Below are 143,028 nucleotides of genomic sequence, written 5' to 3'. Positions count from 1 at the left end.
TGACCGTAACGTTCTGGTCTATACTGCTGCACCAAATAACTTGCCTTGCTCCACTGTGACAAAAAAATTGTAAAAGCTTATTATACTTGCCTCTGTGCCGACTCTGGGCTCTGATTGCACGCTGGTTTATTACACGTAAGACCCACCATAAGTATTTTGTGAGGTGTACAAGACTGGTTTTATGTCACATACAAAATGTAAGAGACAAGGAAGTGGCAGAATGTTGAAGTTAAACTGCTGTATCACATAAGCCATTTTTTTCTTTTTCCTTTGTGGCTTTCAAATGGACAGCACGGAAGCGATATCTAGGTATTGTTGTTTTGATTTTCCACCTGCACAGTGTGTGTGATCTCTTGCATAGAAAAAGCCTGTCGCTGTGCACAGTAACACGCTTGACTGCTGGTCATTTCGATTTAACGGCACTTCCAGACATTGCCCTTCTGAGTGTACTTTGATTTCTGTCCTGCCATCAAAACCCTTCAGTGAAAACTTGCTGTTTCACACCATGCTGCTTGCATCTGTTGGCTCGCACCTTGGCGAGCAACATGTGCTCCTTCTTGCCTTGATTGTCCTTTTTTCAACTGTGACACCAGTGGACAGCAGCCTGAAGCCATGCATTTTTAATGTCCGATTTTGCATTTTTTTTTCTTTACAGCATGGCTCTGTAAGCTTGTCCTTTCAGTGCTTATCCTATCCTTTTCTGCATGCATGGGCATGTCTTGTGTGACGATTGTGCATGTAACATTTTGCTGTTCAATATTCGCATTTTTTAATCTGTGTTGACGGGGTTAGTAAATCAAATTTAGAACTTTGTAGTGTAAAGAAGGCCCATAAGACATTACGGGAGCACTCAGCTATGCTTCAAAATTTTAATTCATTTATATAGAATGCAGCGATGCAGAAAATCTTACTAAATGCTCTTGGTAACTTACACGGGCTACTTTGATGGCGTAATAAATTGCAAGTTGTTTTCGTCATGTTGCCTGAACCTCTGTGTTTTGCTGTTACGTATGCCATCATGGCCAAATTGAGCCAAACAGATAAATTCTGTCGCCTAGAAACCACCCAAAACTTGCCCCTTCAAGGGTTTAATTTCACATATATAACAATGCCAGTTATGTTGCAGTGTCTGGAAGCACCGGTTGCAATCTGTCTTTATCTTCATTGTCCCTTCAACATGCAGAGAGTATACATTGCATTGCCGTCACATAATGCCATTAGCTTATTTTGTGTTTTCACACCTGTGGTGGTGTCCCAGTCACCACAGCGAAGTGAGACACAGGCCTGTGACCTGAAGGTGCTGACATCTGGCCTGCTTGGACATCAGGACCGTAGCAGACCTGTATGCAAATGTAGCATTTAAATGTTTTGCACAGGAACGCAGTGTGACTTTGCCAAGGTTACTTGCGGGTGCACCCTCATTTCAGAACTGTCAGACTTGCTTTTGAGGCCACTTGTAGCAAGTTGGGGTGCAAGCACTTGGGAGGGCAGTTGCGTGCACCATGTGGTGCAGTTTTCTTGATTGCCGCAGCTCTCTCCTCTGTGCTTTCTAGCCTAACGTTTGCCCCCCTTTCCTTTCCTCCACAGTGAGGCTGATTCATACATTGCATATCTACCCCTTGCACACGTCCTGGAGTTGGCAGCTGGTGAGTCTCCAATTACATCTCTTGAAATAAGTCAAGTTTAGGAGCTCTCTGCTTGTCAAGCTGTGCTATTCTATTCTTTTGTTCAATGCAGTGCCTTCCTAGACAGCTTCAAGCAAAAAATTTCTTGCGCTAAAATACTAAACTCAATTCTTTCTGCAGAGTGCCTCTCATTTGCCTTGGGAGCAAGGATCGGCTATGCCTCACCACTGACACTGACGGACAAGGTGTGTAAACAACAGGCCTGAAAGTTTTGCTTGTTGCATGTGCCTGCATCAAGCCCCAGGTGTTGTCCGTGCTCTGTCAGCATACTCATTGTTTTTCTTCCCACCCCCTTTTTGCAGTCTACCGGTATTCAGAAGGGCTGCAAAGGAGATGCTGCTCTGCTCAAGCCTACCATCATGGTATCTGTGCCAGTGAGTTCCTGCTTTTTTCTTTTTCGTTTTTGCAAAACGAGGGACTCATTACTGGGCTCCTTACTAGCTCTGTCGCTGTTACCCTGGCAATCTACAGTTCACAAAGCTTCAGTGTTTTTTAATAATGCACATATTACAACTTTTCAGTGCTGGTGATATGATGGGGGCACTAATTTGTGCCAAAGTAATGTGACAAATGTGTCATTGTTGCACAAAAGTTCGCCTTGTGTGGAAATTTGTTCACGACACCCTGAGCATGGCTGCAAATCTAAAAGCTTTCCTTAAGAGAGCTCTCCCTATGAATACACAGGAAGCAAATGATTGATGCGACTTTCCTTTGTTAGACAAGAGTGCAGTCGTGAAGTTTTCATGCCATGGGATGCGACGCATCCTGTGCCTGCAACGCCGTACTGGTTCAGATTTTATTAATAAAGCCCATTCCTTAGGCTTGCAGAGGGTCAAATTTCAAGCAGAGGCTTGTGCTGTGTGTAGAGGGCATGTATTAGAAAGAAGTGCATATGTCGTTGCTCTTCATGCTTTGATGGAACTTTTCTGAAGGCTGTGCTCGTCTCTCTTTCTCCACGTGCAGCTCATCCTGGATCGGATTCGCAAGAGCATCACAGAAGTGGCTGGTGCAAGGGGGCCCTTCTTCAAGCGTTTCTTTGAATATCTCATTTCATACAAGTCCTTCTGGCTTCGCCTTGGCTTCAACACGCCACTGCTCAACAGGTGAGGCAATACTCCTGCTTAGTCATGGCATTGTGGTCTTCACTGATGTTTGGTGCACATTCAGCACTGCTAAGAAGTGACGTACTGTGTACAAGTAGACACATTGTGAGTGCCATTTTTTATAAGAAATTCCTATGGCTGTTTTGTAGTCGAGGTTTCTTGAATCACTGGAAGTAGCTAAGCTCCAATTAAGACTTGAGTTACCACAAGCTGCAAGCTGGAAAATCTTATCTGCATGCTGCTTCTTGGCTTTTCTTTTTGGTTAGCTCTCCAGTAGAGTGCAGGTCATTGGCATTCACTTGGCAGTTTTGATAAACTGGTAGTAGAAGCATATTGACATCCTGGGTAGCAATTTTGAAATGGTAAACTGCAAGTTTCTTGTTCAGTTTGTTTTTAATTTGAAACTCCTTAAAGATTGCCTTGTTGCTATATTCTTCTGGGTTGGGCATGTGATAACAAGTAATGAAGGAGTATTTTAATTTGCCAAGGTCCTCAACAGGAATGCACTGCAGGCTCTCACTTTGCGCAAGCACAAGGCTGGAGCATGGTGAAATGCCCAGCCCAAATTGTGCTCTCACAATTTTCTGTATGTAGCCATCCCCAACTTGCTTTTAACCTTCTTCCTTGCGTGCCTGGCAGGCTGGTGTTCAACAAGATGCGGGCCCTGCTCGGCAGCCAGCTGAAGGTGATCGCCACCGGTTCAGCACCACTCTCAGCTGACACACACGAGTTCATCCAGGCCTGCCTTGACTGCTACGTGGTGCAGGGCTATGGGCTGACGGAGACAGCTGCTGGTGCCACCATTATGGACTGTGAGTGGCTGCCTCCCATGCATATGTGCATGTTGCATCTCGTGTCCGCTGGTAAACACCATATATACTCATGTAAGGGCCGCACCCCTGAACTTGGCAGCCGATAATTCGAAAAAAAGAAAGTAAGCCAAACGAACTTCTGTATGCATAACTTTGCCCGTGTGGTACATTCCACTGGGAGCTAATAGATGATAACTGCCTGTGACACTCTGTACACCGTCCCGCACGCCAGACCCCGGAATTTCCTGCAACCGCGAACCACGCTGCCTCAGTGCAGCTCTAACCTGCCTTTGTTATGCTGGGCGAAAGCCAATGGGATGCCACCACGCTAGGGGCGTATTTCCTTCTAGCGACATGAGCCCTCTAGGATTGGGCACTGCCGGAATATGGATTAAAAGAAGAGCGCCGTCCACTTTGTGTTGCTAGGTGCAACATTTTCACATCAGAACTGTAGCGAAAGTGCTTTGAATCTGATCACTCTCTATCATTAAAAGGCTAACGTTGTTACTGGTTTACCATCACACAATGACCTTACATTAAAATGAATGCATAATTGATTTCCGCAAGGCTTTCGACAGTGAAGCACTCAGAAAAGTGGGCGAGGCAAAGTGCACTTCATACTGACGGGTGCTCATCACGCACTCAAAGCTCAAGGCTCATTACTGCTAGTCTGTTGCAGTATCTTCGGAGGATCTCAATAACTAAGAATCTCGTGACATTTGCCAGTAAACTAGTTTAGCAGCCTGTTTTACTCCGGGCACTTCGCAGCAGTCCTCGGGCGCACATCCTATTATCTATGCTTTCATTGCCCTATGTACTTGGAGGGTTCATCAGGGCTGCGCTGATTTCATCATAAACATGTGTGTCGCAGTATAAAAGGGGGATGCGTAATAGGTGCGCCGCTGTAGTCTTAAACATTTAGCGGGAAATTCCAGTCCTGTGTAGGGGACACACCCATTCAAAGCACTGCTTTTCCCAAGTTGGTTCTTCCGCATTCCAAATGATGCAAGGGCAATGCAGGGCATTGGAGCACTGTTCTCAACTGTGAATTTTTTTCACTTTCAGTGGATGACATGAGCTTTGGCCGTGTGGGAGCACCCCTGGTGGGTTGCTACATCAAGCTGGTGGACTGGGACGAAGCTAACTACCACGTGACGGACAAACCATACCCCCGTGGCGAGATCCTGGTCGGGGGTCCCTGCATCACCAAGGGCTACTACAAGAACGAGGCACTCACAAATGAGTGCTACAGGGAAGAAGATGGCATCCGCTGGTTTTACACGGGTGACATTGGCGAGATGTACCCTGATGGCACGGTCAAAATTATCGGTGAGGATGCCCCTCTTCTTTGATGTAATAGTAATGTGTGTAGTTTCATTACAAAGCTACCAACTTCACTTTTTTTCTTTCAATTTTTGAACGAAAGAAACTAGAGCGATGCTGTGGTTGAAATGTAGTAGATAGGCCTCTTGCTGAGGCTGGATTATGATTTCACATGCTTCCATCTGTGGCCTTCTAGTGCCTAGCATCTTCCGTTTCAAGCTTTGTGTACTTAATGTTATCCAAAAAATCCCCACTTGTAGGCTCAGGTGGCAAGGTTGCGTTACAAGGATGTAGCATGTAAGATTAAAGCATCTTTAAGTGTTCCTAAAACCAAAAGTTTAGCTATTCCTGTTTGTCCTCAAGTACAGACTGGAATGTGGTATAAAGCGTAGAGACTTGTATCACATGGGTTTTGTTTTCTTGAAACACTAATGGCGAAACTTGTTCATTCCCTCCCTAACCCTGCCCTCTATTGTTTCCATTCAAAGATCGCAAGAAGGACCTGGTGAAACTCCAGTTCGGCGAGTACATCTCTTTGGGCAAGGTGGAGACTGAACTGAAGACATGCCCACTCATCGACAACCTGTGCGTGTACGGCAACTCATTCCACACGTACCTGGTGGCGCTGGTGGCGCCTAACCCCAAGCAGCTGCAGCTCCTTGCCGACAAGCTGGGAAGGGGTCACCTGACCTTCGACCAGCTCTGCAGCGACCCTGTTGTGGTGGAGGCGGCCGTAGAGGCCATCATTTCTCACGCCCGCAAAGGTAGGAATGCCGCGCCACTTCATTTGCACATATACTCGCCCCACATGTCAAGACGAGTGTTTCATAGTTTCTCAATATTGCCTAGAGGGCAGAGTGGTGCCACCATCTATGAAAGTTTCTTAAGGAGCACTTCATCCACCGTGGGAATGCCGGGAAGAGGTTTTGTATCTGGCTTGGCTGAAAACTTGGTTTCTTTCTCGGAACCAGTAGATACTCAATGCTCTCCTCTGTGGACGGATCAAATTATTTGAATAGTGTTTTTTCTTCTTTTTCAATCAATTTGACACAAGTGAAAGTTCGGGGTTAGGCCGTCATGGAAACTTTAGCACCATTTTTTTCAAGGTTTGCCTCGAGAAGAGTCCTATTGTTACGGCTGAATCCGTTTTATGCCCAACAATAGCCAAGCCAAATTCGAAGCCTAGTCTTCCCGACATTCCTGCCTCTCTCCATGGTGGATGAAGTACAGTGCCACCAACTTTCCCTCTAGGTAATATTTAGAAATTCTGACATTTGTAGAAACAGAAACATGCAATGCTGCAAGGTGCATTTTGAGTGACTTGGACAATGCCACAAAACAGGTTTCATGAGGCGCTGTTAGGTAGTTTGCTGACCGTGTGTTGACTACAGATCCTTAGCTCCAGTTGGATCCTGGTTGGGTGATAGTGCTCTCTGGAGAGGTAACAATTTTTTAGGGCATGAAAAGTCTGCTGAAGCATACTTTTGCAGTCAGTGGCTCTTGCATAATGTTTTAACATTGGCTGTAGATATGCCATAACGCATCTTGATATAGAACATCTTGGTATTGTTAAAATAGCTCTTTTAAAACCCGAAAGTCAGTGACTGTTCGACAGTATTCCTCGCGTAGTCTGTTGCATTCTGCGATTGTAGTGTCTACATGGCAGCAGCAGCTTCATTCTGTCTGCTTGTTCTTCCAACAGCCAACCTGCAAAAGATGGAGATTCCAACGAAAGTGAAGTTGTGCCGCGAGGATTGGCAACCAGACACTGGCCTAGTCACAGCTGCCTACAAGATCCGCAGGAAGAAGATCCAGCAGTTCTACCAAAATGACATCGACGAGCTTTACGACACCTCGCTGCGGGCGTCCAAGTCCTCGTGAAAAACAGGTGCACACTGCAATGCGGGCACCACCACCACTACCAGCAGCGACTGTGCATTGCCAAGCACAAGCAACCACCTCCAGCGACTGTTGTTTCCACTTGCATACGCACATGGGCTGCACGCACACACCACCCACGCGAGCGTTTCGGACTCTGTGAACACGCGTGTGTAAATAGGACAGTCTGTACAAAGAACGACGGGAAAGATGCTTCTCTCCCCTTTCCTCCTCCTCCCCTTGTGCCCATGCAAGTGCAGCAAGCAAAGGAACTGTGATAAAACCATTTGCATGGCGACATTGCAAACTGTGGGGGAGAGGAAAAAGAAACCAAGCGCACACAGGCTTTTTTTTTTTTTTCTGGTGCAATGGCCAGTGTGGCTCTTGGCTGTTGTGAGGGGAGGGGAGAAAACTGCTCGAACAGTGTTGCATGTACACTTCCCCCTCCTTTTTTTTTTTCTACCTCTGGTATGCACACTTTTCCTTTTTTTTTTAGTTTCGAGTCTTGTGTTCAGTTTTTGGAGGGGACTCTTGCATCCTTTGTTAATTTATTATACAGGTGTAATAAAAAAACAAGGATGGTTTTTGCATTTACTGCAGAAGCAGTGTTCCCTGGTGAATGATGAGATTGGGGAAGTTTTTACCTAGAGGCGCAGAGGCCAATTTTTGTTAGTTTTTTTTTCTGTTTATCGCAACTACTGTTCTCACATTGTTCCTTGTAAATAGTAAAAGCAGGTTTACTGCTCTATTTATGGCATTCTCTTATATAATACACTGTTGGCTAGTTCAGAGAACGGGGGACCATGTTGCGTGTTATTTGTGTGCTTATCCACTTTTATTCGTGGGGGCCTCTCTCTCTCTACTCTTAGTCTCTTAATTGTTCTTTCCTCTCTCAGAATGTTTGCTTGTCGTGACTTTTTAAAATTGCTCCGACTAATATAATTGTGCCTTTATTTCCAACACCCCCAGTGAAAACAATAAATCTACAAGTGTTGGACAGTACTCTCAATCCTCTTATTTTCTGTGTGCACTGTCGTGGTGCCTTAAGGTATGCGAGGTGTGCCAGTGACCTTCATGAAGCAAGGCATCGTTTTCTGTAATGCACGCAATCTCTCAGCTTATGTGCAGCAAAGCAGGACCTATAAGTGCAAGTTGACTTCTTCCTGCTATGTGTGGTTGACTTTAGAGTGCACAAAAAATTCTAAGGACTATTAAGATTCTCCCTAATGCAAAATCTGAGTGCAGCTCTCTTGGTGTTTTAGGCTCTGTAGGCTCATTGTTTTGCTTTGCTGGGTCGGCACTTCTGGTGACGATATTAGTTTGATAGTAGTATTAATTGATGTTCTATGCATAGCATCCAAGACTGTGCAATAGTTCGATAGTATTAGTAGAAGACACTGTGCAATGCACAGCGACAGTGCGTTGCACTTTAACACAAGGTGTGATCAGCTACAGAGATAGCCTAGTGCTCTTGTGCAGTAGCCAGTGAAGCTGACGTTTCGCGCTGCTGCGGGTTCGAATCCCAGTCACGGAAGTGTTTGTTTTATTTATGGGTTGGCTCTGTTACACGGACAGTGGCGATGTGGCTTGACCCACAAACTGGCTCTTAAGAGCTGCGCTAAGACGGCACATTTGTAGACAGACAGTGTCTACTTCACAACAGACAAGTTATAAGGTCAAAAGAAATCATTTGACAGAAGTCTGTCTGGTTGGGAAATTTAATTCGGGGAAAGATGACTGACGCCAACCAAGTTCATTTTTAGAAAAAACACGACTTTTCGGCACCGGCTCGGTCTCTTCTTAGGGGTGTGACTATGGGCAAGGAGCAGCTTGGCTTTTTAAGCCTTTGTGTGAAAGACTTCCGGGTTGGTGGCTGCAAACCATGGAAGCAAACCGCGGGTTAGCTTCAGTTTCCAGTACAAAAGTCCTGTCAGTCATATCGGTGATTGCATGCCTTGCAGTGTTTGGCCAGAGCGTTGCGTTGATGGTTCATTTGTCGGACGTCCACTTTGTGTTGATTCATTCTTTTCGCGAAGTTTATCGTTTCCTCTATGTACGAGGTCGGGCGGACCGAGCAGGGGATTTTTTATACGCCTTGGGCCCTTTCTTTAGGGCCCTTTCTTTCTAACGGGGGAGGAGGTGTCCGATGGTGGTATTCGGTTTGTGCGTAGTTGGCACCCCTTCTTTACCGAGAATGCGAGCCAGCTCACGCCTTTCACGTATGGGATGCAGATGTGTTTTTGCTTCTGGTGTGTGCTTGGGGAAAGAATGGAGCTGTTTTTGTTCTGTCAGCTTACGATGGGTGGGTGGATGATGAGAGCAACTCCTTTGAAATGAGATGACAGCTGCCGCCAAGCTTGAGTTTTTGCTTTACAATTCAAACTATATGGAAGAGAACAGGCTGTGGCCAAACGAGATGTATGGTTTCCGCCCTCACCTCAGCACACAGGATGTCATGCTGCTACTAAAAGGCATCATTGACTCTAATAGCAAAGACGTGAAGGTCATCCTAGGGCTTGACTTAAAAAAGGCCTTCGATAATGTTAAGCACGCAGGCTCGCAGCAGTACTTGAAGGGCTCGGCCGGGCTGGGGTAGGAGAGGAGACCTAGCGCTACATGAACTTCCTCGCAAATAGGACAGCAAGTATAAATTTCAGGAAACCAATCGTATGAAATACAGTTGGGAAGCAAGGGTCAGTGCTGTCACCCCTTCTCTTCAACATGGCCATGAGAGAACTTCCCGATAAACTAAAAAGCATAGGAAACCCGATTCTGAAATTCAGTACGTATGCAGATGACATTAATCTCTGGATAAATCAGGGCAGCCACGCGGAGGTAGAACAAACTCTCCAGGCAGCAGCGGATATTGTAGCCATCTACACGGCAGAAAGAGGGCTCGAATGCTCGCCGGAAAAATCGGAGATTTTCACATACAATGATAAGAAAGTGAAGAACAAGCCACCTTAAAAATTCCAAATCCTAGTATGGGACAGACAGGTGCCCAAAGTGGAAACAATCAATCCTAGGCCTACGCATGCAGTTGAATTGGCAGAACACAATCAGCAATCTGGAGGAACATACGATGCAGACCCTCTATCTAATCAAAAAGGGTAACAAGTAAGAGAGGGGTCCTAAAAGAGAAAAACCTATTCAGGCTAATACAAGCCTTCATAATCAGCTACGCCAAGCTATGCTTAAATTTAAAAGCAGCAGAGAGAAACAAGGTTGACACTCTCATAAGGAAATGCACCAAGAAAGCATTAGGGCTACCCCTATGTGCATCTTCGGAAAAACTGCTAGCCCTCTGGATGCACAATTCTTTGGCAGAACTAGGAGAGGCAGTCTAGACAGGTTAAGCATAACACATGTGGGCAGAGCCACTCTAGCCAAAATCGGACTCTGAGCAGACGGGCATAGAAGAAAGGGAGGAAATTAACAAGAACAATAGCCGCATTAGGATCGCCCCCTTTCCCAAAAAAGCATGCGCTCAGAACTAGACAGAAAAAGGAGACAAAGAGAGTCGAAGCGCATATACGGCGAAAAACCAAAAGACACGGTTGCATGCGTAGACGTGGCGGGAGACAGAAATACAAAATACATGACGGCCGGGGCGACTCAACCACAGCCGCCACCATAGAAGGGGCAAATATAGAAACAGCAGAGGAAGTTTCGATCGCGCTGGCGTGCGTCGGATCAAATGCCGAATATATTATAAGCGGCAGTGAAATTGCAATCCAACATCTCTGTAGAGGGAGGGTCTCTCCTCTCACAGCCAAAATTTTAAGACGAAGGAAATTGGGCAGGCTAATTAATATAATTGGACCCGCGCGTATGAATCTGGTTTGGTTTGGTTTATGGGGGTTTTAACGTCCCAAAGCGACTCTGGCTATGAGAGACGCCGTAGTGAAGGGCTCCGGAAATTTCCACCACCTGGGGTTCTTTAACGTGCACTGACATCGTACAGTACGCGGGCCTCTAGAATTTCGCCTCCATCGAAATTCGACCGCCGCAGCCGGGATCGAACCCGCGTCTTTCGGGCCAGCAGCCGAGCGCCATCTGTACCACCGAGCAGCTCAAGAAAGGCCCCACCTCGAGAACCACGGAAGAGAAGGGCGACTAATATCATATCAAGAAGTAACTCAGCACTACAGGCAACTTCCCCCGCTCAGTAATCAGCAAGCGGTGGCGTCTTCAAACAGGCGTCTACACGCACCCAATATTAATTAAACATATATTATCCAGGAAATTGAGGATGACAAATGTAGGAAATGTGGAGCGAGAGGGACCCTCAACCATATTTTTTGGGAGTGCACACAAATCCCAGGCAGGGCAGATAGTAGGGACGCCTGGGAGACCTTGCTGCGTAGCCCGGACCCTGGGCACCAGCTCCTCGCCGTTCGACTGGCTGAAGAGGCCGCCGGGATTCAAGAAATCCAGGCCAGTATTTGACACGGTGACCCTGTCCACCCCAATCCCTCCTGGCCCTCATCTCTCGACTGAGGGGGAGAGTTCTTGTTGTTGTTGTCCTCATACTATGGCACATACCCACATAGGGGGATTGGCCAAGAATTGGGGGGCACAGAGAGTTTTTGAGGTAAATAATTCCTCGACGAAATTAAAATGAATGGTGAGGACGGAAGAAGTAAACAAAAAGGAACAACGAAATGATACGGGAAATGCAGAACGCACGCAGGAGATCAAGACTGATGTTTATAGCCGAGTAGTTAAATGATAATGATAATTGTAAAAATAAACAATATTGAAAAAATTTTACAAAAATTAACAAGGTAGCCGTCCTGATTCCATTAAGAAATTTTGCACGGCAGTAAAAACAGACCTGTGGCTGTACCCAAGTATGGTGGCTCCAAACAACAATAAGTCTGGGCTGCTCAAAGGCCAAGCTGTTGTAGAGGTTTCTCTAAAAACTGTCTTCGCATCATGGTGTACCGGCGACAAAACAACAAAAAATGGTCTGGTTTCGTGCTCGCCACAAAATACGCAGACCGGATTAAGCGCCAACCCAGACCTGTGCAAATAAAAATTTAAGGGTGGGATCCGGCAGCGGTGCCTTGATAGAGATACCTCAACCTGCCGTGAATGGCATGATTGCCTGCCGGAGATTGAGAGCCGGAGGGTAGGATGAGGTCGTCTTCTGTTTGAAGATAAATTCTTCACTCACTCTTTAGCAAAATTTATATATGTGTATGTATATATATATTTCGTAACATTCGCCGCCTAATGGTTATTTACAAGATACGTTAGCAAAGGGACCGCACTGAAGCGCCACTATTATCCGCAGTTCCCTGTGAGCTGCCGTCAGCTGAGGTGCTGGAGACGCCGGCTCTTGCCTTCTGACCTCCGATCGTCATCAAACAAACGCGCGCTTCGCACCTTCGCGTGTTTCGAGGTTTTTTCGCTCTTGGTTTCGTAGCGTGTCGCAGATGCTGTGTCGGTTTCTGCTTGAGACAAAGGGAGTGCGCGTGGAACTTGTTGGTAAGTGCACTTTTTGCTACTAACCATTTGAAACCTGTTTAACTGCACTGAGTAGCCATTAAAACCCCTACTCGAGTAACTACTAATGAAGGGGTTCCCGCAATCCACCGGCCGCCATGACTGACCACCTGCAGAATTCCGAAACTATAGTTTGTTCTGAAGTTTAGTGCTTGCGTATTGAGTTCCATACCGCGAGAAGCGTATGATTCGAACCCGACCGCGGCGGCTGCGTTTTTATGGAGGAAAAACGCTAAGGCGCCCGTGTGCTGTGCGATGTCAGTGCACGTTAAAGATCCCCAGGTGGTCGAAATTATTCCGCAGCCCTCCACTACGGCACCTCTCTCTTCCTTTCTTCTTTCACTCCCTCCCTTATCCCTTCCCTTACGGCGCGGTTCAGGTGTCCAACGATATACGAGACAGATACTACACCATTTCCTTTCCCCAAAAACCAATTATTATTATTATTATTATTATTATTATTATTATTATTATTAAGCGTATGATCGCGAAAAGGCTGCGAAGGAGGCAAACAAAAAAAGTTTACAGCTCCTTGATGTGCTAATATGGACGAAGAGATAGAGCGTGCATGTGATGTGCAACCTCCAAGGCAAGAGACTGCTGTATATCACATGGGCTTGCACCCATTAAAGGGTCCCTGAAAAGGGTGTTCGAGGTTGTCTATAATACGCTTGAATTATGTAGAGTGTGGCCACCAAGCGTTCATGCCGCGTACAAGACCTCAAAATCGAGCCGATCGTTTACAGTATAATTTTAAAAATTCGCGCTTCTATGCCTCGGGGCGACCAGCCGTGCCGGGCTTTCGCCCGAATCCGCACGCAACGCGTCATGCAGCGCTCGTTACGTCAGCAACGGAGGGCTATCATTGGTTCGCCGTGCCAACTTTTTCCGACATCACGCAGCTACCACGACCGCGGCCGGAAGCTCCGCTCCCGTGGGAACTCCCGCGCGCGTCTGCAACCGTCGGAGGGGCCGAGTGGGTGGGGCCAGCGGATTGATTGTTTAATTGTAAAACATTTATTGCGTGGAGAGCAGGCTGCAGGAGACACATACTAGATGGCCGCTAGCCCATGGCTGGCGGCGACCTCATTGGCCCGCTCGATTGCCCGTACTTGAATGTTAGGGTCCGAGCTGACCAGTACGGCCTCCCACCGCTCGGTAGAAGGCAGGTGTATCAACTCCGCCGGAGGCGGATCATTTGCGCAGTTCCTTAGAATGTGGTCGTATGTGGCCCTTTCACCACATTTATGGCAGTTTGGGTCATACTGGCCAGGGTACATGAGGGCAAGCACTGCCGGATTCAGAAGGGAGCGTGTTTGCAGTCGGCGCCAGGTAACGATTTGTGGGGAGGGGGATATGCGCGCCTCTCCAGCCTAAAGTGATGGGTGATGTAATGAAATGAGATCAACCCGTGTTTCGTGAAATTCGGGTCGGAGGGCGCGCTCACTGCCCGGTCGACGAAACCTCGGGCTTGCGCGTGAGGCGCCTCGTTCCCTGGATTAGACGAGTGGGCCAGGACCCAGATCAATTCAACTTCTCTAATCGTAAGGGGCACGTTTCGAAGGATGCGGAGTGAGGTAGATGTGACACTGCCCCTCGCGAAATTGCGAATGGCTGTTTTGGAGTCGCTGAATATAATATCAGCACGCTTGTTCACTATAGCTATAAGGCTATTGCCGCTTACTCCACCGTCTCGGAGGAGGTGGCTTCTATCGACGCGGCCGCCAACGGGACGCCGTTCCCGTTCACCGCAACCAGTGCAAACGCTTTTCTCTGGGTTTGCCGCGGTATTCCGCTGCGTCCACGTACGCCACATTGTCGTTTCGGCCGCCGTATTTGGTGTGTAGGGCGCGAGCCCTCGCTGTGCCTCAGCCTTCGTGGTGCGCGGGGTGCATGTTTCTGGGTAGGGGTTTAATCAAAAGAGCTTTCCTGATGTGCGTGGGTAACTGCGTTTTCGCGTCCCTCTCTGGGAGCTGTTCGCACATCTTTAGTCTATTTAGGGTGGCCCTTCCCGCGCACGTACGAGTGAGTCGTCCGAGCTGGGTAACGAGGTGCGCCTCGCACAGCTCCGAGAGTGTGTTGTGAACCCCGAGGGCCAGCAACCTTTCCGTGGACGTACTGTGCTGAAGCCTAAGAGCCGCCTTGTAGGCCTGTCGGATTGCAGCGTCGACCTTGTTCCTTTCCGCGAGCTGCAGTAGCAGGTAAGGGAGGGAGTAGACCATCCTGCTCAGCACGAAAGCCTGCACAAGTTCGCATAGATCTTTCTCTTTCATGCCTCGTCTTTTGTTGGAGATCCGTCTGATTAGCCGCAGTGTGATTGACCGTGGCCGTCAGGCTGTTGATTGTTTCGATGTTTTTTTTTTTGCTATTGCTCTGTATGAACATGCCCATTATGCGTATGGTTTGGACCTCCTTGACCGGAAATCCTTTCACATATACATTCAGAGGGGTCGGCGGGATCAGGTTTGCGTTTCTACCGCGTGGCTTGGCCCTAAGAGCCAGCAGTTCCGATTTCGAGTGCGAGCATTCAAGGCCCGCTCCCGACGCGTAAGTTTCAATTATGTCAACTGCCTGCTGCAGGGTATCTTCTATTTGGCCGTCATTCAGAGTGGTTACCCATAGGGTGATGTCGTCCGCGTATAAGGTGTGATGCAGCCCCGGCAAGGCGGCGAGTTTGGGGGGCAGTGGAGTCCAAGGTTAAATAGGAAAGGCGAGAGCACCAAGCCTTGTGGCGTGCCTCGGCTTCCCAGAGGAATGGGCTCCGATTTGAGGCCGCCTAATTCAAGCTCTGCGGTCCGCTCGGATAGGAATGATCTGACGTAATTGAATGTCCGTTCTCCCGGGTCTATGTTAGAGAGGTTCGTGAGGGTGGCCTCATGCGAGACATTGTCGAAGGCCTTGTTCAGGTCTACCCCGAGCACTGCCTTCGTTCCGGTCCCGCGTGGAGGGTCCAGCATGTCCTTATTAAGCTGGAGCATCACTTCCTGCGTGGACAGGCTAGCCCTAAAGCCAATCATTGTGGGAGGAAGTAGGTCGCGGTCTTCCACGTAAATTTGCAATTGGTTAAGGATGACATGCTCCATGAGTTTTCCGATGCAGGACGTGAGGGAGATGGGCCGCAGATTCTCGATCGAGAGTTAATAATTAATAATAATTGGTTTTTTGAGGAAAGGAAATGGCGCAGTATATGTCTCATATATCGTTGGACACCTGAACCGCGCCGTAAGGGAAGGGATAAAGGAGGGAGTGAAAGAAGAAAGGAAGAAAAGGTGCCGTAGTGGAGGGCTCCGGAATAATTTCGACAACCTGGGGATCTTTAACGTGCACTGACATCGCACAGCACACGGGCGCCTTAGCGTTTTTCCTCCATAAAAACGCAGCCGCCACGGTCGGGTTCGAACCCGGGAATTCCGGATCAGTAGTCGAGCGCCCTAACCACTGAGCCACCGCGGCGGGTCGACCGAGAGTTTCGTTCCCGGTTTGGGGATGAAGGTCACCCGTGCATGCCTCCATTCTTGGGGGATCTCGCCTTCCCTCAAGTAGATGTCCATTAGGTCTGTCAGAGCCGCGACAGATTTGTGATCTAGGTTTCTGAGCGTCTTGTTCGACACTCCGTCCGGCCCCGCCGCCGAGGTGGTACGGAGCTGACCCAGAGCAAATCTAGACCTCGGCATCTACTATGTCTGCGTCCAGGGTCTCATTGGGAGGCCCTCGTATGCGGGTAGGGGGTCTGTATGCGACGTGTTCAGGTAGCGTTCTTGCAATTCGGTGAGTAGCTCTGCGTCTGTACCCTGATACTGGTGAATTAATCTCGTGAGTTGGTCGCGTTGTGTGGATTTTGTGTGTGTTGGGTCGAGCAGGTGACGGAGCAAGAGCCATATCTTTTTGCATCCAATTTTCCCATTCATATTATCACAAATCTGGCCCCATTGTTTTTCTTGCAGTTCTAGCGTGTATGTTTCGATTTGGCGCTCGAGTTGCGCCATACGCTTGCGTAAGTTTCCGTTGGGTCTCTGTTTCTTCCAGCGATTTAGCAGGCTGGCGTGCGCTTCCCTCATGTGAAGGAGTTTAGAGTCTGTCGTTTGATGCGGCTCCTCTGTAGGCGTCTCGACCGTGGTGGTCTTGATGCCGTCTTTGTGCAAGCGATCCACTCCGTTAGGTTGTTGATCTGACCTGGGCGTCGCGAATGTTTTCGGTGAGTGTGAGATCCCGTGAGGTATCTATGCTAACACTATTTCCGACCCGCATGTTTTCTTGGGGATCGTTAAGAATTGTGAGGCCCAGGTTTTGGATCGTTTGTCACAGCTTGGTGTCCTTGGGGTTGCTTTTGCGATAACCCCAAGCTCAATGTTGGGCGTTAATGTCGCCGACCACCAGGAGTTGTGTTCTGACGGACAAGCGCATGGCTTTAAGCAGTAGGTCGGGAATTCCTGATCCTCTGTCTTTCGGGAAACTGTATAAGTTCAGAATAAAATGATTTGCGTCTCCCTTTTTCCTCAGCACAATTTCTAGTTACATGTATTGTTCGTTAGAACTGTCTATAGTGTGTTGTATCGCCGTAATGTTGCGTTGCACAAAGGTAGCGGTGAACGGGGTCCTCGCCGTCGTCACTGCATTGGAGGGGGGAATGAATGCTTTATAGCCTGCTAATTTCGCCGGGCCGCTAGATTCTTCAAGGGCTATCACGTCCGGTTGTCTACCTAGGTTTTGGATGTGAAACTGCAGGCTTCCCCGTTTGTTGCGGAACCCCCTGCAGTCCCATTGAAATACTTCAATTTGTTGGCGAGGGGCCGTGGTGGGATATGGGGGGGATGATTACGGCAAGGTCGCGACTGGTGGCATTACGTTACGGCTGGCCTCCAAGGCCGCGAGGCGCTCCACTACTTGATAGAAAAAGGTTGCGATGTTTGTACCCAGCTGGGTTACTTCCCTCGTAAGATTGCTAACTTTTTTCTCGAGACCGCTAAATTTGTTCTCGAGGACGTTCATTTCGGCTCTTATCTTGTCTGTAGCCTCAGGTTTGATCGTCGGTTGCGGGTTGTCTCTTGGGACGCTTCCGCAGCGCGTTTCGATCCGGAGCCCTCGTCGTAAGGAGCCGGCCTTTTGAGGTTAATGCGGCTATCCGTCCCCATCGCATTACTGGTGGACGGTACATCGCTTAGCGCGGGGAACGGTGGAGTGCGAGAGACGGGGGGCAGCCTTTTAATTTTGGTCATATCTCTCTGCATTTGCGCAATGGTTTCGTCTCTGGACTGTATTTTAGCTAGGAGCTCCTTCTCGTGAGCCGTATAGTTTTGTGAGGCCGTATCCGGACAGCTCACCTGCTTCTTCGAGCAGCTTCCACTCCTGCTCCTGCTCGCACTCTCCGCCTGTCCTTGCTTCCCTGTCTCGAACTGGCACCCTGGCTCGACGACAGCGGTGGGAAGGAGGTGGATCTGTCACGGGAATTGCTGCCCCGACGGTGGCTCGACGATCGGTTGCCAGCCTTGTCTCTGGAACGCGTCTTGTGGCCAGACTGCTGGTCGCTTTCGACAGGGATTCCTGAAGCGCAACCACGGGGTTCCGGTGGTGGATGCTCGCCGCCTCGGACAGTCAATGTCCATCCTGGTGACTTTCGCCGGCAAGAAGGCTCCAGGCACCATCTGCTATTGGGAGAGTCCTCTCCGCATGCACCCGTACAAGGCGCAGGTCGAAACCTGCTTCAACTGCAGAAGAGCCGGTCATCGGGCAGACGTCTGCTACAAACCCAGGACGCCACTGTGCCGCAGATGCGGCGAAGAATCGGATTAGTTTTTATGGAGGCAAAACGCTAAGGCGCCCGTGTGCTGTGCGATGTCAGAGCACGTTAAAGATCTGCAGGTGGTCGAAATTATTCCGGAGCTCTCCACTACGGGCACCTCTTTCTTCGTTTCTTCTTTCACTCCCTCCTCTATCCCTTCCCTTACGGCGAGGTTCAGGTGTACAACGATATATGAGACAGATACTGCGCCATTTCCTTTATTACTATATTATTATTATCATTAAATAATAATAATAATAATAATAATAATAATAATAATAATAATAATAATAATTATTATTATTATTATTATTATTATTATTATTATTATTATTATTATTATTATTATTATTATTATTATTATTATTATTATTATTATTATTAAAACCCTCCCCCAGCCGAGGGGGAGACGCCAAAGTGCATTGTGTGCAAAGGCGCCCGCAACACCGGCAGCGTGGCCAGCGGAGGAGCGCCGACATTTCAGTGCGCAAAAGTGACGAGAGAAAAAGGCGCGAAAACACGGAAATTCAAATCTTAACTACAGACAACTCAGCTTCCACAAGACGCGTTTAAAAAACCCTGCTGCAGTATATTTGTGAAGTGGCTTCCTTTAACATCCTTTAACCCCCTTTTAGAGCCCCGTTAACCACACCACCTAAAGCCGCCCAATCCGGCCTTGGGGCAGTGGGAGGTGCGGAAGATTGGAATTCGTTACCGGCATCTGTTTTTTGCCCCGCCGCGGTGGCTCGGTGGTTAGGGCGCTCGACTACTGATCCGGAGTTCCCGGGTTCGAACCCGACCGCGGCGGCTGCGTTTTTATGGAGGAAAAACACTAAGGCGCCCGTGTGCTGTGCGATGTCAGTGCACGTTAAAGATCCCCAGGTGGTCGAAATTATTCCGGAGACCTCCACTACGGCACCTCCTTCTTCCTTTCTTCTTTCACTCCCTTCCTTATCCCTTCCCTTACGGTGCGGTTCAGGTGTCCAACGATATATGAGACAGATACTGCGCCATTTCCTTTCCCCAAAAACCAATTATTATTATTAATTATTATTATTATCTGTTTTTTCCTCACAAAATTTTTCTGGTGCGTTACATCGTCTACTTACCTGCTAATAATATATATATATATATATATATATATATATATATATATATATATATATATATATATATATATATATATATATATATATATATATATATATATATATATATATATATATATATATATATGACCAGTGCGCCCCGGAAGAGCAGGAGGTGCTCATCACCATCTCCATGGCGTCCGCCAGAGGAGCCATTGGGGTCTTGGACTGAAGACAGTGCCTGCTTTGCTCCAACATCCTTCTTCTCTCTCAAAAAATATTTATTCCTTCCTTTCTTCTTTCCTAACGGGTATGATCAAATAGGTCTGCTCTTAGGCACCGCGTTTGGAGGATCATAGGTCACTATGCTTATGCTCGCGTCACATTGCGGTCACGAGGTAAAACAGTCCGACGGTCACAAGTTCCGTTGTCAGAATGAGCTACTAATTATGGACAATTTTTCCGGAAACCATATTTTTTAAATCAAAATTTTGTTCTACAACAAAAAAGTTACGAGGAGGGCAGGTAAAAGCTGTGTGAAACAGCTTGAGGAGCCCTGACCCCCTAGCACACGGGGCAACATAGCGTGCGGCTAAGTACAATATATTTGGACAAAACACATACATGAGTTAAGCAAAATCGCTCGAACAGGAAAGCACCAGGCAAAGAAAAAAAAGGGCACTGTATGGCATCATTATACAAACATTTCACGCAGTTCGTTTGGTGATATGCCAGATGTGTCAATGTTAGTTTCTTTTAATGCACGATTGCGAAGTGTGGGCAGTAGAAATTGCAGCATTTGATGTCCATAATTAGTTCTGCATTTGGCGACATACCACACTTCGGGATGGTGAACATTATAAACAGGGAAGTTTCCTCTAGCCGTGCTAAGCTTGTTATGGCATCATTATTGTAGCGATAGCTTCATTACGGTAGCATTTAGAACCTTCAGCATGGTTGCGCTCCCACCCTGTGGCTGCGCCACCACGCTGTCACGTGGTTGGTCACGTGGTGCGGAGCAGCTGCCTGCGGCACGGCGCCGTGGCTGCTCACGTGGTTGGTCACGTGACTAAGTTCCACTCGGCCAGCTGTAGCTATCGCGTCACTCCAGGTTTAACTAAAGCTAAACCACCGTCATTTTTTTTAGTGAACAGAGTTTATACATACGACATAGCTTGTAGTCATACATTGATGAAACCTGAATTATGTGGTGCTTATTGAATATATACCTGCAGTGTGAAAGCGATATGGGGCTTTACAGGCTAGACGTAAAGTTCTTTTTTTTGTAAAACGCAGTTTACTAATATTTCCAGCTGTTGTTGTTGACCGCACAAGAAACGCGTAACTTAATAGAGAAGAAAATAAAGAATTATATATGAGTATGTTAACAGACGTGGGGAGGAAGTAGCAGTGGCGGCGCATAATGCCGGTTGTCCTAGATAGTTTATTATTAGTATAGTTCACGTGATGACCCCATGTCATGTTTTGTGAAAAGTATACGCTCAGTGATTTAAAGTTTGCGACCTATTCAATTTCACAGTTATTTAACAAAATACAGGTGGCGTGGCGGGGGTGAAAAGAACAGGCTTAGTTTTATTACTGCTAACTTTTAGGCAGTTCATTTGTGCCCATGAGTTAATTTTGGACAGTGCGATGTTCGCTCGCCTAGCTAAATCCGCACATGATTCACCTGAAAAGAACAAATTCGTGTGATCAGCATTGATTATGTGATGGGCCGTTTCATCGATGCAGTCTATCTCATTAACATAAAAGATGAACAGAAACGTTCCCTTAATGCTTCCCTGCGGGACGCCTGTTTTAATGGATTTTATCGAGGAATGTTCTTCAATGACGACAAATTGAGAACGGTATGGCAAGTAGGACATAATTTGTTCGCGATGCCTCTTACGCCATAGTGATCAAGTTTTTGTAGCAGAAGTTAATAATTAAGTCTTTTGAAAAATCCACAAAAAGCCCAAGTACCATATTTCTGTATTCAAATTTTCCTAAAATGAATTCCTTTTGCGCAAGTGATGCGAGCTCAGTAGATTTGTTTTTGCAGAAACCATACTGTGAGGCGCTTATCAAGTTAAAGCGGTCAGTGAAAGAAGTCAGGCATTTCAAAATTATTTCCTCCATACCCTTGTAAAACACAGATAAAATTTATATAGGACGGTATTTGAAAAATCCACAAAAAGCCCAAGTACCATATTTCTGTATCCAAAATTTTCCTAAAATGAATTCCTTTTGCGCAAGTGATGCGAGCTCAGTAGATTTGTTTTTGCGGAAACCATACTGTGAGGCGCTTATCAAGTTAAAGCGGTCAGTGAAAGAAGTCAGGCATTTCAAAATTATTTCCTCCATACCCTTGGAAAACACAGATAAAATTTATATAGGACGGTAGCTGGACAAATCATTTCTATTACCCTCTTTGAATCCAACTTTTACTTTTGCTATTTGCTTGCTTCGGGGAAAAAGTCCCGTCGGACAAACAAATATTGGAAATATGGGTAAGACAAGGTGCTAGTAAATCATTTACGTGTTTTACAGGCTTCATTTGAATATTGCCCGCGTCCGCGGCTCTGCTATTGCTCAAGGCTAAAAATGAGGCTACGACGTCACTATTTGAGACCGGCTGCAGCAATATGGTTGGATTGCTTCGGTCATTCATATATTTTAGGTCAGAAGTGCTGGTGCTAGGGTCACCAACTGACAGAAGGAATCCACTGAATGCGTTGGCTAACTCGGTGCCTCGAATTTCTATCCCATCCTTAACTATCTTAGTTACCGCTTCTGATGTACTATTAATAATAGTGTTAAGTGCCTTCCAAACAGTGTCTGTGTGTCCTTGTGTTGAGTTGAACAGTTAGAATAATATTGCTTTTTTTGCATTACGAATGTGTTTAGTGACAAAATTTCTGTATTTCTTGAATTCCTTGAGTGCTTCAGGGGATTTACTGACTATAAATCTCTTGAACAGTTTATCCCGATGTTTTATAAGCTTGAGGCTTTCTTTATTTACCTATGGTTTCCGACTTTTTTTTAATGTTCTAAATGCCTTGATCGGGAAGCACGCAAAGTATATTTCAGAGAACTTTTCCATAAATAAATCGTACGCTGAGCAGGGGTCGCTCTCTGCAAACACATCGGTCCAGCTTACTCTGCTTAAACAGCCTCTAAAAACAGATAGCGCTTCAGGAGTTATGAGTCTGCAGAAATATTCCGAGCGCAGTTCTTTAGGTGTATTATGACCTTGACTGACGAATAAAAATATAGGCAACTCGTCGCTAGTAATGTTAATTAAAGTGCCAGCTCTAACAAGGGAAAGATCTGAATTGCTTATAAACAGATCTGTAGAAGTGTTGCTGATTGTGGAGTGATTCGCGTGGGCGACGTTATGTAGTTTTGGCACGACTGATAGTTTAACACTGATTCTAGATCGGTCTTAGCACTGGTATCAGCCAACATGTTCATGTTGAAGTCACCACCTATAATTAGTGCGTATTTTCTTTCACTCACAAATTCTAAAATAGAGTCTAAAAATTGGCGGTGGTTTAGCTCTGGTTAAACCTGGAGGGACGCGACAGCTACAGCTGACTGGCTACAGCTGAGCCAGTCTTTCGCCGCTCCGTTTCGCTGTGCGATCCTTCTTCATCTTCGTCCCACTCGACACGGCGTATGTGCGGTGTTGTGCTCGCGCTTCCTTCCTGCTGTGGAGTTCGGCGAAGTTGGGCATGGGGAGGATTCCCTGATGACCACCGCGAAGGTGGGTGAGCCCTCTGGGGGAGATGTGGCTGCAGGAATGCCGGAAGCAGCGACGACCATAAGCGTATTCGTTCCGGTCCTCGCCACGACGAAGTGCGGTATCAGTGTGGTCCCCTTCGGTCACGCTGGGGTTGAACAATTGCCCGAGTGCCGCACCTTCGACAGAGCTTCCGCGTTCCGGTCACCAGTACAAGATCTTTCAACCCCTGCTGGGAGACAAACAGCCTGCATTCCTGTGTCATGCAGGCGCCTTCCGGGTCCACATGGGCGCGGTCCGGACACACGTGCGCGCCACACCTGGAGGCCGCGTGGACAACCTGACCGGGTCCTGTTCCCTTTCCCTCGACCGAGCTGCGAGGAAACATCAGGACCGCCCTGCCGTGGGTGGTACCATCAATGCCATCGTGCGATTGGACATCATTCTTCGAACTGTATTCCCCAGCTAGGGATCTGGGGAATGCGAAGAGTATTTAAGGAGCTGCTGGTTTGGTACCAGAAGAGAGCCCCCTTCTTGAGAGATACCCTTTGCTGGGAGAGACTCCCGACTCCTAAGAAGCTCTCTTTACTGAGAAGCACTCTCATTTGCCCGTACTTGTACATAATGTAAATAGTCCTTGTATAAAGTTTTCCAAGTTTTCTTCCTCCGATCGTCCTCGTCTCTTCTCCGACCCAGTCACACTACCTGAATCCCAACAGCTGGTGACAGCGGTGGGATGCTGCTACCTGAATTCCAACAGCGCACAGCTGTGGCAGCTCGGTTTCGCCGGCGCGCAGCAGCTGCTCCGCACCACGTGGCTCGTCACGTGACCAACCATGTGACGAACCACGTGATCAGCCGCGCCGCTGGCAGCTGCTCCGCACCACGTTACAGAGTGGCGACGCAGCCACGGCGCGGCGGCGCAGCCACGGTGAAGGCTCGAAATGCTACCGTAATGTATCTATCGCTACAAAAAGAAAGGAACAGACGAACATCATTTGAAGGAGGGCGGTAACAAATACAAAATACAGAAGTACCACATTTAATAGCGAGCGTCTCGTAAAATGGAGTGATGAAGTAAATTTCGGGCATGGGTTCAGAATGTATTGAGTTTGAGATTAACATTGCTACGCCACCACCCCTCTTTCCTGTACGATTCATGTAGTAAGATTTGTATGTTTGAAATGCAAACACATCCTCTTCAGAGATAAGCCGTGTTTCTGAAAACATCACAACATCAAGGCATCACAGCATTCAATATAGTTCCACCTCGTTAACATGAAAACTCGCTGTTCGAACCGTGGAAAGGGTGGATGAAATCCCGGTCGCGGCGGCCGCGTTTTATTGGAAGCGAAACACAAAAGGTTCCCGTGTGTTGTGTGATATCAGTGCAGTTAAGGAACCTCAAGTGGTCTTAATCCGGAGCCCTCCACTACAGCGTCCCTGGTAGCCCAAGTGTCACTTATGAGAGATTAAACATCGCACAATTTGCAATTTAGAGCCCATTGGGGCACTTGTATTCTTGTTGAGTTAACATTGACAACGATCAGAACAAAGTCTGGACTACTTCAACCAGATGACTCCTTTCTTGTGTTTTAAGTGCTGGACACAAGTGCAAGGCATGCAGCGCGAACGTGCGAATGCCTAAATATATGCTTTTTGTAGCGATTGTTACATTATGGTAGCATTTCGAGCTTTCAGCGTGGCGGCGCGCAACACTGTGGCGGCGCCGCCACCCTGTGGCTGCACCGCCACGCTGTCACGTGGTTGGTCACGTGGTGCGGAGCAGCTGCCGGCGGCGCGGCGTCGTGGCTGATCACGTGGTTGGTCACGTGACCAAGTTCAACTCGGCCAGCTGTAGCTATCACGTCACTCAGGTTTAACCAGAGCTAAACAACCGCCATTTTTTTTGGGGGGGGGGGGGGGAGGGGGTTCGTAAAATGCTCGGTCAACGCGCCTTTCCATTCACCGTATTGCATGAATGGTTGCAAAGGAAGCTCTCTCAGCAGCTTCTGCGAGGTTAAAAGACGCATTCGATAGTTGTCAGCTGACAGGGTACAGGCATGTGCTACTGGACTGAGGGTGGTAGCAGTTCTCAGGGGAGACATTACTCGTTTAATGACATGTGCCCCGGAGAACGCGTGCAAGGCTTGTTTTAAATTTCTCAATGACGAGTACGTTGCTCGCGTAAATTCGCTTCAGCGCCACTGAGCGCAGTGGTCCCTCTTAAATATGGATCTGTTGCTCTTAGATAACTTAAAACCGTGTCAGGCGAGTACCGAGAGAAGCCCGATCTGTGTACCAGCTGGGCATATCTGTACTCGACGTGTTTTCTTCCTTTCTTACTTCCGCCCAAACTATGAAGATCATCATCGTCATCGCATCCTCAGCGCCTTCGATTGCGAGCTCGTGCAGGTGCAGCTGGGACGGCTCGGACACTTCTGCCATACGTGCTGCTTCAGCCGCTCTTTCTGACAAGCTGCTCGTTTTGACTCCAGTCACGGGTTCGGCTAGTCTCCGCAGTACTGGCGAAGGGAGAGGCGTTTATGACGCCAGCCCCCAAGATCAGCGGCAAAAAGTCGCCGGATTCGCGCGTCCTACGCGGCGACCACGTTGCTTTCGTGGGCGCCGTCGGCCTGGTCTCTGCAGCCGTGTGCATTGCGGTGCCGGTCGCACTGAGCTTTCACCTGACCCGCTGTTCGGGCAGCGACTGCTTGTCGCTGGAGCGAGACATGCAGTCCGCCATGGACCCCGGCGCGGACCCCTGCCGCGACTTCTACCGGTACGTCTGCGGCGGTTGGGTACGAAGCAGGACGCAGTACCGGTTCGCCTCCTTCAAGTACGACGCCATCTGGAGCCAGGAGATGATGCGGGAACTGGTCGTGCACGTCAATACCGAGCCGCGGCATCGTCAGGAAAGCCGAGACAAAGTGGCCATACTTTTGCTCAGGTGAGCCACGTCCGCTGCAGCTCAAGGCAAGGCGCCCAAAACTTAGGAGAGCAGAAAGTTGGGCTAGTTGGTCGATATGCATACTGAAGAAGTTGGCGCGCAACAACGAGGACAAGCGAGACGCTCGTCTTTGTTTGTCTCGCTTGTCCTCGTTGTTCCGCGCCAACTTCTTCAGTGCGCGCCCAAAACCTTTGACATGCCTGTCGGGTGAGCAGCGCAGTTATCTCCAGCTATCTCTGCAAATACTGTTTTAATTGTCGTCTACCCCGTCGTCGAGAGTATAGTGTAAACCCGAATTACCCTATAATGGAGTAAATGGTCTTCTAGTTCACTCTGTACACGAGTAATTGGCACAGAATATTGTGTCCAAGCCCCAGGGTAGGTTTTCATCCCTAAAATACGAAATACTTTTGGCAAGGCAACCCTGCACCTACGTCAATCATACTGATTTGATGCAGTTAGCAATGGAAGGGGATGACAACGGAGGTGTTGTGGTTAGCAGAAGAGGAGGTTAAAGAGCTTGGCATGTTTGAGGGGAATGTGTCTCCGCTGCCAAACGTAAGTATTCTTTATTTTTAGTGACTCCATGCAGGCTAGAAGACCATTAGCTCCATTATAGGGCAAGCTCTGTCGCTTTTTTCTCGGCTTAGCCGTCTTTGAGCCGCCGTGAGCTGCTACATAAAGCTACCATTGACGAGGTAGTCAAGACTTTTCTTTATTGGCTCATACTCCCGGTCGAGATCCTGTCCGTTCGTTACATCGCCAACCGGAAGTCACGACAACGGAAGTGACGGCATACCCACACTTCGACGTCGGCCGATTTGCACAAAAATCGATGTCCAGCCTAATTCGACTACGACGAACAGCATGCTGACCACCAAACTTGGGCGGAGTGACCCCAAATTTGGCCCGGGTCACCCCCGAAATTCGACCTTGGCCGATTTGCACCAAAATCGATGTCCTGCCTAATTCGGCTACGCCGAACACCATAATGACCCCGAAATTGTTCTCTGTCTTGTCTTATTGCTCGCTGGACATGGATTATACTGTGTGCACTTGCGGCAAGCGTCGAGCGCAAGTCCTCTGTGGAAGTTCGAGACAGTGCCCAGCAATAAAAAGAACACGTATTTTTATTCCTCTTGTAAACAGTGCAAATATCTATAGAGCACATTAAGTCCTTAAAGTTTACTTCGTTTGCTCGCAAGACTCAAAAGCTTGTTTCGAGACGTTCTTGGGTAGAATGAACGACTCGTACCGGGACGTGACTTTCATTGTCACAGTAATCATCAAAAGTCACTGCGCATATATGAGGAGCAGTCATGGTTTAGAACAATGGACTTCGGATTATCTTGCCATTAGCTGGAGATTTGAGCTGCTGGTTGCGTTCGCTGCGCAGGGGAATTTTAGGTCAGTAAGCAGTCGTTCCGTGTGGCTCGTTGGCTGCCCTGTGCACTGTATGTATCACAACATACATTGACGCAGCATCGTAGGAACATCCTGCCCCTCAAATCTCAACAAGCACGTCAAGATTCCTTTCTCCCTACGCACAGCGTGATTTAGTGGCAGGTGTGATTTAAACCATGATTGCCCCAGACCTACAATTTCTGGGTCCGCGCAAGTTTTGTGCGCACGTGTTACATTTAGTAGAAGTGGTGGAACCTAGACTTAAGTGACGTCGAAATTAGTAAGATCCCACCAATATGTTACAAATGGTATTAAATCGACTGGATGTCATGGGGCTATGCGCGCATAGTCATTGGAAATTCCATCGTGAGGGCAACTGGCAAGGTTCCAGCGGGGGAATTGGCGTATTAAAATGACGCCAATGGATGGCTCCGCGCTGCCAGCTGAGCTATGCGGCGCCGCATCTATATGCGGTATAACCTTTGCAAACATGGTGTGCGGCCACGGGCCACCCATGGACAAGCTAAATACGCTTGCTGAATTTTTCGTGTGTTTTATTTTGCATCCGGTGACGTAATGCATTCTAAAACCTCTTTTTCGTTCTCAAAAGCAACAAACAATAACAAAGACGATTTAGTCATCACGTCACAGCTTCAGCCAATGTAGTCAATCGGGCCTGGTACCTTTGATCGATTTTGCCCACGACAGTGATGTTTCAGAAGCATTTCTCTGCGCAGGTGTCACGCCGCTATCGACAACGAAGCATCCATTGCCGACTTTCTGCGCCATCTTGGGCTCACCTGGCCTGAAAAGTCACGCTCCAATGCGTTCGAGGTACGGCGACTGTGGCATAACTATAGCTCGTGAAGGCTCGACATGGTTTACTGGCTTGATTCAGCACTGCGGTTCGTATATCTGTGCGTAATCGCAGTGACGTTCGCCACACACTGACTAGTATCGAGGAACAGTGAGGAGATTGAGTACCCCTTGAATGAATCATCCGATTCGATGCCTTTCTCGTATACCTGCAGGTATTCGGCGCTTGTTTGGGGTGATGACTAACGCTGAAAATATTTACGGTTAAAACTCGATCTAACGAAAGCCGATTTTACGAGTTCCTGATCTAACGAACAAATTTTGATTCCCCGGGAAGGGCCCATAGGATTCAATGTTCTCAGTAAAACGAGATAGCTAAACAAACGACCGCAAAACACGATTTAACGATTTTTTTCGGCCATAATTGAGTAAAAAAGGCGATTTCTCACTATTTTGCCCACAGTGTCTTGCAGCTTGTTGGCAACGTGCCAGCAGTTAGATCTAAGCGCCGAAGTCACGGCCCTGGTTTTATTCTGACGGGGCAAAACGCTGCGCCGCTGCACGGAACAAAGCACTCAGCAGTAGGCGGCGCTTCCCGCCTTCGCTTCCAATCCGTTTTACCAGATAGCGCTTCCATGCACACGCGATTTGTAACGCAGAACGCAACGGGAAGTTAATGCTAGACTTCTGTGAGCGGCGTAACCTAGTTATTTTAAACAGAGAATGTAAATGTGTGGGACAAATCACGTGGGAACCCCGTAACGCCGGCGGCGGCGGCGCCTTAACAGCCAAAAATGTCGCCTTTCGCTGGGACGAAAACGCGGAGAATGCTTTTGGGGCCCTGAAAAGGAAGCTAATGAGTGCACCGCTGTTGCGCCACCCGGATTTTAGTTTGCCCTTCGTTATGGCCACAGATGCGTCAAAGTTCGCAGTTGGTGCCGTGCTATCTCAGGTTATCGAGGGCAAAGAACATCCCGTTGCTTTTGCTAGCCGACAGCTGAGCCCCACAGAGCAAAAGTACGGAGCTACGGAAAGGGAGTGCCTCGCCGTTGTCTGGGCAGTAAAGCACTTCAGATGCTACCTTTACGGCCGCAAATTCAAGCTAGTCACAGACTGCCATCCTCTGAAATGGGTGATGAGTGTCAGGGACCCTAGCTCGCGACTCGCTAGATGGAATCTACACCTGCAGGAATACTGCTTTGAAGTTGAGCACAAGTCAGGAAAGACACATCTGAATGCTGATGCACTCAGCCGCACAGCTGCCGTGGCAGCTATAGATGAGTTTGTCCCCGTAGTCGACCCCGCCGAATTACGCACAGAGCAGTGCAAAGATCCTGACCTGAAGCGAATAATCGAAAGCTTAGAGGGCGCATCATCTCACCCCGAACAGCTAGGTTATTTCATTGGCAAAGACGGCACCCTGTGTCGGCGCACGAGGCCAACCAGGAAAGGGAGACCAGAGAAAACCGCTTGGGAGAGAGTCGTCATACCTCGGTCGTGGACAGAAAGGGTTCTTCGCGCGTTTCACGATGCGCCATGCGCCGGTCATTTTGGCGTAGCGAAGACACGCAGGCGTGTGGAGCGTTTTTACTTTTGGAGTGGCATGCGACAGGATGTTAGAGACTACTGTGCGAAGTGTCATTCCTGTCTCGAAAGAAAAACACCCAAGGGACGAAGACCAGCTCCAATTCAGCCGTTCCCTGAGGTTTCGGCTCCCTTCGAGCGGACAGGTATGGACATAATGGACCCATTGCCCACGACCACTTCCGGAAACAAGTACATTTTAGTATTTGTCGACCACCTTTCAAAATACGCGGAAGCGGTAGCACTCCCAGATCAGAAGGCAGACACGGTTGCAAGAGCATTTGTCGAACAGATCGTGCTCCGACATGGACCCCCGAGGCAACTCTTGACAGATCGGGGAACGAACTTCGTGTCGCAGCTAATGAGGAGAGTTTGCGAGCTGCTTAAGATCGCTAAGAAGCAGACAACACCGTACCATCCGGCTTGCAACGGCGCGGTGGAGCGACTGAACCAAACCGTGGCCGGGTTCCTGTCGCATTTTGTTTCGCGCGACCAGCGGGACTGGGACTTGTGGCTCCCGTATGCAATGTTTGCCTACAATTCCGCAGCACACGAGAGCACGGGCGAATCGCCATTCTTTCTTCTCTACGGCCGAGACCCGGACCAGCCTAGTGAAGTGCCAGAGGGCCCCCGTCGTGTCCCATACGCTTCACTGGACGACTATAAGGTTGAGCTAGAATCGCGCTTGCAAGTGGCGAGGGACATCGCAAAGGAGGCCTTAAAGAAAGCGGCGAAGCGCAGGAAGGAGGTGCACGATCGCAGTGCTAGAGACGCGCCGTTTGATGTGGGGGACAGCGTGTACATTGAAAACTGCCAAAGGCAGATTGGGCTAGCTCGTAAGTTCCAGACGAAGTGGAGAGGACCGTGCGAGGTTGTCGAGAAGCTTTCTCCGGTAAACTTCAGAGTCCGAGACGTAAACCGGCGCTTGATAAGGATACACGCAAATCGCCTCAAGTCGGCACCGGTTCAGTATTCACGAAATGAGGAAAGGGAAAGCGCGGATTTTGATGGGGACAGAAGTGAAGCGGAGCGCGCAGATAGTTCGCATGAAACGCCCTCTCCTGCATTTGTTCGGCAGGCGCCAGAGGTGACGGCCGGAATGCCACCGGATTTACTTCATGCATTGCTAGAAGAAGAAGCGCGCGAGGTTGCCGCGCAGATAACGCCAAGAGAGGCTCCTGCCACGAGCCCTCGCGAGTCCCAAAGCAGACAAAGGGTCACAGACTTACTTAGTATGACCCATGAAGGCCGATATCCGCTGCGAAATCGGAAAGCTAAGTCGGACTAATGGCGTAAACAGAGCGGAGTTTTGAACTGGTTAGAATTGTGTAATGCCACAGCTCATAACATTGCTATGTGCTTATGTGTTAAGTTATCGGAGTTGGTAGTTAAACCTTTCTGTCATTAAGTAACACCTTCACAGGAGAGCATGCGGAGCGCATGCAGAACCTGCCCTACTTCCTTTCGTTATCTATATTTTTGTCTGTGCCGTGATCGTGCTAGAAGTGGGAGCTTCTTTGTAACTGTGGTAAATTTATTTCGTCCAGTTTGGACTAGAAAGGAGAGGCTTGGGTGCTGAGTTTCATGTTTATCTGTAAAAGAAGATCAGTGCTGCCCCTGGAGACGCCAGTTATGACAGCGGAGGCATATGGTGTTGTGCAGCGGTGTTGAGTGCAGCGAAAAGTGTTTTGTCGGACGCACTGTGCGAGGCGATTCAGAAAGACAAGGGGAGCTGCGTGGACTCAAATGTTCGGAGAACATTCTTCTGGAGGGTGAGCGAGTGTGACATTCCTTGTGTGCTACGAGGTACATTCCTTGTGTGTGCTACGAGGATCCACGTTCGACGGCGCGGCGTAGACGGAGACCCAGATGACAGGCATCATCAATTACCCAGCCATGCTCGTTGAGAGTGACAACCAGAACGAAGGGGTTTAAGCCCAACCGGACCCAACCGGACCCGCCGCCGCCGCCGCGGGGAAACAGGCTTTATCCTCCCCAATTGGCGTGGCGGTTCCAGTGGCGGCCCTTCCGAGCACATTCCAGGGCAAGGGAACTGTCAGCGATCCAGAGCGCGCCGTACCACAGCCGACGCTATGCGCTACCGCGAAGACAACATTCTTTCCCTCTGACTCAACACGTGAAGGGGGCGAGACCATAAGTGGGGTGGTATGTTTGTGCGCCCAAGTGAAAGCCCTAGCCCCCCCCCCCCCTCCTTCCCCTCCGGCGTGGGCGTGCTCACCCTAGGGAGTGTGGAGAAGAGGATATAAAAATGGACAAGCAGTACGGAAGAAGAACGCTCAGGACGACATCGTTCGCCAAGAGGGCCTTCAGTGCCGAAGCCCGACGGCGTGCAGCTTCTGCCAGCAACCGCTCGAGCCCAACTCCGGAGCCACTCCATCGCCCCCATGAAGTCGTCGGCACGTAAGCTCGGACGCCCCAGCCTCTGATGTATAATCTTAATCATGTGTAATTATTGAATATACCTGTTTGTTTAAACTGAGCCATACGGTGTCTCTTTGCCTCTCCGTCCCGTGTGGACCTGCGCATTATGGGGGTCATCACAACAGGCAAACGACCATTGACTACTGTTTAATGTCGCGGGGGATGTATAGCAAGCTCGCAATAATGGAAATAGACAAAGAGGGGAAGTATAGCCTCGGAAGTGATCATAAGCGTATTAGTCTACAATTAGGAGCCCTAATCAAAAGAGAAATGCATAGAAGCTAAAAAGAGAACGCAAAATTAAACGACGAACAAATAGCGCTAATAGCTGCCGGTATAGAGGAGGCAATAGAGAAATGCCAAATGGAAAAGTGGGATTATAATCAGTTAGAACCGCTCATTAGTACAAATATAAAAGTTGTAAAAGGAGTAAACCGCTGGAGAGGAAAGACGAAGCCATGAAGCTGGTATGGAACACGGAAATAGGGAGGCTATCCAACAACGTTGGTTGGCATCTCGGGAACACAGAGAAACAAAGAGGGCGCAGTTATCTGAAGAGGAAATAGGCCAAAAATGGGAATCTTTTCGGCAAAATAAACAGCAAGTGCAGGTCCTCGTCAAGGCTAAAATAAAGCAGTCCTCTGATCGCTGGCTGGCTGAAGTTCACGATGCAACTAAAGGGGGGCCAAGAAAATTCTGGAACCATATAAGCTGGCTGGGCAAAGCGAATCAAATAGAGCAGGAACCGATTCAAGATGCTGAAGGAAAATGTTTAGAGTGAGACGACGCTGTAAACTACATTACATTAGTTATAGCTGAGTCATTTAGGAAAGACGATAGGGTAATGATCCCAAACGAAGGAGCAACACAGTATGGCACAATAGAAAACAGCATAGAGCGGACCGGTCTGACTGGAAAAGGGCGGAAGAAAATATTCTGAAATTCACATCCGCAGGGATAGACGAAATACCAATCAAGCTGATTAATGAACTCGGCCCAAGAAGCAAGGAAACGCTGATAAAAGCATTAGAGGCAGTCATAACAAATAAGCAAATTCCGCACAGCTGGAGAAAAAGTAAAATGAATTTGATTTATAAAGGGAAATTCGATTAGAGGAACATATGCAATCTTTCCGACCGATTACGATAACGTCTGTTTATACAGGCTAGCGATGCAGGCGATAAAATTAAAGATGCAGTCATGGGTAGAAAGTAATAGAATACTCGGAGAACTTCAAAACGGGTTCAGAAGTGGTAGGCGCTTAGATGATTGCCTGTTCGTGCTTACCCAGTGCATAGAAATAGCTAAGGCGGAAAACAGACCTCTCTATTTAGCCTTCTTGGACATAAGCGGTGCATACGACGAAGTTAACAGGGAACTCCTGTGGAACATATTAAAAGATGAAGGCATCAGTCACGAGGTTATTGGTTTTCTAGAGCAAATTTATCGAGAAAATAAAGTTGAAATATTATAGGAAGGGATTAAGAGTGCGACAAGTGTCGAGGTACACACAGGATTAAGGCAAACTTGTCCTCGTATCACCGCTGCTGTTCATGCTTTATATAATTAATATGGAAAGAAGGCTACAAGGAAGCAATCTCGGTTATAATCTGTCGTACAGATTAGGCGGAAAGGCTCCTGAGCAAAGACTACCGGGTTTTATGTGTGTGGACGATATTGCAGTGTCAGTAGATATATCCAGGAAGATTTGCAAACTCTGGTTAATTGCTGTATAGATGAAGGAGACAGTCTAGGTTTCAGTGTTAGCGCAACTAAGTCAGGTGTGGTGATTTTCAACGATACAGCTGATCAGGTGCCCAGCGACGGCTGCTATCAGAAAACGGCTCCTCAGGGAGGTGGGCCTGCGGTGGAACCGCGAAAGTGACTTCGTGAAGTGGACAATGGACAACCGTTTCATTAACAACCTCTGCGACTACCTCAGCGCAACGGTTCTTCACTCCTTCTTTTAACTTTCAATCCCGTGCATTCCTTCCCCCCTTTCCTTTTCAACTTATGCCTCATGGCACACTTCTCGAATAAAAAAAAAAGGTGCTTACAATACAAGGCCACAAAATACCCCGAGTGACCGAATACAAATCTCTCTGGGTATGGGCAAACGAAGGTCAGATGTACATGGAAAAGCACGAGCATTTTCTCATGGCAAAAGGGCGAAGAAATGCCGGAATAATGAAACATAGGGCATTGTGGGGGTACAACAGGTATGAAGTACTGAGAGGTATTTGGAAAGGAATAGCGGTGCCGGGGCTTACTTTCCGGAATGCGGTTCAATGCTTAAGGGCAGAAGTTCAGTCGAGATAAGAAGTAAATCAGAGAGCTGTTGGAAGATTAGCACTAGATGCCCACGGGAAAACCACAAAGGAGGTAGTACAGGGGGATATGGGCTGGACATCGTTCGAAGAACGGGTAGCTCAGAGCAAAATTCTATGCGAAGAACGCCTGAGGAAATTGGACGATAACAAGTGTGAAGATAAGGTATTTAAATACCTATACAGAAAGAGCGTTGACTCACAATGGCGGGAAAGAACTGGGAAGCTAACCAGTAAGTATGCCAGACACGAGCAAGACACAGCATTAAACGACAGGTTAAAAACGTCGAAGGTAAAAATTGGATAGATTCAATGGAAAAGAAGCATAGTGTAGAACTATATCGATGCTGGAAAAGGCAGATCAGGAAGGAAACGTTTTATGATAACTCAAGAGGCAGTGCCCTCCTCTTTGAAGCTTGGTCAGGGTGTCTTAGAACGCACAGCTACAAAAAGAAATTTAATGAAGAAGACGGCACATGTGCTGTGTGGGGTAAATCTGTAGAAACAATAGAACACCTCATTCTAAAATGTGATGGTATCCATCCCGATGTCGATGCAGGCACAGTCACTCTTCCCGAGGCCCTAGGGTTTAGAGATAATAGTTATATAAATAAATCTGCAGTGAAAATTAGCAAAAAGCGATTGAAAGATTGGTGGCTCAAAAGCAGAGAGATGACATAAGGTTAAAAGTGTAGGAATATGTATTTAAAGAAAATGGCGAATTTTAATAACATTTTACAACAAAGTTCAACAAAAATAAAGAAAAAAGCCCTGACTGACTGATTGATTGATTGATTTGGACCCCTTTCTTGGACATTAAAACGCACAGCGCGGGTTTTCGGCAAATGCATGCGATAGCGCGGTAGCTTTTGGGTGCGGCTACGTTGCAATTTAAGATTTTTAACTCCGGAGAAATGCCTTCCTCAGTTTTACGAATTTCATAAATTAACGAAATAATTGGTGGCTGCTCTTCACTTCGTTAAATCGCGTATTAAAATAAATATAATGAGAAAGCACTCGGAAAAGCACAGAAGAAATAGTAATGTGTTGTTAGCGCTCGAGTGCCCTGATATCAACCGCATTCCTCCCTGCGCTAATAAGACAATTTGAGGTGGCACGCATCGTCGACGCGGGTGCGCACTGCTCCCCTCTTATCACGACTATACGGTATCTCTGATCATAGCTGCCTTTGAGCCGCCACCGAAACGGCGGCTCAAAAGCAGCGACAAAACTGCACTGAAAAAAGAAATTGACAGGATGGTGTGACATTCCGTGTGTGCTACGAGGATCCACGTTCGACGGCGCGGCGTAGACGGAGACCCGTGACAGCGGCATCATCAATTACCCAGCCATGCTCTTTGAGTGACGACCAGAACAACCGGACCCGCCGCCGCCCCGGGGAAACAGGCTTTATCCTCCCCAATTTCCGGGCACATTCCAGGACAAGGGAGCTGTCAGCGATCCAGAGCGCGCCGTACCACAGCCGACGCTATGCGCTACCGCGAAGACAACATTCTTTCCCTCTGACTCAACACGTGAAGGGGGCGAGACCATAAGTGGTGTAGTATGTTTGTGCGCCCAAGTGAAAGCCCTAGCCCCCCCTCCTTCCCCTTACGACGTGGGCTATCGCCGGGAAGGCACCCACAGCTTCCCGCCGTGCCTCGTGAACAAAAGAGCATTCCCAGAAGGGCCGTGACGGACACCTGTCATGGCGGACAGGCAAGACTCGCCAAGAATGTGGAAAGACAGGCGCTAGTGAATTAGCTCCGAAGAGAGAGCCTGTGTATACTCTCACTTGAGAGAGAGTGGTGGCGTTTTTGTTGTTTATTTAGTTTGTATTGTTAACAGACTCTGGGTTCGAGGCTAAGCCCAACCCAAGGGGTGGTCCCCATCTCGCATGTTATTTTGGATTGGAGAATTGATGCTTTGGGCGGGCCACTGGAAATGACCGCCCTTAGTCCTTTGTTAATCAAGTGCTTAAAAGCACATGTAAACGGATGCAGTCCAGTCTGAGCTGGGGCTCCATGCTTAGCATGTAATGTGATGCTACTTAGGCACTAACCTGCCCGGTCGATGAGTAAAGAAGTGCAAAGTTTGTTCTGTTGTAAAATTATGCTCTGCTGTCATCATCTACAAGCTCGCCTCCTGTTCATCTTCCAAGCCGAACGACACTAGAGGAAGGGTTTGTGAACCATCCTCGAAGAAACGGACGACTATTGAAATTCTACTGCATACACGCTCAGGACGACATCGTTCGCGAAGAGGGCCTTCAGCGCCGAAGCCCGACGGCGTGCAGCTTCTGCCAGCAACCGCTCGAGCCCAACTCCGGAGCCACTCCATCGCCCCCATGAAGTCGGCACGTAAGCTCGGACGCCCCAGCCTCTGATGTATAATCTTCATCATGTGTAATTGTTGAATATACCTGTTTGTTTAAACTGAGCCATACGGTGTCTCTTTGCCTCTCCGTCCCGTGTGGACCTGCGCATTATGGGGGTCATCACACTGGTGTCAGAAGTGGGGTCTCAAAAGCAAATGTCCTCTGAATGCTGTGACATTCATGACTTCAAAATTGTAATCAAAAGGGAATCACGGGACTGATTGTGGGACTTTTACCCCCATTTGAGAGGCTTGAGGCACTGGAGGGCTTGAAAAAAAAATGACTGTATCTGAGGGAGCTCCCACTCCACAGCCGTCGCTCGGAGCAAGCATGCTGGCATTAGGAAGCGTCATTCCGACGTTTACGGGAGATAAGACAGGGGTTCCAATCTGCGATTTCTTTTCCATGCTAGAAGAGATTGGGAAAATGGGGGGATGGTCCGATGCTCAAATGCTGGGAATGGCGAGATGTAAGATGGCAGGAGCTGCTCATGATTTTGCATGGCGAGACGAAAAAGTAAAATCCACAAAATCATTTGCGGAATTTAAGAAGCTCGCGTTTGAGCATTTTGACACTGAACCACGTCACGTGCGAGTACAGAGGTTCCGTGACGCCGGACAGATGGTAGGGGAGGACGTGCGAACGTTTGCGTCGCGGCTTCAGCGCTTAGCGCGCGATACGTTAAGCAGGGAGGAGGAAGGAGACCAGCTTAAGAAGAAATACGCGGAGGATATACTTAAAGAGGAAATGACCGCTTTGTTCGTGGCTGGTCTGCAAGACCCCGTGCGCCGGTTCGTGCTCTCGCGCAAGCCGAGCAATTTCGACCAAGCCGTGGAGGCCGCATTGGATGAGGAACAAAATGAGGCGTTAACGACAGCCGCAGCGAGAGTACGCGTCATAGAGAGAGCGGTGCTCAACCCTGAGGTTGCTCTCTTGACAGAGCGGTTAGATCGCTTAGAACAGCTGCTATCTCAGCAGGTAGAATGCCAGGTTGAAGCGCGCGCTCAACAGCGCCCATTCGCTGGAAACCGGAGACCGCCACAAAGCTACAGGCGCGGTATGCGAGATTTTGAAGAAATCGTATGCTTCGCTTGCCAGGGTCGCGGACACATCGCCAGGTTCTGCCAAAACGTGCGCCGTGGGGAGCCACAAAGAGAAGCAGGCGAGACACGCCCTAAGCAAGCCTACAGCGGAGCTCCAGATACCGAGTCAAAAAACTAGTTAGTCCTCCCCAGCCTGAGGAGCGTGGGGAGGGAGCAGTAGATGATGAGGTGGTGGTAGTTTGTGTGGCCGACGAGGCATGCCCTGTTGTGCGTTGCAAGTTAAATGGTTGTTGTATGGAATTGTTGATAGATACGGGGTCAAAGGTGACATTGCTTAAGGAGAGCAGTTTTAACACGCTTCGAAGGAAGGGGGACCGCGAGGTGTTGGAAGCGTCTGGTGGTATGGCAACCAAATTTGTAGGCATAACGGGGGATCCTCTTGGCATAAGTGGACTCTACCGGTTACACTTCTCTCTCGGCGGAATTGCATTGGAGCACCCCTGCTACGTATGCCCGGACACGGTGTCTCTGCCAAACGGAGTGTCAGGTATATTAGGGCAGGATTTTTTGAGAAAAGGGAAGGTAGTAGTCTCATTCTCTGAGGAAGAGGTTAATGCGGGCGGCTCAAAAGTTCCGTTTTTGAACAGGAGAGGGGCTGAGATTCGCATTACCGATATTGACACCCGTCAAACAGTGGGATCATTGGAGAAGGTATATTCGCGGGTTGCCGTCCGGCTGGTCGAGGAGGCGGTCGTCCTTCCTTGGTCGGAGCACATTTTGTACGCGTTTGTGCCTTCAGATGTAGAGAGCGGCGCCGTGGGAGTGCTTGAGCCGGTCGACTCTCTCAGCAATGGCCTGAAGGCAGCCGCGTGCCTCGTGACAGTTAATGACGCCCACAGAGTGCCCCTACGGGTGGTTAACTGTAGCCAGCAGCCACTGAGCCTTCCCAAGAACAAAACATTGGCTTTCTTCACCTCTGCGATAGAGCAACGTGAGCCCACCGATACGGTACTCGCAACTGTAGAGCATGCTAGTCCTTCGGCTGCTCCAAAGGTGTCGTTCGATCTTTCTCACGTAAAATCCAGGGAGAGGGAGGCTCTGGCTGGTTTGCTGAACGACTACTCGGAGGTATTCGCCGCGTCCAACCTGGATTTGGGCTGCTGTGGCGTTATAAAGCACAGGATAGAAACCGGCACTTCATCGCCCGTTTACCAGCGTGCGTACAGGATTCCTTACTCCCAACGTGAGGAGATGGAGCGGCAGGTGCAGGACCTGATTGATCGCGGCATTGTCGAACACTCAAAGTCACCCTGGGGAGCACCAGCACTATTGGTGGAAAAGCCAGATGGCTCGTATCGATTGGTAGTGGACTACCGCAAACTAAATGCCGTAACTCGCATCGATCCATACCCCATCCCCAATATACAGGAGACGCTTTCTCAGCTGGGCTCTGCCAGGTACTTCACGGTAGTGGACATGGCGGCGGAATTCTGGCAGATAGCAATGGATCCGGCAGATGCCGAGAAAACGGCATTCAACACGCCCTCAGGGCACTATGAATGGAAAAGAATGCCGATGGGTCTGGCCAACAGCCCTGCTGTCTGGCAGAGAACCGCTGATGTTATCGTGGCAGGTCTTCTGGGGAGGCTGTGCTTCGTGTATATGGATGACATTATCATATACAGTGACAGTTTTGAGAACCATTTGCGCGATATTGAGCAGGTTTTGGTGCGACTAAGAGGAGCGGGTCTCAAGCTGAAGCCCTCTAAGTGCCAATTCCTCAAAAACGAGGTGAAGTACCTCGGGCACGTTGTTTCAGCTGACGGCGTGCGACCGGACCCTGAGAAACTAAGGTGTGTCTCGGATTTTCCATCCCCGACTAGCGTCCGCCAGGTCCGGCAGTTTCTCGGCCTGATCGGTTACTACCGAAGGCACATAGAGGAGTTCGCCAAGCTCGCTAAGCCGCTCACCGCCTTAACAGCCAAAAATGTCGCCTTTCGCTGGGACGAAAACGCGGAGAATTCTTTTGGGGCCCTGAAAAGGAAGCTAATGAGTGCACCGCTGTTGCGCCACCCGGATTTTAATTTGCCCTTCGTTATGGCCACAGATGCGTCAAAGTTCGCAGTTGGTGCCGTGCTATCTCAGGTTATCGAGGGCAAAGAACATCCCGTTGCTTTTGCTAGCCGACAGCTGAGCCCCACAGAGCAAAAGTACGGAGCTACGGAAAGGGAGTGCCTCGCCGTTGTCTGGGCAGTAAAGCACTTCAGATGCTACCTTTACGGCCGCAAATTCAAGCTAGTCACAGACTGCCATCCTCTGAAATGGGTGATGAGTGTCAGGGACCCTAGCTCGCGACTCGCTAGATGGAATCTACACCTGCAGGAATACTGCTTTGAAGTTGAGCACAAGTCAGGAAAGACACATCTGAATGCTGATGCACTCAGCCGCACAGCTGCCGTGGCAGCTATAGATGAGTTTGTCCCCGTAGTCGACCCCGCCGAATTACGCACAGAGCAGTGCAAAGATCCTGACCTGAAGCGAATAATCGAAAGCTTAGAGGGCGCACCGTCTCACCCCGAACAGCTAGGTTATTTCATTGACAAAGACGGCACCCTGTGTCGGCGCACGAGGCCAACCAGGAAAGGGAGACCAGAGAAAACCGCTTGGGAGAGAGTCGTCATACCTCGGTCGTGGACAGAAAGGGTTCTTCGCGAGTTTCACGATGCGCCATGCGCCGGTCATTTTGGCGTAGCAAAGACACGCAGGCGTGTGGAGCGTTTGTACTTTTGGAGTGGCATGCGACAGGATGTTAGAGACTACTGTGCTGTGTTTTCTTTTCTCTTTTTTTTTCCTCTTTATATTTTTTTTACCATGCGCTGCCTCTGTTTGCCATGTATTGGGGTGCGGGCCTAGTCAAGCCTATGTCAGGCTTTTTGTCTGTACTCCAAACATCCTTGAGATGTTGAATAAAGATTGTATTGTACTGTGCGAAGTGTCATTCCTGTCTCGAAAGAAAAACACCCAAGGGACGAAGACCAGCTCCAATTCAGCCGTTCCCTGAGGTTTCGGCTCCCTTCGAGCGGACAGGTATGGACATAAAGGGCCCATTGCCCACGACCACTTCCGGAAACAAGTACATTTTAGTATTTGTCGATCACCTTTCAAAATACGCGGAAGCGGTAGCACTCCCAGATCAGAAGGCAGACACGGTTGCAAGAGCATTTGTCGAACAGATCGTGCTCCGACATGGACCCCCGAGGCAACTCTTGACAGATCGGGGAACGAACTTCGTGTCGCAGCTAATGAGGAGAGTTTGCGAGCTGCTTAAGATCGCTAAGAAGCAGAAACCCCCTTCCATCCGGCTTGCAACGGCGCGGTGGAGCGACTGAACCAAACCGTGGCCGGGTTCCTGTCGCATTTTGTTTCGCGCGACCAGCGGGACTGGGACTTGTGGCTCCCGTATGCAATGTTTGCCTACAATTCCGCAGCACACGAGAGCACGGGCGAATCGCCATTCTTTCTTCTCTACGGCCGAGACCCGGACCAGCCTAGTGAAGTGCCAGAGGGCCCCCGTCGTGTCCCATACGCTTCACTGGACGACTATAAGGTTGAGCTAGAATCGCGCTTGCAAGTGGCGAGGGACATCGCAAAGGAGTCCTTAAAGAAAGCGGCGAAGCGCAGGAAGGAGGTGCACGATCGCAGTGCTAGAGACGCGCCGTTTAATGTGAGGGACAGCGTGTACATTGAAAACTGCCAAAGGCAGATTGGGCTAGCTCGTAAGTTCCAGACGAAGTGGAGAGGACCGTGCGAGGTTGTCGAGAAGCTTTCTCCGGTAAACTTCAGAGTCCGAGACGTGAACCGGCGCTTGATAAGGATACACGCAAATCGCCTCAAGTCGGCACCGGTTCAGTATTCACGAAATGAGGAAAGGGAAAGCGCGGATTTTGATGGGGACAGAAGTGAAGCGGAGCGCGCAGATAGTTCGCAAGAAACGCCCTCTCCTGCATTTGTTCGGCAGGCGCCCGAGGTGACGGCCAGAATGCCACCGGATTTACTTCATGCATTGCTAGAAGAAGAAGCGCGCGAGGTTGCCGCGCAGATAACGCCAGGAGAGGCTCCTGCCACGAGCCCTCGCGAGTCCCAAAGCAGACAAAGGGGCACAGACTTACCTAGTATGACTCATGAAGGCCGATATCCGCTGCGAAATCGGAAAGCTAAGTCGGACTAATGGCGTAAACAGAGCGGAGTTTTGAACTGGTTAGAATTGTGTAATGCCACAGCTCATAACATTGCTATGTGCTTATGTGTTAAGTTATCGGAGTTGGTAGTTAAATCTTTCTGTCATTAAGTAACACCTTCACAGGAGAGCATGCGGAGCGCATGCAGAACCTGCCCTACTTCCTTTCGTTATCTATATTTTTGTCTGTGCCGTGATCGTGCTAGAAGTGGGAGCTCCTTTGTAACTGTGGTAAATTTATTTCGTCCAGTTTGGACTAGAAAGGAGAGGCTTGGGTGCTGAGTTTTATGTTTATCTGTAAAAGAAGATCAGGGCTGCCCCTGGAGACGCCAGTATTGACAGCGGAGGCATATGGTGTTGTGCAGTGGTGTTGAGTGCAGCGAAAAGTGTTTTGTCGGACGCACTGTGCGAGGCGATTCAGAAAGACAAGGGGAGCTGCGTGGACTCAAATGTTCGGAGAACATTCTTCTGGAGGGTGAGCGAGTGTGACATTCCGTGTGTGCTACGAGGATCCACGTTCGACGGCGCGGCGTAGACGGAGACCCGTGACAGCGGCATCATCAATTACCCAGCCATGCTCTTTGAGTGACGACCAGAACAACCGGTCCCGCCGCCGCCCCGGGGAAACAGGCTTTATCCTCCCCAATTTCCGGGCACATTCCAGGACAAGGGAGCTGTCAGCGATCCAGAGCGCGCCGTACCACAGCCGACGCTATGCGCTACCGCGAAGACAACATTCTTTCCCTCTGACTCAACACGTGAAGGGGGCGAGACCATAAGTGGTGTAGTATGTTTGTGCGCCCAAGTGAAAGCCCTAGCCCCCCCTCCTTCCCCTTACGACGTGGGCTATCGCCGGGAAGGCACCCACAGCTTCCCGCCGTGCCTCGTGAACAAAAGAGCATTCCCAGAAGGGCCGTGACGGACACCTGTCATGGCGGACAGGCAAGACTCGCCAAGAATGTGGAAAGACAGGCGCTAGTGAATTAGCTCCGAAGAGAGAGCCTGTGTATACTCTCACTTGAGAGAGAGTGGTGGCGTTTTTGTTGTTTATTTAGTTTGTATTGTTAACAGACTCTGGGTTCGAGGCTAAGCCCAATCCAAGGGGTGGTCCCCATCTCGCATGTTATTTTGGATTGGAGAATTGATGCTTTGGGCGGGCCACTGGAAATGACCGCCCTTAGTCCTTTGTTAATCAAGTGCTTAAAAGCACATGTAAACGGATGCAGTCCAGTCTGAGCTGGGGCTCCATGCTTAGCATGTAATGTGATGCTACTTAGGCACTAACCTGCCCGGTCGATGAGTAAAGAAGTGCAAAGTTTGTTCTGTTGTAAAATTATGCTCTGCTGACATCATCTACAAGCTCGCCTCCTGTTCATCTTCCAAGCCGAACGACACTAGAGGAAGGGTTTGTGAACCATCCTCGAAGAAACGGACGACTATTGAAATTCTACTGCATACACGCTCAGGACGACATCGTTCGCGAAGAGGGCCTTCAGCGCCGAAGCCCGACGGCGTGCAGCTTCTGCCAGCAACCGCTCGAGCCCAACTCCGGAGCCACTCCATCGCCCCCATGAAGTCGTCGGCACGTAAGCTCGGACGCCCCAGCCTCTGATGTATAATCTTCATCATGTGTAATTGTTGAATATACCTGTTTGTTTAAACTGAGCCATACGGTGTCTCTTTGCCTCTCCGTCCCGTGTGGACCTGCGCATTATGGGGGTCATCAAAATGGTGTACCACTGGTTAACGCGAGATTCAGTGACAGCTGTTACGGAATTTGTACTGACATGTTGTGGTAGAGAATATGAGAGCGACCTCACATCTGTGCGGTTCCAGGGCGCTGTTTTTAGTTTAACGCACATAGACGTCTTCCGTCTATGTGTCCGCCGCTCTATACAGAAGCGCTGTGCCGACGACATCCTCCCCTCAGGCGGTGCGCTTCGCAGCAGCTGTCGCAGGTACACCGTGCTACATTCCTCCGCTCCCGCCATACATCCATCAACTTCTTTCCACGGTAACCACTTTCCGGATGGTTGCCGTGGTACGCCTTCCTACGCTCTCGCCATAGCCTCCTCCTCTCGCCGTAGCCTAATTCCGTGGCAACCCTCTTTGTCCTCCTCAGGTAACTACCGTCCGGTTCCCATGGCAACCGCGTGCCAGTTGCGCCTTCTCACGCTATCGCCATATCCTCCTCCTACCACGGTAACCGTCATCCGGATGGTAACTTCCTACCGGTTGCCCATTTCTCCGCTCACGGGATGCCTTCGTCCTTGCACGGTAACCCCCTTTCGAGTGTTTCTCATGCAACGCACCCATCGGTTACGCCGACAGCGACAGACGACGTCCTACAACGACGCGAAACCCAGGAATGGGCGCTTAGCAGGTGTCGCTGTAAAACATGCGAGCTCTAATTACCACTCGTAACATACTTTCTGGGGAGGGTATGACAGGAAGCAGCCATTTTTCACGCTCACATTTGCGTCACCGCCAGCACTCGATGCAAATGTATCCGTTTGCATCGGTGGATTTATGCAAACGTGATGCTGTCAATTATACAGACAGAGTACTGTACTTAAATGCTACCAGTTACTAAGCTGCGAATCAAAATCCAGCGACAACCTGCGGCCATGTTCTTGGAGCAAAACAGATTGTAGCGCCTCATGTGAACTTAACCACGCTGCCGGTGGCGCCCGCGGTTTTGTTTTTCGTCACATCTATGCCTTGAACAGAACACGGGGATAGTTCTGAATGCAGCAGGTGGCGTTGCAATCCACTAACCTCCAAATTTTGGCCCCAGTCAGACGCGGGATTTCGTAGCGTAAGCTACATTGGCCACGAACTTGCGATTTCGCTGTGGCGGTGCTCCGAGGAGGCACAGAGAGAGACCTTGAGCCGTTGCCTAGCAACCGCCGCAGCTGGGTGGACGCCACGCGCTCGCCGCTACTGGCATGACGTCACACCGCGCGCATCGCCGCCACCGCATTTGGTATGACGTCACACCGCTTCCCTCTGTTGCGCTTGCCTCCGCTCGCTTCGCCAGCTGTGTCGCATGCCTGATAACATGTCGGAGGATTGAAACGGAGAGCTCGCGTGCGCCGCAGCCGCAGATGAGGCGGCAGTATGGACGGCGACAAGTCTGCTAAGCAGAAGGAGGCCTGGAATCGACATCGGAACGAGACGAAGAGGAGACGAATCGCCCAGGAAAGAAAGGAACAGCGCGCCGAACGACTGGCTAAACGCCGTGAATATGCCGCCGCGAGACGGGCACGTTATGTGTCGTCTTTAATGCAACAAAATAGCTAGACAACCAGACTAACCTCGACTTACAGTCAAGATTAACCAAGGCTAACCAAGCTATGCGTTAACTTTCGCTACGTATATCCTGGCATAGCCAAGCTAAGCCACTGCCAATTTTTTAGAAGTGGCCCCTTGCGGGCAGTGTTACAACTGGTACGACTAAAGAGCTCCGCAATCCGGTTAGGAGAGATATGACGTGACATATTCGCGGTGCTCACCCAAAATTCTGCCGCAGGTTCTCGACATCATGGCGGCTGCTTCACTCGATTACGGCTTTTCGATTCTGTGGACGTTCGCGGTTGGACGCAACCCCCGCCACCCCCGGCGCAGCGCCCTCTACCTGACGCTGGACGTGAGCCTGCGGTTCTGGATGCTCAGAACCAATTCTCTTGAGGACAGCGGTCAGCTGGGACACTTTCTGCGCGTGTGCGCTGAGCGCATCGGCGTCACCGGGCAGTCGTACGATCGCATGATCCGCACCGTCGTGAGGACGCATATGTGAGTTGGTGCGGCCTTTCAAGGCAGAATGCAGTTCCCCGGGTTTTATTGTTTCAAAGAGGCAATTCAAAAAAAGTTCCCGCACCTTGAACCCGCGTAAGGAGTGAAGAGAATACGCCTGTAGCTTTCAAATGGAATTGTTTAACGGGTGAGCTCGTTTTGCAAAACAAAATGAACTCTGCAGCGGTGCCCCGTTTGAAGACACCAGGGAACTTATAGGATATAGAGCTTTTCAAGCACCTCGGGAAAGTTGGTTTTCTGGGCTGTACAAATAACGTGGATGGGTGGGGGGGGGGGGGGGTAATCTTCAGCTCTTTCCTGTATAACGAGCACAGCCCAATATGGCGGCGCCCATTGACCTCTTTTTGAAAAGGTCCATGAGAAGGCTCAGAACGTCGACATCTACCTGGAACGTCGTGGAAGCATTTCAGCACGGCTACGAAAATTCCTGAAATCTGGTTCCCTCTCCCGTGGTAGTGATAAGGCTGCGTGCCGCCGGCGATAAAGGAGGAACTTAACCAAAGGACAGAGAAAACGGGGGCATTTCGGAACAACTTTATCGTTATCTGATGATGCAATATGTAAGCCGCTTGTTGCAGTCGGATCATTTTGATGGGCTAGTGAAGACGCGCCGATGATAGCGAATTAACTGGGGGGGGGGGGGGGGGGCACTTGTTTTCCTGTCCTGCATGGGGCGATCGCTTAAGGGGCGCTGTATGCCCAGTCATTAAGGGCATTAAATGATTTCGCCTGGACGAACTGCATTCTTCAGCGTACAGATTCAACGGGAGCGTAGCGGGGGCACATCGGAGTGCAGTTTTATTTGGATGGCATCAGTGTACACGTCATGGAGCAAAATCCACTGTCCGGTGCCACGAAATTCGATGATTGGTCGGGAGAGGTCACTGAGTTTGTGACGGCATCACAACTTGCCCTGACGGGTCACCCTGATTGGTCGGGAGAGGTCACGTGAGCTTGTGACGGCATCACAATCTGCTCACCGGGTTGTGAGCAACCTATTAAAAATCACGAAAAAAAATGCTACAATACATGTGAGCCCGGAGCGCGAACTTTCATCCTTTTAACCTGTATATACCTATCATCGTCATCGCTCGCCTTTGTTTTCAGGCTCACTCGCTGAGCGCTAGGTTTTTCTGGAAAAAAAAGACGTTTGTTCATGCGATGGCTCCACCACAGGAAAGCGGATATCTGCTAGCACAGCTAACAGTCCGAATATGGCGGCTGATGTTCCGACAATCGCAAATAAACTGGCGCGCACACGCACGTTTGTTGCAATGGAAGCTATAACAAATGTGAAATTTAATGCTAGCGCATTCCACTCTTCAGGTGACTTAGGTGTCCCCATAGTTTCTTGCGTTTATCTTTCGTTGCGGCAGGATTGCGGTTTCCATTTGCCACTTTTCTGTCTTCACGAAAGGTCATCGAGAACGCCTACAGTACAGTCGGCGAAATCAGCGCATGCTGAGAGGAGGACGACAGTTAAGAATAGCATGGTGACGGAGAGCAGAGAGGAATAAGACTGAAGGAAGTTGGGCGCATTTACTGGAAAGACGGTTATTACTGTGTGTGCCGAGTTTTAAGCTTACTGAGCTCACTAACGTGCAAGGTGCGCCACTCAGAGTGGGAACATTTGAACGCGTTGTTTTGTGGCTCTCGCAGCTGGCTCCGCGTGAGCCGGCAGGCGGTCTGCTGTACACAAGCCAAAAAGGCACTTTTCGACCATCCCAAAACCACCTAAAAGAAATGTTCATGGTGGAACCAAGCAGAACCACGCGTTCTAGTGTTACCACTGGAAATTGTCCTCCACTTTGTATATCCCCATGCAACCCCCCCCCCCCCCCCCCCCCCGCCCATAACGCATAACGCAGGGAGATCAAGATGATTCTGGGTGCCAAATACGTGGCTAGCAGGCCCGAGTTCATGAACTACAGCGACGTGGAGCTGAGGCAGGCCGTGAACAGACACCTGCCGGACGATTCGCAGCAGTGGCCCAAGGACGTGCTGGTGTGTCTGCAGCTGTCACGGTTCGCCATGTTCCGCGACAGCCTGCGGGACTCGGAGAAGGCGGCTAACTACAAGGAGTACATGGGCGCCTACGTTGTCTGGAAGATGGCGAGCTTCGCGTCGCGCTCCATAACGCACGAGTTGATGGCGGGCTCGAACATGCTGCTCAACACAGACAGGTATCTCGCCTTGATGTGTTCGACCATGATCACAGCCGAACTGCCGCTGGCCGTCTGGAAGCACTACCAGGACAAGATCGACAACGCTTCGCGCCTGGCCATCTTCGACATCTACGCCCGAGTGCGAGGGGCCCTCGTCGACGCCGTCGCTCGCCACGACAGGGGCGTCGCCGACATGATAGCCAAGTTTTCGGACACGCTAGCCGTCAGCGCCTTCAACATGAGCCTCAGGAGAGGCCTGCTGGAGCACTTGTACAGGTTTGTGCCGCGGCTGCGAGCGTCCGGCACGTTTCTGGCTCTGCTGACCGAGGTGGCCGCGTCGTCGATGGCGATGCTCAAGAGATCCATGCTGTCGCCAAACACTAGCCTGATGCACGTTCCGCACCTGTACGGCAACGTGGCCTACCGACTGCTGGTGGCGCGTGAGATCGAGGTCCCGCCGACGTCGCTTCTCTGGCCGCTGTTCCACTACCGGTACCCGGCCGCGGTGAACATGGCGCTTCTGGGCACGCTCATCGCGCGCAGGCTCCTCGAGATGGTGTACTACATGTTCTTCCTGGTACGTCACTCTCCTGTTTACGTGAACAGCCTTTCGAAAGTTCAGAGCCCAATGTGGTTTGCTCAGCCGAGTAGTAAGGCTGTTGGAATATCCATGGAGGTCCAAACCTTCTGATGGTGAGGACCACTGTTCCTCGTGCCTTCAAGTGATTTGGAATGCTAGGTATCCATAACGAACCACACGGCGTGTCCTATGGAATTAAAGCCGCGTGGGCTGTGAACTTTTGGCAAAGGCTGTACGTCGCGACATGCAGTACACGAGTCGATGTAAATATGTGAGGGCCATTGACGTCGGGCATAAGTAACAATTGACTCAAGATAGAGACCAAATTTTATAAGCGATTCAGAATCTAAATTGCCTCTGTTGAGTCGAATTCATTGAGAATGTCGAGTGTTCTTTTGGATACGAGTTACACATGCTTCACACAAACATTTCATGCCCTGCCCGCTCTACGTATGTATCACGGCTCATCAAAAATTAAGTCAGTAAGCCTGATTTCAACCAAAATTTGATGTGTGAAAAAAAAATGACGGACGATTTAGCGTGGTTTGACCAAATGCGATTTGTGTGCGCTGGCCCTTCGGTTTTCGCTTCGGTTTTCGCACAGATAGAAGATCGGTTAATGCTCGTATATGCGGAATTGGCCATTCTCAACTTTGCATTCACATATCGCTGGATGTCCTCATACCACTCCTGGCGCAGTGGTATATACAGCCACTGCCCTGCGATGGCAGGTGCTCTCAACGGTGGGGCTTGTGCGACCCAGGTTGCTCTTCCCGCGCGACCTCTAGCGATAAATCATCAATGTAACTGCCACCTGCCACGGTGCGCAGTTTTGTATCAATCCGGTTTGCAGGTTGTGACGAAGCCACAAGGATATGTGACCTAGGTGGCCCACCTACCTCCTAGGCTGATTCTCTGGGGATTTTTTGCTGATCTTTCGCTCACGGTCAACGACGCCAACGTGGCCGAAGGCGACGCCGGACTTTCTGCGACACGAGCTCCTTAATGCTATCGCATAAAAAAAGGGGGGGGAAACACGAAGCATGCCTACGAGCGGCTCAACCACTTCAGAAACAGACCTAGCGAAAGTCGCTTAGTTGAGACCGTTACCAAAACTAATCCTTCTGCCTATATGTCTTTACTTTGACTTCCGTGTTCTTGTCCTCGATGCTTCGTAAGCTCCCGTGCTAGGGCAGTGGATTTTAAGGATGGAGGATTTCACGGCAGCAATTTTGATAGCAGAACCACCACGGAGGCTGTTCTGACTGCGGCGTGCGGGCTGGGCAGTGGCGGATCAAGAGAATCTGGGATCTCTGGTCACATGTGCCAAGTGGGCTTGGGAAAGGGCTTTTAGGGAAAAGGGGATGAAGGATAAAAGAAGGGCAAGCGCTCGTCCCTGTCTACTTCTATGTCCGTGTGTTTTTGTTGCGCCCCTGTGTCCACCTGAAAAGATATGAACCAACACGCCCAAATACAAGTACTTCAGAGCTATCGCTCTCACTTCTGCCCCCAGGGGAAAACTATGAACTACTGGGAGTGATTATTTTACTGCGATAGCAGTACGTCCTGTTTCGGCGAAAAGCGTGGGGTATAAGTGTGTATATTGTGTGTATATAGCCTCCAAGGCTTGTGCGAATGTTTTTTTTTTAAGGCATATGCCTTGCTTCATTGAGCCCGTCTGTGTGTGTGTGTGCGCGCGCGTGTGTGTGATAACACTTGATGACACCCACAAAAGATGGCGTCCTCATGCAACCTGGCGGGCGACGGTTAAATTAATGATTGGTCGCGCGAGGTTGCTGAGAAGAGCAACCCGGATCGCTCAAGTCCCACCGGTGGCAGCACCTGACATCCTAGGTCAGTGGTGCACCACTTAACCGCTGCATTACTGCGGCGTGAGGTGTATGAGGACTCCAAGGGATCTATGAATGTAAAGTTGAGAATGACCTCATGCAGTCGGTCGGCGCATCCGAATTGAACTTGATGCTGCAGTTGGTGGGGAAAGAGGGGAGGGCGGAGACTGCCTTCACGAAACTATGACCCGCCAATCAGAAGGAATGCGGAGGCGTCGCGGCGGAGGCTACGTTGAGCCATGCAGCGGTAGAATTGCCAGCTGCGTGGCATCGGGTTACAGCGCGCCGTAGCACGCGGCGACTGCGTTCACAAAGCGAGCGGGTGGGCTTACGCCTTCTAACACGTAAGCAGTCTTATACCCCTGTCACACGGGACTTTTTCTCGGCCTTTGCCGTAAAGTTGTCTTATTGCACTAAAGGAGCAAAACCGAAAAGGAGCAGCGACGTTGCTACACGGCAAATCCAAAGGAGCTAGAACGCGGCCTCCGTGAATGCCAAAAGTCACCGCTGTGTGTGAAGCGGCGCTAGTAACATTATGAAATTAAAGCAGACGGTAGCACTTCAGCTAAGAGTGCATTCGTTTATGTTGGGAAAAGTAGCTATCACGATAATAAACGAGCGTTCTGACGGTGAGAAACGGATATTTTAAAACAAAGTTTCTTTTTTTTTTCTTCATCGTTCTCGGTCCGACCATGGTAGGCGCACTTTTCCGTTCGGCTCCTCGTTGTGTTCGAGAAGCGTGCTTTGTTGCTCGTGTCTTTGTGCACACAAGCAAACTCAAAACACGCACACAACAAAGAGTAAACGATGAAAAACAGCAAAGCGAGATGCGCAAGCACGTGTGTGTCGATGCGGCTGCTGAAAAGCGTTCAAGTCCTTTCTTAGCAGTGTGGATGTCTTTAGTCATAGCCTCCTCTACGGTTAAGTGCACTGTAACGCAAAATTAACCATTAAATAAGGTAAACTATATATTTTTTTACGGTTTCCAAATTAAAATTGCGTCAATTTTTTATTATTTGAGCTCGCTAGCTGGCTCTGCCGTCTGGGTTGCTCCTTTAAGCAAATTTAAGGCCGCTGACGGCCGCCTTTATTGCTACAGACCTTTATCGCAAAGGTCTCGACGCTTTGCCGTGTAGATGCGCGTCACGCGCCTTTGGGGCAAAGGACCTTAATTTCTAAGGCCTTACAAGTGCCCGTGTGACAGGGGTATTAACTGTCTCTGCAGACTTTCTTTTTTTTTTTTTGGTTCGATGCGAATTCGAAGCGAATAGAAATTTTCTTCGCATAATTTCGCAATGCTTTGCCGTAAGCTTTTATTACATGAAAGAATGGAGAAAGGGCATGGAAGTTTTGGCGCAGTCAATGAAGGTGTACGTAAAAATTAACCTCTTGCAAAAATGGTCGTCCGAAGTGGAATTATACGCTGAGCCGACCTATTTTCTACCTATTTTGAGGACGGTAACGACAAGACAAACACCTCAGCACAACTTACAGTTGTAATTAGCAAACACTTGAGTCTCGCCTGTTAAGAGGATTTTTCCGGCTTCAGTTGTTGCAGCAGAAAGACGCTGTTAAAGAACTACAGCATAGATTGAAGACAACGAAGTCGTATGTTTTCAGCCTCAAATATTTCGTGACTATCGCTGCTAGTTATGCTAAAGTGCTTATGTCTAGTGGTACTTGCGCCCACGTCTTCTGTGTCCATGGTTGAGCGAAATATTCGAGAGGCAATCATGCACGGCTCGTGCACTCTAAACCCGAATACGCCTATATGGGAGTCATAAAGGGATTAAACTGTCCTCTATACCGCACTCCCTTTTATAAAATAGATTGCACTAGAGGACAGCTTACTGCCTTTTTACTCCTTTATGATTAGAGTGTGGTGCTTCCCTCGCAGGACGACGAGTTTCGGCGTGTGCCTCCGTCGCTGGTGCGGTTCCCGGGCCCGCTGAAGGACCTGGTGGAGGGCGTGAAGCGAGACCTGGCCGACGGGCTACGCCGCACCCAGAACAGGACCGCACCGGAGGCAGAGGTCGAGGACCTCGCGCAAGTCGTGCTCGCGGGGCGCCTGGCGTACAGCGCACTGGCCACGGTAACGTCGCCGAAGCCGTCCGAGTACTTCTCGGCGATGCCCGGGGACCGCCTCTTCTATATGGCGAGCTGCTTCAAGCACTGTCGCTGGACACCGGGGCAGCGTGAGTGGGCTGAGTGCAATCTGGTCGTCCCGAGACTGCCCGGCTTTGCCCGTGCGTTCGGCTGCGAGGACGCCGAGAACTCTACTGGGGCCGGTGCCCGAGCACTAACACCTCCAACGATGGCATCTAGTGTCGGAAGCCCGGCGGCTTGAAGAACGTGTCGCGCCAGTTCTATTCCAGCGGTCGTTCACTGCTGCTACTACTTTTCACTTGTCTTCCCAACACGGACATCCGTGCATGCATTTTAAGCGTTCCCGCTTAAGTCATGTACAGATGTTAGTGCAAATGGTGCGTCTCATACTATAGCGGAGTATTGTTTTACTATTAACGAAAATTGTACTTCTCTGCTGCTTCCGGCGAACAGAAGGAAATACTCGAATGTCGATCTTGACAAGGTATCGCCGTAGCACGAGGATTATTGCTCTCTTTTTGTTTATTATTTATACGTGCAATGTTCTTGCAAGCAGTTAGTGCCACCGGTATTCTCTTCATTTATTCTGCTTTAGGCTGTGTGAAGTATGCTGCGTTTCTTCTCTCTGACGCTGTCCTCACAAGCGTTTCGCGAGTTTTTTAACCTTATTTGGGTGGTGTTTTCCTTGAAACAAGCTTTGTTTAATGTGTTTGCCACTAACTTATCGTGCATACATTGATGTGACATGTAACAAAACAAACTTTTTTCAGAGCCTTTGCATTCAGTGCTGTTCCTCACTAACGTTCCGATGTGGCGCGCACCGAAAAATTTGAAGGCTTCTGGTGTTCGAAGATATCTCTATTTATGTCAGCAAGTTTTCAGCCCGAGAAACCGCCGGTAGGTGGGCCATGTGCAGTGCACAATCTTCTTGATAGTGATGCTCCCAGCAGTGCGTTTCGGTAGTTGTGCAGCTTTCCGTCCTCAGCCTTAGAAGGTGATGGCTGGGAGATAACCCATCCATGTGTTTCGCTTTTCTCTGGAACCTCATTGCCCTCGCAACGAATTACTGTATTAGTGCTGTCTATGCATGCGCGTTGGTCGTGGTGAAAAAGAGTGGCGGGAGCCGCATATAGTGACTAAAATTGTTGTGCCTTTCGAACTCATTACCACCAGCGAATAGCCATCTAAGTGTTCCTGAACAGTACTCGGCCGGGGCTGATTTGTCGAGACGTGCACAGTGACATGAGCTGAAGCGGTGAAACAAGGTGAAACAATGCGCAAGTTGGAGGTGTCAGTGACTGCGCATGAATAGAATTTCAATGCGCTTTCTGTGCTGATATTTTTTATTGTGTCGCTGAATTTTAAATCTTCAGAAATAAATGAACATACAGGCTTCAACCTGCATTTGTCCGGTCTTTTTTACTTGCTACATTCTGCCCGATTTTAATATTCCAACTGTTTTATTTTTTCTGCAGGAAACCGTAAGTTTAGTACAATACAGTGAAATTTCCGGCTTCGTCCCATCCAGTTGAATTTAGACTACGCTTGAATTTATAGAACCCTTCAGGTACAATGCAAGAGAAAAAAGACTGGCTGTCTGGAAATGTTTTTTTACCGCGGAAACGCATAAGACTTTGCGCCCTTTGCATGCGATTGTGTTCGAAAACATGACTTGGAAAAAAGAAGTCGCGAAGTTTCTCCAAGGCAACCTCAAGCGGCTTTTGTCAATGACCCCTTTCTTGCAAAAGCTCCAAAGAAGAATTCAGGTTCAGTGCGCTCTGTCCTATTTGCATCTTTTTCCTGATTGTGTTTGCGCTGCTGATACATATGGATCGCAACCAACTAGCCCGGCAGATCGTCTTAATTAGGGTTTGGTTTGGACAACACGATGTTATGGTTCGCCTTCGTATTGGCGGGAAAACCGGCGCGGCTGCAACGGACTCTCCCACGGGCTGCCGATGAGTCAGTAAAGGCGTCGACCCGGCATAGCCACGGCAGCGGCGACAGTAATTAATCCTCCCCCGAAACCAGCCAACGCAGCCCTGCCAGTGCACCCCTCATCGGCATGACGAAGATAGCTGCCAAGGCCAGCAGTAACTGGCCTTCCCGAGAGGACCCAGAGGTCAGCTGAGTCCAGTCATTGATTGACAGCGGCATTAGTTTTTAAAGGGCAAGCTGCCAGCGAGTGATTTCCCTACCCCACGTTGCCTTGCGCGTAGCCCGGGCCTTGTACTGATGAGGAACACGGGCTGCGTTCCAATACTCCCAAGTAGACGGCTACTTAGACGTCTAACCGGACAGCCGCCATCTTGGGACGCGTTCCATTTCTCACGAAGCCGTCTAAGATGACTGATTCGCCGAAGTCTACATCGATGCAGGCTAACTTGCTGTCTAAATATGGCGGCGCTAATGTACGCGGATGAGCGAGTCGTGCTCTTGCGGGCGTCGGACTGTACCCGGAGTATAGGAAAGGAAAAATGTGAGTCATTCCATTATGTTATTTGGCACGCAAACTAGTGGCTAATTAGTCTTCGTGGACGTGCGATTCCTAGCAGTGAATCACGCAGGAGAAAGTCGTGCAGTTGAGAGCTTTGCTACAGCAGCGAACGCTGTAGGTCTGTTTACGTGGTCTGTTTACGTGATCCGGCATCGTCAGAATTAGCACCTTGATTTTAGAGATTAATACTCGTCGCTGTCGTTGGGTTCCTCGACGGGCGTTAAGACAGCTGGCGTGACTGTTAACAAATGTGTTCTTCCGTTGTGTTAGTTGCATCAACTCTTTCGCGTACATTCTTTTTTATCTCTATAGTCTCAGAACAACACACACTGGCATGTTGCGAATCGATTTTAGTTTTTGCAGGATTAAAGCTCGCTGCGGTCTTTATGTTTCTCGCCGTCTCCGAGTACCACGTACGGCAGATAGCAGGTTTAATGGCACACATGTTTTCCTGTTGCAGTGTATATTAGCCGTATCGCATTTCGCGCATATTGATTACAGACTTTCGTATTCTTTCTTATGTTTACAGGACCGTCTGGGCGAGCACATTCGAGGAGCATGTACAGTTTAGCATCAATAATAAAAGAATTATCGCATATCTCTCTAACGCCATCTTCGGAGAGCGGCCCCGTCTGCTACAAGTAGACTGACCGATAGGCGCATCCACCAGTCCGGTTTACGCACAAAATCATTGCAGAAAAAAAATGTGCAAACTTGTTGAAAACACATTTTTAATGATCGTTATTGCTCAGTTTGAGAAAAAATTATAGTACAACTGGTTATAAGCTTTAGCTACATTATTATGCCGCGAGGCGGCGTGAGCAGTAGACAACTTCCAATACATGGACATGTAGACGGCTTCCTAGACGTCACACTAGACGTCTTGTTAGATGTATGGAGTATTGGAACGCAGCCACGGTCGTTCACCTGCAAACCGTGGGAACGCCACTCGCGGACCTTCCGGTGTCTGCGCGACGCAGACGGCAACCTTCTCTGCAGCTCAACACGTGACGGGGGCGTGTTCCCTAATGAGAGAGTGCGTGACGAGTGCCAGAGTGAACTTTACACGCCTTCTCGGAGCGGTGTGCGGCCGAGAAGCTCCCTCTCAACAAGGCTCGTTTACTGAGACATGCTTTCAGTTGCCCTGTAGTACATGATTATATTTAATGTGAATACTTCCTTGCCTTCCTCGTAACCCCGTCTCCGATCTTCCTCGTCCCTTATCTGGCCCGACCATGCTACCTGAGTCGCAACGACGAGTAACGAGCCCTCTACACGACGTGCTTGTACCTTGAAACTATCCAATTATTTTTTGTTTACCAAGCCCGCATTTTGTAGCGATCCCATTTTTCTGGTGCCTTGCTAACGGGAGCCCAGTCTTTGATGCCGGCGCTGGGAAAGACTTGGTCATGTGAACTGTCAGCTCTGACGACAATGTCGACATCTACCGAAAGCAGAGGTAAGAAATAATGGGTTGGGAAAATGATCGTTACGAAATACGGCTGTAGCATGGCGCTTTTGACATGTGTACTGACAGGAGATTCAAAAAGCACCTTTTCTGAACATGCCACGTCAGGAAAAACGTAGCACGGCTTTCCTCACCAGTAATTCGTAGGAAGAGCTGGAAGTAGTCGGGTAGTGCGCCGTGAGGCACTCTAAGAAGCCCCCTTTTTTCATAAAAACTCTCCCAGCAATAGTTCTGTCCCCCTTTTATCTCCCTCTTCAACAAGAGGCACATGTTGTATACAAAACTCTTAAAATCAGAACTCAAAGTGTCAAGCAAATGTAACACAGAACGAAATGAATACAAATTAAATTTGGTCCCTTGAAATCACTCGGGCCGGAAAACACCCATCTGATGGCGCAAATAAAGTCATCAATTTTGCCCCGATCTGCGAGCGAACTTGATTACTGTTCGCGAAGTGACAAAATGTAAGTCACCAGGATGTCGAAGGTAGCCTTGCTCAGAACGCACGACCTTGTGCGTATGCGTTCGCGTGGCTCGCTTCTAACGAGCGTTAAACGACACATATCTTTCTTTTTCTTTGTTCGTGGTGGCAAATGAGACTTTCCACGAGTGTTTAGTTCGTTGCGCCCCCATTTTTCGTTTCGCTCGCCTCTATCCTGCCTTTTGATTTTACGTGTACTGTATAATAGCATTACCTCAATTCGCGGTTTTCCATCGCGATACCTACGCTTTATCTTGTTGCAGCTGTCACGGTCCCCTACAACCTCGCGCTTTATGCGTCATGCACGTGTTTTCTCTGCGCGCACTTGCCGCTTCCGGTTTGACCACCGTCTCTTCCGTGATCCCAGTGGGAAGTGAGAATCTGCATGACAGTAGGTGTCTTCGCGCATCATGCACTCTGTGCGCTCGCGGCAAGATGCACCCTTGTCCTTCTCCTTAAGTTCCCGCCTCCCGGGCAGCCCTCTCTTGTATATCGGTTTCCTGCCTTGGTACTCTTTCCCCCGCGAGTGCTTGTATGCTTTATTTTTGCGCTCAATCTTACTGCCCACGTCCGTCTGCCTCAGCACACTTATGTGCTTCGCTTCACGCGTATGCGATGCCTCACACATTTATTTAGCTCCGATTCTGACGCTATAGTTTCAGGACTGACAACGTGACTGACGTTGCTGCTGCCGTGTGGTCGGTAACGCTGATGCTTCCAATGGTTGCAGTTCTTTTTTTGTGCACTTGCCCTTCCTTATGCCTGCCCTTCATCTTTCAGATGCAACACTGTTGTGCTAGATGCTTCTTCTTCGGGAGCACATGCTGCTTCCGTAGCCCAGGTCGCCTAGGTTCCTGTTCTCTGACATTATTAGTGTCAGCCGATTCACCTATATATGCTACCTGGCTCAGGCTTCTCTCTGATGCCTTTACTGACATCCTCAAAACTGCGCTCTTCCTCCTCAGAGTCTCCGAGTGCACATTCGTCCTCATCAATCTGGGATGAAATTACGTCATGTCGTCTGGAAGGTCCCCTGCTCCATTTTCGTCCAGCACCTTAGCTTCTTCAAGCGCTGACGAACCAGTGTTTTCTATTGGCGTCAGCGCTGTATAAACATGCAGCTCTCCTCACGTCTCCGACGCGTTTCAGCCGACGGCAAGAGGCGGTCGGTATTGCACTCAGTGGCGGTGTTGCCGCCATTGCAGCTGCTTTCAGGAGAGTGACTAAGCCCGCAGCGGTGCGAAAGCACGAGACTCGTTTTTAATCGATCGCCACAAACTCTAGCGTACAACTCAGCGTCCGCAAGCTCTGTATACGCGTCCGCTTCCGCTGACTGAGAGTTTCAGGTTATTTTTATTTCTGTTGAATCCGATGCACAACAGGGTGCGTCATTCTCTTTGACTTCGCTTGCGTCGGCACTGGCCTTTTCATTAATGCCCAACTGGACTCATGAATCGCATCTCAAGATCTCAAGAATCGCATGCTTTCGTTTTGCGGGCCCAAATCGATGCCCAACTCTTCACAAATTCCGATGAGTTCCTTCACTTTAAGGTTCTCCATCGTTCACACTAGCCTCTTGCTGTTTGCCTTCCTCCCTCCGACACTTTTTTTAAGAATTCCCTTGCCGTTCCCTACTGTAGAGCTACTAATATGACACGCGCAAGCATTTCTTTTCAACAACGCCCTGTTTACTCCCTCAGCACCAGCTTTAGTTTCAAAGCACTCCTCCTAGGCTCGAAACCACAAAGCTCTCTCCAGTGTTCCACACCGCCTTACTCTAGGCTACAATAACATGTGCTAAAGCAGTTTGGCGCATTGAGGTGAAAACATCAGGCACTAACCGCGCCGAGGTAGCTGACGCCGGTCAATCCCTCAGCTGTCATCCACTGTTACGACTGGGGCCTCCCAGCCTGTCTCTGCTGCTGGGTCTGGGGCACCTCAGCCTGCTGCCACTGTTGCGCATAGATGAGCGACGAAACGGAAATGTGACGGTTAGTCAACGAAACAGTTATGTACAGTATAAACAAGGGCGTTACATTATCGGCACTGGAGCCGAGAGCGCGACGGGCTCACACACAGGGACACGGCGATGCGCCGGGAGAGCACCTCTCTCTTTTGATGTCTCCGTCTGCTCGTCTGCGCGGCTCGCTTTTTATAGCCTCCGGTGACCGCTGGAGCAGCAAGCTGTTCAAACCCTCCAATCAGGTCACGGCACTGGTGGCTGTCTGAATCTGACGAATGGACGAGAGGAGCTCGGCCGTTCAAAGTTTGCAGGCTGGAAAGGGCTGTCGGCGAAGCGTCGGTTGCACCCGTATGCTGTGCGATGTTAGTGCACGTTAAAGATCCCCAGGTGGTCGAAATTATTCCGGAGCCCTCCACTACGGCACCTATTTCTTCCTTTCTTCTTTCACTCCCTCCCTTATCCCTTCCCTTACGGCGCGGTTCAGGTGTCCAACGATATATGAGACAGATACTGCGCCATTTCCTTCCCCCAAAAAACAATTATTATTATTATTATTATTATTATTATTATTATTATTATTATTATTATTATTATTATTATTATTATTATTATTATTATTATTATTATTATTATTATTATTATTATTATTATTATTATTATTATTATAGTGCGTGGGTTGAGGCTGGAGCTTCTGCCTTATTACCATATCACTTAGATCCATGTTTCTGCATGCATGATGTTGCAACGAATTCTATACGAAGACAATCGTGCGATATAATAGCTTAAAAAGCGAGTACCCCGAATGCCTCTCGTGTCAATGCGTAAAATTTCACAAACTGTACCCTGTGTAATGGAGTTCTTTAAAGTATAGCTCAGAGTATTATCAGAATTAACATTACTTAAGGCATTCCATGTCACACGTGCACGCAAGTAAGATACAATCTCACTCACTATATAAACAAGTATCGTTTACAGTAAAGTATGTTGAACATAGATTTTAGCTGTAACCTATTATGTTAACAAATATTCTATAGTTAGAAGCGAGATTAAAATTGTATACTCAGTCCATAAAGAAAAACACAGTTTGATGCGAAGATGTAGGCATTTCCGAGGTGTGTTGAAGTTGGATGTACAAAATATTGACACAAAACATAACAAAAACCAAACAAAATATTTTCATTAGAAATTTGCCATGACGAACGCTGACGAGAGCTGCTTTTAAGCCCACTGGTGACGAGGATGAAACTTGTGCGTCTACCATTAATACCCTGTTAAGTTAGAAGCCCACGGCGCCGATGGGTTGTTTCCCTCCCTGGGAGCGGTCATCTCCGTGGGAAGTAGAGGGAATTTACTGAGAGGCGCGACGCCCGCGCTTAGGGTGCCGCTATGCCGGCTACCCGCGCTAATCCTTTCGGCTCTGGCGCCGACTCATCCCCTGCTGACCGGCCGTGCACGATGGGTAGAACGGTGACAGTACATCGCACGTTCCGGAAGCTGCACAAAGCCGTGGGAAAGCGGGAGAAGGACACCGAACTGTCTTGACAGAGTTGCAGGGGGCCGACGACCTTTTCCCGCTGAAGAAATTCCTTTGCTGTCAGCGGAGACGGCAAAGCCGATGCGTGGCGCCTCGATGGAATGCGCATGCAGCGAGCTGCGTACGCGGAGTCACGTGCCCTGCATGTTCTAGGAGGCGCGGAGTGCACTGGGTCGGGCTCTGGTGAGCCCTGGGCTCCGCCCACTTGCATGTACGGTGCCATTGCACTGCTATTGGCTCAAATTGGGTGAGAGCTGGATTAGTAAAGCTCCGCCCAATTATCGAAGTGGTTAATTCCGCTGCAAACAAAGACTTGGGAGGAGCGCGCCGAGTCTCAGTCTCGGCTGCTTTTAAACAGGCTTTTCTTTAAACTGCCTTATCCTCACTGCCTTGTATTTCAATCCCGTCATTAATAAATCAGTTTTGTCTTAAGAAGTTGGAATTGCTGCCTCAACCGGCAACTTGTCGCCAGAGGAGCGGACGAAGACCTGAAGGCTCTTCGTTCCGCTAATCGCCGTATATTCGATCACCGGCCAGCGTGCCTTCATCACTCACCGCTCGCGACGAGCAACCGACCAGCCCAATCTGGCCATCCCATCAGAGAAGGACTGATTGGAATATTTTAACTGGCGCCGTGACCAGGATTGATGGGAACTTCTTAACTTACCCCTAGTGAATCAAGGACAACGTTGCCTTGAAGCGAAAGGATTCTGCTCCTCCCGTCAAATGCAAGACAGCCTCTGGGAGGAAGATCAAGGCGACATTTATTTCGGGATGACGATGGCTTCCAGCTGCTTTCCTACCAGGCCAAACAACAATGACAGTGAGTGTTCAACTGCGTGGAGACATCGAATAAAAGAGCCGTAGGAAGCTCAGAAAAACTTTCTGCTGTTTCATGAATATGCCCCAGTCCGTACTACTTGCCCCCTTGCACAAGATGCTGCCTCCGATTGCGGGTTCGAAGTTGCCCTTAACCATCCTTGTCGGCTGTTCCTTCTGGCTTCTTTCAGCTTTGACATTCGAAGACTGACTTTCGACAACTTCCAATTTTTGGGTAATGTGTTCTCTATCTTTCTCACCCCATCTTTCGCGCTATTTTCAAGATAAAAGAGGCAACTGAGTCATATAGAAGCGCATCAGGAGTTCCCTAATTCATGAAACAGAACTGCAAGACCAGTGCCTGATTCGCGTTGACATTCGGAGGGCCTGGTTATTGTTCTTTTTACTTCTTGCCCTTGGACCTGTAACATGTACATCTGTACATATGTACGTCTGATTGGATCTATATCATGTTCTCCAATATGAAATAAATAAAAAATAAACATGCTTCGTTGATACTAAGTTTCGCTTCAATGTTAGCCCTAGAACCCGTTGAATGTACTTTACAGACGTCAATGTTTTTCCGCAGTAATGTGCGCTTAATGCGTCCAAAAACTCTTCTCCGCTATCGATCTGCATCCGCGGAATTTCAGTCAAGGGAGTAATTACTCATTAGGATCCACCTTAGCTTAACCATACAGCTACAAAGGAAAGCTGAGCATGTTCCTCGGGAACTTCGAAGTTGACTAAAAATTCGTCTTGGCACTGGGCTCCAACTCGGGACCGCCGACTGTCGTGGATAGAAAAAACACAGGACGCCCTTTGTACCCTAAATAATTCAGAATGTCCTGGGCAGTCGCTCCACCAACTAAGCTGACCATGCAGTAAGATTAGCATATGACAGGGCGAAGCCGTATTGATTATTACTGCCTCATTGTCGCCAATAACAACAACTCGAAGCGGGTAACTTATCCAATGCGTTCAAATTCTTATTAAGGGAAAAAATTATGCCACCATGCATCGTGTGCAAGGCGTTGGCGTTAGCTGTTTGGTAGCGCAATCTATCGTCCATGCGATGTATTACCACGCGATTAGGGTACTTTTCGATACCTCACGGCGAGCGGGCGCCTACCGCCTTGTTAGTTGCCGAGTGCTGACATCACGGTCGCCATGTTAAGCCTAACCATAACTAAATATTAACCTAATTAAAGCGATATTGGTGTCTAACATATTTTACCAATCGATACCATTACGAATATGCAATTAGTTAGATCATGACGTCATCGAATAATTATTTATAAACAATTAAATTTAAGTTTAACCATAACAAGATATTAACTTCATTAGTTAATATTGGTGTCTAAAGTGTTTTATACTCATCTAGAGGATTTCAAATATCTAATTCGTTTTATGATGACCTCATTAATTACTGAGTTATAAGCGATTAAAGAGCCACGTGACTAGTTAATTATGACGTCACAAAATCAGTGACCTCACCCATCAATCAACGATTCGTATACTAATGACGTCACCAATCAATCACCAATCGGGTTGCTATATCGATTTACTATGGGGGCTGCCATCTTGAATTCCTCGGACTTAAAAAATTTCGCACCGATGGGAGGTGGTAGCAGACCACAAGAAATCGAGAAACGTGATGAATAAGAGCTAACGCTCTTAAAAATTACTCATTAACTTCCATCCGAGCGCAGCCATCGGAGCGCAGCTTAAGATTCTTCGATCTTGCTACCACCTTCAAGGAGCACTAGGCACGCTAAAAACAGTAACGTCATTCTACCTGTATCACGCGATATATACGGACGTCGAATTCAGCATCATTTATCAGCGGTAAAGCGTGGAATGCCATTCCATCCAGCATTAAACGCCTCTCCAACATTGCATCAGCTCTAAAACGACATATACTAGCGGAACAGTACAACGCACCTATACTAGTCAAATGTCTTTATGTGCACATGTAGAAATTTGATTTTTGTGACGAATCCTTAACTATAGCCATCGGCAAAGGATCCAGTTGGTTACATCAACTTTAACTTTGTGTATCTTTTCTGTGGAATAATAAAGAAAAACAAAGCCACACAGCTTCCTCACAAGCGTAGCAGTTCAAGAAAATCCGGCCACATAATATACGTGCCCATGCATTGTATACCTACCAGGCCAATGCGAAAACGTAAATTCGGAGCCTTGGGCGCCCTTCGTAATGTGCGACATCTTTAGGGCTGCGTAGGCTGACGTGGGTAGCGCTCGGTGCCGTCATGCCAACATCGGTTCTGAGGCCAAGCTTCTTATGAGTACTCTCTACGGGCGGGGACTGTGGAGTGCGCTAATACTATCAATGCCACTTCTGTTTGTTTCCCTTCTTAGCACCGGAGGAGGGCTAAGTCACAGGGAGCTCATTTATAGACCTTAGATTTAAGCAATTATTTCACTGTTTAGGCTTACACGTCGAATACATTCTGCGTTTAAAATTTCTCGCCAACTAGTGATGCTTGCAAAATTTTCACTCGGCATCTGCAGCCGACGCTACTGCTTCCAGGTGCAGAGCACATGCCTTTGCCAAGTCACGCGAAAAGAAGTAGAAGACGACGTCGATCGCATCTGGCGCAACTGAGGGCAACAACAAGACTTTCATTTCCAAGACAAAGAGACCGGCTGGCGCGAGCATGATTGTGGTGAGTCCTTGTGGTGCACTCTTTGTTGCCAGAATATGGGGCGAAATTTAGTGCACAGTGCGCTTCTACGAAACGGACGCCTATTGAGAACACACGATTCGGCTACGACCACTGCAGCGGAGCTAGTGATGGGCAGAAAAGAAAGCAATGCTTCCCTTTTTATTTGTGCAGCGTGCGGCCATAGAACTCACCGTTTTGGGGCGCTTGGCTGCAGTCAGAAAAGGTCGACAGCTGCGAATCCGCACACACACTTGATCGCATGCACTGGTTTAAGAATTGTCACCTGGCACCTCGGTATGTGAAACTGCTCGCTTTCCTGGACCGAAGAAAAATCATGAGTGATGCATTATTGTGAGGATGCTTTACCATGTTCATCATGGTCACAAACTGCTTGTCCGACCCTGTTTTGATTTGGTTCCACTCCATTCTATTTTCTAAGGTTCTAAAGTCAGCTGACAAGAGTCCTATGAATACTGAAAAAACCTCCGTCCTCTATACGTCTTTTATGTTGCTTTCCTGCTACCTCTTGGCCTTTACAGGTTTCGATTTGCTGCACAAACCTGCCTATAACGTGGCTCCGGACTATTGCCGGATTCTGCGTGGTAAGGCTGTGTGTTCTTATCAGCAGACACTTATCACACTTTCTTTCAGCCCCCGCTTTGTCGAACGGAACAGCAGGTACAATACTGACCAAATACCCGTATCTATCACCACTGTTAAATAGTGAGTACGAGTGCAGTGTGGGGTCTTCACGAAACATTAATGAACGTGAGTTTACCAGCTATGTGCCCCTCAGTCACCTTCACACTAATCTAGCTGACGTGCTCGATATTAGCCAGGGATGCCCCCGCCTCACCAGCTACTAGCCTGCTTGGATTCAGCATGTCAAGTATTCACACTTCCAACTTTCAAGTAGCAGCTTCTGCAGCCTTGAAGAAGAACTAAGTCTGGTAAGAAAGCGCTGCCTCGGTGAACACCACGGCCACCAGCAAAGACTGCTTTACTTGAGCTGCAAAGCACACACTAGTTAGTTGAATTTGGTTCACAAAGCTCTTTTCTCTTAACGAAGACGTTTATTGCGACACTGAGGTAGGTAGCGTTGTGAACGTAGTTCCCGTGTTTTCGTCAATAAACCTTTTGCATCTGCGCGATACGTCGCATGGTACCTGAACCACTGCTGCCGGGGGACAAAAGATCTGGATACAGTTTTAGGTCTACACCCGGACATTTTCCCACGAAGCTTTGTGCAGAGGCGGAGAAACTTCTCGCCGGTAAATTTTCGGCTAAAATTGGATAAAGGCTAGCACGCAGTTAACATGTTAAAAACAAGGCGTTGGAAGAGAGCTTATGAAACGTACGCTGTACACGTTTCGGACAACAAATTTTAGCATTACTGGATTTACTATAAATGACAACTAGAACTGTGTTAATAATTAATAATTGGTTTTTGGGGAAGGAAATGGCGCAGTATCTGTCTCACATATCGGCGGACACCTGAACCGTGCCGTAAGGGAAGGGATAAAGGACGGAGCGAAAGAAGAAAGGAAGAAAGAGGTACAGTAGTGGAGGGCTCCGGAATGATTTCGACCACCTGGGGATCTTTAACGTGCACTGCCATCGCACAGCACACGGGCGCCTCCATAAAAACGAAGACGCCGCGGTCGGGTTCGAACCCGGGAACTCCGGATCAGTAGCCGAGAGCTGTGTTTAGTGGTGCTTTTTAACCTCCGCAACGCTAGCAGTGAAGCCTGACGTCACAATTTCTACGAACTTATCGGAAGAAGCCGTCTGTCTGCTTATTTCACGGGGATATTTTGCCACTGTTATTATCTAGTAGAATTGATTTAATTAAAAATCATTAGCAAGTTCTCAAAAGGCTAGGTGTCTGCGACAAAGGGAACTCTACGATGCGCGGCAGTCGCTCTAACGCATCAGCGAAAAGCTTTTCTGAAAGGCATGATATTCGTGCTCTGCACAAGTCTTCAGTGGCGCCATCTTTGTTTATCGCAGTATTTCTTTTCCTTGTTATTTTTTAATTTTTGTTAATTTTGCCAGAGGATCATATGCCCTCAAACACCACGGAAAGTTATGAACAAGAACCACGCGTCGTCGACACCATAGCCTCTGCACGCATAGCCCAAGCATTTGCTGTTCATCCAACACGACTAGATCTTTCCTTTTGCATGTATTTTTTTTTTCACTGTGGCAGCATACAGTACAGTTCTCTGTCCGTCTGAAGCCCCTCCGCACCCCCCCCCCCCCCTTCCTAATGAAGCATCAGTTGCGAGTCGGCGCTCGTCCCTTCCCTTTTCGTTAGTGTCGCATTTGCCATTCTTGAGCAGTTGATAATGAAAATGCCTTTTCCACATGCGAGCCTGCACCCGTCCTCCAGCCACTAGCCTCCGCCTCAACCTCCACCAACCTTAACCCTCCAGAAAGCCTCCACCCACCCATCTATCCATCTCCATCTACCAGAGGACCCGCACAAAAGAAAACGAAAAAGTGACTCCGAAATCAAATATAATTAAAGACGCAATGGGAGGGCGATAAATGTAAAAGCGTAATTATCGACCGCTACCTCTAACGCAGATATGTCGCGTCATATCGTAAGCTTGCCTGTACATTTTTTTTTTCTACAGCGACAGCTGCTATGCGCCCGTTCTTGGGTTTCGCGTCGTAGTAGCAGTCGCGTGTTGTAGTCGAAGGCGTAATCGGTGGGCGTATTGCCATGGGAACCACTCGGAGGGTGGTTAGCGTGGAAGGAGGAGGGTATAACGTAAGTGGAGGGATACAGTGTGCCCGCGACCGAAATGAGGGCATGGTGACAGCGCAAAAAGGCGTAACCGGTGTGTGGTTGCCATGGAACTAGTCGGCTAGTAGTAAACCTGGGAAGAGGAAGAGTGTTACCATGGAAGGAAAGGGCTATGGCGTGAGCGTAGAAAGGCGTAACAGGGGGGTGGTTACCACAAGAACCGTCCGGAAGGTGGTTACCGAGGACGACTACATGGTGTGGCGAGAGCGAAGGAATCCTCAACCGGACGATAGTTACCGTGGAATGGGGGTATGGCGGGAGCTTAAGAGAGGCAGCCGGTGCGTGGTTGCCGCTGCAGACACCCGGAGGGTATTTATCCTGTAAGGGGGGGGGGGGGTTACCATGGGATGAGGAGAGTATGGCGAGAGCGTAAGAAGGTGCAGCCGGTCGGTGGTTCAAGTGGACCACCCGGAGAGTAGTTACTCTCGAAGGAGGCGAAAGATTACCGTGGAATGAGAAAGGTATAGCGAAAGTGTAGGAAGGCGTCACTGGGAGGTGGTTGTGTTGTCATGAACACCTGAAACAAATAATACACTTCTATGCTCAGCAGAGGACCCACAATCACGAGCGAAAGTTGGCGAGCCCTTCCCGGCGACTTCTTCATGCTCGCACCCTCCTCCGTCGCTCGCACCTGCGTATACAAGTTGAGAGATGGTCATTGGTTATATTCTTTCATACGTCAGGCAGCTACCAAGGCGGCGTCCAGTAAGCCGCGTAGCTCCGGCAGGACTCAGGAAGCTGCGCCTCCAGGCCTCCAGAGGTGGGGCCGGCGGAGGAGCGCCGACCTTCCAGCGTGCAAAAAGGGACGATAGAAGAAGGAAAGGCGCGAAGACGCTGAAATTCAAAATTTGACTACAGATAACTCAGCTTCTACAAGGCGCGTTAAAAAAATTCATGCTGGGCAATATTCCTGAAGCGGAGTGCTTTACCATTCGAGGCATACCGCAGCTTTATTAGAGCCCCTTTAAGGTGCAAGCGGAGAATGGTTGCCATGGGAACCACCCGGAAGGTAGATCCCCAGGAAGGAGAAACGTATAGCGATAACGTAGGAATGCGTAACCGGAGGTACTTGCCAGGGGGGTAACCGTAGAAGAAGGAGGTGGAGTATGGCGAGAACACAGGAATGTAGCACGGTCCATGTGGGGCAGCTGCTGCGAAACCTGTTGCCCGAGAGGAGGGTCATCGGTGGTGCCGCTCGCGTAGAGCGGAGGACTGCAGAGGGTATAATCGAAAAGCGAGTATGTGGGGAAAAGTATAAAAACAGCTCTCTGAACTACACAAAAAAAGTCTCTCACGTATTCTCTACCTGAACATATAGTTAACATATAAAAGCCCTAACATCTGTTGCTTAATGTCGCGTTACACAGTGGCAACCGTCCTGTCACTTTTTTTAATCGCCCAGTTTATATTTTCGCTTCTTCACTACATATGGACACCTCCTCCGTCAATCAGCTCTTCACCATTTCATCCGCAGCTCTTCAATGGCGCCACGATCGGAGAGTGCGTGTACAGCCTGGTCGAGGAGCGTGACTTTCCAATCACCCTGAAACCCTTTCCCACGTACTCCAAGGCCATTGGTGAGCGAGAGCACAGACGTGACTTGGCTATGGCGAAGAGATCGCACAGCTAGCATAAACGTTCCGCACTTAAGCTTCTGGCACACGTGTACAAAGTGTCTATGTAATCTGTCAGCAATGATAGAATTATCTGTGCATTAGCTATACGAGACACACAGGCTGTTCTTTAACAACATGCTGATGTTGCAAATTCCATGAGACAAACTGTACGTACCTGAACCGCGAGCAAGGGATTAGCTGAGTGACCCAGTAAATCATTCACTCGTTATGATCAGGTGCTAGCTGCTTACTGGAGCAATCTATCGATTATACGGTGAATACGTGAGTTGTGTAATAGAAGAAACGTTTTCTCATGCCGTTGACGTTTTCTCACGCCGTTGAGTTTGGTTCAGGCCTCCAAGTTGCCACTCAGTATAACCAAACATCTTCCGGTCGCAGAATGTTCCAGGCCTTTCCTGGTAATCATTTAGGTCTTCTAAAATATATTTCACTTTGCAGCGCTTTCATCATCCGCGATTAATTTATCATAGTTCATTTTGTTAGAAACCTGTCTTTTAACTATTTTTCTGGCTCGAGTAAGCACACGTGCATATTAGGCTAGGCTGGGCTGCGCATTCGAAAACAGCTGCCTGTGTGAAATGCGCCAAGAGGAACGCTACTTTCCGGGCAGTTATGTAATGTTCGGGGAATTTTTGTTCCCTTTCTATTGAATTTTAGGTTTAGAATTTGGCGAAAATAGGATTTTCATGGTCTTTAGGGAAAGTTTCGTGTTCTTTTTCTAAATTGCTGGCCCTGTTCAAAACTGTTGCAGGGAAAAAGAGTTAGAAATGGGGAATTTTGCTTTTTTTCTGTGGCATGGAACAACAATTGCTGTGGCACAGCCCTGTATAAGTATCGTAAGTATCACTGTGGGGATAATGTTGATCTCCAAAGTATGTAAGAACGCACATGAACTTTGTAACGCTGGCGCTCACGGCGCTGGTGAAGGACTCTCTTCTTTGTTGTGCTTATGGGTCTTTTTTTCTTCTTTTATATATGATAACAACAGAAAATTATCTTTCGCAACAGTAAACGGCTTCACACTTACAACCGTCGGAGTTGTCGCGACGGCTTAAATAACCCCTTCCCAATCGGATCGCTTTCGATTTATCCCGTGACAGCAGTGTGCTTTTCTTTTCTTTTCTCTCTCCCTAATTCAGCGTTTAACAACAATAAATAATGAGCCTGGAATGTATGCAAAAACGTGCGAAACGACACCGGGTTTTTAACTCGGGCAGCCAGACTAGCGGTTCATAGAGAGATTTAGCATACCATCACCGTGTACCGTATACCGCCAGTTGCCAACAGCTCATGCACAGATGGACGCTAGACGTAAATGGTATACGGTAACACTGTGCTAAAGCTCTCTAATTATGGCACTTCCTTTTGTCTAAACCAGCCCGTCACCTCCCGCGGGGCAGGAGGAGCTGGCCCGTGTGGGAACAGTTAACTCTCCGTTGAAGGCTTTCATCTTGCTTTCTTTTTTTTCGTGTGGCTAAGCGAACACGCCCAGCGAGTCATATGAACCATGAGCACGCAAAAACGAGAGACAAATGTCATCCAGTGTGCCTCATCCGAGGTGTACGAAGATCTACATGTTCGAACATGTAAATTGTTTCTCATGGATTCCTCGCACCGTTGTAAAGTAAGGGATCCCAGGCTCGACGTCAGTGGTCAAAGGCAGTGTTCGGTACCCCGTCAGCGTAATCTTTATTCAACACGTCTAAACTGCACATATCGCTCTTGTGTGGACCAATGCCACTGTAGCTGGTTCGGCATTAACGTATTCCAGACTTAAAGCAGTAACGCCGAGGCTTCCTAGGATGGCGTGAATTCATCTTTGAATTCATAAGCGCAAGGCTCTTCCACATCCTCTCGCCATCCTAATGTAGCCTTCGGAGATGCCAGTTCATCGGCCCGACGCTCGTCTAAGCTGCCCTGTCTGGAACTACCAGAACAATGTGCGAATAAAGAGGGGGGGGGGGGGCTTGATGTAACAATGCCTTCGCGAATATGATTAAATTCCTGTCCCACTCGTTGTCCATGCACGCACGAACCCTCATGTCATAATTAAAATTAGTGCCATCTGTGCTAAAGAAATAAAAAGTTCACAAGCACCACGACGTGAACGCTGTCATTTTCTATAGTATCTTTTACCAATGAACTCAAGGTGTTCATTGGTAAAAAATACTAGAAAAAAATCTCTCCGGCAAGGCTATAATAATGAGTGAAAATATCGGTGTTCCTACACGTCTGGAGGAACTCTGTCATTGTAAAACGCGGACGAAACCGCAGCGTCACGCCGTATTAATTTCGTTCGCGGTGAAACAGTAACGACACCGACGTGTTCTCTGCTACCAGCGGCATAAGATCGTACTTTGCAGATACCGCTACCACACGGGTGTTCACCATTGCATACATCGTGATTTCCGCGCTTGCTGTTGGAGCGGACCTGGTCCTTCTGGTGCACGTCAGGAGGGTGCGTATCCCGGGGTGTCGGCCTTCGCCTTTGGCGTGTTCGCGTAACGCATTCAGCGCTTTGACGCCTTGTATCCCCACTTTGTCAGTCTTCCGTTGGCTTTGAGTTGAGGGAAAATTGGAGGGAGCCGTCACCTACCCAGAAGGTACAGACGCTTATCCGCCCACTTAAGAGCCAACGTAAAAAAGACTCGCCTCTGGGCGAACTTGGCAGAGTACGACGTGTGAGGTAATTCCAGCATTTCGTCTCCTGGCCCCACCCTCCAAAGAAAGCGGGCGGCTGGTGAGCAGAACATTAAGCTGGAATACCCAGCAGAAGTTGGCCGATATAGAGCGAGCGACGTGCAGTCGTACTTTAGCCTCAGTTGTGTGACGCATGGTCGTTTAACGGCGACCAAAGGTTGCCCTAGATCTCTGAAGAAAGCGACATGCGGAGCTCATATATATATATATATATATATATATATATATATATATATATATATATATATATATATATATATATATATATATATATATATATATATATATATATATATATATATATATATATATATATATATATATATATATATATATATATTCGAATCCCAATCCCACAGACGGCATGTGATTTCCTTTATTCTACTTTCTGAGAAACTGTCTCCCGTTTAAAACGACTGCGCACTTGATTTTCTTCTCTATTCAACACCATCGCAAAAAAAAAAAAACAGAACATTCCTCAGTGTTTCCTTTCCTTCAAAGTTTCTTTCGTGTGGGTGTCTTAACTAGCCCCTCATCTCCCTGTTCTTGATGATTGCTCAGCTGTAGGCGAATTATCGCTCCTGCCAGTTCGGAATGCGTTAGGCACATACAATCCCCACTTCTCGCGTTACGTAACTTTAAAGTGAGTATACTGCTACAATAAGTGCCGCTAGTCATGGAGCAATGAGTGCATTAAAAGCTCTTAAGAGATCAATGTCATTCAGGTGTGCATCATTAGAGGTGTACGAAGATCTAGATGTCAGTGCAAGTCGATTGTTTCTTACGGATTATTTTATTTAACCGGCTGTGCAACGTCTCTCGTATTTGATTAGTCGAAATGGTGCTAACGGCAATTTCTTTTACTTTTCTGCTTTTTGCCAGCTTTGTAATTTCATGTACGGTTTTTCCACCACTCTGGTCTGCGGAGGGAAATGACAGAAGTCTTGCAAGATATTTTTAAATATCCCCAATTATTTCTCTGCAGATGTTTTGTTATTAGTTTTAGACTTATTAGCGCAATGTAAGCCCTTTATCAAACTTCATTACCTAGTACTGCGTATATCCTTTTGTAACAACCGCAACATAGAGTAAATGTTTATCACGGCTGAATTTAAAATGAGCATACAAATAAAAAGAGACTATATTTATTAGAATAATATGCATCACTGATCACCAGATTACTTGCCGGAAGTGAAGGTGGCCGCAGGTGATAAAAGAACGCTTTGACTCGACAGCCTGGAACGCTCCTTATTGTGACGCGGTCACTCTTGTGCATCCTGAATATGTAATCAGGGAGTAATTACTCATTATCACTTACCCAAGTGCAAGGTACACGAATTTGACGGGCTATCTTGCTGTCGAATTCCTTTGCGAGCGTTGTGAGAGAAATAATCGGAAAGCAGGTTTTGCTAAACACCGCTAAGGTGCTTGAAAATCTTTATTCAGGCCTATGACGGATGCAACTCTATCCTTGCGGTTTCATTGTTTAACTTGGAAGAGCTGTAAGCGCAACCGTAAGCTCCAAAAAAAGATTTCTTACGAGGCCCCGCCAGCATGAAAAGCAGTGGCGTCAAATTGGTACGTACCTTATCTGGTGTGAATGACACGCGTTTACAATTTTCACGGTACTACATTTTACTGATTGTGGCTAAAGAAGCCGTGTGATTGGATGAATTATTGTTTATAAGTGAATATTACCTGAGACGATATTAAAAAAATGGCTTTATTCAGTTACACGTGTGGGATGTCGTTTCTGCTGAAGAACGAATCCCAACATAAAAACGTAACAACTGTTTATTCGATTAGCGACGGCAGCGGACGAGCATACCAACGCTACGCTCGTCTCGGTAGCGGAAGGAATAAAAGCGGCCCTTCCCAGCCGGGCAGCCTGTTTTTGTAGCCACCGTCGGTGACGCATGCCTCGGCTGACGCAGCGGTGGCGCTGGGTTTTATCGGTACGCAGTACAGCGTGTGGTCGTGTTACGCTGTTCCGGATGATAACAAGGTGGAGGCCGCGCGGAAATATGCGCAGAGTGTGTCTCCACACACGCATCAGGTCGTCTAATGTCCTTTCAAAGCGTTGATTTCGACGTACTGCTGACGCATCGTGGTTGCTGTTATGCGCGGCGCGTCTCACACCGAGGATGTTATGTGGTCCCTCACTCTCCGCAATGTTGACTCGTGTTATTACACTTGATGAACGGAATTAATTGGCTATGAACTGCAATGTCCGGGACCAACACGCTCGCCCCCGCCTTTCTTGTTCCAGCAACCAGTGAAGGCACTGCGCGTGTTCCTGTACTGGAACGTCTTCCACTTCTGCGCGGACCTCTTCATAATATCAGCCTTCTTTGTAGCCGTCCTCAACAAGGTAGGCACTCGTGCACACGTGTAGCCTTGGACAAAAGTCTCGGTGCCACAGTGTTTGCCTTTCTACTACGTAGCAGAGTGCTTGTCTCGCAGCAATGGAGCTCTAAAACTAAATAGAGTGAGAATTACCTTTTTACTTACGTTTTAAAAAAATTGGCCTTTAGGGGTGGACCTTTAGGCCTCCGCAGTCGCTATCAGCAGCAGCCGAACTGAGTACACTACAGGCCAAAAGCCGCTCCCATATTTCTCCAAATCCCTGTCCTGTGCCACCTGCTGCCATCTTCTCCTCGAAAGCTATATACGTACAGTCGCATACCACCCAACACCGAAACGGCAAATGCCTCTGAACGGAGGCCCTCCAGCCAATATGGCGTTGCCTAAATGTCGTGACGTCGCGGTTAATATCGTTAATCCAAAGTTAATCCCCTATCACTTCCCAGCACCCCGCGATCTCAGGCTGACATCTGCATAACCATGACGTCACCACAACCGGCCGGCGCCATTGGCTAGAAAGCTGCCTTTCAGGGGCCTTTGCCGCTTTGCCCTTGAGCGATATCGCCTATATCCTAACTCGTCCACTTCATTCTCTGCCGCCCTAACGAAGCACCGGTTATAAAATTAAAGCGAGTTGGTGACGATCCGTTTTAATGAAAGAAGCGAAAAAAACAAGAGGACCAAAAGGAAGCAAGACGCACTACAGCCACTTACTCTCAACTAACTTTGTTTGCCGCGGTTCACTTTTCTTGTACTCATGGGTGAGTGTAATTGCAAAGAAAAGTTTTCAAACCTACGTGAAAAACTCAACAAACAAGCCACAGTGAAGTGAACTCGTGTCGACGAATGCATCCTGTTAGAACGATAGGTTTGCCGAGGAACTTGCCCCGGTTTTTTTGGTGATATGTGATTCGACCACCTCCCACGTTTTCTGATCGATGTGTTTGCAAAGCACTCTAGCTGCACTGAATATTAAGTCGCGTTCCTTGCAGGCGAGACTGTGGACTGTAAGGCGCTCATCTTTTCGACATTGTAGCTGCGTTCGCAACGACTTATGCTTACGCATCTTCCAGTCTGCCCTATGTACTGGGCGCCGCATGTTAAGGCGATCTCATACACGACAGCTTCGGTATACAATGAGCAGAGCTCTCTTTATGGCGTATATTGCAGCCGTTATGCGTAAGACGATTCGGTGTCTCGAGTTTACGATGCACGGGTGAGCAGATGCGGGTCAGTTTCGAGGGAGTGGACAAAATGTGATCAACCTGATACCGCTTCGCCGCGTTCTTCAGACATAGTGAGAGGCGATGAAGATAAGGAATGGATGTGAACGCCTTCCTTTTACGACTTCCTGGGCTGGTTGTGACTGCTTTCAATTTAACCCTTGAGCCATTTCTCAGGAGATGCGGGCTGCAGCAGGATCCAAGAAAAAAATAAAGCAGTTGGTAACAATAGACCATGGTAGGCGGCTTCCTGCGTTACTCCACTGACCAATCACAACAGTAAACGAAATCACTTTTTTAATGTTTCACTATATCAAACAAGCCGGAGGAGTCAGAATTTTTGAGCTTATAATTTTTTCTTGCGATTAGCTTCTTGTTTCAGCAATAAAAAAAAGTTTAGACAAAGGACAACTTTTTTGTCGTGGAGGGATCCTCTGCGGTGGTCCTGAAGGTGGGCGGAGCTTCACTGCGGACTTAAGTTGTATCCTACTATAGCAGTTGTTGCGGGTAGCCTGCGTCTACTAATCTACTGACCTGGGCTCTGAAGCTATTATTCACTAGTTGGAAACGCGGTTTCTTCAGGGAATTCTTGAGACATGACCTGGTTGTTCTTAGGTGTTTTGGAATGTCTCGAGCTAAAAACTGGGGATCTTGATCTGATGATCAAGATGATCTTGTGTTGCGGCGCTTATGATTTGCTTTCAGCTTTGTCTTTATGTCTAAAAACTGAAGAAAAAAAAGCGTTCCTTGGCGGTCTCGAATGTAAACTACAGTTTAAAGCCGCATGCCTTAATAACTTTCAGGATGTTGCTCATCTTGGTACTGAAACACGAATGACCAGCAACAAGGTAATCAGCAACAAATCTGAATGTTTTATGGTGGAGCCCATTACATCCCAAGTTCCAGTGACCTATCCTCATAGCTAAAAAAAATTTGGTTATTATAATCAGGCTATGCTAGACCCAATGCAGGCTACCACTTTTTTGGTGCACATTTGTCATTTCCAGCCTGCAAAAGTGAAACGTAGATGTAAACAGAGTAGTTGTAGGAAACTCTGTTGGAACGCCCCACTTGTTTGTGAAGGCGGGCTCGTCGTTGATCTCCACGATACAGTTGCGTATACACTCTCCAAAAAGCCGTCTTGAGGCAGAGATAAGTGCAAATGCTCGACGTCTACACTGAAGGCCTTGCAGGTTGCCGGCTTCTTGTCGGTGTATTTTCTGAGCTCGGTGTAATCAGAGCGTCGTCAGTATAGACTCGATAAGTAATGCTGCAGGCTAAGGAGAGAGGGTAAAACACGACCTTTTGTTACTTATCGCCCATCGGCCCCTGACATTTAATTACGCTATCTATAATATCAAGTTGATGCTTACTTGTTATGACCCGTCACATGTGCACTGCAATTGAGTTTAGGATCGATTAGACTGAACCCGCCTGAGCGGAGAAAAAGAATTGACTGGCCGTTTAGCACTGCTAAGAACGAAATCTCGTGCGAAAGCACAGTTTTTTGCAGGTGGACACCACCACCACGCACCTGAAAGCGCGATTTAAGTGTCCACTGACCCAGGGAGCCAGTTATGCGCGTCTTCAACTTTTTCATCGTCAATGCCAGTTTACCCAATGTACGCCGGCGGCCTATGCTGCAGTGCCGCGTTTCTGCAGCAATGTTGTCAATGCCAGCACGTATTCCTCTAGTGTCGTGTTCCTGCCCCAGCGTTGTCCACGCCAACGCATGCAGCGCACATCTTTCTGACACTACCGTCACGCACTATCGGCACGTAGCTCAAGGCGCGAATATAAGTTTGATAGTAGCGTTAGTTGATGAAGACGATGTGCAGTGCACTGAGCGAGAGTGTATTGCAGTTTAACACGAGGCGTGATCGGGTGCGGTGATAGCCTATATAGTGCTTTCGTGCATTGGTCAGCGAAGCTCATCTATCTGTACGTACCACCGCGGGTTCGAATCTCAGTCGCGGCAATATTCTATTTATTTATTGATTTCCCAAGGTCACCTCAAAATCAAACATCGCACACCTCGCGAAGTAGCGCTGTCGCACTGAAATTGCGAAGTGAGCCTCGGTGAACGAGAAAACGCTCGAAAATTCCGAACGCCGGATTTTGCAAAACTGTGCAGCTCAATCAACCTGGTGTCATAGATTAACGCGTCTTTAGTTATTGCAATCGTTTATTGATCTTGCGAGGTTTAGGAAGTTTTGCGCCTGTTATTTTAGCCGCAGGCCACATGTGGGGCAAAACGTGACGTTGTGATGATCTGGTTGGACTACAGCAAATCTAGCGGTCTTATTCCTCGCTCTAAAGCTCTACCCCTGTTCTCTCTAAGATATTCTGACGTACGGAAGGGGAACGATGAATGCCGACTAGCGCGTAGAACACGCGAAGAAAGCTCTGCAGAGAAAATGCAGCGCCGGTGACATCAAGTGTTTGTGATCCAAGAGGCGTCGTCCAGTCGTCCAAGATGCGTAAACGCAAGCCTTCGCGAACTAAGCCACAATGTCGAAAACAAGCACACTGATTCACGCCTTGCAGCCCACTTTCTTGAGTGCAAGGAGTACTAGCCAAGATTTTATAAAGCAAGAGTTATCTACACTTAGATCAGATAACGCGGAAGATGGTAGAATAGTGCCATACGAACAGCCGGTACACGTATACTGTACGCGCATCAGTAAACATACCATTGTTTTGCCAAAGGTAAGGAAGTTGCATTCTCGACACGAGTTTATTACACTGTTGCTTGTTTGTTGCGTTTTTAACGTATGTTTCAAAAGTTTTCCTTCCTTCTTTTCCGATTAGAGCCGCCCATAAGTACAAGAAGTTTGCACCATGGTGAATAAAGTTAGTTGAGAGGGAGTCCGTGCTCTTAGTGCATCTTGCTTTCTTTCGGTCCTCGTGTTATTTTTTCGCCCTGTTTTCATGAAAATAGACTGTCCACGTATACGTTCTCTTCTTATTATGTGCACTGCGCATGCCAATTTCTTCTTGATTTTAGCTAGGATAACATTAACTTCACACTTGTTCCCTGGTATAATGTCCTCTCTTTTTCTTCTTAGGGTTACAACTATCATTTTCGTTTCTGTTCGCTTCACTATCCTCAACTTAATTTCAAGCAGTTTAGTTGCCCTCCTTTTTGGCGCCCCGTAGGATCCACCTTGAGAATATATACACACGACTTAAAAGCAAAGGATAACAATTTTGGCCGAGGCTGTCTCTCCTATTTGCTGCTCAGTGGCACGCTCAGCGTTGGAAAGGTTCAACTTGGTCGATGCTCAACCACTCTACTTAAGTCTTTAGCTGAAAAATCGTCCGCCTGTCCACATTCTGCGGGCCCCAGTGCTCCGGACCTCTTGATTGGACTTACTGCCTAGCCTTCTTCGCCGCTGTGTCCATAAGCATGTGCCTGCACTTATTACAACGATAGATGCACACGAGCAATTTGTGTGGAGTAAATACTGCTGTATGCCACAACTGAAAACGCCCGAGTTTACGTGCATGTCAATAAGAGCGCTATCCTCGAATGGCCCTGGGAATGAACACTCAACAGAGAGCACCATCAGCTGTTATGTGGTGTCCATAGGCATGCATGACACAACTGTACCTGTCTGTCGTTTCGTCGCCAAAGGGAAAGAAAACAAGAGAATTTTTTTCGGAAACATTATGTTCATAAGAGCTGTAACTTTTATCAAAAAAAGCTCGGAGACCTATTTGCTGTTCCGCGTCGCGAAGAAGTGGTAGCGATAGCTGCCGGAGCCGCTTCGAGAGGATTCACCCCTAATCCCGCGTTTCTATTGCGGCCCACCTGGACAGCGTTAGCGTTCTCTTGCGGCAGCTGGTGAATGTTCAGACCATCAAGTCCCGGTCATGCAGCTGCCCCTTAGTATATTCCAATTGGCCGAATGATGACGGCAGCAAATTTTTATGTCTAAAGTGCATGTGCGGCCAAAGAGCGCCATGGCACAATGTTGTCTTGTTCTACTCAAGGTGCGGTCAACGACCAATTTCCCAAGCATTTCACCTTTTACTAGCCGAGCACCAGACCAGGGGAAAGCTTGTACCTAATGTATCCCCGGGGGGCACCCGGCGGCACTGGGGATCGAGCCCTGCACCTCCCGCATGCGAGGTGGGCGTTCAAACCACTAGGCTAAAAATTGGCCGAATGCATTCGGCGGCATATCTAGTTGGAGTATATTATCGACACATCGTCGCACCAGCACGAATTTGCTCGAAAGTGGAAGGTTGACGGAAATCGCAGTGGAGAAAAGAACGAAGACACTGGAAGGAACGCAGATTCCTCTCCCAATTTCTCTTACATTGGGCACTCTTCTATGTCGACGAATCCAGCATGATTCAGCCATCACCCTGGTTATAATGTCGTTGCCGTAAAGACCTGCCTGTCGAGAGTTCAGCGCCCGTCCTGTCTTGTGTGTTCCCTCTTGTTCTCTCTTTTTTTGCTGTGGTTTCCGTCAATTAGCTGTGCACCAACTAGTCCAGACAAAAGTCCTTATTCAACGTAGAAGGTTGGACAGCCGCCGCCAAAGCTCACTGGCAGATTGTCTTTTTATTCTGCTTCCGTGTCAATTATATTCTAGGTAAAAATGATTACACTACTAATTTCACACTGACGAACATGACAAACTAAAAAAAGAAACGCTGTCCCCTGCATTCGCCTTGGTTTCGGTGACTGTTGGGTTCCTTCAAAGGTGCGTACATCATAACGAGCTCGTACTGTTCCAACTCTTTTCTACGCAAGTCTGAGGCAGAATCCTATCCCGTTGGAAGCCATTTCCGCACTGACCTAGTTGTGGAGCAACCACGTTTTATGCCGTAGGTTGTGACTTCGGGCATCGTTGTAACCGTGAATTCACCGGTTTTCTGCTCTTTATCCGCGCTCTACGGTCAAGTGCTCGTTTATCCCTAGAGTGAGATGCCTATAGAAGAGATGGCGATGCCTGTGCAGAACCTTGACGTCTCTATCAAGACAGCGCCCCTTTCAATGGTATCCGTCGTATGATTAAGGGTGACATAACATTTTTCAATTGCGAATATTTAACGCAGCTGTACTGCTTTTCTCTACATAGCACTTTGGCCGGCCTCAGATTCAATTGTAGTTGCTTCCTTGTTTGAATCATTCGAACACCACAGCAGCTAGTAGATCACCTTCGTATAAAGAGAGATGAAGGCGTTTTAACACAGACCACTGGAACTTACGCAGTTGAGCAGTATTCTTTACCCTAGAAAAGAGTGCCTCCACCAAGCTACTAGAGCGGTGTGTTGAGGCTGTTATTACACGCTCCTTTGCTGTCAAAAGGGAAAGGAGAGGTCGGCAGACCTTCAAATTGGTTCGAACACCGGTGGCTTCACAGTTGTATTGGAGTATCGCTGACTGTCATGGCAAATTTTGACAGTCAGCCCTCTTTTTTTTTTGTCTTCTTGCAGTACAATGCTGACAAAGCCATTCATTCGTCACCTCCACACATTTTCGTGGCGACAGCGCTTCGTGTAAGTATGCCAGGGGCTCGAGATCTGGACGCTTGCCGTGCGTTCACCATTGGGATATTAAGCGCGCCTCGTTTAGAGCGCCAGCCTATAGCCTCCTTTGCAGCTGCGCTAATCTCAATAAGCAATGAGTCAGTTAATACACTTTATATGAAAATGGCTGCCTACGATCTGTGCAGCGGAAGTAAAGGGGTGATGGTTATGGGAGCCACTGTTTGAAACTATGAATAACGTCAGCACCGCGCACTTCCTGCGGCAATTCCCGGCCTCTGCACTTGTCCGCGAGCACTATACCTACAGGCACATCTCATACCTGCACTTATGCAGGCGGAAGCCTCAGGCTAAGCAACACCACCGTTCACTCGAAAGCGGGAATCACCGGCTCGGTCTTGACGTGAAGACCTTGAATCGAGTGGCGGGAAAACTTCAGTGCGCTAGCACTCAAGCCCACATTCACGAAAAAAAAGCCTTTTGTCGTGGTCCCTCTGGCAGGTGGCAACCTGCCTTCCGGGTTATGGGCAACCTGTCCTTGTGTGTGTGTGTATGTATACTTATGTAGGTAGCCTTGTGTTATTTTCATTTTGTTACACCCGAAAATGTGATTACTACGCAGTTAACAGGTGTTTCACAACTGCCACAATTGGCAGGTTGGGATGACGTCACAAGGTAACATCACCTATGTAGCAGGTGCACCACCTGCTTTTTCGCTCACAACGCCGCCGCCACCGACGACAATGCCGACGACACCAGATTTTAACGCGATAGCATTATAGCTCTCGTTGTGCTGTTAACCCGGCGTCGTCGTCGGCGGCGTTGTGAGCGAAAAATCCCAAGAGAAGCAACCTAGGGGGGGGGGGGGGGGGTCTAGGTCACGTGACCATGCGGTGTCATCACAACTTGGCCACCGGGTTGTGAGCAAACTGCCCACCATAAAAGGTCGCAGTTCAAGTAATGATAGGTCAGGAGAGGTTGCGCTGCAAGAGCAACCTGGGTCGCCCAAGCCAAACCGGTGGCAGCACCTGCCATCGTAGGGCATTGGCGCATCGCTCAACCGCTGCACCACTGCGCCACGAGTGGTACGAAGACTCCCAGCTATCTAAGAATGCAAAGTAGAGAATGACCAATTCCGCATATATGGGCATTGACTTCCACTACGGCACCTCTTCCTTTCTTCTTTCACTCCCTTCTTATCCCTTCCTTTACGGTGCGGTACGGGTGTCCGCCGAGATAAGTGAGACAGTTATTGCGTCATTTCCTTTCCTCAAAGCCAATTACTTACTTACTAACCCACTAACGCTTTAACGTCGTACCCTTAAGGCGGAGCTTAAGGGCCAGTTTTTCCTGCAGAACGGTAGCCGTGACTGATATGCATGTGTAGAATGCCTGTAATAAACAGTGTTTTATGTATCCACTGTGCTTGATCCATGCCATGCAAACACACACAACACACATAATACACTTGATATACCAGTTTAATCATATAGCAATATCACGAATAAAAAAGCATAACCCTGATAGACAATGCAAAACCAAGATAAACGATGAAAATAAATGGCCACACAGTGCAGATGCACCTAATTCTCATTTGGCCTAATTACGCAAATCGACCACCACTTTTTCAATCCAATTTTCGCTGAAATAAATTCGTCCTTTTTTTCTGCTGTACTAACATCAATGCAGCGCGAATTTGTCACAGAACTGATTTGTGCTCAGAACGACAGTTGATTGGAGTTGATCTCCGTGTCCCTTTAATACGAAGGTGATCGCTTTGGGCCTAAACAGTCTCAGAAAATGGCTCTCAATAAATTTGCAGTATATATATATATATATATATATATATATATATATATATATATATATATATATATATATATATATATATATCAGGGATGGTAAAGGACGCCGCCTCACGAATATCCGCCAGGAAACCTTTTTAATGCTTTTTGAGGAAGATTAGTTATATGCCTTTCCGTCTCCTCTCGTCAATTTTCGCGCACCAAATGTCGACGTTCCGCCAGCCCCTCCCTCACCTCTGCCGGCTGCCGACGCGCGCGGAGTGGCTATGGCCGTGGTAGCTGCTTGACGTCTGAAAAAATTTGGCGCGGCGAACCAATGAAAAACCTCCAGCTTCTAACGTCACTTCCACGACGTGACGTCGTATGCAAGGTTTCGTGCGAAAGCCCGGCACCACGCGTCGCCACGACGCGTGGGGCCGAAGTCTCGAAAGCGGCATGAACGCTCGGTGGCCTGTACTCCACATAATGCAAGCACTTTAAAGCCAAGCTCGAACACCCTTTCCTGTGGCCCTTTAATCTTCCTGGAATAATGAAGTCTTCCTTAGTTATTATTGCAACAAGACTAGAAAAACTACATGAGCACAGATGGCGCCTCGGCTGGTGGTGATGCTGATAGTGGTTTTTTAATTAAAATAATAGCAAAAAGGAAGGAAAAGATTTTTGCTAGCCCTGGCATCTGCCATCGATACTGAATCACCTGAGCTGGGGAAGCGGAAATAAAGGATAGCAGGCAGAATGGAGAAATGAAATGAAAGAGGTGAGGGGACAGGAATAGAGGATAGGGGGAGAAGTAGTATATACAAACTATTTACACAATAAGAAATGTGTCCAGGTTGTGCGCTCTCAATTCAGCACTGTGGCTTTTGTCAACAATCAAGTGTCCATCACACCAGGATAAGTTTGTCGGTCTTGGTCTGCTGAAGGGAATACTGCTTGTCACCGCGCATCGCAAAACGCCTGAAAGACGTTCAATTCGTGCTTATGCGCACTGTACAGCCGGAACGTTTTGGGTACATTTCGCAAATATGCTTCTTGGAGAAGGTCTAAGAAGGTCCAACTGCCTCAGTGAGACCTAAAATGATATCATGCTTACTATTTTCTGCTATAAACAACCGTCCTAGATAGATAATCACAGTCTTTCGTTCGCATGCTGACACACCAGGTTAAATGCGAGAAAAATGTGCCGCGTCACGCTTTCTTTTGGCTCGTCTTGCAGCTATCGATACTGTGCAGCGTGTACCAGACGTACAGCCTGTACACGGCGTACCCCGGCTATCGCGACTCCATCTGAGGCCACGTCTGGTGCTGCGGATGTCATTCGCCAGCACAGCACCGCCATCTGCCATTGCAGGAAGCATTTCCCTTCTTAGAACATCGTGCGCGTCGCCAGAAGGAATTGTTTGGTGCTGTCAAACATGTATTATCAGCGTAATTAAATAGAACCTCCTCGCGCGTTATGCACTATAGTGCCTAATTATTGCATGCATCTTGTATTCGTCGCGTATGTAGTCGATAATATTATTAGTGCTAAATTAGTTTTGGCTGTGAATTTTGGCTCAAAGTGCGCAGCGATACCTTTCAAGGGGTTCGGATTCTGTTTAATGGGCGTGTGCGGGGAGTCGCTCTGGCAACAGCAACGTGCAGCCTTTGTCAAAAGTTTGGAGACCAAATGGGTTTGCTTCAGAGCCACACCGTGTGGTTCGTAATGCATCTCCAGCGTTCGAACTTTCCTGAACGTAAGAGGATTTCTGGCCCTGCTTCCTCCATTGGGTAGCACATCTAGAAACGCTACAGGAGTCCCAGTACAAGGCTTCGAAGCAAACCCCCTGGGCTTCAAACTTTCGACAAAGACTGTGCTTCTAATCCACACGTAACGAAACGGCGCAGCTCAGCTGGCAGTGGCTCATCGTTTAACCGCTGAACCACTGCGCCAGGTGGGGTATGAGAACTCCCAGGAATCTATGAATGTAGAGAATGGCCTCCTGCATGCATGTGAATTAATCCATTACGCTATCGTGTCATACCGTTAATCCGGAGCTGGAGTGTGTCTCCAAATTTTCGAACCGCATGCAACGCGTATTCCTACAAGAGAGGGAAAGCTTCTAAAATTTAGTTTTAATTAATAATGGCAATGGCATGGGTATCTGGAAACAGTATTGGACGCTGTCATGCGCGTAGGACACGAAAATACTGATTTCCGCAAAAATACATTGGTGCGGCTAAATGAGGCCGTGATTCAAAATGGCGAAGGTTTATGGTTTATGGAGGTCTGACGTCCCGAAGAGACTCGGGATATGAGGGACGCCGTGGTGAAGGTCTCCGGAAATTTCGACCACCTTGGTTATTTTAATGTGCACTGACATCGCACGATACACGGGCCTCTAGAATTTCGCCTCCATCGAAATTCGACCGCCGCGGCCAGGATGAACCCGCGTCTTTCGGGCCAGCAGTCGAGCGCCATAACCACTGAGCCACCGCGGCCGCCGGTGCAAAATAGCGAAAATGTCGTCACCATAACAAAGGAATCTGTATCGAGGCGTCCTATAAAATGTCATTCTTCTGGTTAATTCTCGTGGAGACGAAGGAGACGCTCTAGGCTTCACTTTTAGCGCAATTAAGTCACGTCTGATTATTCCCACAAATGTCACTGATCAGGCACTAATAATACAAGCCCATGAGATACCGAGACTGGCAAAATACAGATATCTCGGGGTATAGGTAAATGAAGGACAGGTATACAAGGAAAGGCACGAGCAGACTGTTAGGGAGAAAGGGCCAAGAGATACTTCGATAGTAAAGCATGCATAATGAAGGCACAGAAAGTATGAAATATTGGGAGGTGTTTGGAAAGGAATAATGGTGTCAGGGCTTACTTTTGTGAATGCGCTTTTGTGCCTAAGGTCTGAAGATTAATCGGGACTAAAAACCTGTTGGATGATTATCGCTGGGGGCTTACGGCGAAAGCACAAATGAGGCCGTACAGGAGGACACGGGCTGGCATGCATTGTTCGAAGCAAGGACGCCTGCAGAGTAAAATATTATGCGAAAACGCCTGAGAATCCGCCGCGGTAGCTAAGTGATTACGGTGCTTTGCTGCTGACCCGAAAGACGCGAGTTCGATAGCGGCTGTCGCGTTTCGATGGAAGCAAAATGCTAGAGGTTTGTGTGCTGTGCGACGTTGGCTGCACTTTAAAGAAACTCAAGCTCAAGTGGTCGGAATTACCCGAAGCCTTCCATTACGGCGTCCCTAATAGCCTGAGTCGCATTGGAACGTTAAACCTTCTAAACCAACCAAACCAAGAACGCCTGAGGAAATTGGATGAAAGGAGGTGGCAGCTAAGGTATTTAAATACTTATACAGAAAGAGCGTTGACTGCCAGTGGTGAAACTAATCAGTAAGTATGAAGGAAACAAAGGCAGAGAAATGAAGAGCTTTAGACAACAGGTAAAAAGCCCTGAAGGCAAGAACTGGATTAATTCAATAGCAACGAAGCAGACTACAGCTATATAGAAATTGTAGAAGACAAATCGGGAAGGAATCGTTCCGCAATAATTACTCGAGAGGCAGCGAATCACTCTTTGAAGCAAGATCAAGGTGTCTGAGAACGCGACGCTGCAAAAAGAAATTTAACCAATGAGATGACACATGTGCATTGTGTGCTATATCTGCAGAAACGATTCAACACGTTATACTAGAATGCCGAAATATCCACCTGCAGGATTTAGATGCAGGCACCGTCACTGTCCTTGAGGCTCTAGGGTTTAGAAATAACAAAGATAATGTGAATGAAACTGCGCTATATAGAAGTTAGCACAACGCGATTGTAAGATTGTGGGCTCAGAAGCAGCCTATTGACACTAGGTTACAAGTTCAGTATTATATATTGTATGTATAGAAAAATGGCGATTTAAAGGTAAAACTTTTAAGTTTGACAGATTGACAGGCTCCGCCTTAAGGGTATGACGCAATAGCGTTAATAGGTTAATTCTCATTTGTGCAGAATTTGTCATTATCTACATTCATAGGTCCCTGGAAGCCTTCGTACCACCCCTGGCGCAGTGGTGCAGAGGTTAAGCGGTAAGACACTGCTCTGCGATAGTAGGTGCTGCCGCCGGTGGGCCTTGTGCGACCCAGATTGGTCTTGTCGGGCGACCGATCATTAATTTAACTGCCGCCTGTCACGGTACGGTTCGTAGTCTGCTCACAATCCGGTGGGCAGGTTGGGATGACGTCACAAGACTACGTGGCCTTGCACGCCCACCTGCCTCCTAGGTTGCTTCTCTGGGGATCATTCGGGGATTTTTCGCATACGGTCAATGTCGCCGACGACGCCGATGATGACACCGGAATTTTTGCGACACGAGCTCCTCAACTCTATCGCGTTAAAAAGCCGAGCATGAGGGTAACTTGCACCACCCCGTTTCGAAAAGGGCGCTCCTAACTTTCATCAATCCATCCATGTAAGGTACTTCGATGGGCCTGTGAGGCGCAGACATCGAGGCACTCTGTGAAGATAATCACCATTAATATTCTATCGCACAGCTTCTTGCACTGCCATGGAATTTAAGCCACCGCGGTGGTTCAGTGGCTATGCCATTCGGCTGTTGAGCACGCAGATACGGGATCGAATCTCGGCCGAGGCAGCTGCATTTCGATGAAGAGCGCTTTTGGTGCACGGATATGCTCAGAGTTTATGAATGCCTTTTTGCCTGTCACAATGGAAGTTGTTGATCTGGGTCCTCGGTACCACAGGTATTACTGGTAATACCTACCATTACCAGGTTTCGGTGGTAATACCTGTGGGATTTACATCTGGGTACCGGCGCCAAGCCCCTGTTCAGCGAGGGGGCTTATATCCATAAACAGTGAAATCTCGGCGTCTTCATCAGCCCTTCCCTGAACTAGACGTGGAGCAAACTCGCCTGATCATAGAGGTCTAAGCAAATACCCTGGTGCGATATATCCTGCCCCTATCAATACCCCTGAGCCCTCCTGGCCGAAACTGCCTCTTCCCATATTCCAGGCTCGAGCGTTGTCCTTCACAATGCCCGGTGACATTATCGGTCTTATGTCTCCCTAATCTCCTCTCCTCTCCTGATGTGCCTGGTCATTTCAACTAAAAGACCAGCTGGCCATTACGCTAGTCACTGCATTTATCTTAGTCTAATTCAGGCCTTCGCAGGTTTCCAAACAGCGTTTTCGAGAGGACTAAACACTAAACGTCATCATACACCAGAAAACGGTGCTATCCTCAATACCTTTAAGGTCACTTTCATTTCCCTTTATAAATGCGACACGTATTAACACCATAGTCGGTCAAATATCTCCGGATTTCAGTTCGTAGTTAATGAAAAATAATTGATCAGGCCTCGTGGCCTCAACTCCGAAATGCAATCACAAGGGTCTGTCCATTTACAAGCACCCACGACTTGGCGCCAGTTCCCAGTGCCGACGTTTCGCTCAGGGCCTGTCACGCCTGGCCTTGCCGGGGCACCTCAGACGTGATCCGAGCGTGTTCTTCATGTGCTTGATGCTCATCTTGCTCTCGACGGAGCCGGCGGTCCCCCTGGCGCACTCGACCGCGGTGTCGGGCGGCAGGCCGCGCAAAGCGACCAAGGATGCGAACACCAGGCACGCGGCTGTGGCGAACGCCACGTCCTCACGGCCGATGCTCTTGAGAACCAGGGCGCTGGAGGCGCAGATGGCTCCCACGCGCCCAAAGGCAAAGGTCAAGCCAGCGGCGCTAGTTCTCACGGCGGTAGGGAACAGCTCCAGGACGTAGACGAAAAATACGAAGCCGCCCGTGTAGTAGAAGCCTACGTCGAGCAATATTAGTAGCTCGTTGATCGCCGATGGATTCACGACCGTGACGCTGAGGAGGCACTGAAGTCCAAACAGCACCACGAACCACGCCATGATTACTGTGAGCATGGAGAACTTCATGATGAACAGATGCATGACTGCGTAGCCCGAGACGTTGGCGATAAACGACAGAAACGGACGCCAGGGTGTTTTCAGTGACGGCGCTGAAAAAAAGGCGACGTACGTAGCGAAAGTGCAGGTGAAAGAACAGCCGCACATTGTAAGCGTACGTAATCGGATGGGGAAGTCGCCGAACAGTTCTTGAATGATGGCGCGACGACGGAGAGCATTTTTCTTCGCACATCTATTCAGCTTCTCCACGAGGCACGCAGTGCTGGGTAAGGGAAAGTGGTTCGTTTTGGCCGCTGTCAACATTGCAGCTTCGACCGCCTTGTGCCGGGAATTTGCGATTAGCCAGCGTGGTGACTCGTCGACTAAGAAGGCAGCCGGGAGCAAGAGTACGCCGGGCAGGATGAAAACAACTTGCTTCACCTCCCAGTCCAGCTTCACGGGGATCATGGCGACGTACCAGAGGTCGCCCAACACGAGCCCGATTACCCCTGCGACGACAATGCGGAGTGGCCGGTGGTCGTGGGTGCTGACCTCGAACAGTACCACGCCGGTCATCTCCATGGCAACCGTAGAGCTGCCGGAAGTGAAGAACTTGGCTGTGGCATGCTCGGTGTAGTTCCTGGAAAGGCAGCTTCCTACCGCGGAGACCAAGAGAATCGCCAGCGATAGAACGAGGACAGGCGCTCTGCCGGCGTAGTCGGCGGTAAGTCCTGCTACCAGTGCAAACACGGCGGCCCCAGTGGTTTGAATCATAATCATGAGGGAGGTGAGCGGTTGCCTTTGGCAAACCAAATTCCACTCACTCACTACGGTGGTCTTCGCCCAGTCGTTATCGTACTCCCACTGCTGGCACGGCACTCCCGTCGAGCTGTTCTGTCCGTTCGAATGCTCGTCGTAGATGCGGCATGGGTCTGACGTCCTGTTGGCCGGTGAAGGGACGACGGCGTCTGTCGAGTCGTTCAAAGAAAATTTGAACTGCCACGGCTGCTTGCACCAGAATTCCACATCTCCCGAGATCAGTGAAAACACAAAGGAGTGAGAGCTCGCCACGAAAGCAGCGATCGCACATATGAGCATCAGCCGGCTCTGGTAGAACCCATGTCCGAAGGCGTCACGACAATCAAAAGACTCGCTGGTTAGCAAGTCCTTGGACTCCAGACGGGAAGTGGAGAGAAGGTGCATCTCATATATGACGCTGAATGGCGGGTTTTTCCCTTGCGGCTTTTCCAGAGCGTTTCAGGTGGACCGGGAATAAACCGAGCGAACAGCCTCACGAACAGCTTCTTCTACTTCTTGTTCTTCTAGCGTTGCCTGTTCGCTCGGCTGAAACCCATTTTCAGTGAAGCTGCCATTGGAAGAACAGGGATGTGCTGCTGCTGCTGCTGCCCAGAGACCGCCGTTGCATACTCCTCAATAGCGTAAATTATGAAAAATAATGAGGGAAACTGCAATGACCACGTATCTTACGTTTCAGTGTCTGCGTGCGAGACGGGAGTGCTGTTTCAAAGCGACCTCAGGGTAATCGCATTAGTTTTTGTTTACATGAGCGCCGAGATCAGCATATCCATCAAATATTTTCCTAACAGTAACCTTTTTGCTGAAAATGATCAATTACGTACTTCATTTAAAAGTGCACTGAGGACTTTCATCACCTCTAGGGGAGAAGACGAGGGGGCAATAGCTGCGCCCCCACCCCTCACCCTGCGTGCTACGAGGGCGCTCATTCTGCTGCTCCCTTACTTGGACCTCGCTGCTGCATGCGACATATTTTCAAAAGAAGGTACACACCGGTACGCATAGGCAGTATATGACCCTGGCTGAGCTAGATGACTTTCTCGGTCGGCAGAGCTGCAGGTGGCAATCCTGCATCACGACATGCATACCTCCCTGACTACAGGCACCATAAACAAGGAAGAAAGTCTTTGATACTATTTGTAAAACTTTCTCGGTCAGGTTGAGATGTCTCGAGAGCTAAATAAACGCGGCCTTTCGCCGAAACAGATTCCTTTAGAATATCCAGACGCCAACTATTTTCAGACTAACCATAACGCAACTTCTAGACAACCTTTTCTTCTATTTATTATAAGCAGACTGGAAAAACGAGCGCTGACCGGTTCCGGTTGGGCAAAATGAAAGCCATCTCATGCGCATATTTACCTCCTGCGCAAGATCGGCCGTGATGTGAATCATGGCCAGCAATTCTAGAGCGGGGACTCAGTGGCAAACTTCGATACGTGGCCGGGACACCTGGTACAAGCAGCAGGAATAAGGCGGCAGCTGAGTGGACCGTATTTCTAGACAACTGGCTTGTCGCTCTCTTGTCAGCCGCACTGCTGCTGTTTCGTGCAAGCGGTGATTCGGGGTAATTCGCTTGTCGAATCCATGATGTAGCAAGCTTTGCACTCTTTATTTCACGCAATTTTTGGGTGATGCAGCGCCGCTCGAAACAGAGACAGAAGAGGGCTAAAAAATTCCTTGATGATACCATTCACATTTGAATACCTTATAGTATTTTCGTTCCGTGCAAACAGGAGGTGTGAATGCCCGAAGAAAGATCAGCCCTTCAGATGGCAGCTATTAAAAAAAATGCCACATTTTAAACAGTTTTATGCAATTCTTATTAAATGACACGTTTGGCGACGTACAGGTTTATGCGGCGTTTTAGGGCCTGTTTGCAGCACAGGATTACACAGGTTCTCATAAATACGGGATGGTATCTGGGGTTTTACGTCCTTAAGCGACACATGGGATATTGTTTTTTTTTAGGGGGGGGGGGGGGGGGTCACGTCTCAAAGCGACTCATGCCATGAGGGATGCTGTAGTGGAGGGATCCGGATAATTCCCGGACCACCTGGGGCTCTAACGTGCACTGACGTCGCAGAGCACGCGGGAGTCAAGCATTTCGCCTCTATCAAAATGCGACCGTCGCAGTCGGGATCGAACTGGCGTCTTTCGGGTGCGCAGCCGAGCACCGTAACCAGTGAACCACCGCGGCGCCTACACACGGGATAGGAGGAAGGCCGCAGTAGAGGGCCACGGAATAATTTAGACCTCTTTGGATTCATCAACTCGCGCTATCGTAGCACACGGTCGTTTATTTCACCTCCAATAAAATTCGCTGGATTAGATCCCGCGACTTCGCTATCAGCTGCTTACTTCCATATCCAGCGAGCCACCGCGGCGGATATGGATCGTTCGTTCTTGTAGGACCCATCTGGCTGACATTCAAGTTTATACGATTTGGTGAGCGACCCATTTTGAAGGCAAACATGCCTGTAGGAGTTCTTGTAGGTCCCGTCTGGCATGCATACAGGCGTAGACGGGTCTGACATGAAACTTTGCCGCCTCATACCGGTTTAAATAGGGTCAGTTTTAGCAGCTAGAACAGGTTTAGGCTTGAAAACCATCATGTCTAGACAGAGGAGCAGTGTGCTGAAATGGGCTCAAAACATTCGTGGCGTCCGTATTTATCTTCGTTCTTGCAGTCGGTACTGGTGAATTCCATACGAATTGGAAGTAGGTCGTCCTTATGTCTCTGTAGAACGCATTGAGTCAGATTAAGAAACGCTGACAACCACTAAGAAAGTAGTGCTTTTGCTCGAGTGGAACATAGGCTTGGTTGCCTCACAAGTGCGGAATTTATAACCAACGAATGTAGGCTCTGAAAAAGAACACGTTCGACATAGTGGGACGTAATCTGCAAGAGTGACTGATCGATCTAGTTGGTAGTCCATATCCAAGTCTGAATAGAAAAAAATGCACAGGCGATCATACAATGTGATGCGACAAATCTGCGTTAGAGGTATTGGTTGTTCATTTCGCTCCCACAATGACCGCCTTTCCGTTGCATCTTTGAACAGTATTTCGTTGTCACTTTTTCGTTCCAGTGCTGCGTTGGGTTCTCGTGGGTGCATGTGTCTGGACGGTAGAAGTGAGTGGATGGGTTGTGGACAGGGCCTTCTGGAGAATGGAGGTAGATAATCGGTGGTGGGTGAGTTTGTTGTGGTACAGATGGGTTGTTTAGGGGAAGATGGGTGCAGGGCAACGGTGGATGGCTGTAGAGGGCCGAGGCCTCCTGGAGGATGATGGCGCCATCACACAACGAAGGGATAGGTTTTCGTTCCAGTGATGCATGGGCTTCTCGTGGGGGAGGCGTCTGTAGGGTAGAAGTGAGTGGATGGATGTGAACAGGGCCTTCTTGAGCATGGGGGTAGATGGTTGGTGGTGGTTGAGCTTTAGTATGGTGCAGATGGGTTGTTTAATGGTGGGTGGGGGATTCTGGAAGGAAGGTGGAGATGGGTGCAGCGTAAAGGTGGGTAGTTAGTGGGTGGCGTCCTCCTGTAGGATGGCGGCGGCATCACAAAACAAAGGGATACATTTTCGTTTCTGTGCTGCGGTGGCTTCTCGTGGGTGGAGGCGTCTGGAGGGTGGTGGTGAGCAGACCGGTGGTGGGTAGGGTCTTCCAGAATGTAAGGTGGTGGTGGATGAGCCTTCCAGAAGGTGAGGTGAGCTGTTTGGTGGTGGGTGGAAGGATATAAGACGAGTGGGTAGTGGGCGGAGGCTTCCTGGAGGGCGGTGGCATCATTGCACAACAGATCGGCAGATCTCACCAAAGTGGGGGTACTAATACAAACGCAATAAAAGATTAGGAGAACGCTTAAGCTTTGCCTTAAGAGTGGATGCTAGCGCCTTCTCCTCCTTATCTCAATTTTTATTCCTTTTCTTAGTCATTTCTCAGTGATTACAAATCCACAGTCATTACCGATCACGGTCATCGATTACAATAAAAATTACTGATCACATTACCCATTACCAATGATGAACAACAATTATCGACTGACAATCGCCAATCACTATTAGATTACACTGCATGGCATAATACGCCATTACGTACTCATACACATGCACACCATTTGTTTTAGTGCAATGAAGGATCATAATACCACCTTTTCATTCTGCACAATTTCTGAGGCCGAATTTGCATATTTGAATTTTGTTTTATTTTTAATTACCATAACACCACTACTCATCCCAAACACACGTTACTAAGCCATTCACACCACAACGCTTTCACTTGAACCGCTTGAACATTCTTGAACCAACGACCCTTTCAATCAGCTGCAAAATCCTTCTTTTTCTAAATCCATACTTCGACTCTACTCGCCAAGGCCTGGATTCGCGCTAAGAGGACTTTTGTGCCATGGTTGATGAACTGTCGCCTGTGCGGCCAACCAGAGACGATTGATCATTGCTTTGCGTGGTGCCGTGACGCAGCGTTTTTCTGGGACATACTTCAGCGAGCAATCAAAAAGGACATTGAGATCTTGCCTTACAGCATAAGATTCTTTCCTGTCCTGAAAGACTCCGGGATTCCGTGCGATCTGTTAATGCTGACTGGACTTTTTAGCCTGTGGAAAAGCCGCATGATGGATCGACACGCAGAACCACCTCGTTCATCTAAGTCTCTGTTCAGTAGACAGCGCGCCTTGGTGCGGGTGGTTTATGTTGCGCTGGACCGGCCGCCTGAATGGTTGCCTATACTTGACGCATGTGTCAATTTTGATGTGCCAGTGGAGCGCAGTGTACGAAGACATGAGAATGTGTGTCTGCATTGCGGAATAGTAGGTGCGCAAGTAAAGCATTTACTAGCTCTGTGGGGTTGATTTCCATGCAATAAAGAAAAAAAAAAGACTGTTCGTGGCCTTTTCGTTGCGTGCCCGCCTGACATGTAGGCGGCCTGGATGCGGACCCTAGTGTCGGCTGTTTTTGTTTCTTTTTTGTATTGAATTAATTCTATATCCTGATCTTTTTATATTCCGGAATTTTTTCCGACTGACGCGGGACGATGGCTGACGCCGGGGTTTCAGCAGAACGGGCTCCTTACGCTATCGCGTAAAAACAGCACAGCAACACAGGAATATGGAAAAGACAAACAGCAGTCCATGTTCTCAAGAGCGTAAAGATAAGGGCAGAGAAAAGGCCGTGAACAAAAAGAAGAGCGAAGAACTGCTGGTGCGTTCGGTTAACAAGACACGAGGCCAGACACAAAAAATTGGCTGTGTTTTAGCTCTGGTTAAACCTAGTCGAGTAGTGATAGTACGACGCTTCTTCAAAGTTTCAGCCCGTCTTGCAAGGCGGGCTGCTTTCAGGCACGCAGAACTCGAGCAGCAGGGACTCCGGTACTTTGTTTCGAGTGGGGGCATGTCTTAGAGTTTTTTAGTTCTTTGTTTATTTATTTCTTGTTTTATTTAAATGTCAATTTATTCAATCGCATTTACTTTTTGTATATAATTTTATTTCGCTGTTCAAAAGTGTACTTGTAATGCAAACACTTGAAGTGGGCAACATTATATATATAAAGATGTACATATGAGGAGTGATCGACTGCAGTAAAAAAGTTTCTTCATACTCTTTCAATGCTAGTAATCATGCCCATGAATAGAGCTCAGTCAACTAACAATTTCTGTTGGCATATGATTGGTTTAGGCTACTGAAATTAAACGTTTTAAGGCTGGCTATGGAGCCAACGAGCTCAGCCCCACTGCGCTTTACATTTATAACGTCCTAAAATTGAAGCGGTTGTCAGGAATCTGATTTGAGTGCAAGAAGCTGGAGACTTGGGGAAGGGGGCAGGGCTGCCCCCTTTGGAGAAATGTTGGGGGGGGGGGGGGGCAACCGCCCACCTGTCGAGTCCCTGTCGAGCAGCATTCATCATCAGAGGTCGGCGCTGTAGATTAGGCTAAGCGAGCCCGTCTAGCGGCATCGCTTTCACGGCGTTTGGCCAACCGTTCGCTCCTCTTGAGTCTCTTCCAACCCTCCTCTTGAGTCGCTTCAGCGCGCTGCCTCCTCTTCACTTCATTTCTACGGCGGTCCCTGGCCCCCTTCAGGCTGGCCGACTTCTCACCATCCATACCACGGCCTCAACTATGGCTGCGGAGCGGGGTGTGACGTCATACAGAGGGCGCAGCGAGCGCCCAACGGCTAGCCTTTGGGTGCTCGCCGCGCCCTTTGTGTGACGTCACACCACGGGCCTCGATCCTCTGGCAACTCGCCTCGTCGCGGTCGCCGCGCGGCCACCGCTCCTGCCGTTGGCAAGGAGCTTTACCAACGGCAGGAGTGGTGGCCGCGACGAGCCGAGTTGCTGGAGGATCGAGGGCCGAGGTGTGACGTCACTGTGCGGCCACGGCTCAAAGTGCGGCGAAGAGGCGGAAACCTGGCGTTATGTAACTATCGCTAGAAAAGACACAGATGACGACATTATCAATGCTAACAAGTCTTAACGACGAAACAAAAAGAAAAAAAGAAGATAAGAGCCGTAAACTATGTAAAAGGCTAAAGGGGCGGGGTCCTAGAAGGCTATAAAAGTAAGCAACAACAAAAACGACGCGCAAATCATCCACGATTAAAATGCCTAAAGCACTAAAAGAATAACAAAATGCGTTTGCACCATACTTCTTCATTCACTTTTCGGTCAGATATTCCAAGTTGTGTTTTACCAAGGAAATCGAAGGAATGCTAACGCAGTCTTCCTTTTAACTGGTAATGTTTTGGGCTTCAGTGATTTCACCGGTGGTTATAAAATGCGCATTCTTAGATAATATAGTGCATTTATCAAGTGTTTCATTACAGAAGTGCATGCGAAAATTAAGACAGTGCACTTAAAGAGGTCAATTTATAGTTAGGTATACATTATAGTGATGATGATGATTTGTTACGGCGCAAGGGCATCTGTAGCCAAAGAGCGCCGTGGCCCAAGGTGTTTTCTTCTACCGAAGGGAAGGTCAAATACCCTTTTTCCAAGCATTTCGTTCAAAAGCAGCCAAGCATCAGGCCAAGAGAGAGCTTGTACCCACTGTACCCAGTGGCACTGGGAATCGAACCCCCCACTCCCCGCGAGCGAGGCGGATGCTCAAATCACTAGGCCACCACTGCGGTCACATTATAGCGCGCCATCAGTTTTCATTGAGTCACCTACCGGTCCGGACAGCGTACTTTTTGCCACAGCTTAAAGGCATTTCATAGAAGACTCTCAGTACGCATGCAACGTACCTTAACTTAAAAGGGAGTAATTACTCATTGGCATCCACCCAAGTGCAATCATACGGCTACAAAGGAAATCTACAAAACTTCCTCAGAAACTCCGCAGTTACAGAAAAAGTCGACCTGGGACCACTGCTTCACCAGAGCAGTCGCTCTACCAATTGAGCTAACCAGGAGGGAAATTATGGTAGGGTGAGAGTGAAATGACCAATAACTCGAAGTGGGAACAGTGTTGGTAAAATAAGGACAAACCAACACTGTTCCCACTTCGAGCTATTAGCTAAATCACTCTCGCCCTACCATAAGCATACCGTTCCTGTTAGGTCAGCTGGTAGAGCGACTGCTCCGGTGAAGCGGCGGTCCCTGGCTCGAACCCCGGACCAGGACGAATTTTAAGTGACTGCGAAGTTTCGGAGACAGCTGTATAGCTTTCCTTTGTAGCCGTATGACTGCGCTTGGGTGGATGCCAGTGGGCAATTCCTTTAACTTGTGATTGATTGTGCACACTGACTTTCATGTAGCAGAGGCATCAGCGCTTTGCAAAATCTTCAAGAGCTTTTCAGGGGTCGAAAAAAACTACCTGGGCCACCTCTTTGTCCCTGTATTGTTTCGCCGTGTTTTCTACATTCAAACTTGGCCGGGACATAACTGTCGCCTTGTAGTCATGAGCCTTAATTACGTACCTATTCTTGGGTGAATAGGTACGTACCTATTCCTGCTACACTCCGCCCGAGTCTATGGTCGCTCTTGGTGGCTCGCATCACCCACTTGTTGAGTGGCTATCACACCGTGGGCGAGCTGCAGCCACAACGTACTCATCTGAACCAGCGAGCTGGACCCGTGAGGCGTAACAGTTTTCTCGCTCTGTCTCTCATTGTTCGAATTGCAGTAGACGCCCGTGATAAAAGCAAGGTCCCTGCTGTTCGGGCATTCGAAGACAAACGACAGAGATAACTTGCAAGCGTTTTGTACTGACGGTGCTACGAGCACTAATGAGCACTTCTGTTCGCATGCACGTATGACTTGAGGCTTTAGTGTTTCGTATGCACTTCAGGGCTTCTTAGAGTCGTACTGTCGTTTGTTTATGGCTGTTGTCTGCGTGAGGCCATGGTGAAAGGAAAACAATGGAGAGGCTCCCGCACTCCGAGCAGCGTTGAAAAAAGCGTGCCGGAAGCCATGTGTTTTTTTTTTTTGAAAAGGAGCACTCTTGAAATGGGGACCCACCCAACCATTCTATGCATTAAACGCCTCCCTCTCCCTCTCTCCCTCTTTCTATATGGAACACAACAACAACAACGTAGTCATGGCAACGACGCCCACAGCAAGCTCGGCCACTGGGCTGACCGAGGTGGAAGAGGTTTTTCCGCGGTATGAATGACACCTTCTGGTGTGATGACCAAATATGATCGGTGCTGTGGTCCGACTGTGTGTCCCACTCCTTGCAAAGGGCTGGTGTTCCCGGCAACTCTCAAGCATTTCAATCCTCAATTCGACGGGCGGTGCTCACACTGTGGGGAGGTGTCGGACACCTACCACATGGTGTGGGCCTGCCAGCAGAACCCATCCCTACCCCCTATCCCAAACCCCACCCGAGAGGACTGGGAGGCGACCCTGTCCGGCTGCTGCACCCTCCAGGCCCAAAGGGCCTTAACGCAGCGTGCCCGGGCTGCGGCAACCGCCAATGGGGTGCCTGACTAGGCATCCCCACCTAGTGGTTGTAAGGGCGTGACCCTTCAGGTCACGGACCCCAACACCTCTCTCTATAATTAATAAATGTTTTTACCACCACCACCATGCATCAATTGACCTTGGCTTCAAAACACCGCCTTCTGCTCTTCCTTCAACACGCACAAAGGCTTCGTTTTTCTGTCAGCGTGATGGTGGGGACTGTATTGATGAACACAAAGACGATTTCTTATGTCAGCGCAGTTTTACTGCGGTTCGAGCGGGGTGGGACGCATTGGCAGGTTTGTACGAATTTTCCAGGCTATTAGGAGCTGCGCTGGTGACCTGAGTCCATCCAGTGATGTGCTACGAGCGTCCATGAGGACCGAAAAAAAAGTCATTTAATCCTGTAACGCTTTTAGTATAGTGATCGCTTTATTGTCTGTATGGACCTTTCTACAAATCCATTAGACCTCGGGTAATAGGGAAAACTATGGTTGTGTCCAGATCCTGCTCACACTACACATCACATGCTGGGTGCGCTAGCTGCTGGTGCAAATCTATACATAGCAGTCATTATGGTACATAGATGGAGCAGCTGCTCGCAAAAATCTTACAGGGCTGAGAGCCTCTGCATTACGAAAACGTTCGCATTTTGGAAACACCGTGTTAAGCAGTGACAGGAAAAAAATGGCTCTTGTGTGCCCGCCTGCCATCTGCTGCCATATGCCGTTGCGAGAGGCTTGAGCGAGAAAGAAGAAGCCGCCTGCTTCCGTCCTCAGTTCACAACACCGGCGCAGCCATGCTGCCCCAGTACAGAAGGCTCTCCGGCCCTGGTTTGGGTTCTGGCTCCTCGAGATGTGCGCTGTCCCCAACGCGTCAGTTTTCGTACATGAGGTCGTCGCCAGAACCCGGTTCCGGAGGCAGCAGGTTCATGGAAGACGGAAAGGGGTCCACCTCTCCGCGCTCTGGCCGCGTGTCTGTGGCGTCCGGCGCGACCAGGGCGGTGCCGCCTTCAGGGTCGACCGAAGAGTCTTCCGCGGTGCGCGTCGATGACACAACACTGGCATCGAACGCATCGCGCTCAACGTTTCGCGAGGAATACACCTCGATTACTCTGCCGGACAAGTAAGCTTCTAGCACTCTCTATGATGCTATTCTCCGAGTACTATGTGGGTATAGGCGAATGAAATCGCGCGGGAGATTAAGGCACATTACCTGTGTAAAGCTCGTGCAGCAAGTTCTTAAACATTTTGCGCTTTGTGGAAGCAAGACAGGGACGGATGGAAACACAGCTGACATGCACAAGACATAGGCATATCCAACGTTCTTAGACAAAGATTTTGAATAATGAAATATTGTAAGGTATTGTTATCGAATATTGAAGGTAATGCTCCATTCTTCCTATTCGCAGCAAAATCTTTCTTTCAAATTGTTTCCATCAATCACATCGAGCAGTTATAACTGCCATAGAATACTGATGTGGAACGCTTTTGACGACAGCAAAAACACTAATGGCAAAAAATCCAAGCCTGCCGACGGGAGATATGCGGATATATTGATTGTTATAGTGAAATCTTATTGTATATTGAAAAAAATTGCGCTCATAAACTGGTTCCCGTTCAAGAATGATCTTGTACAGAATTGTTTGGGTATGACTCAGGAGAGAGTGGGAGAAAACGCGACACGGAGCAAAACTCGTTATTTTCTTACATAGCGACCCCTAAGTTTTATATGAGCCATAATATTAACTTCATATTAGATGTTATAATCCGCCACATGTTGACAGCAGTCTAGTTTACGTTTGACCAGGTTAACCTCTTCTAAGTGGAGAAAGAAATTACCGAGTGAGCCTTGATCAACAAGAAAGCGGTAGAAAAGGCACGAAAATCTGCACGCTACATTAACGCAAGTGTTATTATAATTGCACATTTGTCTTATCTTATGCAAAGTTTAAGAGTTTTTGCGCCACGGTTTAAGGAAGGCTTATTTTAGTAGCGGGCTACGTGTGAGGCAAAACACGACGTTGTGATGCTCTGGAGGGACTATATGTAATGGTTTTACAGCTTGTTATGAATCTCTGCCCGTCTTCTCTCGCTCTCTAGAATGGTCAGAATGTACAAAAGAAAAACAATGAATGGCGACTAGCGCGCAGAAAACAAGTTGAAAGCTGTGGAACGACGGGCGCAGCGCCGGTGCATGCCTTCAAGTGTTTTGGTGATCCCGAAAGCGCCTGCCACAGAACAGTAAATAAAATGAGAAAACATGAGAGACAAATTGTGTACAAGTGTTGCGAACCTCAGCGTCGTACTCTGCACGGGGTGCACGAACAGCTATTCGTACAGTGCACTCAGGCAATGGTGCCAGTTCTGTTCGCTCCGATACATTAATGTCTGGAACCTTCTGTGCACGCGCTACGAATCGAACCAAATCGCATGACCGTTTAATACGGCTCAAAAACCATCGCGTAATCAGGCTACACGTAGAGCCCGGCAGTAGAACTCCGTAAACTATAGTGCGTCATGGATAAAAAAAAATTGGCAGTGGCTTAGCTCGGCTATGCCAGGATATACGTAGCGGAAGCTAAGGCATAGCTTGGTTAGCCTTGGTTAATCTTGATTACAAGTCCAGGTTAGTCTGATTGTCTGCCTAGTTGTTGTCACGTGGTCCGTCACGCGTTTGGTCACGTGGTGCGGTGAGACCCCGGTGGGAATGCGAGCATGGCGAAACTGCGAGTTCGTGGCCAATGTAGATTTCACTACAAATCAGTGCCAGGTTCTATCTGAGCACAGTGTCTGTCTTTCGAATGGGCACAAAGATTGTATAGATGTCCATGGAGCCAACGTTGCTAGAATTCATTGCACGGATGAGTAATATTTTGATTTTGGAAGGGTGTGTGTGTGTCATTTTGTTCAATGGGGTGGCACAAAATGCAACATTCTGAAGTTTTAAATTTATTAAATTTTACCTTGTTGCTATTCAAGTGGCTTTTTTTTCATATTTGGTGAGCGGGATGACAGGACAGCAGGGCATAATCCGGCGGTATTTGTTTTTGATATTTATTTTTAAAAATAATGGCGACGATTTGCAAATTAGTGTATCGTTTTCCCCACTTTCCCCTAGTAGCGGTGGGGGTGATAATGTTAGTTGTAGTAGCAGCATGGCGTTAGTGGCAGTGGTGGTAATATAGCAGTAGCAAAGGGAGGAGGGGGTATAGTTGTACTAGTCGCAGTAGGAGGAGAATGTGTAGCAGTATTAGTATAGTACAGAAGCAGCGTATTATAATGTTTGCAACGGGCGGCGTTAGTCTTGGAACAGATCGCTTCCAACGTAAGCTTACAACATAGACCGGCCCAACGTCTCGCGCGCTTGATCTGTGTTTCTCTTCGTTAACGTTCCATTTTTCACATAGTGCTAAACGTTCTAAAGACCACCAGCTATAGCCTGAGTCCTTGCTCTTTTGACCAGTAAACCCACAGCTTCAACGGGTTCCCCTCTTGCTTCGTAACTGCTATAGTGAGAAGCCATAACAGGTTTATTCCGAACATAAATATAACAACTAACCCTCAAAACCCATAGTTCACAAATACACTCAGACGCCTTGAAAATAAAAAGAAGCGTCTTTTCCGATCGGCCAAGTTGCTTCCTAGTCAGGACGCTTGGAACAAATATAACGCAGCCGAAAAAACGTACTTATCAAGTATTCGAGAAGCCAAGCGCACCTTTTTCAGCTCCGATCTGCCTAAAATGTTGTCAACTAACCCCCGTAGGTTCTGGCAAGTCATTAACCCCCAGCACACACGAACTATTTCCCTCAACGATGGTTCGGGTGAAACTGTATGCGAAAAAGAATGCGCCAATATGTTCAACGCAGCCTTTTCTTCCGTGTTTACTAATGAAACAGATCCGACATTTCCTCCAAACGCCCCAGTTATTCAAGATACTATGCCTTCTCTTACATTTTCTTCAGCAGGAATTTCGTCACTAATTGAAAACATTAAACTTTCATCCTCTGCAGGAACTGACAATATCAACGCTAAAATACTGATTAATACCAAAGATATATGTTCATCTCTGTTGTGCTTGTTATTCGCTCAGTCACTCTTCACAGGTCAACTGCCCATAGACTGGAAAATTGGGAAGGTAGTTCCAGTCTGCAAATCATGTAACAAGAACTCTCTCTAACTAGTATTCCCTGCAAAATCATGGAACACGTCATCTATACCCATATCATGGCATTCCTTGATTCGAACAACTTTTTTCAACCTGCTCAGCACGGGTTTCGTCGGGGTTATTCCTGCGAGACCCAACTTGCTACGTTCATTCACGATCTGCATGCTAACCTTGATTGTAATCTACAGACTGACATCGTATTTTTAGATTTTGCAAAAGCTTTTGATAAAGTATCCCATATACGCCTCCTGATAAAACTTTCCCAATTAAATTTGCACCCACATATTTTTTGAAGTGGATTGAAGAGTTTTTAACTAATCGTACGCAGTTTGTCTCCGTTAACAATAAGAACTCTAACTCACTCCTAGTAACGTCAGGCGTTCCACAGGGATCTGTGCTTGGGCCACTACTGTTTCTCGTGTACATTAATGATCTGCCTTCAAACGTAACATCTAACATACGCATGTTCGCTGACGACTGTGTACTTTATCGTGCTATTCTCTCCACTGCTGACCAATCTTCTCTTCAAAATGATCTCAATGCTGTTCAGGAGTGGTGTAATAAGTCGCTAATGAAACTTAACCCACGTAAATGTAATCTTTTGTCCATCAGCCGCCGCCGTAATCCTCTAATTTTCTCTTACGAAATATTAGAAGTTCCCGTACAACTAGTTCAGTGATAAAAGTACCTAGGCATAACAATTTCTAGCGATCTTTCTTGGAGCTTGCATGTTACTAACATAATATCGTCAGCAAACAAGACGCTAGGTTTCCTCAAGCGCCATCTTCACCATGCTCCAAAACATGTCAAGTTGTTAGCTTACAAATCATTCGTCAGGTCCAAACTAGAATTTGCATCGCCCATTTGGAATCCTCATCAAGCTTACCTCATCAATGCCCTCGAATTTGTTCAAAATCGCGCTGCTCGCTTCATTCATTCATCTTACTCTTATGACATCAGCGTTTCCTCCTTAAAAACAGCATCCAGATTATCACCCTTATCGCTCCGCCGTCGCATTGCCAGCCTGTCTTTATTTCACAAATTCTTCCACAGCCCTATGCACGTCGCACCTTATATTCTTCCCCCAGCACGCATATCTCATCGCACCAGCCATCACCTACAAGTTGCCCGTCCACGCTCACGCACCGTCACTTTTTCTAATTCCTTCTTTCCTCGTGCAGCCGCAGACTGGAACGGCCTTCCAAACAACGTTGCCATCATCACTTGCCCAAGTCTTTTCGCTGAAAATGTAAAAACTTTCCTGTTATTGTGAATCTGTGCTTTTAATTGTTGCCACCCCTTATGTAACACCCCTCTTAAAAAAAATAAAAGGGGCCTTTAAGGTAATAAAATGAAATGAAATGAAAAGCTGAAATATCCAACATATTCACAGGGCCCTTCGTTTTCAGGCAAAACCGACTTGTATTTCAATCACGAGCTGATCTATGAAAATCGTGTCAAAACTGATTTCTATCCGAATAGGCCACTTTTGATTATGTCACCGGCCAACGGAAGCGCCGTATTTAAACTTATTCCCCGAAGCAACTTCAGGGTAGTCTCGGCGATTATAAGTCTATCTCTACCCTTCCCATGGAGGGACTTGCTTCTCTTCAGCATGACTTGTCGTCCTGTTCGCGTCGTTGTATATCACTCGGCCGCTATTCCACAGTAATGACATCCACCCCTAATGCCGTTTGCGTTCCAAGTGGCGTCTGTGGCGTGCAGAATGTTTTCTTTTTTTTTTGCAGCGAACGTACTAAGGTGGAAAGGTATGCCATGAAAGCGAAAGTGCTGTGTACGTTGATTGGAATGTGAGGAATGTGAACACGCGAAAGAAACAAGGCACAATGAGATTCGAAAGCACCCACTTGATGCAACCTGCCATATATCCTCTTCAAAACTGAGCAAGCAAAAGTTTAGCTTTTTGACGGCTTCTCTCATGTCTCGGTGTTCTCATGAATGTGCACTAAACATTTGGCAGCCAAAACTTCTCCATGCCTTGTGCTACCGGTCTTTATGCCACCGGAAACATGCAATACGTATATTTAGTCAAATACATACGTCTCCGCATGGTGAGGTGCAAAAACTTGAAATTCTATAGACCATTAGGTATGGCATGTTGATTTAGATAAAGCAACCAACTTGGAAGGCTGATCAGAGCGCCGTATTGCTGCACAGTACTTGAACCCTCATCATGAACACACGATTACCCTCAAAGACGAATCAGGCATGGCTATGACCGACTCTGAGTGCGCTACTTTATTCAACGCAGCGTTCTCATCCGTCTTTACTAATGAAACCGATACGCAACTTCATACATCTAATTTACTCTTTGAGCATGCTATGCCGGTAGTCGCATTTTCCTCACTGGGTATTGCGCCCTTAATTAGAAACATGGAAATCTCATCTTCATCTGGTGTAGACAATATTAACTCGAAACTTCTAAAGAACACTAATGATATTTGTGCCGAGTTCTTATGCTTACTTTTTACCCAGTCACTCTCAACAGGACAACTACCGGACGATTGGAAAACTGGAAAGGTCGTTCCGGTCTACAAATCAGGTAACAAAGATTCGCCGTTAAATTACCGACCCATTTCCCTTACTAGTGTGCCCTGCAAACTAATGGAACACGTCATCTATACTCATATTATAAACTTCCTCGACTCGAACAATTTTTTCCATTCGTCTCAACACGGTTTTCGGAAAGGTTTTTCTTGTGAAACGCAGCTAGCCCTATTCATTCATGATTTACATGCTAATCTCGATTCTAACCTACAGACCGACGCCATTTTCCTGGATTTTGCAAAAGCATTTGACAAGGTACCTCATAAACGCTTAATCCTAAAACTTTCCCGTTTGAACTTGCTCCCCGACATAGTAAAATGGATAGAAGAATTCCTGACTAATCGCTCACAGTTTGTCGTTGTTAACAATCAAAATTCCAATCCGCTACCAGTAACATCAGGCGTCCCTCAAGGTTCTGTACTAGGCCCGCTTCTATTCCTAATTTATATTAATGACTTACCGACCAATGTGTGCTCTAATATTCGCATGTTTGCGGACGACTGCGTCGTTTATCGCACAGTTACTAACGCCTCCGACCCAACATACCTTCAAGATGACCTAAACCGCATACAGGAATGGTGCGACCGTTGGCTAATGGAACTGAACCCTCATAAATGTAAACGTTTGTCCTTCCACCGCCGCCGTAACCCGCTTGATTTCCCATATGTAGTCGCTAACGTTCACCTGCAGTCCGTTTCATCATACAAATACCTAGGCGTCACACTGTGTAACAACTTATCATGGGCTACACACGTTACTAACGTCATTTCCTCGGCTAATAAAACTCTCGGATTCTTACGACGTCATCTTCGCCACGCCCCACAACAGGTAAAATTACTAGCATATAAAACTCTTGTCAGGTCAAAGTTAGATTACGCGTCGCCAGTTTGGAACCCTCATCAAGTTTACCTTATCAATGCGCTCGAGTCACTTCAAAACAGAGCAGCCAGATTCATTCATTCCTCCTATTCGTACGATATCAGTGTAACATCTTTAAAAGCGGAATCCAGTTTAGCGCCCCTTTCACTTCGTCGTCGTATTTCTAGCCTCTGCCTATACCATAAATTTTACCATAGTTCGCTGAGCTGCGCTCCCTACATTGCCCCGCCAGCCGGCATATCCCACCACATTCGTCATCCTTTCCAAGTGTTTCGCCCCCGTGCCCGTACTGTTACCTGTGCCGCTTCTTTTTTTCACCGTGTTTCTGTAGACTGGAACGACCTCTCCAATGACATCGCTACCATCTCATGCCCATCCACATTCGCCGAAGCTGTTACCAACCATTTTTCAACATAACACTTGTTCATTTGACTGTATGTACCCACCCCTTATGTAATACCCCCAGTGGGTCTTTAAGGTATTAAAATAAAAAAAAATGAAATGAAATGAAATGACTTCATGGAAGCATAGAGAGTACCGTGTGATTTACAATATCACTTAAACCGCGGAAGTGCGTTCTTGCCTTTAAAAAAAAAACAGATTTGCGTGGTCATTGTGCGCAAGGTCTTACTAAAATATAGCTTGTTGCGGAAATTAGAAGATGTTAACGCATTTCTGTCCTGCAACAAAACGAGTGGTCACGAATAATCTTTTCGGTAGGTAGAAAAACAACCTGAGAAGAACATAACTTTTTCATCGGTTCTTTGAGAAACCAGATTTATATCCCATTCGCAACTTGAATCCGAGTTGTGTCCTCCTAAGTTCTAAAACAAGTTAAACCGGAAAACTAAGGGCTTTAGTATCAGCGTATTGCGATAACCAAGCGATGCCTATAGCCGTTGCCTATAGGCGATGCCTATAAGCGATGACTATAGCGTATAGAAACGTATAGCGGTAGGCGATGCCTATACCCTGGTACAAACTATGCACTTTCATTCCGCAGTTGGCCGCAGTTAAAGCTGTAAGCTACTCAGTTTGCAACGTATGAGCGTACAGCATCTGGTAATAGGATTATAAAGTTTTAAAATATATTACCCCAGTTCAAATGACCGTAGTTCAGGGACTAGTAAAACGTTTTCCTTGGCATTCCATTGTCTCCGGCCTCGGACTTGGTCACCGTGAGGGCATGGGAAGTGAGACTGCTGCGATGACACCTTCTACGTACGACGGGGAACATGCTCCGTTCAGGCGTGCAGGACACTTCTAGCTGTACAGCAAGAGACATAATAATTATCACTGGGATGAAAGCGTGTTCTTACGTCTCTGCTGTCTTTTGATGCAAGGCGCGTTTAGTTTGACCACAGCCTCATCGAAGCAGAGGAATGACTTGTCAGTGAGTCTGGCTATACGACTGGGCCAGCTTTACAGCGACGTAGAATGTGTGCGAGTTCCCGTGCTCAGAATAATTTGATTAACACACATAACTGAACCCGGACCCGATAAGTTCATTTGTAACTCAACAAGTTGCCATCGGAGGGCCGTATTGTCGCGTGTATTTTTATCACAGAGCGAGAAAATAGTGGTGAATTAAAAAGTAGCAAGACATTGGTTGACAGAGGTTGTGGAATTATGGGGGCAGTCTTCCGCACCGCTCAACGGAACAAAGCGGTTAAGCTCAGATACTGTTTATTACATGTGCAAATAATACACAGAACTGGCCAGCTAGCTACAAAACAACGGGGCATTGCTCGGAAGTAGAAGGCTACGTAGGAATGGCTTCTGACTTACAGGTTGTGGCAGGGGCGCGACTTCGGAGGTTTCGGCGGCGAACGCTTGTACTCGCCGATAATGGCGGCCGGGTTTTTCCGTGCGCGCGTGCGCGCCGCATTTATGAGGCAAAGCCATCCTGAAAGCGATCCTGTCTCGTAACCAGTGAACGCTGCTATGGCTATACATTGTTGCGTGTTTTCGCAGGCCTCACCGCAGCAGAAGTATTCCAAGTTCAAGTGGCACAAGTGCTCCTACTTCAAGCTCCACAAGTGCTGCAATATCAAGAAGCAGCTACGAGGGCACACCCAAAGGTGCCAGGTTGGCGCCAGACTTGACGTCCTCGGATGCCGACTGGGAAGTTCGTCGGCTGGGCCTGTACTGGATCCGGACGCTGACTGTCTGTTGCCTGGTGTGTGCCGGCGCGGTCGCCTCCGCCATGCTTTTGCAGATATCCATCAGCAAGATGGAGGGCAAGGAGAGCGAGCCGCCTGAGCCGTGGTTGAGACTACAGACAAGCCTGCCATACGATACCAGCTTCAGGATCGTATACGTGACGAAGAAGCAAACAACCGAAGGACGAGAGAGTTCTTCCGACGACTGGACAACAAGAAGGCCGCCCTTTACGTTCCCGCCGCAGGATACCAGCGAGGCAGATCAACCTGACACCAGCATTAAAGAGACACCTGCGACGCCGGCGGAAACCAGCGATACCATCGGCGAGACGGCCACCAGTGAGTTGGCCACCGGTGCGTCGGCCGGCAATGAGTCGGCCACAGACGAGTCGTCCACCGGCGAGTTAACCACCGGGGAGTTGACCAGCGGCGAGTTGACAACCGTCACGTCGGCCACCGGTGAGTCGGCAGGCGATGAGTCGACCGGCGATAAGTCGGCCACAGAAAAGTCGCCCACCGGCGAGTTGACCACCGGCGAGTTGACCACCAGCGAGTTGACCACCGGGGAGTTGACCACCAGCGAGTTGACCACCGGGGAGTTGACCAGCGGCGAGTTGACCACCGGCGAGTTGACCACCAGCGAGTTGACCACCGGGGAATTGACCAGCGGCGAGTTGACAACCGTCGCGTCGGCCACCGGTGAGTCGGCCACAGACAAGTTGTCCACCGGCGAGTTGACCACCAGCGAGTTGACCAGTGGCGAGTTGACAACCGTCGCGTCGGCCACCGGTGAGTCGGCCGGTGATGAGTCGACCACAGACAAGTCGTCCACCGGCGAGTTGACAACCGCCGCATCGGCCACAGGCGAGTCGATCGCCGGCGAGTTGACCACCACCCCATCGAGCGCCGATGACTCAACCTCTGGAGGGTCGACCCCCAGCGAGTCGGCCGCAAGCACCACCACAGCAGCAGAAGCGACCACGACTGAGAGTAAAAACAGCACCACAGAAGCCACTAACGCTGCTGAACAACGGAAGAGGAGAAACGCGGATCAAGCGAGGCTGGGATGGAAACATACGCAGTGGTGACTCTGGAGTGGCTTCTGTGGACCACCCATGTTAGGGACACGGGACAAACATGTCGACAGCAGAGACAAGTCCGTAACCTGTTGTAAATGTCACAAAAGATGAGACTCCACAGCTGCCGTCGGGCGATGCGGCTGCTGACAGTAGTTATTTGCAGCGGACCCCTGCCAGTGGCAGTAAAGGCCTCTGATCTCGCCACCCTCAGCTGTCGTTAATAGCAATGATTTCGGTGGAATATTTTTTGAAGCCGAAATTCCCCAAAAGCACTCGATTGCTACTTTTATGGCAGTTTAAGTAACACATTATTCCGCGTTTCCCTGCAGCAGGTGTCCTCAAATGTTCAAACAGATTTATTTTTGGCATTATCGGAGTGGCAATCAACCTACAACAGATCCAAGAGTCTTCGCTGTTTGATTTCAATTATTTGCGACAGGGGTTATTTCATAAACTACGTTGCAGCTTTCAAAGTGCAACACTATATGGCAAGCTTCTCCAGGCCCGACTTGGGAACCGACGCGACGTGAATGTACAACGACCGATCGTGGGAAGCACACCTTTTCTTTTTTTTTATACGCCACTCCAAGACCCGACCGCGGCGGCCGCGTTTCGATGGAGGCGAAACGCAAAATGCGCCCGTGTGCTGTGCGATGTCAGTGCACGTTAAAAATCCCTAGGTCGTCGAAGTTATTCCGGAGCCCTCCACTACGGCACCTATTTCTCTTTCTTCTTTCGCTCCCACCTTCCCCCCTTCCTTTAAGGCGCGGTTCGGGTGTCCACCGACATATGTGAGAAAATTACTGCGCCATTTCCTTTTTCCAAAAACCAATCTTTATTTTCATTTCATCTCATCACGCGAAACACACGGCCTATATGCCACCGGCACAAGCCCGGTGTGTACGCGCAGAAATCGCGTGGTAAGGTTGGCTTTCGATGCCGAAAGACTCCGGACAGCAGAGCAGTGATTGAGGCGTCCGGTTCAAGAGAAGACCAGATATCGCTGAGCTCTCTGGAGAAAGGGAAAGAAAAACGTGTATAGTAATAGCGACCTGGTGTGTGTAGTCGGCGAGTTGAACAATGTTCAGTACGTTACCATTTGCATTATTTATTTATTTATATAAAATACTCTTAGCTATTTCGGGCCGTTACAGGGTGGGAATCCGGAAAATGAAGAATCCGAGGATTAATAAATACCGATAAGTAGATTACAACATACACTTAGGCAACAACTTAGACAGCATACGCTTCCAACTTTTTCACAAAATTCCCTATTGATGTCGCGTCTATAAATAACTAGGTGCAGGTTATTCCAGTCTATTATTGTTTTCGGAAGGAAAGAATGTTTTAAAACATCGACTCTTGTTGTGTAGGTAATGGAAACAACTTTATTGGGAAAAAGGAAAGCCCGCTATCAGTTATCACGCAATCTGCAGAATAGCGCCAAATTCGAGAGCAGTTTGAAATAATTGATGGGCATATAAGTGGGGACATCTCGAGTGCCGTTTTCATCTGAGAGCATGGTAGTTCCTCTAGAGGACTTAGTATAAAATTTCTAGGGCATCATCCTATAGTAGTAGTAAGACTTTCAAAAGATTGCACATACCCAAACACTTATATCGTCCTATAGAAACGTCTCTCAAGGACATTTTCTTTTTTTCTTTTTCATTACGGTCCCTCCGCGCCGGAGTTAGACGTTTGAAGCTCCGTTACCTGCTGACTTCCACTTCTTGTGCCACTTCGTATGCCCTTTATTATTTTGTTAATGCTCTTCGGGTACGCGGCAGATGCCGGAAAAAAAAAAACCCGGCGATATGTGTGCGCACTTGGACGAATTACTTACGAGGTGAGGCACGTTTGTACGCCTGCCAATCCAAGCGGAGCCGTTTGTTTCCGGCATTACAAGCGGCCAGGCTGTAAAGCGCTCAGCGCCAAGAGAGCAGAATGCCTGCGCGGGCGCATTGAATGCTGGGCTATCACCCGCAGGGATGACCGCCCTTCGGCAAACAAGCCACAGATCGAAACAGACTACTTGATGCACGGCGAGACAAATTTCCCCAGCGGTATACTGTGGTAATGGCACCAACCGTGCCTTCCGCTGCGCCAGAAAATATCTCAAGCGAGGCTAGTGATGTCACTTGTGAATAGCTTTTATATTTTGACTGCGTGAATGAACGCATTTGCATATGTTATATTAGCAGCAACTTGCGCGAACTCCGTCATAACTTGGCTCTTGGCCTTACTTCCTGCTACGTACATCGTACATATGAGCTAAAGATATGGCGTGGTACGGTACGGTACATTATGGTATGGTATGGTTTGGTTTGGTGTGGTATGATATGGTACGGTACGGTACGGTATGGTATTAGAGAGTCGTTCAACTGCCAAGGCGTAGTCTTAACAACGCAAAAGGGTGCGCGTCTGTGTCGCGAGTACCTTGGAGTAAAGTCGGTGAAGAGAGAGAGAATAAACTTTATTAATATAAAGTAATTATGCGGGTGGTTCACCCAGGTCCGGGAAACCATTGGCGAATACGGCTCAAGCACCATAGGACAAGCAGGCCAATTGGGGTTGCGGAACCTCGCTTCGGGCAAGAGACCCCGGGTTGCGGCAGGATCGCAGTTTCTATGCCCATTGTCGCGGTGGATGAGTGTGATGTCAGCAGTGTCAATGTCTTCCCATGGTGCGATGACCGATGGCAGTGAAGGAAAGCCCTCAATCAGGTGGTCAGTGCGGGAAAGCTATAAGTGTGCTCTTCTGTGCAGTGCGTGTTGCAAACGGGAAATATGCCTCTCTTTCACCACGGCAGTTGTAGACTATGGAGCCCGGGAGCTAGGCATGTATTAGTGGAGTTCTTCAACATTCGCGCGCTTCAGCTTCTCAGTTATGGCGCAGAGCGTCGCTGTGGGCAGTGCCACAAGCTGCTCACGTTGCCCGCGCCTGATTGCGAAAACCCTGGCGCCGACAGGATTTTGGATATGACAGACTATGCGAGTTGGCTGGTGACATCGGCGCCTGATCGACAACCGCTACGGGGGTGCAAAGAAGGAAGACGCAGTAGCGTTTTTCGTCCGCGTTGGACAGGACATCTGATGCGGATTCGGGAACTTCACTGCCTTATAACCGGCACGAAGACAGTAGTGAAGACCTCCGAAGCAAGTGCGCGCAGCAGTTAGCACCATCGTCCACCTGGCATTTCGGCAACAACCCTCCCATCTGTAAGATGACGCGTTTTATGTGGTGCAATGCACGGTGCTGTGTGCGTTGGAACTGGGAGGTCCACTTCGTTGCTATGGTCAGTGCCAAGAACACCAATGAATAGCATGCACATGACGTCACTACCATCTTGCCATGGAATCGGGGGGAGAAAAGCGGATGAAACCCAGGTTTCCGCCACGTTTTCTGGTCCCAAACATGGCGCTGCTGTTTAGTACATGCAAAATATGTACACGGGCCGTAGGAGCAGCGACTGGCCTCCGTTGAATGCTAACAACTATATAGGAGGCACAATAATATAGGTTGAAATAGGTTAGGAAATACTGCGAGGCACGAAGGCCAGCACATGTGCACTCGTTAGTGCCGACTGGGAATTGCGTCATCGTTATGGCCTTTTTTTTTATGAATCGTAGTGCCAAGATTGAGGCGAAACCTTGCGTCAGCCCTGGTCTGAAGCAATTCGTCTCTATATATTCTGTAGAGGGTAAACGTGAGCACCATTCGTTCTGCCTGTGTGCATACCACAGGCATTAGAGGGAATTATTAGTGGGAAGTCGGTTACAGATTATCAACAGCAGGGGTAGTAACAAAAGCCTGATGAAGAAATTAAAAGACCAGGCGGAGCTCGTAGTCAGAGAATTTAAGAAGACGTCCAACAGAAGGAGTGGCCTCACGGAGGCTAGTAGACTCAGACACGTACAAGCTTTTGTCGCGAGCAGAATCTGCTACGCGACTCCATTCCTAAATATCAACAAGACCGAAGAACGGGAAATCAACACCATAATAAAGAGATGCACGAAGTGCGCTCTAGGACTCCCCATAACTACTAATAACGACATTCTTGAGAAAATGGGGTTGTATAATGAGTGGAAAGAGCTAGCTGCGGCAGTCAGGATCTCCCAGCGAGAGAGACTCGCAGGAACGGCGGCGGGTAGACAAATCCTCGACTGGGTAAACCTACTAGCGCCCGGGGAAGGCGAAAGTGTCCGAGAAAGCATAGATCGGGAAATCAGAAGGCATCTATACGTCTCGCCCATACCGAAGAACACGCACCCCGTACACGACGAGGGGAGGAGGAAAAGCAGAGCTAAGCACCTCGCTAGCAAATTGGACAAACTCCCGCCGGGATCGGTCGCATACACCGATGCGGCGATAGGTGAAAAAGTCGACGTAACATCGGTCGCCCTATTAGACACCGGGATCGCCTTAGGAATCGAAAGAAACCGCGATCTAACGCCGGTAGAAGCGGAGGATATTGCAACAGCCACTGCCGTTGCACGACCGGGCGTGAAACACGTCGTCAGCGATAGCAAAGCGGCGGTTTGGAATTTTAGCAAGGGTAGAGTCAGCAACCGTGCTGCCAAAACTCTGAACGAGTCGAGTCTCGCCGAAAGCGTGACTATAATCTGGACCCCAGCACACGCCGGTCTCGCCGGCAATGAGGCTGCCCACATGCTCGCTCGCTCCTCGCTACCTCGGGGTGCTGCGGACGCCTCCACAACAACATCCAACAGCAAAGAGAGTAATCTGAAGAAAGACGGGAGGATATATCCGCCACCGGGTAGATCCCTGAGTAAAAAGGAATCCTACGACTGGAGAAGACTCCAAGCTCGAAATTTCTCCTCGCCACTGTGGAGGAGTTGGACGGCTGCCAGAGGGCGGAAGAGGGATGGTGCAGAAACCGAAATTTGTAAATTTTGCGGCCACGTGGCAAAATTAAATCACATAATATGGAGATGCGTTCGTGCCCCAGGACGCAACGCGATTAAAACTAGCGATGAATGGGAGACCACGCTAAGAAGATCCGACGAAAAAACTCAGCGCTTCGCCGTCCGCCTGGCGGCCGAGGCTGAAGACCTCTTCTCCTAGACGGGGTCGGATGTCCTCCAGTCGCGGTGCGACAGACTGCCTCCCCGGACGCCTGCGTGCGGACCTGGAGGTCTGCATGGCACGGCGGCCTCCTCCGAGTGCACTCGTTGCCGGCGCTGCCTCTTCGATGCAGCAAGCCTCATTTATGCGTCCTATACTTCATCTCACAAGTTCTTTGCAGCACCATGAAAGGTAGAGCGCTCTCGTCTAATCAGGGACGAAGAAGACAAATGGTTCCTCAGATATTTGAGCAGTGCCATGACTATTTCGGAGTGTAACTCTTAGGCGCCCGTTCACGGTTTGAGCGGCGAGTCTCGCCATCATTGGCGTAAACAGTGATAGCGAATAGGGTGCGACGAAGAAAACGGGGGAGGAAGGTACGGAGGGAAAGTGAAGGTAGTCTGAGCGGCGACTCGCGGCGCCAGAGTAGCACGCGCCGTTGTCTGCTCGCGATGACTTCGTCGGTCATCTGTTTTCCTCAAAATGAAGTACTCAAGATCATACTCAAGATGAATTGGCAGTGCCTGGCTTAGTTAGCCGTGTGTCGGCGGGATAGACGAACAGAAGACGTTGCTTCGTGATGAGCTTGCTGGCTCGCTCGAGGATCCGGCGTTGGACAGCCAGGTCCGAACTGAACAACGCCGCCTACCATTGCTCAAAAGTACTGAGTTGCTGCTCTGGTTTAGGGAGATAGCGGTCCAAGCCCATAGGAGGAAATCTCGCATTCTTCGCTGCGCGCGTCTTTAAGGTGGCGCCATCTCAACGCTTAATATCCCCACTTTGAGACATAAATCGCAGAACATCTTCAATACAGCCTTTAGGGGAACTGTAACGGTTGTGAAAAAAGAGCCTGCAAAATTAAAGCAGAAAGTTTCGATTTGCAGTGCATACCTAGGGCACGTGGAATATTTCCCATCTCGTCGGTGGGCCAGCCGGCCTATAGCTCCCGTACAGAAATGTCCTACGGCCGGCTATACGATTTTGGCCCAAAAAGCTATAAACGTTTCCTATTTCTGTCTATAGCTGTATATACAGGCTGATATATTTTTCTATAGAGAGCTTAAGACAGTTGTATGGTTCCAAAGCTATAGCTTTAGTGGCATAGATTTTTCAATAGCTGGCAATAAGCACCTCTGTGGGTGCTTATAGACGTTCATAAAAGGCCATAGACGGACATAGCTTTTTCCACAGACGCCCATAGGACGTTTTTTATACTCCTGATCTTGCTGCTGGTCGCTGGACATCCGAGGATACAAAGAGGAAGGAGAAGAAGCATTCCCGTCTCTCTAAGCCACAATAGAAGCAAGCTGCTCTCTTTCTAAGCTTGGGATGGCATCTGACCCTGGACAGGCGAGACCTCCACCTTCCAGCGAGGCCCAAACAACTGCTCCGCGCCAGAGAGGGCCTCTTGGCGTCCCGCTTGCCTCGAGAGGTCCTCCCGCGAGCATCCAGCACACCGCGGTCGCGGCTGCTTTGTTCATCCAATCTGCCATCGCAGTCAGTGTCGGCATCACCATCTACCTGCTGCTAGCGAAGAAAGTCTTGCTCAACCGAGACACCGAAGAACCCCAACATTCCGAAGGCCAAGAGAACCTGCTGCGGACGCTGTGGCTCGCCGGCAACGCCAGTCTCGATCCGTGTTTCGATTTCCGCCGTTACGTGTGCTCCAACTACGATCCTATCCGGACGCCAGGCGCCCTCCTGAGTTCGACGAAGGAGGCTTCTCCCGCGCTTCGAGGGCTTTCTCGCACAGACGCGGGAAGACTCCTGTTCGTCTACTACAGATCTTGCCTGGCGGCTCAGTGGAAAAGCACGGAGGCCGGCCGACAGGCAGTCAAAGCAGTGCTCCGGGTCGTCAAAGCTTCGTCCGCGATGTCGTCTCTCCATCTGTTCTCGACCATTGTGAAGCTCAACCTCGCCTATGGTCTGCACGGCAGTATCGTTATCTACCAAAGCGGCTACGGCAAGTTGCCTTCATTCCTGCCCCGCATCATGTACAGCAGCTTCCGAGGGGTGTCGAATTCTACAGACGCGCTCCTGGTGCTTGCCAGACGGAATGTGCCCTACCTGGAGGCGCTGAACAACCCAGAAACTCAGCAAATTGTTTCAGTTGCGCGCTCGGAGCTCTTCAGTGAGCTAAGCATCAACGTGACCGACGAAGAGCTTCACACGATAGCGGCAGAGATGCGGGACGCGTCTCACGGAGAGTGCACCAAGTCGGATACATCCTCATTGGGCGGGATTGTCGAAGGCGTGTCGACGCGCGTGTGGGGGGATCTGGTGGAAAGCTGCACGGGTGCAACACTGGGTAGCCAGTTAATCCACTCGCCCATGGAGGTTTTGCGACGCCGTTTCGCGAAGCTTCTCGACACCCAACGACAACCAGTGACGATGACCCTAGTGATTCTCGAAGCGGCCCTCTCATTAGCCGTGCCCAATGTCGATGGGTTCCAAAACACGACTCAAGGGATTTACAAGTTCTGCGAAACATCAGCCAGGAGACTGAGCGTATTGTGGGCGCTCGAGGACCTTCTGACCTTCTCTGCCAAGGCAGAGCATAACCAGGTCATCTTCCAGGCATTCGACCTCATCATCCGCACGATCATCCTGGAGCTTGAACGCACTTTGGAGCCCGAAGATGCCGCGGTGACGAGGAGCCAACTGCTAAGCCTTCGTCTCGTTCTGCCGTACCACATTGTGCCTCTGGACTTGAGACTTCCGGGCTTTACCGAGAACTACTTCCTCAACATCTTGTACACCCGAGAGTTTAGGATGACAAGCGAGCGTTACAGGCCTCCACAAGGACGCTCCGGAATGCTGAGCTTGTCTTTTTTGTCCTTGAAAAACGTCCCTACCCCGGGCATCATCGGTGTTGACTCGCGTCTCTACACAGCCGCCACTATGGACCGCACAACAGGCCTTTTGAGAAACGCACTATTCGGCTTTGTCATCGCCGATCGTGTCTGGTCCATTGTCTTCGATACTGCGATGAGCGAAGGGAGCCGATCAGCGCTCGAAAGGTACGCTAACCCTGTCCTTCAAGAGGAACCCCCTCGCAGAATGTCGCATTTTATAACGAGGCCGCACCTGGCGTTGAGATCGTGCGCCGCCGCGTTGAGGCTGGATCGGTGGCACGAACTGGACTTGCGCTGGGGTGTATGGCGCCTTTCGTGGAGCCAAGCCTTTTACGGGATCGTGGTGTTTCACTTCTTCTGCGAGCATCTAGGCGTCGACAGCCAGACTCTGCAACGTGAAGTTAAAGATATTACCGACCACAACGACGATTTCCTGCATGCCTTCAAGTGCCGCCGGCCTCTTCTGCCCTCCATCACCTCCGTATACTAAGATGGTGACTGTGAATGACATTATGATGCGAATTTATTGACATGTTATTATTTACGGTTGTTTAGCTTGGAAAGGACTATGCACTGCTATCACTGGCCTCGCTTCTCTGTGATAATAGGATATATGCCATCAACTCGCTTAGTATAAGGAGGAGAAAATTGTGTGCGTCGAATATATCTGCAGCAACCTACTTAAAATTTGTAAAAGCCAAAGCCAAAGGAAATTTTGTGGAGACAGATCTGAAGACTCATATTGTGTACACATGGAACCTTTCCTCAATCTTTCCTTTCTTTTAATCGGTATATGTATAGCTAATTGATACAGGGCCACAATGAGCGGCTGCTGCAAGTAGTTTTGCGGGCATGTGTCGGCTTCCTGCACATGACGTCCGAAACGAATTTAACTCAATTTCACCCCTATTTCTGGCGCCATCGTGACAACACAACAGTAAAATTAAGTGTTGAAAGTATATAGCGTACCGTACTTCGATGAGTTGCTGTACGCTCATGTCACAAGCGAGGCTGCTGCACAGTTCCTCTTTAAAATACACTCATTATCGTACACCCGTGACGACTGTCATCCCTCTCTTGGGGTGTCTTCCTCGGTTTTGCGACATGAACTATAGAAGGTTGGGCGCTGTCGTACTGGTAGCGCCTCATACAGACTAAAAAGAATGACAACGCGCCTTTTCAGGGTGTGCACGCAGAGCAGGTGGCTGGCATATCTGCAAACGACCTCAAGCGCTACGGTATGAAGCATGTGTAACAGATGGTTATTCTACCGTCGAATCGGCTGCAAATTTTTTCCCTACGTGAGACGCATCCTTAGAGCGGTTATGATCACGCGCGGCTATTTCTACGAAGCTAGATTGTTGTCGATGTGTTCAGGCGAGTTCCAATCGGCTATCCGGAGCGCCCTGTGATTCCACGAAGGCGCAAGATGCCCAGGGAGTCAGGGACCATTCCATCGCAGTTCGGTCAGGACAAAGGATCTGAATCGAAATCACCCATTGAAACCGCCCTTCGATTTCGCGGATCAAGAAAAGCTGCTCTGGATGGGCGATTGGAATCGCTCTGAGGCATGTTTGTCTCGAAAGTCCACCGTCACTTATAGAGCGTGGACAAGAATGGCGGGCATTCTGCACCCGAAGAACTGTCGTCTGCACTTAGCCGCTGGTTTAGCGAGGAGGTTTTCTGTTTACAAGCACAATTGCGCCCAAACAATCATTTCAATCCTGAACCAACCTGATTGCCTGTCAGCGACGATTGTGCTCGTAGTTCGAGTTACTGTCATGGAGGGAAAAAAACGAGCCCCCTCCCCCTCTCCCCATAGTTACTGCGTACGATTATTCATTACAGATTTTTATTGTAATGTATACTTCGGTGAAGTGCGTGCGAGTCAATTGTGCGACGAGGCGGACATTATTTGCTTGAAAATGTATAATTAAAAGCCGGTTAGTTACCTAGAAAGAAAATAATCCTTTGAATTTATGGTTTTAAGGTGCAAGATTAGCTATATTACGACATTGAAGGCCGTCAACATTGAAAGTGACCTAATTTTTTAGCATGTACGAATCGACACTGTGATTCGAGACAGGCACGTAGCCAGAAACTTTTTTCGGGAGGGGCCCAAGGCAGTATATATATATATATATATATATATATATATATATATATATATATATATATATATATATATATATATATATATATATATATATATATATATATATATAATGTTCTAGTAACTTTGCACGCTTTATCTAGAAAGTTCGCTATCAGCTTTAAATTGAGCACGGCCGACCGCGGCGGGGATTCTGTTCGACGACCGCCGAGCACGTTTGTTGCTACGCCGCAGCCGAGTGATTCAGCCCATTGTGGGCGCAAGTCAGCCCTCAATAAAGTTTTGTTTAGACGCCATCTTCGCTGTCGTCCTGCTCCTCGGATTGCAATCACCCCTTCGTGACATCTAGTGGAGGTGCGGGATAGCCTTCCATGTTCCGGACGCCCCCTTCAAGTCGTGACGCCGGCCCTCCGCGCTTCGCATCCGAGGACGAGCTAGGAGCTCAGCGAGCCAGCCGACGTCTCCACGGAGAGGAACCTGAGTTCGGGAAACTGCCGGACCGCACCAGACAGCGAAAAGACGCGGCTACGAGCACCGCAACCTCGCCGAAGATGTCGACACCGATCATACTGCAGCAGCCGCGGGTGCCGCCAACTTTCAATGGATCCCTAGGCGAAGACCCCGAAGAATGGTTGGACCAATTTGAGCGTGTGGCATCATTCAAAAAGTGGGATGTTGCAGCAAATATTGGACATGTGTTCTTCTCATTGGATGGCTCCGCACGCACGTGGTACGAAAACCACGAGTCGTCCCTAACGACATGGGGGCTATTCAAGAGGGAATTATTGAATGTATTCACCAGTGTCGTGAGGAAAGAAAGAGCCGAACGACTCCTCGAGTCCAGGATCCAGCTTCCGAATGAGCCCGTCCGCGGTTACGCCGAGGAGATGAAGCGCCTATTTCGCCGCGCCGACCCCGAGATGACCGAGGAAACCCAACAAACACAAAACATCCTCAAAATCTCCCAAAGTATCCCATCAGGACATTTGGAATCTCCCCAGGAGGTGCTCATTTTTCCCGAAGACATCCAAAAAATGTCCCAACAACTAGCCGTGTCCAAAAAGTTGTGCGTCCCACGGACAGCCCCAAAAGGTTAATGCTAGATTTCTCAGCTCTCGCTCAATAAAAGCATTTCTTCTTTTTCATGCAGACTTCAGGCATCTAAGCGCACATATGTGCCAAATTTCAGGCACATGCTTACGTTTTCAGGTGGTGTAATACATCTGTTCACTCTCGTGAATGCTTGCTGACTAAAGCTGTTCAGACTTACTTGTTTACATGAAATGTGCTTTAACAAGGTGAAAATTTGGGCTGGTTGGTGCATGATCTTGTGACGGGAGCAGCGCAGCACGAGACAGAGAGGCGGGACACGACGCTGAATAAGAGATTTTTAATGCACGTTCGTCGAATATATACATCTCGCTCGTGTAAGAAGGAAAAGAAAGAAGCATGAAAAACGCATAAGATGTACATGTGGTGAAATATTAAGACATCGCACGCAGATAATCAATTTCTCTGTCACGAAGCGCTATTGAAGGTATGCAGGCGCATACGTCGCTCTTTGGTCGGATGTTGAAGGCGTCAATCTCCCTGGTCCGTTGATCAAAATATGACGGCATGACCGCTGTGTTGATAAGCTGCGGAGCGCATTCATGCTTTCTGCAATGTTTTGCTAATTCACTGCTGATGGCGCCCTTTAGGGATCTTTTGTGCTCTCGAAGTCATTCATTCAAACAGCGCCCTGTTTGACCAATGTAGGTGCGTCCGCATGACAGAGGTATTTCATAAACCCCGCTTTTCACACATTTCACGTGTTTTTTCCGGTGTTTTTTCTTGCATTAATTTTTTCTTTGCTCGCTGTTGACTTTGGCGCACAGTCTTCTTAACTTGTTGGGTGCTGACATGAGCACTTTTACACCAGCTCTTGCTCCTACCTTTTTGAGACTGTGGGAAATGCCATTAATATAAGGAATGACCGCGTAAGGCTTCCTTTATTCTGATGTGGTTGTGGCATATTTCCTGCCTCTAAGTGCTTGCAGAATCCCTTCTGCGACACTGGATAGCAGTTTCGTCGGGCAACCTGCTGCTTTCAGCCGACGGTTCTGGGTGTCAAAACTGCCTTGAACTTCATGATGACAGGATCTGGTCAGTGCACATGTTCAACAAAAAATGTCCATACATTATGCTATAGTTATGTGCAAATTTAGGTACGTTTTGACTGCACATACCTGACCGTTGCTCTCAATGAGGCGTTCCAGGGTGCCGAGCAGCTGCTGGTGGAACTCAGCGTCCTGCCGGTTGCGGGCCTCCGCCAGGTCAGTGGTCCGCTGAGTTTCCAACAGCAGCTGCTCCACAGCTGCATCTTCGGCACGCCTGCGCCTCCTTGGCAGGCATCCGCCTTGTTGGCTTATGCCTGGCTGTGGCTGCTGGGGGGCTGTCAGAGGAGAACCTGCGATTATCATTTAAGGCAGTACGCTGTGCAGTAAGCAAACTGATGTGTACAATGTTTGACAGCAGTATGGACGCGAATACAGGTAGAGAGCCCCATGCAAAAGCAGACGCTGTTAGTGCTGTAACAAACGCAGCATTGTAGAAACATATAAGATGCGTGCATGCAACAACCAAGAGATGGCATCACAATCGCCACTGCACGAGGACAAAACTTGCACAAGCTTCAAATGTGTGATGTGCACAACAGTTTTATGGCCACTGCCAAATCAATGTGGTTGCACATATTGTCCTGCAAATCATGCAAATTTCAAGAAGCTTCCAACGCAGGTACTGTGGAGGGTACATATTAACAGGTCGACTCACCGACTATGCTGCTCAGTTCCTCATCGAGGAGCTCCCCCAGCAGCACACTGTCGCCGCTGCTGCTGTCGTCTGTATGAAAGCGTTGCAACACAACTTCTCAGTGGACAGTTTCTGCAAAGCGTGCTGTGCATCACAGTGAAATGCATGACTACTTTATCCGAGGTGAAACGAGGACAAGCACATCCCTAAGAACAGATCGAAACCATTGCAAACAAATCTTGCACTTGCGCTTGCGACCTCCACTTTCTGCATTCCCACTACACCAAAGTGACACATGACCTCAACAATGCACAACTCACAAGCCGTACAGGTGACTGGTGAAATGGTTTACGTACCTACTGACAGACGGCCTCTCGAATGCTCTCGGGGCGCCGCCCTGTTGTAATTGGCTGATTCCTCGTTGCGTCAAGCGGTGACGTCTCTTCGTTTCGTCATTTTGACGTCACTGTCAATAACGTTTGGCAGAATTTGTGAAAGTTGCGCAATCCGGCTACTGATCCGAAGTTCCCGGGTTCGAACCCGACCACGGCGGCTGCGTTTTTATGGAGGAAAAACGCTAAGGCGCCCGTGTGCTGTGCGATGTCAGTGCACGTTAAATATCCCCAGGTGGTCGAAATTATTCCGGAGCCCTCCACTACGGCACCTCTTTCTTCCTTCCTTCTTTCACTCCCTCCTTTATCCCTTCCCTTACGGTGCGGTTCAGCTGTCCAACGATATATGAGACAGATACTGCGCCATTTCCTTTCCCCCAAACCAATTATTATTATTATTACATTATTGCTTAATGCGGCCCCAGACCGCACCATGACACTGTATACACTGATGGCACGGTGGGAATCTACCCCTTCACAGCTTCGGTGGCCGTACATGCGGCTGGGAAATACGAATGTGACATTATAGCCGAAAACAGTTTCTCGCTAATTCCACGAAATACAGACAGGTCACCCTGATGCCTGAAGTGCCTCGAAAAGAAAACGCAGATATTCCGCATTGCGGTCTCGTGCTTTTTTTGTGTTTTGGACTGATAATGTACGCCTACTTGGCGCAGAACTTTTCGAAAGGATTAGCACAGAAAGAAAAATTTTGGTCCAGTAATTTAGGGCATGGAACAAAACCGGGAAGCGGCGCATAACGCCGAACAACTTAGTTTCTTACTGTTAATAGTAAGAAACTCTATGCTGAACAGGTTCTTGTAGTTCTGGTTTCGAATCTAAGTGAATATATCTCCTAATATTTTATTGAAAATGTAGTTATATTTTTGTTAAATATTGCTTTTATGAATATATAAATTTCAGAAAAAAAGAACTGTTTTGCTACTGAAACGTTTTTTTCTTCCAGTGAATCTCGCTCTAAGCACCAGGCGGCGCTATTTTCAAAATGGTTCGCTCGTAAACATCGGCAGAAGCTGCACCAACGTGAGTATTGTAGCTAAACAGCGCAATGCGTTTATTTTGAGTTAAAATATTTACTCTAAATCCTCCTACAACACTCCATACTCTTAAGAGTTCCTATTTTGTCTTGCTTGTTTGCTCTCCTCCTTATTTGGGAAGCTTATTTGTGTGCATTGTTAAACCGAAACTGCCTTTCTTTCGTGACAGTCAAATGACTCCGATTTAAAATCTGCCTGCTCATATTTTAAAACTCTGTCAACATGAAAAGTGAACGCAGGCTTCGCTTAGATATGAGTTCCCCGCGCACTTTCGAAATTGTTTCTCACTGCACGTCTAATACGGTTGTTCGAAGCGAGGAGAACAAAAATTGTTACCCGGCAGGGCCAAGCTCAAAATTCGGCACGTTCATCGCCAGTACTCATGGAGAGAACAAAATTATTTGCTGAAATCTGCGGACTTTTGTTATTGGAACGCGGCGAAGATGGCCGCAGCGAGAGCATGCAAATTTTCCCTCCCTCGAAGAGGTCTTCCCAGGCATACACGATTCTTCGTAGTATCACGGCGATGAAGAACTTCCTCCTGTCCCGCCGTGGTGAGTACGTCCGCGCCGCTGCCCCGGGACTGCTGCCGGAGTCGCGTTGCATCTCGGTGGATCTGGAACGGAGACGCACGGACCAACTGGTGGAGCAGTTTGTGCGGGAAGCGCGGGCGGCGATCGACGCCTTGTCGCAACAAAGAAACGACAACTTGCGGAGCCTCCAGGCCTGTGAACACCGCAGGAACGTCCGCATTTTGCTTAGAGATTACCTCTCGGAGACGTTCCAAATCTACGCCGAGATGAAGGCTGTCTACGTGAAGCGTGTGTGCGACCGGCACAGGTGGAGCAGACTGGGTTCGCCGTACCGCAGGCTGGCTCCGGAGAGCGCCGCCAGCTCGTCGGGCTTCGTGCCGGCGCCATTGATGAAGGGCCTCCGACAGTTCCACCGGTTTTCCAACGCGGCCTCCAAGATGGTCTCCGTGGGGAGCTGGTTCCAGTCGACGGACGAAAGCGAGGGCCAGCGAGAGTCGACCAGCCTCGATTTCAGTTTGACGTACGACGAATGCGTTCAGTTCGAGGAGGAAAGTAAGGTCCTCGTGGACCGACTTAACAGCCCGCAAGAAGCCGTGCGGGACATCGAGACTCAACTGATTGACATCTGCTACTTGCAGAGAGTACTCACAGGTCACATCCTCGAGCAGGAGGACGACGTCGAAAGGATGGCCACGGCGACCCGCCTGGCCAGTGCTCACTTGGCGGCTGCCGCGAGAGTTTTGGAGGACAATGTTGTCCATCGGACTTCTTTTGGATACTGGGCTGCGGTCCTCATATTCTGGCTTTCACTGGTTTTGCTTTTTCTGCACTGGCTGACGCCATAGACAGGAGTACATTCAGCTGGGGTGCAAAGAAAGAGAGAAAGAGTCAAAAGGTCTACAGTCCGCATGCACGCCCACTCTTGTAATGTCTTTGTTCCAAAGATAAGGCTGCAAACTGCAGATTATGAGAATGGGGCTGTAGTTTGCACCCATGCACATTAAAAGGAATTATATATTTTTATAATGAGAAATGTAGCTATGTGTTATGAGCAAAAATGCCCTGTATATAATGTAGCTACCACCATTATGTGCACGGAGTGCAGGCACAGTGTCCCTAAAGGATACTGAGGACAAATTGAAGTTGGCCTGTATTGGTTGATTGCATAATTTCAATGACAACAATGCTATTTCCACTGAAAACATATCTTCTATAAGCTAGAAAGGGCCAAAAAATAACATACAGGTGTCACCACCGCCAATTTTGCAAGTATACTTTGTTGCGCCACAGTCTTCTAGTTACGTATCCCAGCGGCTAGTCTACACTGCCTTTTAGTTCAAAACTGTGATCACGGAGTGATTTTCAGTTTAGACTTCACAATTTTGAATCGAATGGCAGACAAAATTTTAAAAGCAACTTTCTAAGCAATAAATTCATCTTTTGCTGCCAGGAAATCATCAACGCCTCCTGCAAGAGCCATAAAATCAATTTATGCTAAAAACATAATTGGATAGAGCTGTCCTCAGTGTTCCTTCAACACCGAACTAACAAGCATGAAGCAGTCAATCTGTGATGGTGTTGAAGGGTTGAAATAAGCTTTTGCAAACTTTATGGTAATTTTAGCACTCTATTGGACATTAACACCCTTTTTACAGTGCTTATAATGCTGCAGCATATGCTGGCAGAGCAGTCTCTACTCATGTTTAATCTGCCTTAGTGGCCTTGGCATTCGGGTGCTTATCCCAAGGTCATGGGTTCAGTCCCGCCTGCTTCAGCCATATTTCAGCGGAGGCGGAATTGGAAAAAGTTGGGGGAACACTTAAGCTCCGCCTTTAAGAGAGTGATACGACAGCAGCTCCTCTTCCCTACACAGACGCTGGCATTGTTTCCTCTTTCACCATCACAATCATTATGTGAAAGACCACACAAGATACATATAAAGCCCCCACTTTAACCAAGCCGTACGAGCATGCCTGCGTGGCATAGCGGTAGCGTGTCTGACTCTCGACCCATGCGCTGCTGGTGTGGCTAGCGCGATTTATGGGAGCCTGTTGTAACAACTAGCATTTAGACCAATTCAGACTTTTCTATTGTGCCCACACAACGCCAACACCGGCTTTTCTGCGACTTGAGGCCCTTACAATGTCGCGTAAAAATGCCCATGTGCTATGCAATGTCAGCGTGTTAAAGAACCGTAGATGGTCTAAATTAATCGAGAGCCCTCTCCCTCAGCATCCTTCATAGCACGTGTTGCTCGAAAAGTAAACCCCGCAATTTACAATTTTACTCATGTTTGCAGCTGAAGTAATTGTAGCAATATGGTAAGAAAAAGCAAAAGTATTTGTCAGTTCCTAGAATTTTTGGATTGAGTTTCAAGAGATTTATCTGTCACAGGTGACCAGCAATGATAACGACATTACAACCTCTTTATTAAGCCTATTCAAGAATGATTGTTTGCCACTGGTGGCATGTTGCTGAAATTGCTAATGCAAATGAGCAACCACCCTCCAATTTATGCCTTAATATTTTTTTAATAGTATAATCAGCAGATAGTGATAACTAATGCATATAAAACAATTTGCATGAAAATAACCAGGAAGGAAGGTTAGTTCTCGTGTCTTCGCAAGCTTGCATCCAAACCTCCCATGAAAGGTAGTGAAACGAAACCTCGTTATAATGAACTTAATAAAAATCGTAAAATAGTTCGATGTAGCCGAAATTCGTAATATAAAATGTCGCCAAAAAACTCGCGTTGGAGGAGGTAAATTTAGTCAGCGAAAGAACGGCAACTGGGAGTGACCTTTTCCGTAGCTTTAGCCATTTTCAAAGCCACCCGTGGCGATGGTGGCGGCCGCAAAAAACTGAGCTACAAGTGCTATAGTTAAGTTAACTTCGCTGCACAGCACTACAGTATGCAGCGACGGCGGCATATCAAATGCCAGATAGGGTGGCTTCCTCGCATTACAGAGGTTTCATGTAAAACATGGGACACCAGGAGGAAATTGAAGATTGTTTGTTTGGGGAAAGGAAATGGCGCAGTATCTGTCTCACATCCCGGAGGACACCTGAACCATGTGGTAAGGGAATGGATGAAGCAGGGACTGAGAGGAAACGAAGAAAGAGGTGGTGGTGGTGGTGGTGGTGGTGGTGGTGGTGAAAGACTTTTATTGCTTCGAAAAAAGGCACAGGGAAGTATGATTGAACTAACCTTTAAGGGGCCGACCCTCACAAACACTAGGTGGAGGCCCGTAGTACGGACCCCAGTGGCGTTGGCAGCTGCCCGGGCGCGCTCAACTAGGGCCTTTTGGGCCTGTAGGTTGGACCGGCTGAGTAGGGTCGCCTCCCAGTCCTCCCGGGTGGGGTTGGGATGAGGGGGGATAGCAGGGTTGGAGGGGCAGGCCCACACTATGTGGTAGATGTCTGAAGACTTCACCGCACGGTGCGGACAGCTGCCCAAGAAAGAAGGGTCGAAGTGTTTGAGAGCTGCCGGTCATAGCGAAGTATTTGTACACAGGCGGAGCAGAAGCCGCTCCTCCGCCTTTGAGAGACCTTTACACGGGCAGGGATACAGGTGCCGTTGTGGAGGGCTCCGGAATAATTTTGACCACCTGGGGATCTTTAACGTGCACTGACATCACACAGCACCAGTACGAAAGCTATCGCCGTTTTCACCACCACTGTTCCGTGATAGTCGACATGAGTAGAGAATGGCTGCTGGAAAGCTGCAGCAACCGACTGTGTCGCCGGGTGTGAGAGGCGCAAACGGTTGCCGATTGCCTGGCTACCAGCTTTTCTCGCCGCTTTATCTTCTGTGGCACTGTTGGCAAAGCGAGATAAAACGTGCACCGTGGTGCAAACACCTGCCACTCCACCACCAATCGCCCTTGTAGTGAGGCAAAGCCTGCCATCCATCTGGGCACAGATTGGCGCTTGGCAGTTCTATATATTCGTTTTATGGCAAACCGTGTTCGATATATGGAGTAAGAAATGCATGTGTTTGCTAAAAATATTTAGGAACAGTTCGATATAACCGATAATTCGTAATATCAGTGTTTGTTGTAACGAGGTTTGACTGTGCTCACTCTAATACTCAGTTCCTAGGTGACAAGTTAGAAAAACACTTTGCCAGCATGTCACACATAATCTCAGGCATACTTTTGGAAGTGCTAAGGTTTTAAATTATAAACATATCTGGCGTAACCTCAAGCACATTTTAATCATCTTTGACCTACCCACTGCAGAAATATGTGCACTAGGAGTGATGCATTTGAAATTTAACCAGTTCATCTTGTCTGAATATCACATTGCCTCACAATTTTGGCATGCTGATCTAACAAAAAAAATAAATCCAAGCACCTTATCCGTGATATGAAAATTTTTCATGTTTTCTTTCCATCATAAAAACAGCTGCCAGCGTTGAATTCTCGCAGCTCGTCTCACATTGCAGCCGAGCAGACATTGTCACACAGAATCGGCATTCAGATTTAGAACTTAACGCATGCAATTTCAATTCCTTGTTCATAAAATTGGGGACTGAAACACTGTTTCAATAACAATACTGCTTGTCTATGTTTCTGTTTATGTATTTGTGCCCTAAAAAGTGTAGTAATCTGTTTTCTTTTAGTTAAGATGTTTTACTCTGCTTGAGATAGCACGTTGATTGTTTGCTATTTCCAAGCATGTGTATGCAGTACTAATGCATGACTTGTATGATTACATATTGTTGCTATTTCCTCCGAGTATAATGTTCTGGTTCAGATGACACATTGCTTCTCTGTGGTTTCTCTGCTTGTTCTTGTTTTGTTACCTTAGAGCTAACTCCAGTCTTTGCTCTTTTGACTTATTTTGTTAACTAATGCTCACTAGACTAAGGCTAGTAATGAGTCCTACATTTTTCTACTTGTATATAAATAGGTAAATAATTACCAAATTATATTTTCTGAGCCATATAGTAGGGTTTTTCATTGCTTCTGGAAGTTTTGATGCTTTGTGCAATAAGAACAACCATCCATCATACTGTGTAATGCCTTGAGGTTGCCAGGGGTCCCTACATAAGGTTGAGCAACTGTTCTTGCTAGACGCAAATAGTTTGAGAACTATTGAAAGCGTTAAACAGGAAACAAAAACCCTATTGCAGTGAAAGAAACTCTGTGTTACGTAAAAAAGGGATTATTTACCTTGTTGGTGTGAATGTGGTATTCCTAGTACTTAAAGGACAATAGACACCTAATTTTAATGCGTGTTTTTTTTCTATCAAATGATGCGTTCGACATTAGAATACATGGATCACTGCGTGGTTTCTGCCTGTGACTGCTAAATAATATACAATTGAATTTCTTCTTTCATGCTGTTCTGGTTTCGGTTTCATCAACTGAACGATGGCTGTGACGTGTAGTTGACATTTAAGTCACATGACACACAATACAAAAAAAGCCAATGTAAGTTTTGATACTAAGTTTTATCTCACTACAGCACTTAAACTAGCCTGCTTCTATAGCTAGATTTGCAACAAACAACGTATCATCTGTTATATTGCCGTATTTTTTGTGCCTCATGTCACCTAAACATCAACTACACGTCACAGCCATCGTTCGGTTGATGAAACCGAACCAGCGTCTAGAACAAATTCAATTATAGATTATTTAGCCACCGTAAGCGAATATCACGGGGTGCTCCATGTATACCAATGTTTAGCGCGTGTTTTGAAAGAAGAAAACACGCAAGGAAAAATTTGGTGTCTATAGTCCTTTAATGCCAAGTATTATGAAGTTCGTTTCTTCGCAGTATGATGTAAAATTTGGTGCTGCCAACTTAAAAAAATTTGCACCTTTGCTGAACGGGGCCAGGTTGCGGTATTGAAGACACTTCTGACTGGCACAGGCAAGCCTTTCATTGGTGGGTTGGTGTGTGCATTGTGGATGCTCCGTAAGTGGTGGAAGTGGGGCACCCACTTTTGGGAAGTAGTGTTACTGTCATGTTGATACTATCATACTTACACTGTTGTGCTAATGCACATGTGATTTTCATGGTAGTATTACTGGTCAGTATTACTTTACTGTGATGATAAAAGCCCAAAGATTGCAGGTGACAGTGCAGTTTTTCCTAGCAGAAAGCTCCTTATTGTCCGAATGTGGCAGAAATGACCCCTGAAGTTGTAGCTTTGTCTGGTAAGTTTGTAGTTTTTGGGCAGAATTGTGGAAGAATGTGTCGAGGTATGAGAGCAACTAATCAGTGATTTAATTTTTAAAAAAAGATGCGTGGCATGAACGACTACGGTGGTTACAACATCCATTTGTGACTTAGGCAGCTGGTTTGAATTGGTAGCACTGACCTCTTGCAATGCAATCTCTTCGCAGATGGAATATGCTGTGCCCAAGTATCCAGGTGTTGGCGAAGCTGGCCTGGAGCAGTTCCCTGGTGCCTTGGCCCATGGACAGGACTACAGTTTTTTGCAGAACATCCTGGTGGATGGTGGCAGCCAGTTTGGTGTGTCAGCACTGGCCTTCGACTCACAGGAGGAGCTCCTCTGGATGGGAAATCAAGGGGTGCGGATGTTTCCTTTCTGGTTAATAATGGCCAGTGCAGGGTGCCTGATGCAGCTTATTTGCTGCTTATATCAGTCTGGATGTTCTTGCTTTGTTGGTAAATGTACATAGATAGTCTGGTATCTAAGAATGAATGGCATCACAAGTTAATTACTGCAAGCAGAGATGGCTTGACTCGTGGTGACTGATGGTCTTTTTTTGACATGTGTGGCTCCTGGAATTTTTTATCTGGGTGCTGGCAACGCATTGAGGAGGAATGACAGTATCGCATAATGCAACCTGGTTACACATGGCAAGAACAGGTTCAGTGCAGGAGTAGTTTTTCCATGAATCAAAGAAAAAAAAAATGCAAACAAAGGTGACTTCCTTGGGTCCACTGCTTCACTAGGCAGAGCATCAGTAGGCAGAATACTGTTGGGCTATTCATAATAATTTCGTAATGATTGTAGTCTGCCTTGTATATCTAGCGACAAACAGTGTCAATAAGCATTGACTCAAGAATATGTCAGTGCACGTTAAAGAACCCCAGGTGGTCGAAATTTCCGGAGCCCTTCACTACGGCATCCCTCATAGCCCGAGTGGCTTTGGGATGTTAAACCCAAAAGAAAAAAAAGCAAGAATATGGGGGTTTTCACTCAGTTGAACAGATCAAAAAATGAGATTTCATTGTATAGAAAGTGCAAGAAGCTGCTTTGAATCCTTTCATTGTGAAATTTCAGAAATCACATTCACGTCTATCTAGTGTTTCACTACTGACACTGCAAAAGCTGGAGGTGCATTGCTGTGAATTCCTGGAATGAATAAAAAGCCATCGGCATTCCAGCAGTCAAGCTTGTGAGAGGTTACACAAAATATACATAGCTGCATTGCCTTAGTTCCAGTGCCTCCTAACATTGCAACATGCTTGTGTACTTGTTACTCACACACCCAGAGATTCACGCTTATGCTTTATCTACCCAGGGTCACGTGACATCTTACTATACTTCAGAGCTACAGAAGTACACGTCATTCCAAGTTCATGCAACCAATGAAGTGCGTCAATTGCTAACCATCGACGCAGGAGTGTTGTCCCTCACTTGCAACACTCTTCGACTCAACAATCGCAGGGGACTTATTGCCTTCCATCACAGGTGTGTAGCATGTTTTTATATGGTCTTTGCATTCAAACTGCAGTTTAATTATCGGTGGAGGTGTATTGCATTGTTGTATTGTATTGTTTTGATCTAGCTACACTATTTAAAGACTTACAACTCTCTATAAATATATTGCATAGTGTGCACTGTTAACCTCTAGGTCAGTTATAGTATTTCAGAAATTCTGTTACTACTGAAGCCGTAGCAAGGGTTCTGTTGTGGTGTAAATTCACAAGAGGGGTTAAAGTTCTGTTCGCACAACTTTGAACAGCTGTACTAAAAGGTTTTGCACTTACAGAAAAGGGCGAAATATAAAGCACCGTCTAAGTATCAATCGAATAAAATTACTGTGTCACCTTGGTGCTCTGCCGTGATACCATGCCAAAAGAGTGTTGTGACAGCTGACGTTCTTGGTTTGTTGTGACAGTTTATGTACACTTTCAACATTGCTTCTTGTGTCATACTCATGGAACAGAAAGTCATCAAATGTGCACTGTTGCAAGCATGAAGTTCATTTGCCAAGCATACTGTCAGTGGCTGAGGGCTGGACAGCCATGCCATGCACCTAGTTCAATTCTGTTGCCTTTGTATAGTAAGGGGATCTTATTTCTCATGGTGTTTGTGTGAGGTCACACATTCGAATTCATGAAAGGATACTGTAATCACTATCATACAGAAAGTAGGAGAGAATTCAGCTAACTTTTTATTGAGAAAATGCTTTCTCTTAGGGCATGGATGGCAGTAGTAGTGTCCCAGTGGTTTGATCATCTGGCCCATATGTGGGAGGTGTCGAGTTAGATCCCCAGGGTTGCTGGGTAGCCGGCAGTTTTCTTGTGAGAATAAGTTTTCTCTCAGTCTGGTGCTGGCCTTCTCTCGAGTGAAATAAGTGGGGAAATGGGACTTGGGCCTCACTCCCTCCAAGGAAACCATTGGCCATGGTGCTCTTTTCTGCCCTCGTGCACTCGTCTTCATCACCTTTAGGGAGCGGAATCATTTCCCATGCAGTATAATGTGCAAACCTTGGCTCTGTGCAGCTCTGAAGAATTGGAGGACATGCACTGCATGGTCATGTCACCCTCTTGCTCACTGCTCATGGGTGGCAATCAGACGTCCCTGATTGAGCTGGACCTGGCCACGGGTGAGCAGAAGATGGTTGCCGACGTGGGTGAGAATGGCTGTGCCGTCATGCGGAGGCACCCACGCTTCATTTGCTGCGCCGACTTCACGGGCAAGGTGTGACATGCTTCCTGTTGTCCATTCAGTTGTCGTTTGAGGATGATGTGGCCATTCCTTAGTCACTGGTGAAGGAACTACAGCATGTTGTGCACTTTGAAAGCAGCTTTTCACATGTGCCATGAGCACCTTTGAGAGTGTCAGAAGTGTGTGACGCTTTAATGCCGTGGAAAGTGAAAAAAAAAATGCACCAATCCTCAGTATGTATGTGGAGCTTCAAAGCACCGGGGTGTCCACAGTAGCCATGCGGTGTGACTTGACAATAGAGTTGGACAGTTGTGCAGTGGTCTAGGCATTTTTGCCGCACACTGTATCATTGGACTGGAAGTAAACATGCATAGTCTGCATGAACTAGAACACATAGTCTTTCATATTTTGCACTTGATGTATGCACGTAAGAGATTCAGGCTTCAGACTGGATAAATTCAAACTGCCAGTTTAGTGAAACTGACGGTTTGGTCCGGTCAACATCATGTGTGCTCAAAAAGCTGTCATTAGTTATAACTCTAAAGAATTTGTAAAAATTTATGGTTTTCTTTCAGTTTCAAATACTGAAAGTGGACCGTGCGAGCAGCAAGGCTTGGTTCTGCTTGAGGCTTCGTTTCTTCATTTGTGGCTATGCCGTTTCTTACTATGTGTTTCAGGTCACATTGCGGGACTCATCCAGCTTTAAGGTTGAGTACACGTTGGAGTCACTTTCAGAGACCGGTGTGCTGGCTGATTTCGATGTGCTTGGCAATATGGTCGTCACCTGTGGCTTTACGAATAGGCAAGTGGATGAAAAATAGCATAGAGTCGTTTATTACGCTGTGCAAACAGGGGGGTACTCGGCACTTGCAAGCATTCACACATACCAGCCTCTGTTAGCAGGCGTGGTCATTTTCAGAGAGCTGTGCTGAACTTCTTGTTGCTATCGTCGCGAGCATGTAGTAGCAGAGGGTTGCTAATGAGAATTCTGTTCATCACTGTATGTTGCAGAATGAGCTATGCATATAAAGCACTTTTTGACCATTTGGCTGTGCTGTAGGGATCTGATTTGTTTACAAAAACTTTACACTAGTGTTCACTTGAGCAATATTTGTTTTAGTATCAGCTCATACTCTTGTGCATTGCTGAGAATGCAATTTATGGTGACTTCCAATCGCAGAGTTGGAGCACTTCGGGAGCAAAGTTTTCTGCTCTTTTCGGAGCAACTGTATTCCAAACGCAGATTTGAGCCAAGGATCGCGTCTTCCAATCGTAGACAGGAAGCGGTTGCCAAGCCAAGATTGCTCCGTGAAGCAGTCAGGACTGCTCCGCCGAAATCGGCGGAGTCAACCGGAAGTTTGCGTGACTTTCTTTTTCAGCGGCGCTAGCGGCGCCCTGCATTTCCGGCGGCTTGTCGCGTCCGCCGCGCCAGCCCCTCTCCGCGCTCCGTAGCAGACGATCAACTTCGCACGCCGCTATGGGCTCGAAAGTGAATCGTGCGAAAAGTGCGGGTAGGCGCATGGATTGACGGGTACTTCCTCCAGCAGTTCGCGAGTGCCACCTACATGCTCTGGCCAGAGCAAGTGTACTCCAATCGCAATTTCAGGTCGCGCACTCTGCGCCGGATTCAGGCGCTCTGTCGCAGAGCGTGCAGACCGCTCCAGGCCTGCGATTGGAATTCACCATTAGAGACCTTGACTTCTGCTTTCTAGAAGCAGACGGACAGCGTGTGAAATTTTCTTTGGGCTTGTTTAAGGGACGATGTGGGTCTTGAAATGGCAAACAAAAATGTGAATATTTCGATTTTTCAAAAATGGCATATTTGGGTTCAGTATACTTAAAGTACCTACTTACTAAGTTTCATGGTCAAATCAGGCATCCAAAGACTAAAGACATCTATATTTGATGCCTACGAAGCGCTGAAATGACAACTGCAGAACAAAATTCAGTAGAACTCTGCCCCCGTCACTTCCTTCAATTGGGTCCCTGATGGTCACCATCTTGGTCTTGCTCAAAAGCTGATATGCTTGCATATCAGAACCAAGAAATAGTGACGGAAAGTGTCTTAATGCCCATTAAGAAATTACCTAATTAGGCTTTAGTTATTTATTTATTTACATAACCCCTCAGGACCAGTGGCATTACAGAGGGGGAGTGGTAAATTACAATAAACAGAGGGAAAATACAGTTGGTTACAAGAAGGTTAAATAGCATCTGAATATACAATATTAGCTAGTGCTATGCGGAACTGCTTGTAATTTACAATGCCAGCAACTTCTGCGGGAAGGTGGCTCCAGTCACGTGAGCTTTGCGGCAGGAATGACTGCGAGAAGCATTTCGTGTTGCATGACACAATTACGACTTTGTGATTATGATCAATGCGGCGGGATACATAAACTGGCTGGGGGATGAGGTAAACACGAAGAGTGGTATGATGATACAGCTTGTGGAACAGGTCGATACAAAACACCTTTCTACGCGATGTCAGTTTTGGGAGGCATAGATTAGACTTCATAGCTGTTATACTCGCTGTGCGGTTGTAGTTAGCGAGGATGAAACGTACAGAGTTATTTTGCACCATCTCAAGATCATTAATTAAGTTGTTATGAGCAGGGTTTCATACAGGTGTGGCATACTTAAGTTTTGATCGTATTAGTGTTTTATAAAGCAATGGTTTCAAATTCGAAGGAACATTAAAAAAGTTGCGACTTAAGTAACCTAGCATGTGATTAGCATTTTTAATTTTATGTTCTCGGTATGAAGAGACCAGTTAAGATTTGAGGTAATAATGTGAACGCCTAAGTATTTATATGACGAGACTGATTCGAACAAAATGTTATCGATGTAGTGGTGAGGCAGGGCGGAAGTTTTTCTAGACACATGCATGACATTGCATTTGTTAATATTCAGCTGCATCAGCCAATCTTTGCACCAGTTCCCTATTGTGTTGAGGTCTGACTGAAGTAATGTAATGTCGTTATCATTTGTTATTTCTCTAAAAACGATGCAATCATCAGCGAATAGGTGAATATGAGTGCTCACAAGAGAGGGAAGATCATTAATGTAAATTAGAAACAGTAGGGGCCAAGAACTGAACCTTGTGGAACGCCTGAAGACATCTCGGTAAAACTGGAGTTATAACCATTAGCAAAAACAAATTGTGAGCGATTGAGTAGAAAACAGTCAATCCATTTCAATAAGTTACAGTCAATATTCAGTTGTTTTAGTTTGTGAAGTAAAAGTTTGTACCATACCTTGTCGAAAGGCTTTGAAAAATCTAGAAATATAGTCAGCTAGTGATGATTGGTTTAGAATACGACGCAATGCATCTGTGAACGATATTAACTGTGTTTCGCAAGAGTATGATTTTTGCTAACCATGTTGCGCAGACGTAAAAAAGGAGTTAGATTCGAGGAAGGTAACAAGGTTGGTGAATATCATATGTTCAAGCATTTTGCAACAAGTACTGGCAAGGGATATGGGACGATAATTACTACGGGATGCTTTGCTGCCGGATTTGTAGACTTGAACCCTCTTTCCGATTTTCCACTCAGTAGGTAGCGTTGATTGGTCAAGTGATTGCTTGAAGAGTTTGGTTAGTATAATGGAAGAATAAGCTGAAGTGCTTTTTAAGAACTTTGGGTTAATGCTGCCATAACCTGGAACAGAATGAACACTGAGTCCATCAATAAGCTTATCGACACCAGGAGTAGCAACAGCTATAATTGGCATAGAAACATAGTTGAAGTGGTGAGTTGTAGGTATATGTACATCAGACATGGCTGTAAAGTTGTCAGTGAATGTGTGGTTTAGAATTGTGGCGCAAAGGTCAGAAGGAATGGGGTCGCCTGATGGGTCAGATAAGGCGGTGCTACCATCTGTGGAAGGAATAATGACCCGCCAGAATTTTTTCACATTGGTCGTTAGCATAGAGGCCAGAACATGTGAGTCGAAGTGCTTTTTAGTGTCTTTGAGCGCCTGTACATACGTGTTGGAAGCCGCCGTATACGAAGCCCATCGCTCACTAGTTGGCGAGAGCTTTGCGATGCGGTAGAGGCATTTCTTTTTGTTAGATAAACGTTTAGTGTGATTATTGTACCAGGGATCATTTGAGTGGGTGGTAACAGTGCATTGAGGAATGTATTGTTCAATGAGTTGGGAGGCTTTAGCTGTGAACATGCTCCAGTTAGTTTGAACACTGCGGTTATCAAAGCTATCAGGGAAAACGTTGATAAAAGAAGACAATTCATTATTTATCGCCTGAAAATTTGCTTTGTTGTAGTCTCGTGTAATCTTTTTCTTTCTATTAGTATTCGGAGAAGCTAGGTTAATGTCGAACTGCATTAGGAAGTGGTCACTGATGCCCGGCAAGCATGTAATAGGTGAGGCTATGTCAGATAGATTTGTCAAGATTAAATCTAGTGTATTCACTACGCTGTCTGTTATTCTAGTTGCTTGTGTGCACAATTGCACTAGCGAGAATACTGAGCACACGTCTATAAATTTGCGACCTTGAGACAAGAAAGGGAATATTAAAGGGGAGTCGGTATTCCAGGTTATGTTCGAAAAATTGAAATCTCCAAATAAGAATAGCGGGGATGAAGGAAAGCGTGTTGCGACGATATTAATAGCATCGTAAAGTTCATCACTAAACGTAGGCGACGAGGAAGGTAAACGGTAGCATACACCTATTACTACTCTCAGGTGATCAATAGCGGGCGCAGACCATACTATTTCTAGATTAGTCTGGACATGTATACATGATGACGGGATATCATTTCAAATAGTGAGAAGCACTCCGTTGCCTCTCTGCGTGCCCCGATTACAGCGGAAGAACGAAAAACAATGAGCATCGAAAAAGACATCAGTGTCGCGAACATGCGCAGTGAGCCAACTTCCTGTTAACATGATGATTTTAGCGGAACAAATGTCAATAGCTGATGATATAGAGTTATACTTGTTAAGAAAGCTCCTGATATTAGTAAAAGGAATTGATACTGAACCTGTGGATGCCTGACCACTACCCCTCTCGCATGCCTAGGACGTGCTATCCGAGCTAGCGGCAAAGGCTGAACTGGCATGTGTGCTGCATGTATCAATGTTAATTACGGTTACGGCGTTTGTGTTTGAATCGTTCATGTAACATTTCTTGTTCATAAGTAGCTTGTTGTAGCGCATCTTGTGGGTGGGGGAATGAGGTTGGCTTTTTGCAAAATCGAGAAGCTTTTTATATTTTATATAACATGGGAACTAATTGAGTTGTACTGAAACTAATTATATTTTTGTAAATAGGAAGATTAAGTACATGTACACATTGTAGGGCTGTTTATTGGCACATTGAAAGCGCTGGCGGCGAAGACCCTAGCACTTCCATCACCTAATTTCATTATGATATCTCTCTAATAATTAGGAGTGTGTGAATATTGAAATTTTCCAATATGAATCGAATACGAATATGAAGAAAAAATGACTTCGAATATCGAATCGAATCTGTTCAGTACAAAAAAAAAATTTCAGAAAATGATAAACAAGCAAATGTTGTTGCCCTTTTTTTTTCAAAATAGTGTATGGTCTTTGCAACTAAAATAAACAAAGCTAGACTGCCTCAGTACTGTATAAAAAAACATATGCACAGAAATGCATACTATTGATAAGACAGCATAACAGTATCCAAAACCAGTTGTTGGTCGAGCTGGTTATAGATCGCTGGATAACAGTATCCAAACTGTAATGAGGTCATGCAAAACAAAATTTATAAAATGACAAGACTGGCAACAAAAAATAGCATGATGACTAGTAAAACCTCATTCATTCGGAGTTCAAGGGAACAGAAGAAATACCCAATTTATCCGAAGGCCTAGGTTTATAAACTTCCCCGCACCCCTGAAAAAAAAGAAAACCTGCCGAAAAATGCGAAGATGCAGTAAGGCCTTATGAGGCAGCTCCATCGCGCTAACACCTGTAAACCCGTGATGAGCCGCCCGTTTTGAGAACAACACAAATGGAGGCAAGGGGCCGGGGAACACACACTGGCGTCGGAATGGCGAGACGCCTTTTAAAAAGGAAAATAAATCACCTGGGATGCGCCATTCAGCGTCCAAAAGCCGCGTGGAGTTAAGACTGGACTATCGGCGAATGCGCGGGCCGACGGTTGCAGTTGTCGCGGGGCAGCGGCTAAGCTCAGAAACCGAAACTACGCGGCCAGGGCTATTTTTTTTACCTAGTGAGAGGGGCCTTCCGATCATTGTTACGCCTGCCGTTACGCCCACTAAAGAGGTGCGCGGGTTACAATGCACCATGCAATAGGTGGGATTTTTTACAGGATCGCTTGCCCTATTGGTGACAACTCGACGCGCCCCTTCAGGAGGCTCCCGCAAAATTCCGCAAGTAGGCTTTCCCGCATAGCGTAGTTTACAAAAAGGGATGGCGGAGGTCACGCTCGGAGAGTTATGAAGGCAACACGACGCATTCTTCGGATTTGGGCATTAAATGTCTAACGTATTACAGAAGGATTAAAAAAAGCGCGATTTCGCGTTGCGATTGTTCTAAGCGGGCCGCCGGCCATCTTGTTCGCAGCACGGGTGGTATGTGGGAAAGCCCACTTGCGGAATTTCGCATGGAATTTTGCATGAGGTGAAATTCCGCAAGTGGCGTCGGAATGCGATCGGACCGTGTGATAAACGACGGAAAAGGAAGGGAATAGGACCTCTGTATCGTTTTCCTGGAATTTTTGTCTGGATCATCGGCTAATTTGCCCAGATATTGTGGTTTTGCCACGGTCGAATTTATGAAAGTCTGCGCAGTATACGATCGCTGGCGAGTATATTCGGAAACTCTCGAATATCAATTTCTCGAATACGAATCGAATATCAAATATATTCGATTAGTATTCGAAATTTCGAATATTCGCACACCCCTACTAATTATATTTTTACTTGAGGCCCGATGTCTCCCCTTAAACCCTATATTGTCCAGACGTTCAATTTGTCGGATAACAGTTATGAACCTGCAGAATTTCATTACCGGTGGTGAATTCATTGTTGAAACAACAAACTGGGAGATTTATTAAGAAAAGGGTGATTAGAATGCAAATAAGTTTAGCAAATTTTTATGATTTTTTTTTTATTGTCCAAGGACAATACAGCTACACGCAAATGCTCAAGTGATGCAGTAAATAGAGCAAGATTTAAAACTTCACCTGTCGATGAAGCCATTACGACCACAGAAATTTTAGGCTCTTTTGCCGTTAGGATTAGGTTTTCCATGAATTTTCTTCTTTCAGCAGGATTCCTGCATCTCTGGCAACGCACATTTTGACGTTGGTTTGGTAAATTTTCAGAAGAGGTAGTTTCTGCAGCCGCGTCAGCAATTTCTGCAGTTTTGCAAGCACAAGTTAAAATTGGTCACATTTTTACATTCTTCTGTATTATAGGTGATATGTGGGGCATTTCAGGGTTCAGCAATTTACTGTATATGTTGCACTTTAGTAAACATGACCCCCCCTCCCCTTTTTTACCCGTGACAGGCATGGGGCACTGACAGTGGATCCTTTTATCAAGGTCTACGACTTGCGCGTCATGCGTGCTGTGGCACCTATCCAGATGATGTTTCCGCCATCCTTGCTGCGCTTTGTTCCTGCCTTCACTTCTCGACTGTTTGTTGTTTCCCAGGTTTGTGCACTCTCCTCATTCTTTTCATGCTGAGATCCTTTACGGAGAGATCCGTCATTTTGTTCAAAAAGACTGAAGAAACTTGGCGATACAATTTGGCATACAATTCCAAGAAGTGTTTGTTTGTTTTGTGTTTGTTTTGAGTTGTGTAACCTTACTAGTAATCCTTGTATCTGATGTACTATATTTCTGAATGGTCACTCCATGTTTAACAGAGCATTCTTCATGTCCAGAACTGTTAAAAGCGAGCCCAGCTGGGAATTTGGCGCAGTAAACAATAACCAAGGACAGTGCAATACCATTGTGAAGGTTTACAAGTTTGAGTGTGATGTAGTATCTTATTGGAGAGTAAATGCATGGAACCTTTATAGGAGTATGAAAATGCTTTATTTGCATTTTTTACATGCAGTAATGTTTATACAGTTTCTCAGTGTAGACGAAATCAATCACCATGTAATTATTGACTTAAAAACGGGTTTTTCAGGCTATTTGGTGCTTTGTGCACCCTTTAGTGACATAGCAGTAGTATTTCACAGCAGAGTATGAGCCTGAAAATGAATGCTCATTTAGCCTGTATGCTCTGATTCATAACTGCATCTGCTACCCCGTGTTTTGCAATGTTTTCATTTTCATTGCTCATTATTTCTTCTCCCCTTTAGACTGGTCAGTTTCAGCTGGTGGACACAAGCACCTTGACCCAGTCGTCGTACATCTACCAGCTTGAAACAGGTGGTGCAGCTGTGCGTGCCTTCGACACTTCCTCATCCTGCCAGGCCCTGGCTTTTGGGGACGTTGCTGGTGAGCGTGCCTTCGGTTTCAAATGCTGTTGGCAGCAGCCATCGTGTTGTGCTTTCCTTAGCAGACCTTGACAGCACCCAAGTCTAGTATGGCAGCAGGCACAAGCTTAGGCCCTGTTACCATAACAGTCCCTGTTACCATGCAGGGCCCACGGAATTAGTTTTGGGTGGTTGCATTTGAAATAAAGAAAAACAGTTGTTTCTCTAGCTCCACCCAAGTTCATGCTGCTAAATGTTGAATGTGGCTCTCAGTCTTTACTTTGCACTTTTTATGTTTGCAGGCTACCTTCACCTTTATGGGGCCAGTCCACATGTCAACTTTAACAACTTCAGCCACCCAACTGAGTTCGCAGATCCGGTATGTTTGGGGCTGACCAGTCTAACATGGGAGAAGGCAGTTGTGTAGGATTCCTTAGTAATGGTCAAGCTAAAGCTGCATTGTTTTGTTTCAAACTGGGTGATGCTGCTGGGGTACATTAGGAGAATAGCATAGCACAGACACACAAGACAGTCTGAGAAGCACACACCACTCGTGCTAACTTTAAACTTAACCGTTATTCTGTCTTTCACTGATGGTAAGAAATACACATGCGTTTCTCTCCCACTCGCACCACAGCGCTGTGTTGTGTCTCTGCCTTTGTCCTTCTTCTATGTCCCGTTTGCTGCGCTGTAGTCATGGAATATTGAAACTAACTCGCCCAACAACTTACCTTGTCGAACCACGTAAGAGTGAGAGGCACTTTGTTTTGCTTCTTTGCTTACTTTGGTTACCAACTGCCTATTTTATCTATACAAGGCCAATCAGACTGGATTGCAATAGTACTAAGCTCATGCATGGCAACTAGCTGCTGGAGCAAGGGGCCGAGACACTGCCCCTTTTTCCGTTTGGTGGTTACCATGTTTAAAGCTGATATTTCAAGCTGCTAATGGTTTAGAATCTCAGGTGCAAGCACAGGGCTCAATATTAACATTCTGGGCATATCTGGTGGGCCCTAAGAACATGAAGTTTCATGCCGGAAACTTCTGAAGAACCATGAACACTTAGAATGAGTTTAATATTGCCTTGTTGATCGGGCCTCACTAAAACAGGAAACATATGAATTTAGAAATCTGAGCTTCAAACGATGGCAATGCAGCAGTGGCTCAGTGGTTAGTGCGCTCGACTACTGATCCGGAGTACCCGGGTTCGAACCCGACCGCGGCGGCCGCATTTTGATGGAGGTGAAACGCAAAGGCGCCCTTTGCTGTGTGATGTCAGGTTAAAGACCCTCAGGTGGTCGAAATTATTCCGGAGCCCTCCACTACGGCACCTCTTTCTTCCTTACTTCTTTCAGTTCCTCCTTTATCCTTTCCCTTATGGTGTGAAAAACCAATTTCCAATTTTTTTTCGAAGGAGCAGTGAAGACGGCTTTCTTGAATGAATCTTTCTGATTAATGCGTTTGAAAGCTCTTTTTCTTTCTTTTTTGACAAATAGCAATATAAGAAATGCTGCTGAAATGGCATAGTTGGTTGATATTAATGCAGCACCAAGCTTTTGACCACACATTGCTACTAATAGGGCAGGTAATTTGAAATTCAACATTTCAAGCTAGTCTGAGGTATGAGGATAGACCACGTTAGTCACTCACATTTTTTTTAACCACCAAATTAATTCCTCAAGAATATACTGAAATCACCAAATTATTTGACAATTTTTGGTGAAAATGAATGTTGTCAGGCTTGAAAACATGCACTAAAGGCATAAAACATGTTTCATGGATAACTACCGCCCTCAACTGTAGAAAATTGCTACCAACACAATTGCCCTGAGTAACTCGTCTTTGGTGGTGGGATCAGCGTGACATTAGGCCGGACGAGTGCGATCCGTCATTGGCGATATTGACCTCCAAAGGCGAGTACAGCTCAGGGTTGGTGGTTAAAGAGTGAGAAAGAAGTGGGATGCAGTTAATTACCAGAGACTTCAGCTGACTGCAGAAAATATTTTTTGTGAGAGGTTATGGACACCTTTTCTTGATTCCTGTGTGCTTTAGGAAGAACCACTGCACCCAATTGACATCAACGATGAGATTGCCATCCTGTCTACCATACCCATGCCCTACTGCAGCGGCAAGCTGCTCTCTGACCTACCCAAGGAATTTATTAAATATGTCTACAGGTTAGTGTAGCTATATATATGTGTATTTTTTTTGTGTCTTTGCACGTTTTTTACTGGTAGAGGTGCTTGAAATATTGTCTATTT

General features: G+C 47.9%; 7 protein-coding genes across 10 annotated transcripts in view; 6 read left to right on the top strand and 1 right to left on the bottom strand.

Moving 5' to 3' along the window:
• Acsl (Acyl-CoA synthetase long-chain) overlaps nt 1–7,803 on the top strand; it is a 47,831-nt gene extending 40,028 nt beyond the window's left edge. For all 4 annotated transcript variants that reach the window (XM_077657702.1, XM_077657705.1, XM_077657704.1 and 1 more), the window contains exons 7-14: nt 1,588–1,646; nt 1,806–1,870; nt 1,988–2,059; nt 2,649–2,788; nt 3,428–3,600; nt 4,666–4,929; nt 5,412–5,687; nt 6,626–7,803. In XM_077657702.1, coding sequence (XP_077513828.1) covers nt 1,588–1,646; nt 1,806–1,870; nt 1,988–2,059; nt 2,649–2,788; nt 3,428–3,600; nt 4,666–4,929; nt 5,412–5,687; nt 6,626–6,804 — 1,228 coding nt within the window. In that variant the 3' untranslated portion in view covers nt 6,805–7,803. The remainder of the gene's footprint in view (nt 1–1,587; nt 1,647–1,805; nt 1,871–1,987; nt 2,060–2,648; nt 2,789–3,427; nt 3,601–4,665; nt 4,930–5,411; nt 5,688–6,625) is intronic.
• Nucleotides 7,804–25,366: 17,563 nt separating this feature from the next.
• On the top strand, nt 25,367–53,071 carry LOC144123207 (uncharacterized). Its single transcript, XM_077656080.1, has 5 exons — nt 25,367–25,871; nt 28,013–28,109; nt 45,634–45,896; nt 47,786–48,659; nt 52,410–53,071. The coding sequence occupies exons 1-5, from the start codon at nt 25,468–25,470 to the stop codon at nt 52,857–52,859; spliced, it is 2,088 nt and encodes a 695-aa protein (XP_077512206.1). The 5' UTR covers nt 25,367–25,467; the 3' UTR covers nt 52,860–53,071.
• Nucleotides 53,072–64,061: 10,990 nt separating this feature from the next.
• On the top strand, nt 64,062–83,534 carry LOC144123951 (uncharacterized). Its single transcript, XM_077656657.1, has 6 exons — nt 64,062–64,070; nt 68,357–68,459; nt 70,883–70,977; nt 73,489–73,590; nt 80,258–80,320; nt 83,330–83,534. Exons 1-6 carry the CDS (start codon nt 64,062–64,064, stop codon nt 83,402–83,404), a joined length of 447 nt encoding a protein of 148 aa, XP_077512783.1. The 3' UTR covers nt 83,405–83,534.
• A 4,040-nt stretch (nt 83,535–87,574) lies between these two features.
• LOC144123950 (solute carrier family 22 member 4-like) lies at nt 87,575–89,230 on the bottom strand. Its single transcript, XM_077656656.1, has one exon. It carries the CDS (start codon nt 89,228–89,230, stop codon nt 87,575–87,577), a length of 1,656 nt encoding a protein of 551 aa, XP_077512782.1.
• Nucleotides 89,231–98,514: 9,284 nt separating this feature from the next.
• On the top strand, nt 98,515–108,623 carry LOC144123949 (uncharacterized). Its single transcript, XM_077656655.1, has 2 exons — nt 98,515–98,881; nt 107,348–108,623. Exons 1-2 carry the CDS (start codon nt 98,556–98,558, stop codon nt 108,621–108,623), a joined length of 1,602 nt encoding a protein of 533 aa, XP_077512781.1. The 5' UTR covers nt 98,515–98,555.
• Nucleotides 108,624–122,860: 14,237 nt separating this feature from the next.
• PAN2 (PAN2-PAN3 deadenylation complex catalytic subunit PAN2) overlaps nt 122,861–143,028 on the top strand; it is a 60,818-nt gene continuing 40,650 nt past the window's right edge. Inside the window, exons 1-9 of the mRNA XM_077657700.1 lie at nt 122,861–122,896; nt 129,800–129,988; nt 130,949–131,118; nt 132,156–132,354; nt 132,999–133,123; nt 139,847–139,991; nt 140,651–140,789; nt 141,070–141,146; nt 142,820–142,944. Of these exons, the coding sequence (XP_077513826.1) occupies nt 129,800–129,988; nt 130,949–131,118; nt 132,156–132,354; nt 132,999–133,123; nt 139,847–139,991; nt 140,651–140,789; nt 141,070–141,146; nt 142,820–142,944 (1,169 nt within the window). The 5' untranslated portion in view covers nt 122,861–122,896. The remainder of the gene's footprint in view (nt 122,897–129,799; nt 129,989–130,948; nt 131,119–132,155; nt 132,355–132,998; nt 133,124–139,846; nt 139,992–140,650; nt 140,790–141,069; nt 141,147–142,819; nt 142,945–143,028) is intronic.
• Nucleotides 123,204–124,375, top strand: LOC144124806 (syntaxin-18-like). The gene has a single exon (XM_077657701.1). It carries the CDS (start codon nt 123,293–123,295, stop codon nt 124,286–124,288), a length of 996 nt encoding a protein of 331 aa, XP_077513827.1. The 5' UTR covers nt 123,204–123,292; the 3' UTR covers nt 124,289–124,375.

The sequence above is a fragment of the Amblyomma americanum genome, chromosome 3 (assembly GCF_052857255.1).
Source record: "Amblyomma americanum isolate KBUSLIRL-KWMA chromosome 3, ASM5285725v1, whole genome shotgun sequence".
NCBI lineage: Eukaryota > Metazoa > Arthropoda > Arachnida > Ixodida > Ixodidae > Amblyomma > Amblyomma americanum.
Note: the sequence above shows the minus strand (reverse complement) of the source record. Positions and strands in the feature narration are given on the sequence as shown.

Coding starts and splice junctions, on each gene's coding strand:
- LOC144123207 (XM_077656080.1), top strand. CDS start 25,468: ATGACGCCAGCCCCCAAGATCAGCGGCAAAAAGTCGCCGGATTCGCGC. Junction 45,897..47,785: donor ACCGTCGTGAGGACGCATAT/GTGAGTTGGTGC, acceptor CGCATAACGCAG/GGAGATCAAGATGATTCTGG. Junction 48,660..52,409: donor TGTACTACATGTTCTTCCTG/GTACGTCACTCT, acceptor CTTCCCTCGCAG/GACGACGAGTTTCGGCGTGT.
- LOC144123951 (XM_077656657.1), top strand. Junction 68,460..70,882: donor CACGTACTCCAAGGCCATTG/GTGAGCGAGAGC, acceptor CGTACTTTGCAG/ATACCGCTACCACACGGGTG. Junction 80,321..83,329: donor TCGTGGCGACAGCGCTTCGT/GTAAGTATGCCA, acceptor CTCGTCTTGCAG/CTATCGATACTGTGCAGCGT.
- LOC144123950 (XM_077656656.1), bottom strand. CDS start 89,230: ATGCACCTTCTCTCCACTTCCCGTCTGGAGTCCAAGGACTTGCTAACC.
- LOC144123949 (XM_077656655.1), top strand. CDS start 98,556: ATGCTGCCCCAGTACAGAAGGCTCTCCGGCCCTGGTTTGGGTTCTGGC. Junction 98,882..107,347: donor TCGATTACTCTGCCGGACAA/GTAAGCTTCTAG, acceptor GTGTTTTCGCAG/GCCTCACCGCAGCAGAAGTA.
- LOC144124806 (XM_077657701.1), top strand. CDS start 123,293: ATGGAGAGAACAAAATTATTTGCTGAAATCTGCGGACTTTTGTTATTG.